This window comes from Sceloporus occidentalis, unplaced genomic scaffold, assembly GCF_023333645.1.
Source record: "Sceloporus occidentalis isolate IW3139 unplaced genomic scaffold, rSceOcc1.0.p SCAF_2, whole genome shotgun sequence".
Lineage (NCBI taxonomy): Eukaryota > Metazoa > Chordata > Lepidosauria > Squamata > Phrynosomatidae > Sceloporus > Sceloporus occidentalis.
The window spans coordinates 62,584,917-62,729,095 of NW_028316982.1; the positions used below are offsets into that span (position 1 = coordinate 62,584,917).

Below are 144,179 nucleotides of genomic sequence, written 5' to 3' on the forward strand. Positions count from 1 at the left end.
TTCTGGACCCCTCTGCGAAAGGGAAAAAGTACACATGCTCATGTCCCATTAAAAGTAATGGGGTGCAAGCCTGTGGTGTGGTGCATGCATCTTGTCCCCCCTCCATGCAGCTTCCATGTAGGCTGGAAGCCATGCATGGCATGCCTGTGTATGGTGCAGGTGTGCTATGCAAGGATTCACCTTAGACAATGAGAAAATTGGAATGGCCAAGGAGTTCCCTTACCTTGGTTCAAATGTTGGACCAAAACAGAGAACAGGACAAGATCATAAAGTGTCAAGATATAACACAAAACCTTAAAGGGAGGATAGTCCAAGCCATTGTATTCTCCATCGCTATCTATGGATTTGAGAGCTGGACAGTGAAGAAAGCCAACAGGAAGAAGACAAGCTCATCTGAGATGTGATGCTGGAGAAGAGTGCTGAGGGTACCATTTGTTGCTGTGAACTGCCATTGAGTCAGTCTCAACCCATGGCGACCTCCACTGCTCTGCTTAGTCCCTACAGACCCATACGATGGATGGCCAAGAAAGCAAGCAAATGGGTCCTTGATCAAGCCGGAACTCTCCCTAGAAGCCAAGAAGACTGAGGCTGTCATGAGAAAAACCGAACCGTTAGAGAAGGCAATGGTGCTGGGAAAGGTAGAAGGCAGCAGGAAGGAAGGAAGGAAGACCAGATGCCAGATGTTAGCTTTCATCAGGGAGGCCATGCCTCTGGGCCTGTGGGGCCTGAGCAGAGGGGCTGGGGACAGGGGCTCTTGGTGGCGCCTCCTCAGGGGGACCAGAGGCCCTCCTCAGCACCAAGGAGGGCAAGGCGCCTCAGACTCAGGACACTGAGGGAAATGGGGGGCATGAGCAGATAAAAGGACCCTCAGAGGAATGTCAATGCATGATGCCTTTAGCCATGGCAAAGTGGAGGAGGCTCAAGGGAAAGGAGAGCGAATAGCGCTCATGCAGAGAGGCTTCCATGCTCTGGGCCATGCTCCAAATCATGGAGGACAAAGTGGAATTCCTCTTGGAGGGAAAGGAGGGTCTTGATGTCTTCCTGGTGTTTATACCCTTCCCTTCCCTTCAGCGCTGAGGGCTATCAGGGCCGAGACCTGGCCCCTCTGGGCCCCACAAATGCTGGGCCTGGGAGCAGGGGCTTTGATTGCTGCCCCTCCTGCTGTGAGGAGTGTCTCGGGGGCCCTCCTTGGCCCAGGAGGGTTCCCAGGCGCCCTCCATTTTGAGCTTCCCTTTCCAGGGGGGGGGTGTGTGCTGTTTCCACAGCCCTGCCCTGGAAGGCGCGGCATCGTGGGCGCCGGTCCCGGGGGCCTTGCCCACTGGGGCTGAGGCGCCTCACAGGCAGAGAGCTCAGCAGAGCCCGGAGAAGGCAGGCCTAGGCCTCTATCGGGCCCACAGTCGCCATCGCCCCTTTAAGGGGCCCGGGGGCGGGGCGGGGCCTGGGTCACGTGGGCCGCGGGGGCGGAGTCAGCGCAGGGAAGCGGCGGCGGCGGCGGCGGAGGCAGCAGGGGCTCGTTCTGCCGGACGCGGCTGGCTGGGAGGGTGAGTGGCGGGGCCGGGGCCTAGGGGGCCGGGGCCTAGGTCCCACTCCCGATCCGACTCCGGATTGGGCTCCTGATCTGACTCCGGATGGGGTTCGGGATCTCACTTCGGATCTGAGTCACTCCGGATTAGGTTCAGGGTCTCAGTCCAGATCTGAGACTCCGAATCTCACTCCGGACCTGACTTAAGAACCGGGTTCAGGGTCTGACTCCGAATCAAGCCCCGGATCCGACTCCGGGACCTGCTCCGGGTGTCGCTCCGGACGGGGCTCCCTCCTTCCCTGGCGGCGAGTGTCTGGCTCCGCTGCCGCCTCCGCTCTCCGTGTTTTGCCAGCGCCTTCCGATCGATGGCGGGCGGTTAAAGGGGCGCTGGCGGCTGAGGGATGGAGCGGCCTCCGCGCCCTTCAGGCAGCCAAGGGAGGAGGCAGCCAGGCAGGCAGGGCGAGGCTGCTCCTGGCCCTTGGCCTCTGGGCCCCTTCCTTCCTTCCTCCTCCTCCTCTCGCCCTCGGGGGAGACAGCCTCCCTTCCCAGGATTGTGGGCTTCTCCTGCTTTGAGAGCCAGCCTTTTCTGGGGCTCCGAGGCTTGCTTTGCCTTCTCTAGGCCTCTCCGCGCCAGAGAAAGAAGGAAGGAAGGAAGGAAGGAAGGAAGGAGCCAGGGAGGGAGGGAGAGAGAGCTCTCCTTTCAACAGCCGCAGCCTCCCTGCCTCCCTCCCTCCCTCGGACTGGCGGCAGGGGAAGGAGGGAGATTGGGAAGCCAGACACAGGGGCTTTTAAGCACTTTTCTTTCCATTGGGGTTAGTAATAATAATAATAATAATAATAATAATAATGGATTCTTAAAGAAACCCCTTTGTCCCCATTTGCCTGCCTTTCAAAGAGTGCCCCACTGCAGAGAGAGACTGGGCAGGTGCCCCCCGCCTTTCCTTCACCCTTCCTTCCTTCTATCCTTCCTTCCTTCCTTCCCTCCTTCCTTCCTCCCTCCCTCCCTCTTGCTTCCCCTTCTCCCATCTTCCTGAGTGTCTTTCTTGCCGGGAACCCAGTGACCGAAGGGGCCTGAAGCGGGGCCCAGCCAGAGGCATTGCCTTAGCTCTTAAAAAAGAGACTTCCCTTAAAGACAAAAAGGGATGGAGAGGAAGAAGGCTTTTCCCAAGATGGCTGGACTGAGGAGCATTTGATTTTGTGTTTTGATCTGATGATAAAAGCTAAAAGGCATAGCGGCAGCTGCGGCTGTATGCACTCCATCTAGAGCCCTCCCTTTCTTTCTCCCTCTCAGGGAAAAGGAAGGCACTTTGAAGGGTGTTGCCATCCAGGATCCACCTTCCTCCTTTTTCCCCCTTTTATGTGTTAGAGCAAAATAAAAACCCACCCCCAGCCCTGCTCAAAATGGCTGAGGGCTGCCTGGGTCCTCTGGGAAGGGTGCATTTCAGCAGTCCCCTTTAAGCTGGTGCCTGTCTATCCTCCTCTCCTCCTTTTCCCCTCCCTCCCTCCTCCTCCTCCTCCTCCTCTTCTTTTCCTCCCCCTCTTTTTGCAGGCTGGTTCCAAAAGGAGAAATAGCTTTCATGTCAGAGAGAGAAAACAGAAGCAAAAGGGGCAAAGAAGAAGAAGAAGAGGAGGAGGAGGAGGCGGGGGCCAGGCTCTTCATTATTAGCAGCTGAGAAATTCCTTTCCAGTTTGATCAAGGCAGACTTGTTTCCCTTCCAGGAAGAGCAAAGCAAAACCCATCACTCTCCCAAAAGCCGCCTGGGGAATTTTTGGAGAGGGCTGTTTTGTTTTCCTCTCCTCTCTGATCAAGATAGGAGCAGAGACAGGATTTTGCAAGGACAAAAAGTCCCAGGGTGTATTGGGAGGCAGGCTGCTTCTCTTGGTTGGATGTGTCTCCAGTGGTTTCCACTCTGAGTCCTTACTATTGTTATTTCCCTCTTCTTCTTCTCATTCCTGTTTGTGCGAAAGGAGCAAAGGATGGGAAGGGTCCCTTTGGCCCAGGACTGGAATTTCATCTGAACGATCGACCGTCTTCCTACTGAGATTGCACTGTCCCAAAGCCAGCAAATTATTATCATTATTGCACCATTCTGCTGCATTAGAAGTTAACCGTTTTGTTTCTTTCTTAATTCTTCTTCAATTTGGATTTCATTTTCCGTTTTCCCCCCGTGGTTTAATGATAGACTTGAACTCTGAACTGTGTTAGGGGAGAAAAAGGAACTTGGAAAGGGCTTTTGTGCAGTTTCAGAATATCAAATGTTGGGCAGAAAGTCGTGATCCACTGGCAGCGTTTCAACTTAGAAGCTTCCTATGGCATTTGGACTCATTTCCTTTGGATTTTGTATGGATATTTTCCAGCGCTCGGTAAGTTTTGCTTTTTGGCATCAAAAGTCAAAACTCTATAAAAATTAAAATGGATGGGGTTTAAATATTAGTAACATTCTTGCTTTGACTCTTCAGTACTGATAATTAATTTCATTGCATCTGTTCTTTTGCTGTGCTGGGATTTCTGGAGGGGGAGGTGTTTTGGTTTGAGTTTTGGAGATTAGAGCTGCCTTTAATTTTTCAAAATTGTTTTATTTTTGTTTTGGTTTATTAGCAACTTAGTGGCCTTTCTGTTGCAAACGTGGAAACTCATCACTATCTGCACTGGGAGACCAAAAACTGACTTTTCCAAGAGAGTTTTTTAGACATAAATAAAAACAAAAAGTACGAACCCACATTGGAGTGAGACATGGCTGAAAACTGGAAGAACTGTTTCGAAGAAGAGCTTATATGTCCGATTTGCCTGCATGTCTTTGTGGAACCTGTCCAGCTTCCTTGTAAGCACAATTTCTGTCGGGGATGCATAGGGGAGGCTTGGGCCAAAGAGGCAGGGCTGGTGCGTTGCCCTGAATGCAACCAGGCCTACAACCAGAAACCCAACCTTGAGAAGAACTTAAAGCTGACCAACATTGTGGAGAAGTTCAACTCGCTCAACCTAGAAAAGACTCCCTCCATCTTACACTGTGTCTTCTGCCGCCGTGGGCCACCTTTGCCTGCCCAGAAGATTTGCCTGAGGTGTGAAGCTCCGTGTTGCCAGTCCCACGTTCAGACACACCTGCAGCAGCCCTCCACGGCCCGTGGGCACCTCCTGGTGGAGGCAGATGACATCCGGGCCTGGAGTTGCCCCCAGCACAATGCCTACCGACTGTACCACTGCGAGGCTGAGCAGGTTGCTGTCTGCCAGTTCTGCTGCTACTACAGCGGGGCCCACCAAGGACACTCCGTGTGTGATGTGGAGATCCGGCGCAATGAGATCAGGGTAAGTGGGTTTCGAGCATGGTCTCGGTTCCCTTCCAGGGGCTTTTTTGGCTTTGTGTCTGTAATGTACTGGCATCGTGTTTGGTGGTATATTATAAAAATAAACCAGATCGCTATGCCAGGGGGATCTCTGAAAATGGGGGGTGAAACCTCCATAAAATAAGACACGGCACATGAGTTCAGTGGCCAGATTGGTACAAAGTAAATAAGTGGTGGTGCGGGGAAAGATTTGTTTTCTTGATTGTACATCAAGTGGATTAATATTGGCCCAGCAGCTCTGTTTTAACCTTTAGTTAGTTCTGCCAAGGACAGTTTTATCCTTAAAAGAGAGAGTTTCTCCCTTTGGCACACGTGGAGCCTGTGGTACAACAACAACAAGATGAAGTGTTCCATCCAAAGGTGACCTTTCCTTTTAATTCTCTTTTATGCAAGGCCTACAGAATAGATCTCCCTATTGCTGCCAGTGAGATTTGCTGCGTGTGTGTACAGTGGCACTCCACCTAGGCCAGTGCTGTGCATAGCACATCTTAGGTGTGGTGAAAATGAGGAAGTAAACAAAAGCTGACATGGTTTTTTTTCCCCAGGCCTCATTAGAAATGCATCAGGGGAAATAGGCTCTCACTGAACAGGATGTGATGAGGGAAGGGAGAGGAAAAAGCAGCAGGGATAGATGTGGGGTGGGGGTGGGGTGGATTGTTCCCTTTGAACAGATGTGTGTGCAAAGCGGGGATGGGTTGCGTAGTGGTCTCTCGGAGATTGTTTTGTCCCCCTGTGAAAACAATGGTGTCCCTTCGGTCTTCTAACTCCTCTGCAAACAATTCAGAGAATAGGAGGAAATCGGCTAAAGCTGCAGATAATTTGTATATGGCATGGAGAGATAAGCACAGGCCTACCAGCAAGGAATAAAGTATATGGAGGGATTTTTAGTGGTTAGTTAGCAGTACCTACAATTCTTGTTGACTTCTTGTCCTTCAAGATTACTGATTTGGCTTCTCCTGTGAAGCCTTCCTAAAGGCCTGACCCCTGTGCTGCTTTCAGACAAGAGTGGAGCGGAGAGGAAGCCCAAAGGGCTGGGGGGGAGGTGTTGAGTGCGCTGAAATCTGGTTTCAGGCAGCTTGACTCCCAGGGGTTATGGGAGCAAGGCCTTGATTTGAATGCAACCCTCCTATTGTCAGGCTTGTCAATGTCAAGCCACCATCTTCCTCCCCCCACTCCTTTCCTGTCTCCTTTTCTAGCTAAGCTCCTAGGAAGTGGAAGGAACACACAACATGTCCCTTCTCTCCTTGGCTTCATACTTTGGAGGGAGGTGGGAGGCCATTTCTTCCCAGCTGCCCAGATGGAAAGGGTATTCCAGTGACAGGCTATTCTTTGGTGCTGGAGGAAAGGACTTTCCCTGAAGCAACCCCAACAGCTTGGGCAAACATTTGCCCTAACAATGGAACAGAGTTTGGGGGGGAAGTGCTAGAGAGACCTCTGCTTGCTGCTCGAAGCTATTCAAATGTCTTTGGCCTTTGGATATTAGATTGATATTTGAAATAATGGAAGAGGGGTTTTGGAGATGAGCTCGAGAAGGGAAAGTACTTGCGTGAATGGAAGAATGGGGTAGACAACCGTTGTAAGAATATGTGAAGACTGATTGGAAAGAGATTCTCAGAATCATTTAATGTGCTGTAAATGAGTTGCCCTTCTTCACAGCCCAATTATATTTTTTTAAAGGGAGACAAAAGGGTAGATCCCCTTCAGAAACGCTTCCCTTAAGACATATTTGGGGATGGAGCAAAGTTATAATCTGCACGGGTGATTGTGGAGTCAGGGAGTGGTATTTATTCTGGATTAATATGGAGTTCAAGGGTGTGATCTTGAGTACGTGGTATGACTCAAGCGGCATGAAGGTGTCATAAGGCAGCTGTTCTCCAGAGTCTGGAATTTAGGCCTTTCCCCTTATTTTATTTTAATGATTTTTTTTCCAGCTAGGCCCCTGCCTCCGCTTTCTGATCTGATCCAACTGCCGTGAAATCTGCAAGAAAGCTGCACAAACAGTCCCTCGGATTCCATTCGGGCAGCATTGTGTAGGATAAATATTTAACAACAAATGAACAGCGGTGCCTGTAAAATAGAGGCAACTTCCTGTGTATTCGAATGCTGCCAAAATGAGTCACCATTTAGCCATTAAAATGGGGAGGAGGTTGAGGAAGGGGGTGGAGAAGAGAGAGGAGTCATAAATAAAACTGCTATCTAATTATTTTCCAATTGGACAGCAAGGCCTTTGTGTGGATGGGGTGGGGGCGATCTGGGTAGAAAGAAGAGCTTGTGCGTTTGAACAGGAAGGCTATTTTTTCCTCTCCTGGGTTTTTGGGGGAAGCCAAAGACCTCAGTGGAGCTGCTGGCGGCTCCTCCACCACGCCCACACAGGAAGAAGGAAGATCCAGCTAGGCTATTGGGAACCGAAAAGGGCTGGCTTCTCCCTCCCCTCTTCCTTGCTTTCTATTAATAGGTACCCATAAGGGAAAAGAAGGAGGAATGCTGGGCCAAGCAGAAAAAGATGCCTCCCCCCCAGATTTGGGAGAGGCTTGTGGATGACGTGACTGGTGAACTGAGACTGGCAAATCCCATTGGCAATTCGTTTCAGAGTTCGCTTGGTTTTAATGAGTCAATTTTTAGGAATCTTTAGTTTTGTGTCCACACCCATCTTTTGCTAGAAGTTTACTCTGTATGTGGGAGAATTTTTGTTTTGCCGTAGGCCTCTAATGTGGAAATCTGCAGTCATCTTGACCCATTTTAGAATGCCTCTGCTGTTGGTAGTCAAGCCACATTCTGGGCGAGTTGCTTGAAAGGCCTTACAGTCTCTCCTGTGGGGATTTTCCTGAATAAGCAGCAATAGCCTCAAGCCACTAAAGCAGATGAACTCCATGTCCTTGAATTGGGGAGGGTGACTTTGGGTTGTATTCTTGGTACATTACAGGGTTTTCTCTGCGCTGCTTATTGTGCCGTGTGTGGCCAAGAACCTCTGTTTCTTTTTCCTCTATGAAACGGATCATCATTTAGGGAGCAGGCTGTTTTAACATTGTGGGAGAAGTTATTTTTGATTACAACTCCCAAAGTTCCTGTGCCATTGTGGCCACTGGTCACACTGGAGGAATGTTGAACATTTGTGGTATAACAAAGTAATATTTCCAAACACTGCTTAAAGGCTACAGTAGTTTTCCTCATGTAGGTTTATTTAATCTTAGCTGCCACCACTTACCCAGTGTGTTCCATTTTTCTTTAAGGATGATTTCTCTGCCATCCTTCAGGGATTCTGTAGTTACATCCTGTCCTGCAGAGCCTTGCACGAGTTGGGGTTGGACTAGATTATCATTATGACCTGTCCATCTACCTTGGTGTAGTGGTTTGAGCATTGGGCTATGACTCTTGAGAACAAGGTTCAAATCCCAGCTCAGCCATGGAAACCCACTGGATGACTTTGGGCAAATCACACACTCTCAGTCTCAGAGTAAGTCAAATATAAACATCCCTCGGAACAAATCATGCCAAGAAAACCTCATGATAGGTTTCTCCATAATTGGGAAAGGACTTGAAGGCCCACAACGATAACAGCAATGGCCCCTTTCAGCTTGTATAATTATGATCCTGTTAGCAGTACTCTGAAAGTTAACTTGGAGATGTGCTGGTCCCAATTTTTTTTCCACATCATATGTTCCACAATTAAGTTGAAGTACGGTACACGTAACTAGATTTGCTCATAGTCATTCATTTCCCCTACCCTCCGCTCCCCTCCTTTTGCTTTCCTTTACTGTTGAAATTTCAGCTGTAAGTAAAGTGGGACAGGGACTTGCCTTTTTGTGTATGTTATGTGTTAAGTGCTGCTGGTGATGTGTAAAACTGAATAATAAAACTTGGCTGTATCTGAGGCAGGCTGTGTCTCTTCCTGTTGCTGAGTAATGCTTCTTCACAGTTTTCTTTGGTTACAAGTTAGTACTTCATTAAAGAAGTCTCAGCTTTTCCACATTATCCCTCACAGTCACCTTGACTATATCCTGGAATATTCAGGCCATTGTTTTGAAAGAGCCTTCTCTCTCCCACCCTTCTTTTCAAAAACTCTGTCCACATGCACCTAAGCAGCAGTCTTTAAACCTGTTTCTCTGCAGGGCAGTAGGCAGCGCAGATATTTATTAAGCAGTTTACACCATGCTTTGAAAAGGAAAGGAAGGTTTCAGTCCTAGGAGAAGGAAGGATATGTGTGTGCAAAAATAATGACGTAGGGGTATAGGGATGTTATGAAGAAAAATGAGTGCAAATTTCCCCAGAGTAGTGAGACAAACTAGGGGAAGCTGCACAGAAAGCCTACTGCTTAGCTTTAAAATATGGATTTTTTTTCCTTGTCGGGTTTAGGGATGCAACTTTATTTCTAGCACTGGCATTCTTGCACCATTTTTGCTGGCTTTAGTCTTAATTTTGACAATGTGTGAAGATGTCAGCGGAAGAGGATAGTAAGCATGGCAGAAGATGCAAGACATTTAACTCGGGTGGGAATGCTAAATGTAAACACTAGGATAGTAAAGTGTTGTCAGGCATGCTGAAATGCATCATGGTATTCCTGGGCCTTTGAGTCAACTTTGGGGAGGTTTAAGGAAGCCACTGGTTTGATGAGCAGTGTCCTTGGGGGGAAAATGAGGAATGATCATACTGGTTTGTATGTGTACGAAGTAAGTTATACATTCCTTCAGAAACAACGAGTGGAGATAGGAAAGGACTTCCCTGCTTCAAGGCCAGGGAAATACAAGAGGGAAATTTCATTGGGGGGCTGCTTTACTCTTTATGCCAGGGGTAGGCAACCTGCGGCCCGCGGGCCGGATGCGGCCCGGCGAGGCCTTGGGACCGGCCCCAGCCCGGTCCTGCTGCCGATTGCCGCTGGGGCCTTTGGCGTCTCACGCAAGTGGCATGGTGGGGCAATTGTCTATAGAAGCCTCAGAAACATGCATTTATCTTAACATGTTTTTAAAAATCAGCAAATTTTTTTCGCGTGTCCTCCATTTTTTATTTAAAAAGTGCCCTCCATTTGAAAATTTTGTCCTACATTTGTCCCGGTTTATTTATTTATTTAATTTTTTAAAAATTATTTAATTATTTGTTTTTTTGGCTTCGGCCCCCCAGTTGTCTGAGGGACATCAACTCGGCCCCCGGCTCAAAAGGGTTGCCTACCCCTGCTTTATGCAGTGCTCCAGTCTGCTGCAGTGAGTACATAATACTGAAAAAGGTCTCAGATGCACAGCCTGAATCAGAGCTGATTTGTTTTTCCCATGCATGCTTCCAGAGAATTCCTTTCACACTTAGTAGCAAATAGTGCTATGGGTCTGGTGGAAACAAGATTGAAATATAAGGGCTATTAGTTCTGTAGAGTTATGTTTCAGGTATTGGTTGCTTGCAAATATTAAGAGGTGGTAGTAACAGAATAAAAAGAAGGGTAGAGGGAGAATGGTTAGTGAAAGAATAATGATAACACTACAGTAGGTTATCCTGTTAGTAGAGAGCAGATCTTGTACCTAAAGTCCAAGTTATGATTATTATGCTAAACGAGAAAAAATGTAAGGCTAAAGCCAAACCAAACCTCTTGCAGATAATCTAGTTTCAAGCAGAACTGCAGAGCTTTGATGGTTATGCAGATGTCATTTCAGTTAGTTAAGTTCTTGCCTGTGCTTTATGGGAAAGGTCCTAAGGGCCATCATGGAAACTGTTCAGTGAACCAAAGCTGGATTGTTTTGGTTGCGCAGTGATTTTGGTTATTTTTGTTAGGAGCATGCTGCATGTCATGGCCAACAGTAGCTGGGGTAATTTACACTTGTTTGTATACTTTATGCTAAGATTCCTTTTTAAGTTTACCTTCTCAGGATGTCAGAGACAATAAATTCGAATTCTGAGCATAGCTACTACACTCTGAAAAACAACTTGAATACCAGCTTCGTATTTAGGTCTGATAAGATAGTAAGGCCTGTTACAGACTGCCAAAATAAAGCTGCTTCGGGTCTCTTTGGAGGTATGCTGTTTAAATGATGCATGCACCCTAAGAATCCGGAAGCTGCACCAAAGCTGCACTCCAGTGCTTAGGAATGGAGTGTGGCTTTGGTGCAACCTCCGGACTCTTAGGACCCATGCATCATTTAAATAGCATACCTCCAAAGAGACCCGAAGCAGCTTTATTTTGGCAGTCTGTAACAGGCCTAAGTCTTCTGAACTCTATCAGGTAGCTGGTAGCTAAAGCCTCGTCTCACTGAGAGTAGAAAAAATTGCAAGATTTTTTTGTAATCTTTGAAAATTCAAGAGAATATTTGAATTCCATTGCTGACTTAAATATTCTTGCCACCCTTGACCCAGAAACTCATTTGGTTATCCATGCTAAAATTAAAACCAATATAATCTGCTCACTATGTTGCATATGTAGCTGTTCTTTAGTTTGCATCAGTATGATATTGATTTGTTTGTATTATTCTAAAAATAAGTCATACCAGCTCGTAAATTTTAATTTTTTTCTATTGAAGCTGCACAATTTATAAACAACTATACACTTTTCCTTGTAGTGGATGTGGAACATCTTTGGGCTGATACAATAGTCTACTTCCCTGTTTTTTTAAAAAAATATGGGCACGTACACTTACTCTTAACACGAATAAGGTTATAAGAAATGCTGGTGAAGGAGAAACTTGTTTTGTTTCTGAGTCATTTCTTGCTTGATGACATGCATTGGTATTATTATTGGCCTTAAATGTGTATCTTACTTAGTTTCCTGAGGGAATGGCACTGAGTTTTCCTTACCTTTACCTTAAAAGAAGATTCTAGAAAATGCCACAAATAATCTTCAGTGCTGAACTTTTATATTAATTTCAGCAATTTTGCAACCATTGGAATAAGTCCTCTTAAAAATAAAGAAAAAGATGGTGCCTGTTCTGTGTTCAGCTATACTTGCATAACAAATGCAGCAGAAGTAAACTTATTGTTTTAGTACTGTCAGCATTTAAAGTAATACTCTAGCAACATGTAGTTCTTTTAAAAACTTAATCCTTTAAAGGGAGGAAACCAACAGCTTTAAAACCATATTGTAAGATGGCTTTTAACAGTGATATATTATATGAACAATATTCTCTCCCTTTTTTTCAGCATTCTCTTCAGCAGTGTAAGCATTTTATACACCAGACCTTTTATGTAAAACTACAATATTCCTTGGTTTTCTTACAGGAAGAATGTTCTTTTGCTGCAACAATTCTGTTCTGGCTAAAGGGCAGGAAAGATTTTCTCACTCCAAAATCCCCTGTATTGCATTGGTAGATGTATCTGTTCAGCAGAGGACAAAGCCCATCCCATTATATCTATTGAAGGCGGAAAGGCTATTGTATGCCTTCATTTAAAATACAGAAAAAGGGCATATAGGTTGCCCAAAGCAAATGGATTTTTGCAAGGGAAGAGTGTGAAAGGAGTCACCTTTGGAAAGCAATCTAGGAGTGAATAGCACTGCATGGTAAACAAATGGTGAGGAGGATAAGATGGTAGTTAAAACATATTAAATATCATATATTTGAGAGCCAGTGCAGTGTAGTCATTTGAGCATTGAACCAGAAAGGGTTCAATTCCCTGCTCAGCTATGGAAATCCACTGAATGACATTTAGCAAGTCACATCCTCTCAACCCATGAAAATCCTGTTATATAACAACCATAAGATTGAAATGACTTAAAGGCACACAACAACCAATCATGTATTTAGGCACCACATGATGTTCCATACCCAGGAATATTTGAACAGGGCTGTATTCTCCAGTGAGGGGCTAAATGCTCTAAAGGCACCAGATCCCATCTGATCGTGAAAGCTAAGCAGAGTCAACCCTAGTTAGAACTTGGATGGGATACTGCCAGCGAATACCAGGTGCTGTAGTCCGTATTTCAGAAGAACTGACTGGTAAAACCTGTGTGGCATAGTGGATTGGTGAATTAGTTAATACATTGCTGCTGCTGGGCTCTGGAGACCAGGGTTCGATTCCCTGGTCAACCATGAAACCTACTAGGTGATTTGGGGCAAGTCACATGCTCTCAACCTTGTGCGAAGACAATGGCAAACCTCCTCTGAACAAATCTTGCCAAGAAAATCTCATGATAGGGTCGCCATAAGTCAGAAACAACTTGAAAGCAGACAACAGCAACAACAACTGGTAAAACCACATCTGAGTATTCCTTGCCTAAGAAAACTGTATGAAATTCATCAGCAGTTGACTTGAAGGTGCACACACGCACGCACTGCAGTTCATTGCTCTGGGGATGCTCTTATCTAATTATAATATTGTTGCTTATACTTTGTGTTTTCATTGTCCTGAATTTTTTAAAAATGCAAGATTTTTATTCTATGTTATGTAGTACTTTTATATCATTGTACTTTTATGTTGTATTGTTCATTTTGAATGTGAATGGCTTATGGTCTAAGCATTAATACATTGCTGTTGTTGCTACTACTACTGCTACCTCCCTCACACACATCATCCTCCCCCCATCTGTCTATCTTTGTCTTTCTTTTTGTGGGTGCATGTACCCACATTGTCATGATTATAATCTTGCACATGCAAATATTGTAGAAGTGCAGTTTTCCTTAGGCTGGCCTGTAAAACTGTGTTGCCTGTCTGCTTTCCTGGCCTCCCTCTGCTGCTATGCCTGTCGCTTTAAATGCTAAGCTGCAGGCTTTTTTCCCCACCAGAGCTATTCCAGTCCTGTGTCGCCTTTTCTCCCTTCCTGAAAGAGGGGCTGGAGCCTGCTGTTGGCCTCTGGTCCCTTGGCTTGCAGCTCCTTCGATCTTCCACTGCTCTAGTTGCCAAATGAGTACTGCTGTATACAGTGATTTTTCTCTTCATTGGGCATACTGCCCAAATGCTTTTTTAAAAAATATTTGGAATGACTTACTAGGCCTTGGGTGATCACAGCAAATCTGCCATCACCCACCCAGATTCCTTCCCTCTCTCCCCTCCTCCCTACTACCCCTTTCGCTGGACTCCCTTGACGGATTGGTCTGGACAGCTTCTAAATTCTTCTAAGCTGGGCTTTTGTTTTCATGGAAATTTAGGAGGCAGGAAATTAAATTTATGAGATCGCAGGAAGGACTGGTTCATAGGAATCTTGGAGATTAAGGTCTAGCCATCACAGATACCGATGACCTTCTGGGATATTAGACCAGGGTGGAGTCGACTGTAAGGATGTGATACCAGTATATCTTGGGAATTGTTATCTATAGTGAAAAAAATGGTTTTGCATTTCCTTATGGTTGCGCTATGTCCCCCCCCCCCCCTTCTGCTTTTCACAATTGGATAGCAAAAATTTATATATGGATTCATTTTAACTTGGCTAGCCTTCACAGCTCCATCCCTACATGCTTTAGACTGAGTCACCAAGGGAAAAAAATAAGCAGATGAGGTGCATACTAGGAAGGTGAAGTTTATAACTATAAATATATGGACTTGCATGAAAGAGAGAGATTGCACAGGACCAGGTGACTATGTTTTGTAGGAGTTGACAGAGGAGAAGGCTCTTGCATTGGAGACAAGCATATAATATAGTTGGCTTATCCCAGTAAGGCAGACCTGTGATTATTTTTAAACCTTGAAAGAAATATCATAATTTTGGGGACACAGTTTTGGTTCCCTATTTTTGGGGAGAAAATTGAATATATGAGAGTAAAAGCGAGCACCCTCAGTTGACCTTGTGGGTGAATTCATTTTAACTTGGCTAGCCCATTTGTGCCCATCCTCATCAAGCCATGCTTGAATGGAGAGCAAAACAGAGAGTGGTTGTCTGTTGCCATCACTTAACATTTACTTAGATATGCTTGGTGCTATTTGACAACGTGACAATTTGGCTTTCCCTTTGGAGTAACTTGGGTCCCACTTCGTTGTGAATATCTATGTGTGTTTTCTTAGAGGGGCATGAAAATACCTTTTTGGCAGTGATAAACTTTAGTGCTGTATCAGTCTGACCTTAGGTTGCATCTATACTATTCAATGCAACCGTTGGGAGAGCAAAGGGATGGTGAACCATTCTTTCGCCCTGTACGAATCCTATTGAAAAAGGCCAAAAGCACCTTAATTTAAAAGTCTAATTTCCTCCTCTAAACAGAGGCACTCCATGGCAAAGCTTGACATTCTCTCTGACCTCCCACTAATTAAAAGGGCAGAAGATGCTCCCTCCCCCAGCGGTTTTAACATTGTTCAGAAGGTTCATTCGGGTTTCTACTTTCTCTTTCTCATGGATTGTGCTTTGCTTACAGTCCCTTGTTGAAAAATAATTTCCTGATTTCTCTCTGGGATGTGTGTGTCTGTATGTCTCCCTCCTCACTGGAATTGCTCCTGGGCTGAACCACTTGCAAAGCCTAATTCTGTGCTTTTTGTGTGTGCATTGAAATGAGGCATAAGAGTTCAGGGGCTATCCTCTAGTAAGCACAATTGGGATTGGTTGTGAACAAGAATAAAAGGTGCTTGCTTTCTATGCGCTTTGCTGCTCCTTACTCCTTTATCTACCACCCCTTCAACGTAGCCTGATGACTAGCATAAGTAGGCATTTGGCTTGGATGTTGGAGTGGGAGGAGGGAGGGGTTTTCTCTTGTGAACTGTCTTGCTACTCACTGTCTGATCCTTTATTGTTTCCAGCATCCCTCAATGGTTCCTATACTGAGAGAAAGGCAAGCTATAAATTAAATAAAAAAATAGATTATTCGTAGGTTCAGATGTTATATTAGAAAAGCATGAGCGCTTTGAGCCAAATGAAAGGTATGCCATTTTGTCTTGCAGATGACAGATAATATTTTTGAAGGTTCCCCCACATAGTAAACTTTCATACCAATAAGGCAATTGTTCCAAACCTTTCCCTCTGTAGTAGTTTTCTACATAAGTGCTATCTCTCTCTCTCTCTCTCTCTCTCCTTCTCTCTGATTTACTAAACTTATATGGGAGTATTCAGATATATATATTCTCTTTCCAAAAATGGCAGTCTTATATGCTGTCATCCAGGGTTGGATGGTTTAAACCATGGTTTAAGCCAAATGAGGTTTTTTTTAATCCTGGGTTTTAAAATAATTTATTCATATATATTTTTAAAGACTGACTTTAATCATTTTCAAACCCTCTTGCTGATTGTTTGAATTTAAATATTTTAACTTTTAACTACTATCTACTGTCAGTTGCTTTTTAATCATTTAATTTTGTAGTGCAAGAAATGCCATTCAGAAACAAATCCTATTTAACATAAGCTCAACCAAAACAACTCTGAGAATACGTGTATGTTTTTTTTACCTATAGTCCACATATATTAAGATTTAAATAGGAATAATGAGCAGTAAAAATTGGTCTTTTATTGAAAGATATAAATCATCAAAGCCTAATGACGTTGGATTGTTAATATTAGAAATCATTGAAACATGGTTGATAAATACATAAAGTAATATTTCCTAGTATTAATATAATAAGCATGATTCAAATTATTTCATTAAAACTTCAGTGCAAAAAATGAACAACAACACCTGGTTTAAACAAAAAAAACTCCCAGTTTTTTTTTGGGGGGGGTGTTTTAAAAACTCCCCCCCCCCAAAAAAAACCCCAAAACCAAACCCACCTTGCTACCATCCAGAATTCTGTTCCTTCCTGGTCTAATTACTTTTGCCCCTATATAATGTGGAGTTCAGATTTAGAGTTATAAAGGTGATGAATTCAAACGAAATAAACCTTCACTTTAATTTAGTTAAAGACAGATTTCTAATCCTCATAGCTGCAGTTTCTCTTTTATGTTGCAGAACTTCTTATTTATTTTTAAACTGAAGGATGTCTTTGGATATTTTTTTAAAAAATGTGGAAATGATGGCAATTCAGTGTCTCTTCAGGACACAGTGGACAGAAATAAAAGAAGTAGAAATTATGGGTAAAAAAAAAGAGTGGAGTCAACAATGAAAGTCCTTTCCAAGAAAGGCACAGGGCAGAATTCTGTTCAGAAGTCAGCAGTTTCCCAGAAGGACTGCAGTTTTCTGAGCAGGAAGCCTGAAGAACAAAGGCTTTGGGCAGGCCCGCATAGACAGACACATGGTCCTGGAAGGCAATACACATTCTGTGTATTCTTTCCTAATACATTCAAGAATCTCCATCATCAAAGTGCTCATTCTGATGTAAGGGAGATTTTTCCTTCTGTTGGTCTCAAGAAGGTGAAACAGTTACCTTCTTTTTCAGAGATAAAACACTATCCACAGCTACATAGTAATTAGAACAAACCAGAATACCATCAAAGTGAGTAGCTATACATAATATTAGGTGATTTTTAAAAAGCAGGACATAAGAGAAGAAGCAGTAAAATTCAACGTTTAATCCAGATCTTTAGGCCATGAGAACTACAGTTAGACTCAGCTTGAAGATGGAGATCTCAGACTGAATGAATTGCCATTTGGGTGTTTAGTTATCAGATGACACCAAGCAATGGATCCTGTGACAAAGAATCAATGGCCAGTCTCCATTTCTGAACACACAAAGTCTGACTGCTTCCTACACAGAGATCTGTCTTTCGTTTGGCCAAAATACACAGGTTCCTGAGTTGGCACAAAGCAGAGGAACATAGAATCATGAATGCCTTTTATATAAGCAGTGTTAGAGACTTAGGCGGGTTACACACCGCCATGAAAGTACGCGCAGAGCGCGTACTAGGGTTAGGGAGGTGCGGTGCTTCCGCACCTCCCTAAACCTAATACACGCTCTGCGCGTAAAAAATGACGGGGCCGTTCCAGATGGCCGCCGCCATGAGGACGTCATGGCCGTGCCGCCTCTATACGGGGCGGCGCGGACATGACGTCCTCGCTCCGCGCCAGGGCGCCTAGTGCGCCCTTAGCGTGAACCAGGAAGGAGCTCCATTTAGGAGCTCCTTCCTAGTTTGTGGCGCCGCTTTGCGTCGCTGGGCGCAGCCTTCAGACGGCTGCGCCCAGCGAAGCAAGGGAGAAAGGGGCCAAGCGGCCCCTTTCTCCCCCTCCCTGCCGCTGCAGGGTGTCCTTGGGGCTTGAAGCCCCAAGGACACCACTTTTCAGGCTGCGGGGAAGCAGCGTTTTGCCGCTTCCCCGCAGCCTGAAAAGCGGCGGATCGGGGCCTCAGCGGCTGCCATTCTAGCCACTGAGGCCCCGATACACCGGGGAAAGGGGCGGGTACAGCCCGCCCCAGATAGGCAGTCTGTAACCCGCCTTAGTTTTTAGGTAAAATTATAAGGAGGGTCTTCATTAAATACTGCTCATTTTCATTTATAAGATTGGCTGAGAAAAATCTTGGGCTGAGTTCCGTGTGGTAGGAAAACTGTCCTTTTAAAAATTAATTTGGTTTCTTTTCATTGTGTGGATTCCAAAACGTTCAACTGCCTATAGCATCTGTAGCAGATGCTATATTAACTTGGAATATCCTTTCCATACCCTTCCTCCAAGAATGTTGTATTTTCTACCTTGGAAGGGATGGCCATCAATACTCTGGATCCCATAATGTATCTTAATAAATAATGTGTTTTCAGCTCCAATTCTGTACTGTTCTTACTGCTAATCTTTTTCAAAACTCTCATAGGTTTTAAATGATGGTCATTCATTGACCTGCAGAATTTTTTGCTATAGAATTTAGCCTTGCTGCTCTCGTCAACTGTCTTTCATCAGCCATTATTTCCCAAAATGGGCTTCTGTTTAAAAATAGCCTGCTACATTCTACAAAACTAAATTTTGTTTGTAACCTTTATGGTATGAAGGAAACTATTGAAACTATCATAATTTGCAAGATTTGGTAACACTAGAATTATGAAATGCCAGTGGCTAAAAATTGATATGTTTGTTACTCTTTAGGCCTCCCATGATGAGCAAAACTGGTGAAAAGGAGGCAGTGATCCTACTGTTTCTGAGGATTACTTCCAATTGACAGTACTTTGCTAATCTTGGGGAAATGTGTGTACCTTTGCTTCATAGTGTTACAGTGATAGCTAAGGAATGAACTCTGACCAAGAAGTACAGGGTTCAGATCTCAAACCATGATCTCAGTAGACAGAGTCATTCTCTTCCTCATTCTCTTGCCTTACGTGATATGGAGATGATTGTATTAATTGCCCTAACAGATTGGATGTGAAGTTTATTGAAATACAGCATAGAAAGCACTTAAAATGCTCTGGCATTCCAGCACAGCTATGGAAAGGCAGGCACAATAGTTTTGAACAAGATAAATTACCTTCAGATTTTTGCATGTATTTTTTCCATTGTAATCCTTTCCCTGTGTTTTGAATGACACATTTCAAACTACAGTCCCCATAAGACCCAACCAGCATGGCTTGTGATAGGTATCATGGGAGTTTTCATCCAAAACCTCTAGTGGACATCTCCAGATTTTATCCCCATGTTCTCTATATCACTCCATGCTGTTCTTCATTGTTGGCCTGTCACTTCATGGCTTAGGCCTGAGACAGATGGGTGAGAAGCAGCGTGCCTATGCTGATTCTAGGGTTCTGGAGCGTGCAGCAACTGCACGCTCCGGAACCCTAGAATGTGCTGCTGCTGCCATCATGCCGGGCTCCTGTCCATAGGGGGCATGCATGCATGATGCAAACGTGGCACAGCGTCCACACTTCCGGCTGCTACGCTTGCATCATGGATGCATCACAGTGTGCCAATGGCACACTGATGACATTGGCTGCACACACCAAGAAGAACTTGGTTTTTCCAGGTTCTTTTTGATCAGGAGGGACACCATGTGATTTGGCTGCTGTGGCGTCCCTCTGAAGAAAAACTGGGTGCCTCCAGCCCACCCCTTTCAGGTGGCCTGGAGAGCCCCTTAGTCTTCTGAGACAAGGTCTTAATAAGGTTATATTCTATTGCCACAGTGAGATATTGGTTGAATGGACACTATAGCACATCATGACCTAAATTGGCGTGGCTTGGGAAGAACTGCAGGTAGAACATTAAACCTATTGGGGTTGGGGTGGTCTGAGCTCCTAACTTGGAAGTTTGTATATACAGTTGTTTGCCTCAGTTTAAGTTTGATCCATCAACTTAGATTTTGTTGGTCTAAGTTTGCTTACAAGCAAGCAGGCATATGCTGGATAAATGAAAGGCTTTCATAAGTAGAATTCTAATGTTGAGAGGAGTGAACAGTTTAGAAATAGCCTTTTAAAAAGTGATTTATCCTCTGGAGTCTGTTTTGGGTGCTTCAAAATGGGTTATACAGGTGACCCCTCCATTTCCATGGATTCTACATCCACAGAAGCAACCATTCATGGCTTGATTTTTTTTTTAAATCCAAAAAGCAAATCTTGATATTGCCATTTTAAATAAGGGAAACCATTTTACTACACCACTGTATAAAACCGGACTTGGACGTCCCCAGTTTTGTTGGTATCCGCGGAGGGGAGTGTCTTGGAACCAAACCCCAGCATATACTAAGGGCTCACTGTATATTAAAGCCAGCAGTATACAGATTACATAACAAAAATTGATCAGAATCTGCCTTGAAGAACAATATACTTTCTGAAGCATCCCAGAATTTTTTTGCCTTCGAAGGATGAGGTGGCTGTATGTCCCCCCTCCAGCAGACTTTAAGGCCTAGCCCAATAGTAAAACAGAGATAACCTCAGGCACACACAGTGTGATTTCATTTACTTAAGCCATTTGTTATTTTCTTTGCCTTCAGATGCTGCTTCATGCTCTGACTATCATACTTCCTATCAATGTCCAGTGCAGCCTATAAAAGGGAGAATTCATAGGCCTAGTTCATAGTTAGTTCAGCAGAATAATTATAACTGTATTCGATGTCATATAAGACTTAAGAATAAAGGTTCGGTAAGAGATGCTTAATTCTACTACTGGATATACTAACACCCCCAAAAGAAATGGATCTCATTTGCCATCCCTCCACAGGACTCAGTAAAAATGTAATGGTCTTTCTTTAAAGACTGATGGGTGATAAGTCCCACTTTCAAGAGTTATGCGCAAAACTCTGGTGTGTAGAGTTCATAGGATTCCCTCCATTAAAACTCTGTAATGTTCACAAGGCAGAGCCTTGATATTAGGGACCATGACTTTTTGTCTACATCCAAAGACACATTACCACTAGATTTAAATGACAGGGAGGTTACTTCTATAGCTGGCATGTACTTTAAGAAGGATATACATGCCATCTTCATTCCATGCTGAAAATGCTGTGAGACATGAACCCTATTGCCGAAAGACCCCAATTCCCACAGTAGCCATGAGAGAATTGAGCAATTTGGTGGTATGACTAGATGCAAAGACTACTTACTTTCACATACCGGGTAATTATATTTGAGTTTTGTTTGGATTATTAATTTTAGAAGAATCCTCAATTTTACATACTGCTGGTAACCCTGATAGCTCTGCTTGATTGAGCTTGGGAACACGCATTTATCCATATCTTGATAACCTATTCCAGTGGTTCCCATCCTTTGGTTCTCCATTTGTTTTGGACTTCAGCTCCCAGAAGCCCCAGCCAACACTCAGAAATTATGGGAGTTGCAGTCCAAATCATCTGGAAGATCAAAGGTTGGGAACCACTGGCCTAGTCATTCAGGACTGAAGAGCCATCCAAAATCCGTCCCTAACTGTGACTCACTTGATGTCTGACTTTCCTGATCAGCTGAAGAAGAGTAATCTGAAATCAGTCCATTTCCTACAGCATCTTCTGGCAATACTGGATTTGTTGAGGCACATTACTTCTCTCTCTAGACAGTTTTGTTTCTAATCAAGTGCAAAAGAGGGTATTCCAGATAAAGATGCCTTCTGGGTCTCAAGGATCAGTGCTCTTGTACAAAAATCCACACCCAAATTTCCCCTCAAGCATTATTTTTCCACAACCAAATTTACTGGGGCAAGGAAATGTTGGTATTGTTAGATAATTAAAAGTTAGAAAACTTGCTGATCTGCTATAAACCACCCAGTAAGTCCTGTTCTCTCGTTTGTCCACCCCCAAGTATACTGTGACATTCCTAAAAGAACCATATCCAGTTAGTTTTTGTGTTAATCATTCTAGATGCAACCCAGAACCCGCTATTTCATTTCAAAGGCCCATGCACTTGTTAATTTCCAGGGAGAAGATATTAGATCCCTCCATTTGCCTCAAAATTACAAGTAAACTGACCTGTATATAACACAGTTAAATATTACAAAATCTTTCTGATTCCCTTTTCTGCACCACTCCACACCTAGCCAGGTCCCAGAAAGTGTTTGTTGTTTTAACTACATTAAGTGAGTGCAATACAGTCTCGATAATTTCCACTTTATATTCTGTGCCATTATTGTTTCCAACATGGAAGAATGGAATCCTGTATCCTTCTTACATTGTTATTTTGATTTGTAGAAACCTTTTTGGATGGAACACCAAATTAATTAGGATGGGAGGAAGATAGGAGCATGGAAGCTTAAGCTCAGGCATGTTACATCAAACCATCTCACTAGCTACATTTACAGTATTTAGATTATTGATTGTAATCTTCCTTGACCCAGGAACTGGCAAGTCATCAGATCCCAGGATTGAGGACATTTTACCCTCTACAGTATTTGTTATTTTGCAAATAGTTCTCAAATATATTGAGGAGGGCATAATATTACTGCAGAATAGACAACTATATGCAGGCCAGGGGCCAAGTCTATCCTTCCCAACACCACGCTGCATATTCAGATGCCTCCATTTTCATTTGCTGTCCTTCTCAAAATGGTGTTTGGGGGCTTTCTGCATGGTTTTGGCTTAAAAGGAGGTTACGTGTTTTTAAGGTGTAAACTTCAGGGGGCACAAAAGTGGGATATAGGAGCCATATTTTGCCTACCCCTGCTTTACAGATCGCTTGCTGAAACTGGAGTATAGGACAGTGAATGACACCCTTGAATATTTTATTTCATACTGATGACAAAAGTATCCATCAGTAGGATAGAACTTGACTAGCTGTGTTCAGTCAGTCAGGTAGATGCATGCACAAACATAATGGAGAAACATGGTACTCCTGTTGGAGCAAGCACCATTACATTTAATTATTTATCATTCCTGTAGTACTTTTTCTTTGTACAAATTCATAGCAAGACATAGAAGTCCCCCCTGCCCCCCCCCCCCCCCGGCGGCTTGGCTAGTTCTTTCTAAGTTGGCAAAGGAAAGCATCTATGGAATTTCTCCTAGCAAAGTGCTAAGGGGAAGATCAGGTAATTAAATGTAAGGTGCCTGCTCCAACAGGAGTACCATGGTGGCAGCTATTTGAAAAAGGTGGTCTCAAGAGGTCCCATCCAGCTCAGCATGAGTGGAAGGATGATCCAAAGGACCGTCAGTGGTGGCTTCTGTGTGCAAAGAGCCATAACAGGGTAGCAGCATTTGGCTCTGAACCCACAGAACCTCATAACATGTTATGGGTCTTTTCACACAGAAGCCACCATTGAAGGTCCTCTGGATCCCCCTGTCACTCCTTCTGAGCTGGATGGGACCTCTTGAAACCACCTTTTTCGAATAGCTGCCACCACCTGGTGAATTACCTGATCCTCCCTTTAGCAACACACCAGGACTTTGCTAGGAGAAATTCCACAGATGCTTTCCCTTGCAAACTTAGAAAGAACTAGCTGAGCCAAAGGCACATGAATAAGGAGTGTGAGAGAGATGGGGTACTTTAAAGAAAAGCTTTATTTTAACTAAGGAATTCTAGAGTAAAGGATAACATTACATGTAGGACCCCTTGTCCTACACACAGAGAGAATGTAAGTTACAGAATACAGTAATTTCAGCCAAGCCAGTAAAACAATCAAAGTCTTAATGCCATTAACTAGTACATGTTCCTAATCTTTCTTACAGTTCAGTTAGTCTCAAAGGTGCTACAAGATCTCTACATACTTACAACTCAGATGGGATTTGTAGTCCTTGATGTTTCTGGACAGCTAGGAGCCTGGACTCCATTGTCCAGCTCTATCATCTCTTTAAAGTCTGCCTTAGGGCAGACAGCCCCAAAAGGTAGACAAAGACAGACTCAAGTTATATTTGATTAAAATATGATCAGCATTCTTTGTTTTGGTTTAATTCTGTTGTTGGTGATGTCATACTAAAGGAAACAACCTATTCCATACCATGAATCCAGGAGGGCCTTAAAACCCTGTTGATAGTAGGGGATTGTATCATGGCCCCCTAGAAGTGTCTTCATGCTGTTGGAATGGTTAACTGCCATTCATAGTGCAGCAAAACTAAGTTGCAAGGACACTTACTGGAGAGGTTTTGTGCTAATTTGGCCCTGGCTTAGCATATTGACTAAGAACTGAAGGTTCTTACCTGTTAACTCCCTAGGGTCCTTGAGTCAGCCGTTGTTAACTTAGTTTCTCATCTGCAGTATGGACTAAATACTAAGCAACCTTGCAGGGTCACTGTTAGAGTTATTGCGGGAATGTTTGGAGAGTGCTTTGAACATGTGATATCTATGGCAATGAATGGTTGTTTGTTGAGACACTCGCTTGAAAAGTCGCCTCAGTTTGAATTTTGAGAAGTAGGCCACTAGAACAAAAGGAGACTGGAAATGTTAACTGCTTTGGCTATGATGAATGGTAACATGGTGCACCCTGCATAATGTCCCGACACCAAAAAGCTATTGGTTTACATAATTTCTTTCTGTATGTAAAATCTGCTGCCCAGCTTTATTTCTACCCCCACTCCCTTTCATACAAAGGGTACAAGATTGTGTGCATGAGTGTGTGTTTCAGTACCCTTAAACTGAGCAGAAAATTAATCAGCTCTAGATGGATCCAGATGAAAGAGCAGATAGGGAGTTTCTTGATGACTGGCTTCTCCCACTGTCTCTCTTCCTGAAATATGATTACATGTTGTAATGCTAACCTCTTTAGACAGTCTGCTGGTTTGGAGGATGCAATGGCTTTGTAATATTGTCCCCATCTGTAATAATGTAAATTTTTGGAAGCCCTCTATCTCACTGTATTTGTAGATGGTAGTGAAGTGAACCAGACGAGGAAATCCTGTGGTATAGTTTTGCTTATATTCAATATTATTCAGCTTCCATTTGTGAAAGAGACAGATCTTAAAATGAACTCAATCATTAGGTTAGAACGAATTAGCTCATTTTAAAATCTGCCTCTTTCACCGAATGCTTTACCCACTTGTCCTACTTATTTCACAATATGTGCTTCTCCCTCCCTCTTTCTAAATTCTTTTTTTGCTGACACTGCAAACAAGCAAGAGGTCAGATGCTCAACTGCATGCAAACTAGTATCAGTCACATTCTGTCTGAGAACTGCCTCTGTTAAAGGAAGGGGAAGGCAGAAGTGGTACTCAGAATGTTCCAGGGATTTGTAGTTGCGCCTTCAGAATGGATGGCCTTATCAGAATAAACTATATAACTCTGAGCTCACTGGAAGCCAGCAAGGATGGCCTTTCTCAGACAAAGGGACTCATATGTGTGTGTGTGCACGCGCGTGTACGCCTGCCTGTCCCTTTGTTCTCTCCTACCATACACTTGCATTGAAAGCTGCTTTCCTTTGGGCTTGGGGTAGGGGGAGGAGACAGCCAGGGTGGCTGAGTTGCAAAATAACATGAAAGCCATCAGATCTCTGGTTCCATTGTAAATCAGTGGTAGAAAAACCACAGGGGATATTTATACATCTCCACCTTCCCCCCTCTCATCAGCTTCTTAATGCCTTTTAGTTAAAAGAAACAATCTCTGTTGGGGGGACATGAAGTTAATTCAGAATGCTACAATGGAATAACTGTTTATCGTAGAATGGCAAGCTCCTATTGATGAGCAAACCCATGTTTAAAGGAAAGGTTTGGGATGTGGGTACCCACATCAACCTTGTTGTAGTATTGCATCAGTTGTACACAATCACTTTGATAATGGCTAGCTCCAGACATTTGGCTTCCTTTTTGCTTTTGCTTTTTTTTCTCCCTGGTTCAGCAAACTTACAGTCATGCTACCCATCCAGCTGACCTTGCTGCCAGAATGACCACTACCACATGGCTTTGTACCTTAATTAATTTTTATCAAGAAAACATTGATTCATAGAGCTTCTTCATCCTCCATTTGTTCTTATTTCTGCTTACTTTCAGACCCTCTAGACTTCTCATGCCTGGAGAGACATGAGTAGAAATTACTTTGAAGTTTCAGATTTCTTGTTGGATATTGATTCTATGTACAGTAAGCTTCCTGAGCTGTGAGACATCAAAGGAATATATGAACCTGGCGTATTACAAATAATATCATTCATCCATTTTAGCATGGTGTTGTCTTCACGGGCAGATAGTTGCTCACTAGGTTTTATGGCAGGGATCTTTCTCGTTCTTAGTCAAAGATACCAAGGGTGGAACGTGGGAGCTTCAGCAGGCAGAGCATGGGCTCTACCAGAGCTGCAGCCCTTTCCTGTAACATATAGTCTTGCTGTTTGACACTGTTCTTTGAGGTGTTAATTAAAGTCTATGGTGAGACTGTAAGATGTAAATTAAAAATTATTGTGTGTCTGGGATTAGACCTTGGTTCAACATCCAGAACCTACTTAATTTAGAACAGGGCTGTTACGTCTACATTCATTGTAACCATATTGAATGTGTGCAGAATTGTTCTGTGCTCTGAGTTGGCTGGCCTAAGGGTAGATGACCTGCTACTTTTTCATTGTTTTATATAATGCAAAACATTGAAACTTGTTTCTACTATACATCTGCAGTGATGTGGGATGGAAAAATTTTCCACTTTCAGAAGTGCATTGTTTCATAAAACTAAATAATAATAAACTTTTTTTTGCAGGTGACCATCTTTAGGAAACTTAAATAATAATTAATTACCTGCAGTGCTCAGCTTTTTGTGAATGCAAAATTAGGGTGTAACTGTATGCATGATACCTAGGAGTTAATCCCTCTAAACATTATGAGGTTTACTTCCAAGTCAATGTGCACAAGTGTTCTATACATATGTTAGTAGTTTTCTGTACCTTTTTTCCCTCTCAAAGTGTAAATAATATTTACAAGTATTCCAGTAAAAGCAGTTTCTAAGTAAAGCTTTGGTTTGAACATAATCATAGCATGTAGTGCACTTAATAAAAACTTGTTATCCTAATCAAATATTTTTAGTCTAGCTACTTTCAGTTCTTGGAAAATTCTTGGAGACACATTTAGACCAATACAAAATTTTACACTTCTAAAATTTTGATTTAATAAATACAAGTCAAATGGTAAACTAGATGAAACCACTGTAAGTCAGTCCCTGATTCAAAATGTTCAGGAAAATTGAGAGCACTGAACACCTATTAATACTTTCACTGTGCCATCATTGAATAAGCTGCAGAAATCAGAACTAATATATTTGTAGTAGATCTAAGGTCAACAGGTATATTACAAGAAAAAAGCAAATATATGGATGTTGTTCCTAAAATGTCTCCTACAATCTAGTACGCATATACCTTTTAAAATTCATTCTTACTATATTTGCTAGTATAATCATCTTCATTGTTTTTAACCATGTCGTCATACACTGTCCTATCAGTGGTAGAATTTAAAATGTCCACGCTTTCCTATTTTGATATTCAGCACATTTAGTTAAGTTCAGTACCATTTATCATCATTTTGCTCTGAAAATTGCTGTATGGGCTTTATCTAAAAGGCAGTATACAAACCTCTTAAACCTTGATTCCTGTGAAATGTCTAAAATCCCTTCCTGAATATCCCAGTTAAGTGATTATTAGGAAGATAATTCTTTAATGCAAGAGCTATCTACGAATTTGAACAATAACAGTTAAGTGGTAGAAAGTAGAATTGAAAGGAGGGGAACAGTATCCATGAATTTTATCAAACTAAGGTGTGTACATGAAAATGCATTGTGTATTATCAGTCAGACACTGAAGAGTACTAAACTCACCTGTTTTGGACTACAGCTCTTATAATTCCTTATCACTTGCCATACTGGATGGGGCTTTGGGTGGTTGAGTTCAAAACATGTAGAGGGCAAATGTTCCCCACCACTATACAATCAGTCCTTTTTATCCACGGATTCAAGCATCCACGGCTTGAAATATTTTCTAAAACTATAAATTCTAAGAAGCATATCTTGATTTTACCATTTTATATAAGGGACACCATTTTACTATGCCATTGTATTTAATGGGATTTGAGCATCCTGGATTTTGGGATACACAGGGTTCCTGGAACCAAACCCCAGCGGGATAGCAAGGGCTCACTCTACTAGGTAGGAGTACTATACTTTCATTGCATCCTGTACACTGATTGTCTTGTACAATAATAACAGATACAGGAGCATGTATTCATTTGCCACTGAAGGACTTGGTAGAACCTTTCGATGGTGCAATCTAGTTCCACTTATGGTTGTAAAATTAGTGGTGATCATCACATGATTTGGATAAGGTGATGGATGGAGGAGAGAATGCTACAGCAGAATAGATCTCAATCAATCAGTGAAACACCCAGCTTTATCCTTTGACTGCTTGACATAATTGGTGTGTGTGAGTTACATAGTTTTTAAATTTGAAGAGCTTTACAGCTCATTTGTGTGTGTGCTACTGCACAGAGGTTGGAAAACCTATGGGTTTTTTAAACAGATCTTTCAGAATCTTAACATTGTAAGCTGCTCTGAGTCCCAGCTTTGGGGAAAGAGTGAGATGAAGATGTTGGTGATTCCAAGCAGCCTAGCAAGTGCCCTGGAAGGAGTTGTCCCAAAAAGTAACTTTCCTAAGCTCTGGTGCTACAGTACAGCTAAAACTTTCTGTATTCTGTGTTTTTCATTATCACAGTTGCAACTCCTTCTCTCTGGTCTGTTTCCCTTCCTGATGTTATATTTTTGGAATTGTCCATCATATCTACTTCTCTTCCATCCTCACCCACTTCCAGTCCTCTGCCTTGCCTGTGACATGGAGCAGAACATACCAGATTCGCAGAAAATATTTCCAACATGGAAAGGATCCTGGGAGATGGAATTCACAAGCACATTCTTCGCAGTAGCTCTGGCTTGGAAAGCAACACATTCTTTGTCTGTTTACCAGGACCAGTATAAATAACTGGTCAGCAAAATAAAAATGAAAAATAGGAGAGAAGTCTTTCAGGGTGTCCTCTCTGTATAATTTCAGTTGTCCTGCTTTCTTGATATATAAGGATCTTGCCATTCCCAAAACTGGAAATATGTCCCCTCACGGATGCAGTTGTAAAGACTACTAGACTAGTCTTCAACCCTCCCCTCCCAATAACTGTGACAGTGCTGAGAAAAGCAGGAAAATGAAAAGGCCAAGAAACCAAAGGCATAGAAATAGCCCAGCATGGAACAACAGCAGATAGACTGACACTGGACCCTCTGGTATATAGAATGGGAAGAGTAGGTTAGACAGCAGAGAGGGGAATACAGATTCTTGGAGGCAAAACCATATTTACTGCTTTGAAAGCATTTTTGGAATAAAGCAAATCCAGAGGAAGTTTCCCTTGAATAAGTTTGCTATTGCAGAAGGAAAGAGGGTATGTATGAAGCTAGTGTGGTGTAGGGGTTTGAGTACTGGAGTAGGATTCTGGAGACCAGGCTTTGAATCCTTGCTCTAGTCATACCTGGGGGCAAGAGTTGCTTGCAAAAAGACAGGTCCCAGTGTGGGTAGTGGTTTGAGCATTGGACTATGACTTTGGAATCAGTGGTTCAATTCCTGCTTTGGCCATGAAACCCACTGGGTGACCTTGCGCGAGTCATATCCTCTCAACTTCAGAGAATGACAATGGCAAACCCCATCTGAACAACTCTTGCTAAGAAGACCCCATCATAGGGTTGCTTTAGGGTCGCCTTAGGTTGGAAACGACTTGAAGGCACCCAACAACAACATGTACAGCTAGCCATCTTCACACTGGATATCTTAGGAAGTAGGAAGATTTGTGACTTTGTGTGTGTTTTTGCGTGATGATCCTGCTTCAAACAGAAGAGGATAAATAATGCAGTCAGGCACTCCCAAATTGATTGCTGCGTCCAGCGCAGTTCCAATGTTGAACTGAGACTGTTCTGGACTTAATCAGTATCTGGATCTTAGGAAATCTGAGGACGCCACGTATGTCATTCAGAACTGTAGACAAGGCAGGATATGAATGTAATGAAACAAAAGGCAGAGGCAGGAAGTGACTCAGCTGACTAGGCCTCAAGAGTCTGACCCCAGCCTCCCAAAGCTAAAAACTGAAGGAAAGACAGTTGAGATGGGTTGTGTCAGTGAATGATAAAGCACAGAAGAATGGAAAAACCCAAGAGCAGCTGAAAATGCAATGTTAACAACGATCTCAGTATTTTGTATTATATCAATCAAGTAACCCATTCCATCAACACTGGACACTGTTTTGTTTTGCAAAAAATAATACACAATTCATGCAGGTTACTAGATAAATATGCTAGATAATTCTACAGGCAGCACATATTTCTAACTTGGCCTCTACTCTTGGCCACTTTGTTTTAACTGTTGCTTTGTTTCATATATTTTTAAAATAATTGTTTATATCTTCTGTGGTTTTAATCTGGAAGTGTTTTAAATTGTTTGCATTGTGTGCTGCCCTAAGATCCCACGATGAAGGAGAGGTTATAAATATTTTAAATGACTAAATAGAGAAATACTTAACGTGGGCACTCTTGTGCTACACAGCTGTGGCCATTTTATGAAAGGCAGTTGAAGTGTGCATTTTAGGAAGTTAAAATCCATACACAGCAATACCTTTGAGAGAGAGTGTCCATGTGTGCAAACAGTAAGGGGACTCTTCAATAAAGAGGAAACATACTGAGTGCCATTAGGACATAATTCAAACAGAACAAAATGCTGTATGTTCCTGTACTTGCTTATTCCAAAGTCAGTTTCACTGTGCTTTAAATTGTAAATGTGTTTAAGACGATAGCCAGTAGATGTTTAAACAAGAAGATGGATTTGCTGGTCCGTATATCTTTATTATTGTTACAGGAAAACCTGTTGTCTTCCATTTCTTTGGTGCACTAAAGTTTGAAGGTACTGTGATACAGGAGATAATTTGCTTGTTGGAAATGATTTCTGTGTAAGAGCAGTGCTTTTTAAGGCATCTGATGTCAGGTGTTCCCAACCCACACACACACTGTGCCAGGGACTGGTACTAAATTTGTACCATTGAATGTCACAGTTTCTTTCTTTTCTGGACACTTGCCATGGACCAGTGGCCAGTGGCTCACAGACCAGCATTGAGCTCTAGCAGTGCACATCAGCCCTCCCTAGCTGGTGTCCCGTTGTGCATTGATCCCATAGCGCATGGGCACTTCGCTGGCTCCTCTGTATAGTATCATCACAGCAGCCCCTTGCTGAATATGGATGCTGAGTTCTAATGTCAGTACACTTGTGAAGGAGTAAGTCTCTTACTGGATTCTGGCCATTGCTAATACCCACATTTTTATTTGTATTCCAATGAGATTTTAATGTTGCTGTTTTAATTAAGGGAGAATGTATGTATTTGATTTATATCCTGCCTTTCTCCCAAAACTGGGACTCTAAGGTATAAATAAAAACACAAAAATATAATGTTGAAACTTATAAGTTACAAATGTAACTGTGTGTGTGTGGGGGGGGGGAGGGTTCAAGTCACCAGTTGACATTACTATATGAAAAAAAATTATGTATTTTTATATTGCAAGCCATCTTGAGGTGTCTTATCTTCAAAAGGTATAGAATATACAGTATATTGAAATAAATAAATAAAATTATGTGGATGAATTTGCTGCTTCCTAAAAACAAAACAAGGACAGAAATTAGTTGTCTGGGGCAGGAAGAACCCAGCATAGATGAGAGCGGGTTTTCATAAACAAAAGGTATTTTGTCTCTTGTGCTTTTATCCTTGCCACATTGAGTGCTTTCGCCTAGAGGCATTTCACAAGCCATATTTTCCTGCTCCCATGAGTTGTGATAGTGAAAGCCACAGAATTCAAACAGGGAGGATTGATTTGATTTGAGTCATTCTATTCCTTAGGCCTATGGCAGCTGGGGCAGAAATTCATAGTTGGAACATTTTATTTGGTTGGTCTTGTCCCCTGTTTTCCACCCCAGAGGCAGTGGATAGCTTCATATTACTTGATTCAGATGAGGAGAAGAGGGGAGAGGAAACAAGATAAATGGCTCTAGCAAGATTTTTAGCATGCAAAAGGCACAGAAACAAAATAATTTCTCAGCAAACTGATATTCATTGAGATATGGCAGTAATTCGTCCTGCATTAAGAGATACATGCAGACATCTTGAGTTCAAGGTGCAGTACTCATTTGTTTGACAGTCCTGGGCCTTGAGTGTATACTAAATGCAGAATATATATATATATATATATATATATATATATATATATATATATATATTCTGTGTCCAGAAAGCAGCCTGTTTTTCCCTTGTATCTCACAACAAAGGCAAGGGGGTTTCTCCATTTTACGTGTCCCTTGTTACTGATGCAAGCCAATGTTAATGGGAGGTCCCAACACTGCCCCAGGCTTGACTAAGGAGTCCCCTTGTCTCCCCCTCTGCCATCATTGCAGCTCACCTGCAGTGCTTGTGGTAAGTAATTCTTTGCGACATCATAAGAGAATTCGGATTTGCTGATTGGTTTGTACACGTCCAGTCAGCAGGAGAAAGTGTCTCCTCTCAGTTAGAGCCCCAATAAATTTAGCAGCTCAGTAGGAAAGACATGCCAGATAATAGCTTCACTCTTGTATGTTCCAAAATAGTGTCATAGCAGCTCCTGAGCTCTGGTAAAGCATCCATTTTTCAGTTCATGGAGTGAGTTCTTCTAAGTTTGCTGGATTGGCTTCATTTGTGAGTAGTCCCGATGCCCAGAGATTAATGAGGATTGTTTTGTGTGTGTTTTCCTTCTATGCTAGGTTTTATATTTAAATTGGGCAGTATTCACTTTCACTTCCTTCATACTATAGCTTCAGTTTTATTACATGTTTTTAAAGATCCTTTAAAAACAAGCCATATTGATGAACTCAGTTTGAGGGCACTGTATGGTATTCACAATCCAACATAGTTTTGTTACCTACAGTAGGAATGGTTGTCCCAGATTAAGTATAAGAATGTTCCTAAGTATAAGAATGTTCCTTTCTAGGTCAGTGGGTGGTGAGGTCATTCCAGATTATGTACAAGGATATTTCACTAAGCCAATTGGAAAGGTTACCTAGAATTAGATCAACCGTGTACAAACTTTCTTAGTGTTAGATTCATCTAGGGATCAGTAAATTTTACTAGATCAATTTATTTGGACACCTAAGAGGCAGTGTTGTCCAGGGGACAAAAAGCTGGATGCATGGTTTCTATCTTTCAGCCGTATTCTCTCCTCATAAAACAGTAAATAATATCCCTTACAAGGTACCCTTGAGTAAATAGCAAAATATTGTGCAGAAATGCAGTATAAAAAGTTATGCTCCCCTGAGATTGGAAATAGGTTCAGGTTCTGTTTGCAGGTTTTTATTCTAGTGGGCCCAGTTAGATATTCTAGGTTTTGTCAAAACAACAGCAGCAACAAAAAGAAAATTAATAACTGGTGGCTTTATTCAGATCTTGCAAATTTTCTTTTTTGGATGCAAATGCAAATCCACCTCCCATGTTGGTTGAATGACTCTTGGAATTGTATTCAACCAAAAGTAGTTTTTCCAAGCTGTAGCCTAATGTTTGTAAGATTATTCTTTTTCCATTACTTAGTATCTGTCATTACCTAACAAAGATTCTAGATTGTCTACAGTGGCCTTTTCCAACTTGGCGCTTTCCAAATTTGTTCAATTACAGTCCCTATGATGAGGAAGTTTAGTCTTTTCCTTTGCCATTGAACTTGTTACATTTTCCTTTGGAATGACAATTTCATCTTCTTTTTCCCTCCTTATCTTTTGAGACGAAAGCAAGGCTTTTGTAGATAAAATAATTATGGAACCTGCAACAAGATTTTGTACAGGAGAAAAAAATTGATTCAGTCAACAGCTACAAAATGGATGTTTGGGCGCTAAGGTGGGTGGAGTGGTTAACTGAAGGCACAGGAGTCGCTCATAATCATAATCAGTTAATCCAAATAGAAATCCATACTTTCACCCATGTTGCATTTTGACTGATTAGAATGAAAGACAGATAATAAGAATGTAGGAAGAACCAGGCCAAAGGACTGTCTGAACCAGTAACGCCTTCCCATAGAGCCCAGCCAGTTGCTTATGGGCAGTCTGATGCTTGAACCTGACGCAACTACACTCTATTTTGTATTCCCCAGCATTGGATTCATCAGTACATAGGTGTTCCAACTAGTAGCGATTGATGCCTCTAACCTCCATGAATTTTCTAATGCCCTTTTAAAGCTCTTTAAATTGGTCACCATTATTGCATCTTGTGACTGTGAACTGCATTCTTTAACTATATGCTGTGTGAAGAAGTACTTATTTTAGTGCGTAATTTCCTGCACAGAGTTCTTATTTTAACTTAGAATTGCCTACTCTTTGGAAGTTATATCCCCCAAATTGCATTGCAATGTGGTGGGCTAGTTAGTCAAACTAGGCTAGCTGTAGCTCAGCTGCAAAGGTACTATCTCAGCTGAGATCCTTGGCTGCTTCCCCAAATAAACAGACAAGTAAGGCTCTTTCCAGATGGTAAATTCTTGCACTATAAAAGCTAGAGGCTCTGGGTGGTTTGGGAATCCAGCTGTCTTCTCTTGATGAAGCATTTCTGTTGCAAGAATACTGCATTTCCCCACAATTCAGGCAGCCATGTATTTGTGGATGGTAAGAGAGGGACATGAATTCCCTCCCTTGGGCTGATAGCATGTCCATTAACTACATTGGACCATATCTGCACAGATCTGGTGAATGCTTATTTGCCATTTTCCATGGCACTAGGGAAGGCTGAAGCATTTTTCCCCTAGCTAAAATTCCCAGGATTACCCACCAGCATGGCCAGACTGGTTAAGAGAGTCTGGGGGTTGTAATATATGTAAAAAAGAGACTTTCATGTGCTCTGTCAGTGATATTGTCAGATATTGCACAGCTTTTCCTCTTTGTATCTCTGTCTATGTAGAACTTTAAGCAAATATTTTTATAGTCTTTTATGGATGCTGTTCAGACATGGAAGTACTCATATTGTGATTTTTTAAAAGTGGCAAGTATGTGCAAGACTTTTAGTGGTCCAGTCCCTGTCCCACTTGGCACTCATTCGATTGATAGATCTCTTACTTTGAAACACATTTTACAGCTTATTTCTTGGATGCTGAGCACTATGCCTCTCTCACAACAGAGCGTGCCCCCAAATGTTGGTGCTTTTAAACAGGCATGGAGAGTCCTCCATTCCCACTGCATTTACCCCACCACTGACTTGCAGCATATAGAAAGAATATATGTTGGTTATGCTGGGTCAGAGATTGTATGACTATAGCACTAAACTGTGGCATGAAGATGAAACACTGGCAAGTTGTAAGGCACTTCAAAATAACTTAGTCTGGCATGCTTTCAGTTATGGGTGGGCATGTGTAAAACCTGCAGATGGAATTCCATTGTTGGTTCACTTTTCCCAGCCATGGATTTCCATCTGGCTCCTTGAATTTTGGCAGGCTATGCTGGTGTTGCCAATCCTTCAATATTGTTGGCTGCTTTCTTCAGTTAAGGCCACATGTGCTGGCGTATGTTTCTCTCCTGAGGTAGATATCAAAATGAATGAAGCTGTCACGTGAATGCAAATGGCCTGGCACAGAAAGGTTAAGACATTGCAAGGGCACAAAATTGGGCAACTGAGACATGAAATAATTCTGACAGTTCATTTTATTTTATGTTTGCACAGCTCATGCATGACTTGTGAGCATATATTTCACTAAATAATCCAATAGTAGCAGCTGATGTGAAAGGCCGCTCTGCCCGACAGCCTGGAAAGCAGTGGTCAATCAAAGTAGGCCAATCTTTCCTAACCTGGGGCCTTCCAGATGTGTTAGAATAACACCCTCCATCTCCAGCAAGCAGGATGTGAACTGTTGAAAAATCTCCAGTTAGGCAGGATGAACTGTAGAAAAACAACTAGTTGTGGGATTCTGGGAGCTGTAGTCCAAAAAGTAATTGTCCAGTATTCTCTTATAGGACGAAGAGTGGTTGGGGATTATGTGAGCAGGACAACAGATTGTGGAAAGCTGGTGTAGACAATACCAGGGTAATTAGACAAAACAGTGTGGCTTGATATAAGCTTGTTTTGTATGCATCTTTTATTACTAATGCTAACAAGCAAGTGTGGTATAGTGATGAGTATTTGACTTAGAGGCCAGTTCAGATTTCTCAAGTTCAAACTCAACCATAAAGCTTGTGGACATTATAGGCCATCTCTCAGCCTATACAAACTCACAGGGTAGTTTGCTTAGAAAAAAAGTAGAATAAACATGCAAAACAAATATGATAAATTTGAGAATGAACATCAGAAATTCTCAGAAAGATTTGGCAATTATGGGGCTACATCCTAAAGTTTCAGATCCAAAAATACATTTATGTTTTGAGGGGCTGTATGTTTGGTTGGTTGGGACATTTTGTAAGAATTTGTAATGATTCATGTTTCATGCCATTCCTAATTAGAACCACTTCTGGGCTTCTTTGCCCAAAGGTTTTAATAAGAAGATACTAACAGTCTTCCTGTGTCTGTGTGTGTATGCACATGCATCCCTTTAAGTTATATGGCAACTTATGGCAATTCCATGAATTTCATAAGGTTTTCATAGGCGAGGAATACTCAAGGTGGTTTGCCAGTTCCTTCTTCTGAAATACAGCCTAGAACATCTGGTATTTGTTGATGGTCTTCGATCCACATACTAACCAGGGCTGATCCTCCTTAACTTCCAATATCAGACAGGATCTGGTGCCTTTAGAACAGTGATTTCCAAACTCTAGCTTTTCAGGTATTTTGGACTGTCTCCAGAATCTCAGACCATTGGCTAAGATGGTTGAGGTTTTTGGGAGCTGCAGTCCAAAACACCTCAAGGACCAGAGTTTGGGAATCACTGCTTTAGAGTGTTTAGGCAGTCTTCCCATAGTATAGTCTGGATGAATATCATAATAGCAAAGGAAGAACTCTTCATGTAGTCAGGCATCCTGATTGCCATTGGGGCCATCCATGTACATCTGGGAAGCCCACAACTAGGATATAAAGGGAAGAGCCATTCATTTTGTTCTTCATATCCTTCACACCCTCTTAAGCAGTGAAAAGTAAAATTGGGCTCACAATCAGAGTTAATACAAATCCAAGGAACAACCAAGCAACAATCCCAGGAAAGAGAAAGTATGTTTATAAGGACAATGGAAAGAGTAGCACAGGGGCATTAATGGTTTGGATACAATCCCAAATCAAAGTATGCTCACATATTGGTGTATAAACCAGCTTCAAGACATGGTTTGGCAGCTTCTTGTAAAACATTGTGTTGGCTGGTCATCAGTCACAACCCAGTAAACTGTGGCTTGGCATTACATCTGAAGGACCCATAAGTGAGGAGGATCAGCAAACCAAAAAGGTACTGAGATAGTTAAAGTTAGTGCAGACAGATGTGTGTATATTGTACTTTCAGTTCAAGGAGTCCAGACCCATGTTTTGATGGAATCAGCTGGTTAGTACAAGTTCCTCGTCATTACATTTTCTGTAGAAATCCCCATTAACAAGCAGGCATTTCACAACTCTTTATAGAAACATGCCGAATCCAAAGTCTGGGCAGATGGAGGAGAAAACAAGCAGTTCTGAGGTAGTGTCATGGGAGTCCTGTTCTAGGCTGGACTGCCTGTTTTCTTTTCCATCTGCCCAGACTTCAGCCTTTTCTATTAAAGCTAGAATGTACATTGAATATGTGCATATCAAGGAGGTGTCTACATAGCAAATACCAAGATGGCTCAAGCTTGCCAAGCCATATAAAATAATATAGCCCTGCCCCAGCTCACTTGTGGGTCATTAGCCTGGAAGGGGGGGGGGAGGTTGTCAATCTCTACACAAAATTTGCCTGTCAGACCTGAGCAAGCAGTGTTTTATGGATTCCCAACATTTATTTACTTGCCTCTTTAAATTAGCAAAACTAAATTTCATCTATTTGAAACAGGTTTCTTTAAAACAACATTTTAAGCCTGCTGATTCTAGTCAAGCCAGTTTGCTCCACACAGAGGCCGCATGAAAAAAGAGTGTTGGCCTGTGCTGTTTTCTTTTTTCCTGGCTTGTATGGACAGGCTTTAAAAAAGGAGTATCCCACTGCAGTGAGAAACTTGGTTCTCTCTTTTTGCCCTTAGGAAAAGGGCTCAGAGAGTTATGAAAACAAGGGGTGCTCCTTTTCAAGATTGTCTCCACCTCTGCCAGTTCCAATGTGGATGAGAAGCAGCCTTCACAGCTTCAGTCAGCATCGTGAAACCTAGCTGTGTGCTTGTTTAAAAATACAGATCTGTATCATTTCGTTTCTTAAAATTAACAACAACGAAAAAACCCCATGCTACAAGCTGCAACCAGCTGCTGGTTGGCAGCTTTGCTTGAACATCTGGTGTTCCTGGGCTGTTCTAACGATAGGATTCATAAAAGATTATAATTCAGGCCTTTAGAATTCTGAACAACCACCCCCTCAAAAAAGTAAAATCCAAGCTGATTTTTTATTGCATTTTTTAAAAAAGGAGACAGCTGGAGGGTGTGTTAGCAAAATAGTCAGGATGCTTCAGCAACTTTGTAATTAGAACTGCTACATAGAGGTTGAATGGAAAATCTGTCCTGATGTTGAAATCTCCTTTCTAAAATTTGCTGTGTGCCATGGTGGCTGCAGCAGAGGTCCTCTGGCAGTGAACATGATAGCTAGGGGAATCCAAGGGCTGTTGTCCCAAACCTCATTTTTCCAAACACTGGAAACAAGCAGTTTCTTTCTGATTTACAGAGTGAAACAAGCATATCCTTCAGCATAAGAAGGTAAAGATTAAGGGTTACCAGACTACTTCTTGGACGAGGCCAGCAAAATTATATAGCAGAGGCCCCTATTATTGGGAGTAGGGCATACACTCATCCCCCTCCCTCACCCATGCAGTAGTTTCTGAATCATGTGTACTTGTTCTTTCCTTGGTTGTCTGTGTGTGGCTAAGAATTAGCAGAAGCATAGAATGAAAAATCCTGATGTCTCCTTTGCTTGACCACTAATCAACCCAAGGACTCGGAAGATAAACCCAGTTACTGGGATTTGGCTGAGCACAGAGCCCTGGCGCACCAATAAATTTTATAAATGAATAAAATGTGGGGTTGAAAGAGAATGAGTCAGTATGCTGATGTTAACAGCTGCAAGATCAGGGTGCAAAGAGTGCAAACATTACATTTGCAGGTAGATCCCTATCTCTCTCTTTTAATGTAAAAAAAATACACCTACAAACTAAATAGACAAATCTTCCCCTCACCCCACAAAGCAGCACAAATGGAATCTCATTTTGGTACAGATAGGATTACATGTTTGGGGGTTGACGTACTGAGGTTCACAGCTGCAAACCCATCTTGCAGTTCTTTCTGCGTCTGTTGCTTCCAACTGTTTTTAAATGCAGAGCCTGATAAATGGTGTGGAGACATTTCATGCTGCAGCATGGTTGAAGAGAGATAAGGAAGTATGAACTTGATTAGTCCCCTAGATGGAACACTGCTAAGATACCTATATATGATGAGATATGTGTATTGAAAACTTGTCAGTAAGACACTTGAGATCTAATTCTAAAACGCTTCCTGGGTTTCAAAGTTTTATATGAACTGCTGCAGTTTACTGTAGCCTAATCGAGTAGCATGACCATATGCTTATTGAGAAACCCTTTTAGTTTTTGCTTGGCAAGAGGCAGCTTTATAAAATAAAAATAAATAAAATATAAATAAAACTTTTATTTATATCCCACTTTGTGTTAAAACAATCAAAGTGGCATACAACATTAAAATGATACAGCAATAGATTTAAAAGATTTCCTGAATCTGTGTGTAAGAGTATGATTCCATCTGGAGACAAAAGGCTGCTCATTCCAAGCCTAGGAACTGTAGCTATTGCTTTTGCCATTACCTTGCCCTCCATATACATCTCTGATCAACTAACTGGTCAGATGTATTTCTGTGCCAGTTTGTGAAGAACTAACAAGTCTCCATTTGGCAATATGATGGATTAAAATATAGATAGATCAAAGCTATCCACACTATGCAATTATACCAGTTTGATATCATTTCAGTTGCTGTGGCAATGTTATGTGGAATCCTGGGATTTGTAGTTTGGGGTGATGCTTCCAATTCTCTAGTTTCCTTTCCTAAACTACAGCACTAGACCTGGCAAAGAATTCTAAGTACCCCACCAAAACTACACATCCCATTTGAATGGAACCCTGGCAATTAGAGGTATCATAGTGCTATAGTTGTAGAGTGTGGATACAGCCTGGTAATGAGATCTGAATCATGGTCACCTGTTCAATCCCACTAATTTACTTGCAAGCATGTATAGGACTGGAGAATTGGAGATCAACATTATAAATAATCTGAAAGCAAATAGTATGAGTCTGAGGAGATCTAAAATAAATTGTTCTGTAGTGATTAGATTTGCTGTTGAGGAAAGGACACAGCAGAAATTAGAAATTGTGCCCCTTCAGTCAACAGATGCAGGATGTCTGATAGAGGAACTAGCTTATGCTAGGCTGCATCTGCACTGTAGAAATAATTCAGTTTGATACCACTTTAACTGCCATGCTCAGTGCTGTGGAATTCTGGGGATGGTAGTTTTGTGAGACATTTAGCCTTCACTTGACAGAGAGCTCTGCTGCCACAATAAACTGTAATTCTCAGAATTCCATAGCATTGAGCCTTGGCAGTTAAAGTGGTGTCAAACTGGATTATTTCTGCAGTGTGGGTGCAGTGTTAGAAGCAAGGTGGCACCCACCTGTAGTTTCCCTGACTCTGAGAGATGCCAGAAGAGAATTTGGGGGACAAAAACATGAAGAGACAAGGAACCAGAATCTGCCCAGAGCTTGACAGTTCTGCTCATGCAGTGTCCAGCTGAGTCTTGCACAGTATATTGAATACTTAAAATATTTATTTTCACATATTTTTGTTTAAGAAATGTCTCTTGCACAGTGTAGTTGGATTACATTACTTTTAGCAAAGAAATCAGGTTCTTGCAGCACAATGATAAATGTGTTCTGTCTTCTTGCAGCATTAATGTCCATAGGCAAGAAGACGAAGCCTGGATGCTGATAATCACTCTCTTCAAGCAGCCAATTTTCTATATGCAGAGAGGGTTGTGGTTTTTTGTCCATAGCTGACATGCATATTCCAGCTTTCTTTTGGAGTCATGTAATCAAATTTCCCAAGGTGTCAGCTTGTTACATGTGTTGCAACAAAAACAGCAAATAGTATTTGGCACCTTAAAGGGTAACAAATTATGGCTCAAACGTCTGTGGACAACTTCTGATGTTGTCTGATGAAGTGGACTGCACTCCAAGAAAGTTTATACCACAGTGCATTTGTTAGTCTTTAAAGTGCTGTAAGATTATTTATTTTTGGTATAATCCAGGGACATCATGACCTCTTGGTTGTGAAGATTATATATACACCTCAATTTCTAAGAAATTATATGACATGCAACTTTTTCGTTATTACAAGTTTGGGTTAAGGGTTTCTTGAAATTGCTAGTTTCCATAACAATGAGTTTAGCTTCTGTGCCAAGACCAAACAAGTTTCTCTTTTGTAGAGAAAAGCATATAAACATATCAACACAGTGATCCAAATGGCTCAGACACAAGACTATCACAAGAAATCCCTTGACATGGCTTCACTTCGATATGGTAGTAAATGTCAGCGATACAGGAGGCTAGAATCTTGTCAACATAGGGTTCTCTGTGCATTTATACAGTTCCAAGAGATCAAGAATGTACAGTTGGCACTCCATATCCATGGATTCAAGCATCCATGGCTTGAAAATATTTTAAAAAATAAATTCCCAAAAGCAAACCTTGATTTTGCTATTTTATAAAAGTGACATTATTTTACTATCCATTGTATTTAATGGGAGTTGAACATTAACAGATTTCCATATCCATGAGGGATTCTAAAACCAAACACCAGTGGATACCAAGGGCTCACAGTATAGCATTTTTAGCTGTTAGTGGGTCATTTTGTCAAGATTATGAAGATGCTGTCACATTTCTGTGATATCTTGGCAATATCTTTGAGATATATAAATTACTGTAATCCTGTCAGTCTATCAGCAGGCTGCACTGACTTATAGGCACAACATTAGATCAACTTTAGATGGAACAGTTCAGGTACATGAAAAAGCACTGTAGGACATAAAAGAGCAGGCAGTCTTTGTAGATTGTCACAAAAATATTCTTGTTATTACTATCGGTTTTGTATTTTGTGGTCACTTTAATTGAGATACTGTGCAGCTTTTACAAACAAAGCCTTAAATTCCTTGGAGTTAGTTATGCAGGTACTTCTACCCATATGTTTCAAATAGCAGACTGTTTGTTTTGATGTACACAGTCTTGGAAGGCCAAGAACAAAAATCTGAAAAGTCCAGGTTAAAATAAAAAGGCTTAACTAATGGGAATAACGTACCCAGTACAGAAACAAGAAAGTATTTGTAACCCTTAACAGTGGCTACTAGATTTGTCAGAGTTAACTGCAGTAAACTTTAAAGGAAAACCCAGTAATTTGTCTTCCATTCAGAGGAGGTGGGCATTATACATCCTTTTCTTCCCCATTTCTTCTGAGTTAGCCTTATATCCAAGTCACTAACTTCTCCTTTGGCATTTTGGAGTTGTGAATTCAAGTGAAATCTTTTTTTTTAACTTTGATATGTTTGCACCCTAGTACAGTAGGTCCTTTGTAGCCGCTGGGGTTTCGTTCCTGGACCCTTCATCGATAGCAATTCCCAGTATATACAATGGCATAGTGAAATGGTATTCTGTATATAAAATGGACAAATCAAGGTTTGCTTTTTGGAATTTCTATATTTTTACAAATATTTTCAAGCTGTGGATGCTTGAATCCATGGATGAGGAGGGCTGACTGCATGCACATTATGGACATTTATTCTGAAATGAGTCCCATTGGTTTTAATGGTGTTTTCTACACCGTTAAATGTTAGCCTGATTGTAGACATATTCAATTGGTGTTCACTGGTGCATACTCCCAGGTGTGTGGTGTGTGTGTAGGCTTGCTGCTTAAGTACACTTCCCTTTCTGCTTCTCCATATTTGGTCCCCTATGGCTTTTCTTCATGTACCTCCTTGATGAGCCAACCTGCTTGTTTTTGCTTTTCTCTCTTTGTCCTTCACTCTCTATCTCTCTTCCCCTCCAACCTCCCTTGGCAGTGGAGCAAGTGGGAAAACACTTAGGGGAGCAAGTGTGGGAAGATACTTATTTTCCTCATCCCAAAGTCAGAGGGAGTGGTTAGATATGCCATTTGGGAAATATGGATGGGATCTTCCCCTGTAACCTCTTTGTGATCCAGCAAGTGGGTGAGGAGTGACCGGTTGATCTCTTGTTGTTATTCCCATTTGATCTCTCCCTCTCTCTCTCCTTCTGAGCTGCTTTTCAGCAGAGCAGATTCTGTTCCTGACTTAGCAGAGGGCAATGTCTGCTCTTTTAGCCACTTATCTGCTCACTTGGCCACCCGCCTAATGTTACTGTGATTGACGAAGCCATCCTGTTGACCTCATTCTCCTCCCTCCCCCCAAACAGACCCGAGACACATGATGGCGCCCCCTGTTGCCATGGTGACTGGGCAAGAGCTGGTCCTATTCCCACATTGCCTTAGGATGGATGGATGGATGGATGGATGGATGGATGGATGGATGGATTGCTGCTTGATGCAGGCCTTTGCATTAAGGGGTTTACTGCTGGCAATATTCCACTCTTTTGACTCATAAGAGAATGTAATCTCATTAGGATCTGAGATACAAGGTCCTCAGTGGTCAGCATCCTTTTCTTCCTCAGCCACCCTCTCTTTTGACTGGGGAGGAAGGAATAGGCATTGTGCAGAACTGCCTTTAGAAATCTCTTCTGTGGACAGGAAGTGCAATGAGCAAGAAAATGCATGTTCAAAGATACGGCACGTCTATTCCAGGGGCGTCTGTTTTTCCTGTTCTCATCCACATTCTCTGCTAAAGTTGCTGTGTTTGGCATTGTGCTCTTTGTGTAACAGCTGGCCTGCAAAATCATGAGATGAGGTTGGAATATGCATGCATATTCAAGTATTATAGAATATCCAAGTATTATAATTACTGGTTTTAACTATGCTGTTATGTTTTAATGTTGGTACTATTTAATTATTATTTTTTAACTTTTGTCATCAGTGTTTTAATTTTGTCTTTTTAAATTATTGTAACCTGCCTTGAATCCCATTGTGGGAGAAAGGCTGGATATAAATCCTTGAAATAAATAAATAATATCCAATTATTGTGGAATATGTGTGCATATCCAAGTATATTCAGTGTGCAGGTTTGAGGTTTGCATTTTTAAATGCTTTCCCATTAAAAGTGGAGGAGGAAGACAATGATGACACCAACAAGCCACTCTCTCTTTCTTATACATTCATATTCTATGTTCAGGGCTGGCTGTTATGTGTGGTGAAGCATTCAGAATATAACCCCCCTCCCCACTTGCAATCTAAAGTAGTATAGTGTTCCACATTATTTTGCTTTAGATGTAGACTGCATATAGATTCAGGATGTGTGTGTTACAAGTTCTGGATTAGCACAACAGAAGTTGGAATTTCATCACATGAATTGTGGCATGTTGGTTTACTGTACAGACTTGGAATGATAGGAATCCAGGAATTTATTCACAGATGATTCTGGGACAAGAAGCTGGACAATGCATTCTTGGGGGTGTTAACTAGCAGATCCTGTGTCCACGCTATTCCCATAACACATTTGTATGGGAACCCTGCATCTCACCGCTTTCCCCTCCTATCTCAACCCCACCCTTGCAATCCTGTGTAATCTGGGCCACATCACATCACAGGCAGAAAGCAAGTGTCGGCAGACCAAACAGCTCCACACAAGTCAAGCAAATGAGATAAGTCATAGCAGATTATTTACTCTGTGTGACTAATAAATGTGATGTGGGGACCAATGGTACAGGCTGGCATATTAGTTATTCAGGCCTAACAAATGGGATTAAAAGCCTTCACCAACCTTGGTCCACTTTACTTTGCCATGTTCCAAAGCAGGGGTAGGCAACTTATGGCCCTTGTTAGTTTCCAAATCCCATTGGGTCCCAGTTAGCATTCCAGTAACCAGGGATGCTGGGAGTTGCAGTAATATCTCAAGAGCTGTTGCTTCACCCCTTCAAAAGAAAGTGAGGAAATAAACAAGAATGGGGGTATAGTGGTGGAACTCCTCTTCTCCCCCACAGTCTTTTTGTTCTTTTTGGCAATGGCATAGCCTTCCGTCAGTCTAGAAGTTAGATGTGTTGGGACATAGTTCCCGTCAGTTCTGCCAGCATAGCCATTAGGGGGCACTAGGCTCGAAGGAACTTGCATTAAATATTGGCCTGCCCTATCTGGATCTTTTATTTGCATCTTTGGGAGCTTAACACTTGCTGCAGCACTCACTATTAGTATTCAAGGTGTTACTTTTTAAATAATCCTACTCACGCCAAAAAAAAAAAAAAGTGTCAATTACAAATAGAAAAATCAACCTGCTGGAAAAGAAATGTAGATCTCCTCCATGGCAACGTACAAAAATATCAAATCTTCTAAGGTCTCAGTGGGTTGATAACCACCTTCCTCTGCATTATTTCAAACTGAGATAAGACGGTAATTGGGCTGCAGCAACTGCAGATACACTAATTCTTTTCATATGTCCTTGAGAAAGGATCTGAATGAGGTCACTTAAGAAGTCGGTAGGAGAGGTTGGATGGCACATAGGTATTGAAAGTCACTATACTAGCTCCGGATACCCACACTGTTTTTTCCCCTGTCCTCTGCTGTCCTGCTGTTAATAGATTATCCAGCCTAGTAGAATCACATCTGCAGTGCTGCAGTCTAATGGGAACAATTGTACAATTTATATTGAGCATTCAGTTTGTGAAGCACTCTGAGAATCTGTGCTGGACCACATAGTTGATTGGATGATCAGAGGTAGATCATTGTTTACCAAATGTGGAATTCTATTCCTTTTAGAGGAATGTACAGCTACCATCATATGTTTAAAAATAAATACATTAATATATTTGCTTAGAGATAATGTGAGAGAAACCTTGGCTAGACGATACTGTTCTTGGTCCTGTACTGATGAACATCTTGCAGAAAGCTGCAATGCAGTAGGACACAACTGTCAAATGAACACAGAGACACCCAATTCCCAGAAGTCTTTGGAATAAATGGGGCCTCCTAACACATGCTCCATAATGACATTCTGATTGCTAATAATAATAGTTGGTTGAGTTATAATCTTTGCCAAGGAAAAGAAAAAGGGATTCATTATGTCAGGCCTGTCTCTCTCTCAGAATTATGGATTAGATTTCCATCAGGGTTGTGACTGGACGTACCTAGGGGAGGTTTGATTCTCTCAGAAAATCCACTGGGAGTTCTGAATATCATGCTATTTTTCTATCAAATATTTCTTTCCTTTCCCAATCATTGTGCACTGTGTAAAAGTAAAAAATAGATGGGAACCCAGGCTGCAAGCTTCATTAATACATTTACATTTATTTACATTTGTCAGTAAATATACTCTTTCTCCTCCCTCCCATTTTCTTTTTTGGCCAAAACAGTACTTTGAACAAAGTATTGTCAGTAAAGCAAAGTGGGGAATTAGGGGAGAAAATGGGACTACAGCTACAGGATTGGATCGGAGTGACAGGAGAGCTTCTATGGGAGCATGGCCATATCTAATGGTGTGAATGATTCATGTGCATTCTGGCTGAATGCCAGCTCTCAGGGAGTTACACCAGAGGCTGTCTTTCACTTAGTGTTTGGAAAAATAGGATGGGAACATAAACTACTTTTACACAATAGCTATTAAAATTTCTTGTGTGACGGTAGTCATAGCAGCTTCTACTTTAGGTTGATCTGAGATTTCCTCCATAGGAATCCATTCTGTCCAAATTATGATTGTGGAGTTTTCCTCCAAGATTGGCTGGTCAGAAATTTTGAGGAGGGATCTACCGTTGACTGGGTGGCACAGTGTACAGTGCAAAGATCTGGGAATGCTTTCCTGACTTTGGATTTTTGAAGCATGAAATTTAATTATCCTGATCTTACCATGCATGACTTGAAAGTTACAGTCCATAAAATTATCTAGCCAGCACACTTGACTCTGTTACTTCTCAGTGGTGTTGTCTCTTTTAGGTTGGCTTTGTGCCACAAGACTAGAAAAAGGAAATTACCTGGTTTGTCCTAGTGATGACCAACTCTTGCTATTTGGCCAAAATTTTGTTTAGGAGCTTGCCAGTGTTTCATGAGCTCTTCAGCAGAGAAGGCCTTGGTGAAGCTCCTACAGATATGAATAACCTGCAGTTCAGTGTAGGAGTGAACTTCTCTTTGACGCTCTGGATTCTACCCATAGTATATAAATTACAGTAAGATACAAACAGTTCTTGCATAGTTTGCATGTCATATTCATGAGCATAGGCGGCGTGAAACTATAATACCCCATTGTGTTCCTGGGCAGAAGTTAGTACATTCAAATCTGGAGATTATGGAATTGTTCTTTAAAATATATTTTGCTATGAACACTTGGATGTCCTAGAAGCATAAAAAAATACAAACTTTGGACTTTTAAATTTGTTCTCAGATTAGTTACACTTTTGAATCCCATCTCTGTAATTAAAAAGACAGAAAAAAGAGCCAAAGTTTAGTGGTTACAATGTTGGACTGGGAGGCCCAGTTTCAAATGTAGCCATAGCTTGGCCATAAAATTCACTGCAGGGGGGGGGGGGGTTCTTGGGGTCTGGACCCCCCCCCCTTTCCTAAAATCCTAGCTACGTCCCTGTTCACTGGGTAACCTTGGGCCAGTCACCGCTACATCTCAGCCTAAACCACATCACAGAGATCTTGTTGGATAGAATGGAATGGGGTGAAGTCTTTTGTGCCTAAGAGGAAGGGTGGGATAAAAATGTAACAGACTGAATTTTTAAGAGAAGGAAGGGACTGAATTTCTAGCTCACCAAATCCATTTTTACCACACTGCTTATTTATGCCAGCAAGTGTTTCTTTGTGGAACATAGTTTGGCTATCTTTTCAGTAAATGTTCTTGCAACTTTGTGCCCGGGAAGATTGTCCCTAACACTGCTCTTTAATGTGTGAGTGCATTTGTTAGCCTTGGCAACCTCAGCAACACAGAATGTTGTTCCTTTTTGCCAAACAGGTCAGATGGTAAACTTTGTTTAGAGGAGTTGTAGTCTTGCTTCTGTTACTGGATTGCATGCTAGCTTTCCATGTGGAAAGTAGGTGGGACCCTCACTAGTTGTTGTAATGGGAACAAGACAGTTGGTTTATACTGCTGGTGAACATTTCAGAAAAAGAGGCAACATAACGTAGTGGTTTGAGTGTTGGACAATGACTCTGGGGACCAGGTTTCGATTCCCAGCTTGGCCATGAAACCCACTGGGTGGCCATGGGCAGGTCACATAAAGAAATCTTGCCAAGAAAAGTCATAATATGATAAACTCTAAGTTGGAAATGACTTGCAGGCACAGGACACACACAGACACACTCCAAACCAAATCTGTGGATGAAAGCAAACCTTTAAAACTAGTAACCTATACTGCAAAATAACCATGAGAACACTACAATAGAGGTGATTCTTTCAAAAAGAAAAGTAGATACAGGTTTCTATTGACTTTCATTTGATAATACAGTGGTCTTTATACATTCACTGGGATTAGGGGTGAAGGACCCATATGAATGCTGAAAAACCGCAAATAAATAAACACTATTCTTTTTACCTGAGAGAACACCTTTCTAGGATTCTCTAGGTCCTCCACTGCAATTCTGTGTTTAGCATCTGCCAGAAGTTGATCATAGAATCATGCTGGAGGACCTACAGATGCCTAGAGAAGTGTTTTCTCTAGGAACATCTCGGTTCTCCCAGCAGAACTCTGTGGCCAACTTCCAGCAGAGTTGCGCTGGAGGACCTAGAGATTCCTAGAGAAAACACATTAATCAAAACCACAAATAACCAAATCTTCAAAAGTCAAAACTGCAAATGTGGAGGGTCAGTTGTAATAAGAAAACATTATTAACATTTTTTGAAACTGCAGGTTATTCATATCACCAGGGAGCCCTGGTGGCACAGTGGTTAAATGCCTGTACTGCAGCCACAAGATTGTGAGTTCGATCCCAGGCAGGGCTCTGTGGACGTGGTCCACTCAGCCTTTCCTAGGTTACTAAAATGAGTACCCAGTTTGTTGGGGGCAATTTGGTTACATATTGTAAACTGCTTAGGGAGTGTTTAAGTGGACTGATAAGCAGTAAAGAAATGTACTTGCTATTGCTATTAATATTTTTTTCCTAAGATGAAAACTGTGTATCAAATTCTCGGCTCTGAAAGAATTCTTTATTAATTATTTATTGTGTGTATGGATATGTGTGTGTGTGTGTGTGTGGTTGGAATCAAATTTCATGGCGGATAATGCAGTCATGTTGTATGCTGTAGAATGTATTTCTCTAAATCACTATTGTCCCTCAAGTCCATGTCAGTTTTTAGATCTCCAATTGCTCAAGCTGCTCTGAGGAAGTAGAATGCTACTTCCCTTCATTCAGAGGGCTATTGTGTTCAGACACTGGAATTGCGTCTGTGTTCATCCTGTTCACTATTGTATCACCGGTTGCTAGGGGAACCAGCTATGGTAACTTAAGAAGAGAGATTTCACTCAGTGCAGCAAAGGGACTGATGCTGAAGGGCGCATAATGTCATCCTTCTGTTGCATTTAGCATACTTCTCTTGTGTAGAGCCTGGAGGTACAACACACACTATGTACTCTGTATGAGGCCCCCAGAATCCTTTTGTACCAGCGCAACCCAGAGGGCTCTTGTTACTATGACTAGAATCCCAGCTTTGTTTGTTTTGTCTCTCAACAAAGTTCCTAGTTCTCAGTTTGGAGAGATAAATTTTGTTGCCGATGACTAAAGGTGACCTTACATTGTCTTAAGAGTATGAGATAGAAGGCTGTGGCTGAAGTCTTAGGTTTAGCCTTGGGCCAGCTGCTATTTCTTAACTGAAACACTTACTGTTTATGTTGGTCCTTTTCCCTGAATCTTCCCAGTTGGCATAGCAAATAGTAGACAAATAAAAAGAGACTTCCATTCTCATTATTTCAAATGGCTCACATTTGGGAGTTTAATAATTCAAAATTTAGGCTAGCAGAGTATATGGGTAACATGTCCACCAGCCATGGCTTGCCATATACTCCATTAACTAGAATGATGTGTAAATTAAGTTACATTTGGCAATAAGCAAATTATTCAAGACACCACTGGCTAATTTTTTTCAGTGGGTTTTTCAGTGCTCTATCACTTGGCTGCCATAACAGAACATGGAAAATTACTACACTTCAGTGGTGTGTTGTTGTTCTTGTTGTCATCGACTGTGTGACTGTGTAAATTTAGCCCTCAGTATCCACTGGGGTTTGGTTCCAGGATTCCCTGTGGATACCAAAATCCGTGGATGCTCAGTTCCTGTTATATACAGTGGTGTAATAAAATGGTGTCCTTTATATAAAATGGCAAAACAAGGTTTGCTCAAGCCATGGATGGTTGAATATGTGGATATAGAATCCATGGTATTAAGAATCTCTTGCTTTGATTTATTTTTTTAATGTTTGTAAGAGCAAGGGGTTCAAAGGGTAGGAATGCAGATTACATTGGTTAAACATTCATATATGAAAGGGCATTGTACATGCTCAGGAGGGTACTATCATGTAGGCTGTAGCATGTGAGGGCAGCCATAGAGAATTGATTTTCAATGTTGTCTTTGACTTGCTTGCCTGGACACATTGGCTTTCCTTTTTAGCTTTTAAGAGGCTACTGTTTCCATGTTGCAATGAATCATAGTTGATTAAAAATACAAAATTTCTGTATTAAAACGAAAAAAGTCCATCATCCCCCCCCCCCCCCACCCGGATGTATATACCTCTCAGGTTGGTTGGTTGTTTTTTAAAAACAGCTTCCACAGTGGGAGATAAATGACCTAAATGTGTGTGGAGATTAAAAGCTGAACAGGTTTTGTTATGTTTCTTCTAAAGCCTAGTCACGATCTCTGAAGAGAAGACTTTATTGAGGGTGTTCTCAGTATCCAAAATTCAAGATTCTGAGATTACAAACAGAAGATTAACTATCTCCTTTTGTGCTTAGTTGACTCTGCAAGACATTTAAATATTCTCTGCAAATTTTGGAAAAGATGAGCTATTGCAGAATAGGTTTCAGTGAACAATTTGGCCTTTTTCTTAGGAAACTCCAGAAGTTCCTTTCTTAATTATCCAGTTCACAGAGTATTGACAGAATGAACTAGATAAATAGCCGTGGAGCATTTGATGCTAGAATATCATCATATAAATACCAAAATTTCATACCCATATACATACCAGACAACAATGGTCAGATCTGTATTGTTGCCCTGGGCCCTGGAATTACCCTCCTTATGCAGTTCAGAGTTGCTTTTCTCACATTCTTTTCCAGAAAGGTTGTAACATGTGTTATCATGACATAATGTGGTGAGTGTGTGAGTGAATGATCCCCCCCCTGAAGCCATGGTTTAATATGGCATGCGAAATATACATTCAGAGCAATTGTAAACTAGTCAAACAGAAGACGTGTTCTTGGAGTCTCGCTGCAAAATAAATGTACATTAATTGACATGTCCCCCCGAATGCTGTGCTTCAGTTGCAGCAAGACTGTATTTTCCCAGGTGGTCAAAACACAGTATTTTGAACCTGGTGTGATTCTTTCCCCTCTCCCTAAATAGCACATCCATTGTCATTGTTGCTATGCTTGCCGTGCGCAAAAATCATTGCTACCTATTAAATATTCCCAATGACATTATTATTAATCCTCAGCACAAATTCTCACTTTTCCTCTTCCTGCTCTACCCTTTTCTGTGAGCTTCTCTTTTTTATATTTTTTTTTAACTTTGAAACAAAAATAAATATAGAAGACTGTGTGCTTCCAGGCTGCGTTAAAAAGTCTGCTCTAAAATACTCTTCCAAGAATGCTTATTAAAATAGAAAGAGTAACAAGGCTATGCACTCCCCTCCTATTCTATATTGGTGAGGTTTTAGGGGGGAAATGAAAACACTGACTTTTTGCACATTTGTTGTGTAAGGGAGGGGACCGCTTCTGTCATCTCCCCACCATTTTGCAAAATACCATGTTTTAATCTACACCATTCTGAAGGTGTTCCCAACTCCGTAGGAACAGATTTTCAGGTGCTCAAGGGGGGGGAGGGCGCTACGGAGAGAAAGGAGAGATAGAAACTATTCTTTTATTCCTGGATGGAAAATTAAGGTCCATTTCATTTCCCAAAGGCTATAGAAGGGAGTGGGTGAATAGCTACACAACATTTGTTTTAGAGCAAAGTTTACTCCTCCATCACACATAGACGAAATGTCATCATCCAAACTGTAGGAGTCCTTTTGTTCCCTGGAAAACAAAGCGCCTTCGTTTGATCAGTGGCAATTGTACTCAGTCTGATGCCCTTCACTGGTATCAGGCTATGATTGTGCTCATCTTCATTGAGGATTACGCTGGCTGGGGATGATGGGTGTAGTAATTCAGTAAAGTTGGTGAGCATCCAGTTAGGGAAGGCTGTATTATGACTCCAGTGTTAAAGGAGGAAATAGCTGAACAGTAATGGTTGGTATCTTGCCTGGAATAGACTCCCAAATGCTGCCCGTTGGTCCCTCCCACATTTGCCTTTCTATTTTAAAGCTTCTCTGGTTTTCTATTTTAAAGCTCTTCTCCCGAAATGCCACTATTTCTTCTCCAGCACATCTGTCTCTCAGAACCGGGAGAGAACGGTTTGCCAAACGCGGGATGCCCCTCGTAATGAGGAACAGTTGAAGGGGTGAGATGAAAGTCTCGCCTCTTGATCTGTGTTGACAGGAAAGCGAATAAAGCTAGCTCAGGGGTTTTGAGCATTTGTGTTTTATTCAGCTTGCATTTCCAAATGGATGCAGAAAGTAAAAGGTATGAGGCTCTTGGGCCTTTCCACTCTCTGTGCCCCAACCCAGCTGTTTGGGCATACTAGTTTTCACTGATTCCTAGTTCAGCTTTTGCAGAGCTTATCTTAAATTAACAAGCATAGTAGCTGAGCTCTTGGAATCAGTTTGCAGTTGCACTGAGCAACTTTGCTCAGGCGGCATGCATCTCCTGTTTCTAAATTGGCAATAATATTGTCCCAGGAATCCCTAAGTGAAGAAATAGCAGCAGTACTTCAGCTAAAAATCATTTGAGGTAGGTGAGGGAGGGGAGGAGCAAACAAACTAAAAAGCATTGAAGGACACAGATGTAGACCTCTCTCATCTTTCAAGAGGCCCAACCTGCAAAGGTGGTGATCTTTTTTTAAGATGCCAGAAGCGGTGTTGCCAATTTCTGGGGAATTCCCTGGAATCCGGGGAATTTAATTAATTTCTTTCCAGGGATTTTGACTGAATAATAATAATAAATATTGGAGAATTCCAGGGTTTTGGATTTTGGTAAAACATTGAGGCTTGCTGGCAACGCTGGCCAGAAGCCACCTAACTTTCTGTATCGCTTACTTTAGCCTTCCAGCCATTTCCTTTTCTGGACTTGGGCAGGTGTTAATGTGTTAATGACGCTGCAAGGTGCTTGAGACCTCGAAGAAAAACAATGAAAGCAAGGGGGTAGCTCAACATTATTTCTTTTTGGTTATAGGGAAGGTGGGGCTCTTTTTCTGCTGGGCTACTAATCCCTTTTTCTCCCTCTACTTAGATCTAGAAATTACAGTACTTGATTATGAACCTCAAGTAGGATTTTCTAATAGTAATAATCCCTTCAGAATTGGTCTTTGGTGCCATTTCTTTTCTGCTCACCATCAATTCTCCTGCCTTTTCTAACTGGTTGGCATTCAGTCCTTTCCCCCTCCTTTAATTCAAGTCCTGAAACTAGCCATTCCCACCCCCTTAAGATAAAATGTGTGTGGAGTGTGTATATGTTTCTGTTTGCTATGAGCAGTTTGCCCTCAACATAGTAACTAGAGGTATCGAACACTGATTCTATACCAACAGCCCTTGGCAAGGCATCTCCTTCTCAAGACTTCTTCTTCTTCTTCTTCTTCTTCTTATTATTATTATTATTATTATTATCCTTTATTTATAAAGCGCTGTAAATTTACATAGCAGTGTACATACAATCAATTAAAATAGATAAAATTAACCTGCTTATGGCATACATTCTACAAAAATAATTAAACATATTGTTTAATTATCATGTATTGTTGATGAGATGAACCAATCTAAGTTAACACATTGCAGTTGGTTAAGATAAGGTGATTTAAGATGGTTTCATCTCTCAATTTTTACAGGAATTTAGGATTGCACAGAATATAGTGTTCTCATTTGATGGCAGTGGGGCTGCAGAGTGCAACTTAGCTTCTACAGAGAGAGGAAATGGGAATAATTGGGTTGACTTAAAATGCTTCCTCCCACCCCACCCTTTATTGCCATGTCTATGTTTGCTCAGAGAGAGGACAGTATGCCTTAATATTGTTTTTAATCCAAAAATTTAATTAAAAAATATAGTGTTGTTCTTAACCAAAGTAGCTTGGATATATAGCATCGTTATTTCTTGTCTTTCTTGAGAAAATTTTGGCTGTCCAGATGTTCTTGGAAAACAGTTCAGTTTTAAGAATGACTCATTAATTTAAAGGCAAGTAGTTACAACAAGTGTCCCATGTTTCCCCAAAGCTGTAGCAGATTATTATTCCCATCATCCCCAACCAGTAGGCATGCTGATTAGGAATGATAAGAGTAGTGAACAGAGTATTTGTGACATGCCATGATAGTTGGAGAAGATGGGAATTGTAATCTTGCATAGTTTATCCTGAAAAGTACCTGGGTGTAAAAGTAACTCACAAGAATTGTTCATGATGGCCGAAGTGGTGGTCCCCTCCACTTTCCAATAACAATGTTCCTTCTAGGATTGTGCTTATGGTAACATATATATGTATACGCTAGAAATCAGGAAATTATATTGTTTCTTTAGAAAGATCACTGGTTTCACTTACATGCAATTTGTGTAGGTTTAATTAATTAAAACTCATATGAATAATTGGCTAAGACTTTTTTAATGGGGTGACAGCCCTAATTAAGAAAATAAAAGCTCAAATCCTGAGGCCTGAATAAATTAAGCAAATTTCAGCACCACCATCATATTTTATTTATCAAGTTCTTAAAACTACTAGGTGCTGTGCAATAAATTTTTTAAAAGACTATTCCTACCCTGTGGGCTTGTAGTTTCAAATTGACCAGTGCAATATGATAGATGAAAAGAGTAGATGGATATGGGTAGGGATATAGGACAAAAGAAACTGGAATTGGTAGATGTTGCTTGCTTGTTTTGTGCATTGATTTTTGGTAAGTAGTTTGAAGGTACTTGTGCATTTCTGTCAGTTTAGCTAATTTAGCTCTGCCTGGATGGGGCATCTCTCAGGAACTATTACATAAGCTGCTTCTTTGGAAGTAGAGTACGCTGTAAGTTTTATAGATAGATTGTTCTTTTCACTGCTTTGTGGAGGACACAAAGCTTGGAAAGTTACTTTTTACAATTAATCAGTTAGAGTTCAGAGCCCCAAAAGTAATTAGTTACCACTGTAATTGCATTTTCTGTAAAATTAAAATGCTTCCCCCCTTTTCTCAGCAGCAACCATAGAGTCAGCGTTCCCTCCTCAAGCTTCTTCCCATCCTGGTTGACTTCAGAGGTGGCAGCCGGGCTGGGAGGACACAAGAAGAACGAGCAGGACATCATTTATATCCCTGGTTACATGCCCTTCACTTTTACCCTCGACTTATCCAAAGATCATATTAAAATCCAGATTTTTGGCCCAAAAACCTACCTTCGACTTATACATGAGGTTTACCTATACAAGTATATATGTTAGTTGTCATTAGCGGCTAAGAGGCATGAGAATCATAAGATGTCAGCTCCTAAGAGAGCCAGTATGGCAGAGTGGATAAATCACCAAGCCTCTTCATGCTGTCCTGCTTTATTTTCATCTTTGAAATCAGTTCTTCCTATGACTGGTGTTGGTTTGTGTAGAATGGCTTGCTTGTTTGAGCCATGCCTAGGAAAGCAATGTGTGCTACAAACCTTTTATTTTATGTTGTTTTATTTCACCTTGATCCTTCTTGCTGGGTGTTGGAGATACTCAGTAAATTGGCAAGTGAGTGCAATAGGAGTTTGAGTCTGCAAGCAAAAGACAATGGATGGAGCATTAAGGTCATCCTGGAGAGGCTTGGATCTAGATCCCTGTTCTCAGAAGAATCACCCTGGGTGGCATGGATTTGTCAGTCTCTTTTAGATAAACCAATTCTATAGGGTGATTGCAAGGATAAATGCCCTGAGGTCTTTGAAAGGAGGGCAGGTCCAAACATAACGAAACTAGTGCTACAATTCCCTATGTGATAGTTGGTCAGCTACAGCTATTTTACATATGAATCAAGGATTGAGTTCAAGCATCTGTAAAAATGTGCATATCTGTGGCATCGTGTGAAAAATGTCCCTATATCTGGGCAGTTTTATCTGAAATATAAACATGCATTTTATGGTTAAGGTTATTAAAAAACAAAACAACCCCCTCCCCCCCCCCCACACACACACACCTGTTGATGCAAAAGGCAAAGATTCTGCAGGACTGGTTTATCTGGATTGTTTTTTAATCACAAAAGTTCATGTGCCTGAAAAGAAAGCAACTTTCCCTCTTATATCAAGTCAGTGAGGAAGCTTTCCTGTTCTCTTCTGAAAACCTATTTACTTAAAATACGTTGACGCCAGCTTCTTCCAAACTGGTGAGGATTCTTTACAAATGTCCTTTCTTCCCTCCCCGCAGGAAACTGCTGGAGGAACATTTGGAATAGACATTGCATTATTTGGGTTCTCTTTTATCTGTGAATTTGTTGTGAAAATGTCCAAATGCCTCTATCTTAAGATCATTTTTCCACGGGCAAGACTGATAGGGAAACTAGTGATGGCAAGGAACAGCTAAAAACCAGGCAAACTATGGAAATTGATGCTTCACATTGATGCTACACTCAAATAGGTTTTCACAGCTTGTGAGTTTGCCATCTATGAATGATGACAACTGTGGCTACAAAAATAAAAGGTAAAGGTGGTAGATCACATACGTAGCTTGTGGGCTACATTCAGCTTGAAGAAGTATAAGTTGCACAGCCTTACACCAGGATCACAGTAACATCACCACTTTTGTTTTCCACAGGAATGTTTTTACAAAGAGCAAAGAAGGAGGGAGAAAAGTGTAATAATGCTCACTGAGAGTTGCAGCAGGTTCAGAGAAGGGCAACAAGTGTGGACCTGCCAAATTCTGAATGGGTCAAAGGCACCAGAGAAGTGTTCCTCTGGTCAGCCCAGTTTTACACACCTAAGCCCAATGTTTCTGTTTTCCCAAGCCTTCAAACATGTATATATATTTTGAGCTTACCTGCTGTAGTGAAAATCTGTTATTTTAATATGTTTCACTAGTATTTTGAAATGTTTTTCATTGGTTGTTTTGATTAGTTTTAATACTAGTGTAGGGTGCCCTGGCAGCAGTAACATTGAAGGTGCGGTCTAAAGTACTAAATGAAAGATAAAATATAGTGCAGTTGTATGTGTGGTCTACTTGTTAGTCCAACTGAATTCCGTAAGGTTTTTTATCCTAGCTATATTGTAGCTTTGGTTCCCCAGTTTATTTTTCATGATCCTCTGGAAGCTGCTTAGAGACACTTTTTAAAAGGATGTTATTTAATATATAGTTGTTAATCTGCAGTTTTGTACACACACTGGGGTTTGTTTTTGCCTTTTAAAAATGATTTTGACTTTTGTTGTTGTTTTATCTTGTAGTGCTGTTTCAGTGGTTTGATTTTTTAATAAGGTTTGCTTTCAGAGGAAATAATATTTTCAATTGTTAAAGTTACCTTTTTTGCTGTTAGCTGCTTTGCACCCCAGGAAGAAATGGCTTTACATTTAAAAGTTTTTAAATAAATATATTATAAAAATAACAATTTCTAGTAGAAATGGGGGGGAAACGTGTACAAGAGCATAACCAGATTGGCATAGCAAAATTATCCTCATTTAATAAAACCTGAGTCCTCTGTATGGAGACATTGGAAGACATTAATTTAGGAGGAGCTACAGTATTTAGGGAAATCTGTGAATCATAGTGCAAAACTGACAAGTCAAGCTTTGTGTGTACTGGCCTCCTTTTTAAAATAGTATCAACATGTGAGGTGATGGGATTTTGTACTCTCCTGGTGATTTCTTACTCATAAGAAAATACATTGCTGATAGGAGTGAGGAAAGAGATACCTATTCAGGAGATCAAGAAAAGAAGTAGAGCAATTCTGAGAGCCATTCCTGACACTGTATCTCTATATTTAGATTTTTAAAACTCAGAGGGAAATAACCGGAAAATATGGTTCCATATTTATAATACAGCATGGTAAAATATGAATGTCAACAAGGCAACCTGTGTTATTAGGTATAGTGAGCCTGTGCCATACGCAGGCTGCTTATAGGCGGCTTCCAGCTTACACGGAAGCTGCCAGGAGAACAGGTGAATGGTGCATGCACCTGCAGCATACACACACGACTGCACAACATGCATGAACCCCATTATATCTAATGGGGCTCGAGCATACATGCTTTTTGCCTTAAGCGATGGAGTCCAGAACGGAGCCCTGGGTAAAGCAAGGGCAGCCTGTATAAGCATGGGAGAAAAACACGGGATTTGTTTTCTGTTCTTATACTAAAGTCAAAATGTTTGAGGCCCAGAGTCTCTCTTTTTGCAAGTGGCATAAGCCTTGCACCCAAAGCTTGCAAACTGTCCTTTTTGGATAAAAGCTCCCACAATCCCTCAACCACTGTAACTACTTTTGCAAATTCTGATTGTAACAGCAGTGTGGTGAGATTAGAGGGAAACAAGTTTCTTTTAAATTTACTGTGCTCTTAGGTAATTTATGAACCAGTTCTGGATTTGAACACTTCAAGAGTTTTTGTTTGTTTGTTTGTTTGGGTTTTTTGCCTGACCAACTGAAAAACTGCAGAGATAAGTTTGCAAAGGCAGCTTTTTTCCCCCTGGCAATTTCCCTCCGAAATCATAGATGTCCGCACAGTTGTGTTCTGGACACTTGTCACTGTTAATACCTGTGCTGTTGTTGTCTATTAAAATAACCTTAACAGCCTTTTCTCCTTTCTATTGCAGAAGATGCTGGTGAAGCAGCAAGACCGCTTGGAAGAACGTGAACAAGACATTGAGGAGCAGCTGTACAAGTTGGAATCTGATAAGCGCCTGGTTGAAGTAACTTTGATTCTATACCTTGGTCTTCAGGCTGCATTTACACACTGAGTTTGCATACCGTGAAATGGCTGCCTTGATATAATAACTTGCAGAGGAAAGGGTTTCAGCCTTTGTAGTAATAATCTTGACTCCTCATAGTGGACCTACAGAAGTTTGACAAAAACAGAGTGATAAGGTTCCTGTTTACTATGGCAGGAATGTGAAATGTATAGGCCCTCCAATGTTATTAGACCTCTAATCCTATCTCCCTGACCCACATAACCAGTGGTGAAGACTGTTGGAAGTTGCAGTCTAGAAAATCACATATTCAACATTCACACATTACAATTCCTAAATCCCATTGATTCAGTGGCTCTACTTAAGTTGGGACTACCAATAACATTGATGTCAGGGACGTCTCTGAGCTGCACGTACTGATCCCAGAAGAATTGGTCCCAGTATCCTGTGACCTGGTGTCTTTTATTCCATGAACTTGAACAAAACCAAGCTCATAGCTCTCTGCCTCCTCTAAGTAATTATACCCTGTTCTGGGTTTATTTCTGGATGTTCAGTCTGATTTAGTGATTTCCATCAAACTGAATTAGGATATTGATTCTTCACCTATGGTTCTAAGTTCTGAACACTTTGTTGTACTAATTTCTTGAACAATTTCTGGAACTTCCCAATAGTCTGTCAACACTAAGCAAGTAAAAAGTACAAGAGTGCAGAGAATCAAAAGTGTGTAGGAGCAGCCATTTTAGTCTCTCAAGAGTATTATATAGGTTTGTAGGCTGACTGTAGGTATTTTTCCTCTCTCTTTCATTCCACTAGGAGAAGGTGAACCAGCTAAAAGATGAGGTGCGTCTACAGTATGAGAAAATGCACCAGATCCTTGATGAGGACCTGCGCAAGACTATGGAGATCCTAGACAAGGCCCAAGCAAAGTTCTGCAATGAGAATGCTGCCCAGGTGCTCCACCTCAGTGAGCGTATGCAAGAAGCCAAGAAACTTCTCAGCTCTGTTCAGGTCATGTATGACAAGACTGAGGACATCAACTTCATGAAGGTGATGTGGGGGTTAGTTGGGGGAAGGGGAGGGTCCAGTGGAGTGCTTCACTTGGCCATGGGATGAGGAAGGATCTTATGGATCCTTTGGCTCTTATGATGACAACCTCAGTGCAATAATGGTTGTATTCTCTCTTTACAAGCTTTGCATAGCTATTATATGCTATCCCTTCAAAGGTACCAAGTTACCGTGTGGCATTTTCATCTGTGTTTATTAGACAGAACTCATGTTGCTCTCTTTAAAATACTTTGGCCTTACCTGCTATAGTTGTCATATCGTATCTGTTACTCTTTTGGTTCTGGCTTCTTTCCTTCAGCCATTTTGAAACCTTTCTAGCAACAAAAAATATTGTCACAGAGAGAGGAGACCTGTATGTACACATGGGCACCGCCGTTGTTACACAAGTGCTGCGCAGCATCCGTACGGCGCTTGTGTAACAAGTGCGCCAATGGCGCACTGTGGCACACTTGTTACTCCATAGGGAAGCCACGTGGTTTTGCGGCTTCCCTGCGGAGGAAAAACTGGCACTGGCAGGCTGCCTTTTTTGGGCGGCATGTACTGCATCTAAATCTCCCAACATGTGAGACTTAAGAACAGGCTGAATTACATAATAATAATATAATTCATTTATATTCCACCTTTTCCCAGGGGAATCAATGTTCATGGTGACATACAATAATATGTCATACAATAATATGAATGTAGTGAACAATGAGCTGAGAAAATAATACAATGTTACAGTTGATACTGATTTAAATTGCAGACTCATGAGCAAACATGACTGTATTAATATCCTATATTGTAGATGTGTACTTACTATCTCTAAATGAAGTTCCAACAATTCATGTGAACCCAAGGTTTACTGGAAAATACTTTCTATTGTCAGAATGCCTCACTTTATGCAAGCTGGCTTTGTGGAAATTCTCAATTAAAGGGACCACACTAAATAGATAACAAAATAAATAAAAGAATTTAAAAAAACAAAAATATATCAGTGTCCCATATAATGAATATATGTTTACAACATTAAAAAAAAAACAGATAAGTCCAAACGTTAATTTAAACCCAAGGGTTTGCTGGAAATTAATTTGTATATCCAAAATGCCTCTCATGTAAAAGTTTACTTTGTGCTGATCCTCTATGAAAGGGACCATAATTAACTGACTCAATAGCAAAAAAAAATTAAGGAATCCGGAGAATGACCCAATTATGAAAAATGTTCTACTAGTGGGGTATCCAGACTTCCATTTCTGGTTTTACTTTTATGTTCCCTCATTCTAATCCTCAAATTTCTTGTGGTTTGTCCTACGTAAATCTTAGGGCAAGGGCATAAAATAACATAAACAACATACAATTGGTGAACAATCTTAACTCATGTTGATCCTGTAATGTGGGATGTATAAAATGTTTTGATAGTCAGTGATTGTCTAGAACATGAACAGTGTCCACTCTGTCTTTGAGTTCAGGAAGATGGAATTCTTAACTGACAGGCTGCTTTTGATAGCTTACCTTGGTGTGGGATTCCCCTCACAGCCGGTGGTATATAACCAGCACTCAAACAGGTTTCCTCTTCTGGTTTCCTAGACTGAATAGTCTCTTGTTGTACAGCAGACTAATGAATAAAAGGGTCATCTCAGACCTTGTACTCAGAGTAAGGTTTTGCTCACCAGCCCCTTTGGTGGCTAATCTTCCTTGTAACATAGACCAGATGGTCCACTCCTCATTTTTGAAAGACAAGATACCCTTGACCTCTAGAACAGTATTGCCTGTCAAAAAGAGGCTTTCCAGTAAATCTTGGCAGCTGATTGACAGGGTATTTACACTCTGCTAGAGTGTATTCCCTTTGTGGGGGTTGATCCACTGTTGGCATCATTGTAGTTCAACAAGTATCCCAGGCAGGCTACTAGAGGAATGATAGAGCCCAGTTGGAACGGAAATCTTTCTGGAGCTAGGGTACAAGATAGCAGTCTAGAATTATTTGGTGGTCTCATAAGTGCAGGGGCAGGCATGATAGTCAACTAAGGAGACCCAGAGATCTGAGAATAATCCATTGAAACATGTGCTTCAGAGTTCCTAGGCGGTGTGTTGTGGACTATAGCTGATGTGGCAGGTTGAAGTCTGGAATCACTATGATGCAACATATAAACTGTTGTTAGGCTGAGGCCTGGGATAAAATTCCCATCAGTATAAAGATTTGCTAAATTGTTTCTCCTTGGCATGCTGGATTCCTTCAGAAAAGACCTAAAGAATACCAGTAAGATGGATTAAGTACTCTGCACCTCCTGAGTCTACCTTTATGAGCTAGGGGGCCTGGGAAAAAATGAGAAATTGGTAAAGCAGCAACATTCCTTTTGCACTTTGCTAAGAAGTTGTATGCTGCTGAGGATTAAGTTCGACCACTCCAATCCAACAAAGATGGAAGAGTCAGTAGAGCCATAAAGTAATAGGCCCTGTGCATTATAAAAACAGCAGCTTAGCACTTACATAGTACTTCTTAAAACTGCTTTTCATGCATTTTTATTAATTATGACAATGACTCTGTCAAGCAGTTCAGTACTGTCTTCCTAATTCACTATATGGAGTTGCCTTGTAACAGGTAGAGTTGTAACACTGACTGGTTCTATTCCTTGGGTCTTGAACAGAAGTTCTTAATTTTGTAACCTGCTTGGAAATGCAAATATCTTTTACATGTAATACATGTGCCCTATTTTGAGCTTTGGCCCCTTACAACAGAGTTGCTGTATCTGTGCAGTATTCTGTGTGGTTGTGTTGAGGATGGGTGGGAGAAGCTTATTCTGTGGAACCAGTGGGAACAACTGGGAAGTCTTATGAAACTGTGACTAGAAGCTGCTGTGATGCAGGATCTGCATGACTGACAGTTCTTTATTCCATTTTTTTGTTTTCCTTCCTAGAATACCAAGTCAGTGAAAATCTTGATGGATAGGTAAGAAATCATTTTCCTGGCCATTTGGATTTGAGTGAAAGAGGCTGCATCTGATGCAACAGTTATAGATGGTCTTCTGGGCATGGACCTAGAGTTATCAAGGGATGTTTTTATTTTGTAGATTTCCCAATTATTATTATTATTATTATTATTATTATTATTATTTGTATCCCATCCCAACAGCTAATCAAATACAATTCAAAACCAGTAACAAAAACATTCCCTTATTCCTCCATCCCCCATACCCTAAATTATTGTTCTACCTATGGCTTAATTTATTGCATTGTAATGATACGTGATATTGAGCAGCAGTGACTACAAAAGATACAGAGTGCCAAAACATACAGACAGGGATGGCGGAGGAATGATTTTGCTACCATTAAATTCTGATAGCTTTATTTAAAGAAAATATTTTAAAAACTGGCCTCTTTTCAGCATGTAACACGAATGAGCTAAACATGAGGGAAATAATGGGGGGGAAATTCTGGCTTGCAGTGAAAGTGGTAAGATGTGCAGCCTACTTAGCTTTCCAGAAGGAGGTTTGATAACAAATTGAATTATAATATGTGGAACAGAGGGAAATACTAGGGATTCTCATGAATCATAGGGAGTTCAGGTGAGAACTGATGGTGGGAGGATAAGTCTGCAAAAGCTGGTTAAAAGTCAGCACAATATCTTAATGGGCAATGGTAACCCATAGTACAGGAACAGAATCAGGCAAAGACTGGGGAACCTTTCAGTAAAGATTTATTGACCAAATTCCAGCTCTTAAGATTTTCTCTGCTTTAACACCAGTGGACTCTCTGTTTTGATATGTTGCTTGTCTCTAGTCAAGTGTGGGAAAGCAAAGAATTAGTGTTGCACATTGGATTGTCTTGGGCTCTGCCCCTAGATCTCCACCCAAAGCTGAGTAAACCTATATGGCTAAACTGAATCCTGGCTTAGTGTTAGTGATAGTGAACAATTCTGAGGCTGGTTACTGACAAGTAATTGTAAGGAAAGGTGATAGTGATGAATGAAATCAAACCTGAAAACATTTTTTTTAATTAGCATTAGAGAAACAAAATCATAAGACCCTTTATTTGCAGAATTGCCTCCTCACAAGGCTAGGGAAGGAAAACGAATTTTCTTACAGATGTGGAAAACAAATTGAGCTGATCCCTTTCTGGAAGAAACCTTGTGGTACTTGGGCCCATCCCATTCAATAACACATTGTAATATTCCTTTTTTAAGGACCCAGAACTGCACAGGAGGCAGTTTGCCACCTCCCAAGATTGGCCACCTCAATTCCAAGCTCTTCCTGAATGAAATTGCCAAGAAGGAGAAACAGTTGCGAAAACTTCTAGAAGGTGAGTGAAGCCTCTGTCTAAAAACTCGTAAATCACATTTGTGTAAACTGCAGCTTAAGCAGAAGGATTCTCATCTATCTCTATGTTATTTCTCCCTAAGTAGCCTTGTTGTAGTTGGTCAGCATATTGCTTTCAGGCCGAGATCTAGGTATAACTGAAAGGGTGAGGGGAGCAGTTGCAGGAAAAGGGATATGTTCTACAGAAATAGCTTCTCCAGAGCCAGGTTATTTTTGCTCTATGCTAAGGGGTGAGAATCATGCAGATTTCTAGATGTAGGGCTGCAGCTTTCAACATGCCTCATCATTGGCTATACAGCTAAGGCTAGGAGTTGCTGTCCAACAACATCTGGAGGCTGGATGTTTTGCCCCCCTGATGCTATCTATATTTCTGGGATCGATCCTGAAACTTCAGCAGTCCCTGGCCACTACCAGTTTCATTGAAATAATGGTGAATCTTGAAATATCAGGGGTTTGTGCAAGGCCTGACGAATCTGCCCTCTTGCCCATTTCCTGCCTTAGTATTGTAGAGCAGGGGTGGGGAAGTTACAGCCCTCTAGATGTTATTGGACTCTCATCTCCTCAAGCCACCATGTTGGCTGTAAACTGAAAAACTGGAATTCAGCAACATCTGAAGTGCAATAGGCCTGCTCCCCCCCTCCATTTAACTAGAAGCCTAGCTTTAAATCAGGAGAGAGCCCTCCCCAAAAGGTGCAGGCATTTTTTAAACAGAGGCTCTTCCCAATCACTGCAATGCAGATGTTATCCTGTGGTAATTTAAAGTCTCTGAATAGAAGGAAAAGGTTTTTTTTCCAGTTCTTCCTGTCTTCAAGAGTTGGAACCAGGTGGAATTAAGGCTTGAGACTTACAGGGTGGTTCCCGTCTCCCAAGACTTGGAGAAGTTCATGAACGGCAAGATTTACCAACCTTTAGTATGAAATTTCAAGCAGTTGATTCTCTCTATTATCTGTAGCCACAGTATCCGCTAATTTCTCTCTTCCCCACATAGCCTAATCCTCCATCCTGATACTATATAATTCTCAGCATATCTTTGGTAGGGACTTGCTTTCAAATCTCTCTGCTTATAAACTACTCCAGAGTTGTGAAGTACGTACTAAGTTTTCATGAATTGGCTGATGCTGGAATCTCAGCCTTACTTCTGCTTTATATTTCTGGATCTGAAACACCTCTGCTGCTTATTTTTCCCTTTTTGTCCCCATAGAATCCTTGCTTCTTTTGAGAAAATTCCCTGACAGTTTAAAAACTGTTAGATATGCATAACATTTCCAGAGTGAACACAATTCAGGGCTTCCTGCCACCAAAATGCCATTTCTCTTTAGGACTGTAGTAACCAAAGCAGAATAGCAACACACTAGAGGCAAAAGCACTGCTCTGCAAGACAGGTGTAGTTTGTCTTTAGCAGGCATATTTAGATCCATTTTCAAAGGGTTCTGAAAGGATGATAATTGGTTAAAACACGTGACATACAAATGAAACTTGGGTTTGGCACAAAAAAGACTTGAGATTTCAGATACCTAAATTAATGGTTCATGTAAAGTGGCAGATGATTTCCTCTTTGGAGTGATCGTCAGATCTAGGGGGAAAGCAATGGGTTCAAATTGCATTCTTGCAAATATAGGTTGAATACAGAACGTGGGAAAGGTAACATTTTGGACTGCATCTCTCAGAAACCATCAGCCAGCACAGTTGCAAGCTATGTTGGCTAGGGAATTCTAGGAGATGCAATCCAAAAAGGTATTCTCCCCCTAACCTCTGATTGAGTATCGTAGAAAGAAATCTAATTAAGTGTACATCCTGCTTGGCATTAAAACAGATTGACTGATCCAGTGGCAGGCCCTCCTTCCCTGGGGATTTTGAAGAGGAAGTTGGATGTCAAGGATGATTTGGGTCTAGGTATTGAAGGGAATTGGAAGGGGGAATCAAGGTTCTTCCTTCTTAACTCCCTAATTCAATGACTGACTTAATACATTCTGATTACAGAATGAGGATTTCCCAGCTGCAAAGCATAAAATAGACTGGCTAAGCCAGGATTTTTGAAAGCATGTACTTTTAAATATTTTTTAAAGAAGCAATGACTTGGGCATATAGTGGCAGTTCCTAAAACATTTTCTGCAGTTGATATTTATAGAGAGCTTCAGTCTACTGTTAGATCCACTCCAGTTTTGAAATAAAATGCGTTCTAGGTTTTTACTTATAAATGAACATGTTCTAGAGTGAGAGAACATTTCCCTGTGATGGCTAAGATCCCAATAAAGTTAGATGAGAAACTTTAAACTGAACATACATAGACTAAACCAATCCTCTCTCGAGGGAAACCCCTTCCCCCAAAGTCTATGCATGTAGACACACTGTAATATACACTTCCTGTAATGCTTCTTTAAGTAAATGTACATAAATTGCATATATATATATATATATATATATATATGCAAGTATCTCACTAGAAAATGTTGAACAGTGAAAGATACTGGCCTACTAGCAAAGTCTTACATTCTCAGTGTCTTGTGACTGAAGAATAGGGCCAGACTCAAGAGCACTCCTCTGAGGTTTGAATATATGGTTTGTGGTGCACAGCCCCAGTTCCTTATCAATTTATGCCAACTTTGGCTTTTATGAGTCTACATGCTTGACATAGCCAAGTGTCCAAATGCATTGTCTCAAATACAGTGGTATACCAGAACTATAAGATGAACCAGAATTTATTGCAGGCTACATATCGCAAATGTATCTGGTAGTACAGTATAGGGAAGTATTACTGGTGCTGCACCAGCTGTTATTCCACATCCCAACTGGGATAGATAGAAGGTAGTGACCACTTTTCCTGTGATCTGGCTGTATGATTTGACATGGTCCAAAGCTTAGTTTTGTTTGCAGACCCTTATTTATGCCAGGCATGGACAAAGTGTAGCCCTCTAGAAATTGTTGGTCTGCTGCTCCCAGCATTCCTCACTATTGTCTATACTGGTTAGAGCTGATAGAAGTTGTAGTCCAGCAATATCTGGAGAAATACACTTTTATCAACCCTTGATTTACATATACTTAGAGTTTTACTGATAGTGGTGGCAGTATGCTTGACAATATCTGGCTAACAAAACTTTGGGCCAGAAGCAGAGATCTGAATACTGTATTGGAGGCATGGATGATGACTCACAAAGTTCTCTGGGTCTTTTATCCCCTCTACCTTAAGTCATTGCTTCACCTTCTTGCAAGGCAAGAGATATATGAATTCTGATTATGACTAAAGCTACTGGTATGCCTCAGTAGCAGAAAATTTGGTATCAGAGGCAGAAATAACATGGAAAGAATAGGAATTGGTTCCTATATCACAAAAAAACAAGAGCACTTCAACATGTTTCAGCAGATATTTTACCCAAATGAACAGCATGTATATGTCAAATGAAAAAACAAACAAAAAACAAGTCAGGGAAGTCTTGCACGAGGAAACAAATAACATGTAGAATTTTTGGGGGACCATTTGGACTACTTCTAAAATTTACCCAGAGATTATCCCCCTCCCCCCTTCATCACCTTCCACTTTTCTGTTTTGCTGTTGAGTCTGTGCAGTAAGGGATTCTAGAGGCAGTTGCTGTTTACCTTGCCTGTTGTAAGCAGGTCACACAACTACTATAGCATTGGCTAGAGCAGAATACCATACACCCCAAGCTCAAGCTTTTTGAATTGAATATTGCAGCCATGCTGTGGCCACCTGACACGAAAAGTTTTTATTTCTCCAGCCCTCCTTCACCATCTTACCACTTAGAGTGCTAAAAATTTTCCAGCTAAATAAAGGCCAAGGAAGACCGGCTGGACAGGAGTAAAAGGGAGCTTCTTTGTCAAAGGCTTTTGTAAAGTGAGGTATGGCTCTAAGTAACTGCTACAAATCTGCCATCCATTTTCCATCTCATGGACTGGAGACCTTGCTAAAGAGTGTATTTAGCGCTCAGTATGTTAAACTTATACACTAAAATACCCATTTCTTGCTTTTTTTGAGATGGTTGATGGGCAGCATTGCTTGCTATGTTCCATGTCTTCTTTTTTAAAAAAAACTGTGGGTCAGTGTGTAAATGTGCCAAGTTCCATACTCTCAACTAAAAGTGTATGAGTTAACCGGTCAGCAATAGGGACTGTTTTATTCACTTCCTACAAATGAAATAGGCTATGTTGAAAATGATCTGACATTTTCCAACTGATTTTCAAGAAATCTAAGAGAGGCAGTCACATAAGAGTATTGGTTCTCCTCATGCCATAGAATTTATTTGCCAAGAAGCATCTTTGAGAGGAAGATGCAGAAGAAGCAAAAAGTGGGGAGGGTAGAGCTTGATAATATGAGCACCAGACAGTGAGTGAAAGGAGTGTTTTCTGCTTTTTTATATGCTTTGGAATCAAAGTTATTGTAGAACAGATATTCACAGTGTTTTGCCCTCTGGGTGTTTTGGCCTACAGATTGAACACTAGTATCAGATTGTGCAAGTTGCAGCTCAAACTTTTGCTGGGTAAAACATTTTCCACTTGCCATAGGTAAGTTAGATTTTTTTAAGGCACAGGAAAGAGCATATCAGAAGGAACAAGGGCAAGACTGGGAAATTATGACAAGGAATGGCAGATCTTGGCTTTACCTGTTGGGGAAATGGCAGTGAGAATGCAGTTCTCCACACTGAATCTCTGCTCCCTATGGCTCCTCTCCTCTTGTGAGTCTCACTTCACCTTCTTTGCCTTAGATTTCTCTGGCCATGCTTACTGGAGAAATCAGGTGGTTGTACTCCCAGAAAATAAATTTTCCAAGCTGTGCCTGTAGTAATACAGGAGCAACCATATTGCTCTCCAGATGTTTTGGACATTAGCTCCCATTGGTCCCAGCCAGGTCAGGTCACAAATCCTGGGATTCTTGCCCCCCCCCCCCAAAAAAAAAATCTAGAAGATAGCATATTTGGGGAAAGAGTTGCAGAGCAACAGGGTTTGCCTGGCTTGGCTAGTGCAAGTAAATTAGTGTATCTAAAGAAGAGTAGCAGCCTGATGCTCTCCAGATTTGGATTGCAAGTCCCATAATTCCTGACAATTGAAAGTTTGAGTGGTAATTGATGATATTCATGGTTCAAAATACCTTGTGGATAGCAGATGATGATTTGTATCCCACTCTTTTCCCAGAACTGGGACTCAGAGCAGATTGTATGCCCCTTGTTCAATTATGTTTGTAATTGTATTTCTATAACCACGCCATAACACAAATCCTGGGTAGCTCACCAAAAAAATAATTTAAAAAGATTACAAATGTCCTTATATCTGTTAAACTCAAACATCAGTTAGCACACACATTTAAAACACTTTGTACCGGGCATCACTGTGACTGAAATGCTAGGAACAAGATATGGGAGCTACCTGTAAGGTGTTCAGCCTACAACCTCAGTTTTTGAGCCCCTCATCTGGGCCTCAGAAATCCAAGTAATACAGCAAAAATACCTTTTGTCTCAGTTATGTACAATGGAGAAACTCTGGACATTAGCACCATGTTCAGAGTGTAGATAATACCATTTTGTGAAACTTGGGCTTTCTGTTCATTTGTTTATTGTAAGAACTGGGAGCAGCCAGGCAACTCTGCAGAGCTGAAACAGGAAGGATCTAGAGCATGGCTTTTGTTTTGTATACAGTGCTTCCCATGTGTTTGGCCTGCTGCAGGTATTCTGTGCCAAATTCTGGAAAAAATATCTGTGGTCACACATCTACAGGTTCTACAGCCTTTTCATTGGGTTTTCTTGGCAGATTTCTTCAGAGGGGGTTTGCCATGCTATCTTCTGAGGCTGAGAGTTTGTTCACCCAGTGGATTTCCATGGCTCAGTTCGGATTCAAACCCTGTTCTCCAGAACCATAGTCCAATGCTCAAACCACTACACCAGGCTGGCTTTTCCTGTTAAAAGTTAGCTACTTCTGATTTAGAACATGGAGGAGAGCTAGAATGGAGCTTGGTCAGCCTCCTTCAACCTAGTACCTCCCCCAGATGTGATAGACTTCAACATCTACCATCCCCAGTGGCTGTACTTTCTGGCATGATGGGAGTTGTGATGCAACAGAGCTGGAAGGTGTTGAGTTGGGGAGTACTGGGTAAACTAATCAGGTGTTATTTTCCCAATTTCTGTTTTGAACCCCACCCCCCCCCCACCCCCAATACACACACACAATCACTGGTTTTGAAGCTGCTCATCTCTTTCCATTCCTTCTCAGAGTATGCTTTGCTTGCTCTCTGGAGAGGATCTCAGTTGCACACTAAATCAAAAAGGCAGGCCTAACATTGATGAAGGTGACAGCACCTGTCTTCTCTCTTTCCCTCCAGGTCCTTTCAGCACCCCGGTGCCATTCCTGCAGAGCATCCCAATGTACCCTTGCAGCGTCAGTAACTCAGGTGCCGAGAAACGCAAGCACTCCACAGCTTTTCCAGAAGCCAGCTTTTTGGAGCCATCCTCGGGACCCGTTGCCAGCCAATACGTGAGCCAGGGGGCTTCTGCTGGCGAAGGCCAGTCTGCACAACCCATGGTGCCTTGTAGCTCCACGCAGCACATAGTAGGACTCCCCAGTGGCCCCCAACCAGTTCACTCTGGCTCGATGTTCAATCCTTCCCACTATCCCAACAGCACATCATCTCAGCAATCTGTGCTGTCCCAGTATGGTGGGCGCAAAATTCTTGTCTGCTCAGTGGACAACTGTTACTGTTCTTCAGTATCCAATCACAACGCGCATCAACCATACCCACGGTCAGGCCACTTTCCGTGGACAGTGTCGTCGCAGGAATATTCTCACCCCCTCCCTCCTGCTCCATCTGTACCTCAGTCGCTCCCGGGCTTGGCAGTGAGAGAATGGATTGATGCATCTCAGCAACATGGACGCCAGGATTTCTATAGAGTTTATGGTCAGCCTTCCACCAAACACTATGTCACCAGTTAACTGTCTTGTTTGGATAGCATCCTGCTGATTTTTGAAGATTTTTCTTTTTTAAAAATCTAGTTTCTGTTGTTTTAAATCAAATCCATTTCCATTTATTCCCTACCACAGAGTCTCAGAGGGGCATTGCTGTCATCTCTATTTTTAATTTAATTTTTTAAAAAAATAATCCTCCCCTTGTATCAGGTTTGGGGGAGGGCTGTGGAAGACATTAACAAGGATTTCAATCAAGCATCTACTTCTGGATCATGTGACAGTGATACTTTCCAGCTTGGAAAACTTTTAAAGGGACAAATGATCCTTTTCTACTTCAGTTTCTGGGCTCTTTGGTTTTGCTTTTAAAATTTCTTTTTCCTTACCATTTTTAAGAGGAGAACATTTCTATCATTGATTCATTCAGAAATGACACTCGTAGGTTTTTTTTTTTAAGGCTGACTTTTTTTGTGTGTTAAAAGGCCACGTATTGTGCATATTGGCATTCTTTTTCTTCTTCTTTCAGAGATTTGTAAATACACAATGGCAGGAAATGAAATGCACAAAAAAAGGGAAAAGAAACTGAAAAAAAGAAATTAAAAAAAAATCTGTTTTAGTTTCCAGGAGGGAAGTGTGTGTCAAGTTGCACACATTCCTTCCTGTGTTTCGTTGATGCAACTTCCTCTAACAAGCACTTTGTATTAAAAAAAAAAGTGGACTTCCTGTTATAAGGCGCAGGTATTTATTCTGTAACCAATTTTAGAACACACACAAAAATATTCAAATAAATGTGATCACTTAGTGCAAACACCTTGTTCTGCTTTGCCTCCATAGGCACTGCTTTGGCCACCTTCTTTGGGAGTGTGGAAGTCTTATTCAAACAGAAGTCCAACATCGTTTAAAACTGGATGGCACTTTGAATTACCTTTGGAATAATCTAATTAGAAATGCAAGAACTGGGTAAAGAATGAGGAGGGTTGGTCAGTAATGTTAGGCCATAACCTGAACTTTCTGGAATACATCAAGAATGTAGTTTATGTTTAGATATATTGGAAGATTGGATCAAACAATCAGTGCACTGAGCTCAGGAATGCAGGGTAAAAGGTTTGTATAATTTATGAGTGCTGTATTTAAAAATAAGATGCACCGTGTGTGATAGTTGGATCTTATTTCTTACCTGCTAGTCTTGATTAAAATTGTGAGACTCGCAAATTAAAATTGCAGCCCTCCTTACATGTTCTGATAGGCAGTGCAGTATAAAATATGTCACAGGATTTGGCTTCCTGAAGATTTCTGTTTACATTTAAAACAAAAACCGTTTTCATTGTAAACATTATTTGTGAGACTAAATGGTTGTGCTAGAGATACCTTTTGCAAATCATTTATGATTTTCTTGTACCTCATCTAGGCTGCAATCCTCTGAAAACTTACATGACAGTACATGTCATAGAACTCAATGGAATTTATTTCTATGCAAGGCTGCATAAGAGGACAGTGTGTGTGTGTGTGTGTGTGTGTGTGTGTGTGTGTGAGAGAGAGAGAGAGAGAGAGAGAAAGCTGTCCCAGACCACGAAACCTACAAAGCAGATATCTACACTCAGTTCTAAATATCAAACCGAGTAATTTATTCTCCACTTCTTCCCCAAATGAATCCTCCTTCCAAAACTACATCCTTATATATTCTTCCCCAACATATTTATTCCTCCCTTTCCTTCCTCTCCTCAGAAGCAATTAAAATCCAATTTTTCCTCACTCATCATCCAGGCCTCTCTTTCTCTTCAGTCATAACCCATCACTAACAGAATCCTATGCATGGACACCTCAATTTCTTGCTTCCAGTTCTCCCACATAAAAAAGAAAGAAGAGAACAAAGGCCTAGACATTTTTTTAAAAAAATGTGTGACTAATAAATCGACCTAGTAGTGCCAGTGTCTTCCAGCTAGTCTCCACCATTTACCACTCCACAATCTAAGCAGGGTAAGGAACCTGTGGCCCTCCAGATGTTATCAGCAGTTCCCATCCTCCTTCACCACCAGCTTTGCTGTTCAGTAACCACACATTCTTCACCTCTGGACTACGCTGAATGACAGCCACCCATCTATAGGAAAAGACAGAGACTAATCCTTTTAATCCACAGAGCCTTTAAGTAGTGAGATTTTATATAGTTCTTATGCCTATCCATTGGTCTTCCATTGTTATTTCCCCTGAAGATAGTAGCTGAATTATGGGTTAATTTGGCTTATGTATTTTCCCTAAATATGACAGTAGATATCCTGTGTACACTTGGGAGCAAGCTGCAAGTAGGGCTGGGTCTCAAGGCTGTGGTAGTATCACTGATTTACAAGTGTATTTATATTGTTATCCAACTGATCCGTTTGAAGTATTTGGAGGAGGCAGTGAGTGCAGGAAACTGATCAACCATTCTGTACTTTATCTTTCTTTGGTCACGAGGCCTAATCCACTTACATTCCTTCAGTTAGTATTTTCCCTGCTTAATAGGCTTGTGGATAATAAGATAATTTTCTCTCACAGTATTTTTTACTGTTATTTATGAATATACAAACTTATTCTAATTAAATGGCATCTTTAATACTTTTAAAAATGAAAATCAGTTATTAAAAGACTTTTAATATAAATCAGCCACATCTGTTCTAGGATGCTGGTTTTTATTTGTGTTTAAAATGCTTTTTCTTCCCAGTTTTTTCCTTATTTGTTTTTCTTTTTGGTTTGGTTTGGTTAAATGCAGTTGCTTCTTGTAACAGATGAACAAGTGAAAAAGCTGACAAGGCAAGGGAGTGTCCTGGTGGCAAGAGCCAGAGTTACTTTTCTCTTGGTCCATGGGAGATGTAAAAGTACATAGTGGAGATGGAATCCTAGGAGCCAAACTATTTGTGTTAGCAAACTTGTCTGTTTAAATCAAGGGTGGGCAACCACAAGGACTGGAAGATTACATGTTTTTTAATGGAAAAAAAAATTTTGTTAAGGAGTTAAAACAAGATGCTGATAGAGTGTTTTAGAAGAGAATTACACATTCTGAAAGTGTATCTCTTTTTTAAAAAATTAAATGTTTTTAGGGCTTTAAGAGGGCTCCAGGGCCTAAAAATGTAAGCATTACAAAGAATCCCCCACTCCCCAAAGCGTCTTCTAATAACACCTTCATCTCAGCTTGCCTCATAATGACTGATAGGCACGAGCTGCAAGCAAAGGAAGTGGGCGAGTACTCAAACTACTCATCCACACAGCCTTCTTACTCTTAAATCAATCCCTGGACCCCATTTTATGTGACTGGAGGAGGTCTACATCAGATCTAGGCTTGACATAGGTTGTAGGGGCTACATGAGGCCCCTGTAATTGCTGCTGTATTGGAATGAAATAGACTGAAGTATTTTTCTTTTCTTAAGTGATCCCCCGCCCCCCAGAACAGATTGAAACAAAACTTCATGTTGGCCATGCTAATTAAAGGATTCTAGGAGTTACGATGCTTAAAAACAAATGGTCCAAGCTCTGTTTTGGGCCAATACATTGGCACCAGATAAGTCCCAAAGCACCACAAGTTACTTTTTTGTTACTTTAACATGTATATTTTGTTTGTTTATTTCTAGTATTTATACCAAACCCTTTAGCTAAAAAGTTTCCCAGAATGGCTCATCAATCACTAATGTAATGCTTCCCAATCCTGTTTTCTCATCTAAATATACAGTACACAAGAAATGCAGTAGGGGAAGGGATTAAGCCCAGCGAATCTTGGCTGCTCTTCTCTCCCTTAGAGGCCAAGGCAATGGTATTTGGAATGTGGAGAACGGGGTTCTCAACAGTCATTGAGGCTAAGGCACAATGGAGGGTTGTTTTTTTTTTTTTGGGGGGGGGGGGGTTCACCAGTAGAAAAATAACAAGTTCCTTTCAGCATAGGAAGAAAATCAGAAGGTGACATGTTAGGTAAGGATTTTCTCTCACTGCTGCTGTTTCATAGGGAAATGGTAAAACCTATGCAACACCCTACCAACTCATGTCTGTCCTTAACTTCAGACTGGTTTGAATCTGACTCAAAACAATAGATGTCTTCCGGATTACATGGTTTAATACACCCTTTGCTTTCTGATGTGGTAGAGGGAGTGGGTAATCAGAAGCACTAAATCTTCTGAGCTGTTCCTCTTGATGGGGAAGGAAATATTGGGTCTCTAAACAGTTCCTACATGGTTGTTCTAGCAAGTCCATAACTGAGAAATTCCAGAACTGCTGTTTTATTGTTTTCCATCAATCCTATTCCATGTTGAACAAATCACTTTGTTACAAGCATTCATCCATCAAAGGTCCATGGGTTTTGACATACCTCTATATGTTGGCCATATGTTGGCTGCATTCAGCCATGGAGGTTCCCTCTATACTAGTCAGGTTGCCACTAAGAGGCTTCCTGCACCTATAGGAATAATATAGAAGGCAGAATTTAACCAAGGGCTCTCTCACACTATATAGTTGTTGCGCTATGATTCTACTTTAACCTCAGTGGCTTATATCCTGTGGTCTGTAGTTTAATGAACTAGAGCATTCTAAATACCTCTCCCTAAACAGTTCCCAGGATTTCTTTAGACGGAACCAGCCTTAAAGGTATAGGAAGTCTGTCAGGGTCTGGATCTGTGAACCCTGCACAACTGGAAATGCCAGAGTAGAGGTTTGGATGCCTTGCTCTACAAAAGCATTACTGGAATGAAATCCCGCCCCCCACCCCCCAAAAAAAGACTGAGCCTAAGAGGAATCGACCTTGGGTAAAATAAGCAAAATTTGGAAATGTTACTTACAGAATCCATAGCAATGCTGTTTGGGGGATTATGGGGGTTGTTTTCCAAATGCATCTCTTAGGAGCTCTGAAAATCAAGATCTATAGAGAGAGGAGTCAAAATCAAAATATTTGAAGGTTCATTTTAAGTTTTTTCTCCAAGTAAGAACTGATTATCTTCCTAGACTAAGGTTATTTTCCACTTGTTTATTGTGTGAGTTATCTAGTTTTATTTATTATTTTTAAAATAGATTAATTAGTAAGCAGTAGAGACTATGGGAACATAGTTGTGAGCTTTTTGTGGGTTTTTCGGGCTATGTGGCCATGTTCTAGAATCAGACGTCAGCCACAGATGCTGGCAAAACATCAGGAAGAAACTCTTCGAGAACATGGCCACATAGCCCAAAAAAACCACAAAAAATTTTGGATGCCGGACAGGAAATCCTTCGACTTCATACAGTTGTGAGCATTTTGCTTACATGCCTATTCCATTTTACTTTCAGAAGCCAGGAGATAGCTTTCCTTAGAGGCAGTGCAGTGCCCACACACCTGGGCCAGAGTATAAATTGCCCAAATGGCTTTGATTTAATTGTTTTACAACCCATGCAACGGGCAAAAATGGGACCAATAATCTGCCACAAAAAGCACTGCTGTCCAACTCTAACAGTCAGCCAAAGTAGAGGTGTTGGGCAAGCATGACCAAAATGCTAATAATTATTTTTATTGTTGCTTTTTAATATATTTATATCCTGCTCTTTGACTTGTGGCAGCATACAAGAATAAAATGCCATATAATAATTACAAAAATGCATTAAAAACAATACAGTGTAACACAGCAATCAATATAAAAGCCATTTGAAGGGAGCAGCACAGTTGCACATTAAAAGCCTTTTGAAATAAAACAGCTTTCTTATATTCACAGTAGGGGAGATCTCAGTTCAACTATACTACCAATTGTGCCCTCACCCTAGGATTTGGGGTTCTACGTCCAAATCGCCTAAACATCTGAAGTAATGCATTTCAACAGATTGGAGAAAGCAGTACAAGATTTTTTTAAAAAAATAATAATTAAAAGCCAGGGTAGCTGTTGGAAGGCAAGCAACAAGCTTTGCCACAATATGAAGCATAGTGCTTCCTGCTGCTGTTTTTATTTTTAAATATGCATTTTAAGACTTGTATCCTACAATGAGTACAGATACCAAAGGTGGTGATTTTGAGTGTCCATCATTTCAATAAACCAGCCATGAATACATACATACATATTCCTCTGTAATTTTTTTGTAAGTGACAAGGAATTTAATATGCACACTAGCATACATTAGTAGCAGCCAACACCTTTATTTCTACTGAAAGAAATATGCCACACACAGCTAGTCTCTGCTCCCACTGAAATGGGAAGTAGTACCATTTACTGGACACACTATTGCCCTTTCTGGCCAAATGTATAAGAACTGTAGGCCAACACATCTGAATGGTGCCAGGTTGGGGAAGGCTAGACTAGAGTACTGATGGTGTCTGCAACTGACAGAAGCTTTTCTCATTCAGCCTGAATAATTTTGCTTAACATGAAGTCCAAGCAGCTGAAATGGGTTCAAGACTGGCAATCTACATCAAAAAATTCAACACCAATTCTTTGCTCTCAGCAGACTGGTTTATTATGACAAACTGATTAAGTTGTTATGTGCCTTCAAGTTGTTTCCAACTTATGGTGACCCTAAGGCAAACTTGTCATGGAGCTTTCTTGGCAAGATTTGTTCTGAGGAAGTTTGCCATTGCCTTCCCGTGAAGCTGAGAGTATGTGACTTGCCCAAGGTCACCCAGTGGGTTTTATGGCCAAGCAGGGAATCAAACCCTGGTCTCCAGAGTTATAGTCCAACACTCAAACTACTACACCACTCTGCCTCTCAGCTGATGAAGTAATAATTATAAATTGCATTTCTTAGAATCAAGGTGTATGGAGAAGTAAGTAAGATGTAACTTGTTTCTTGCACTACATTTTACGAGAACATCATTTTCTCCACCATCTCAGGAACATACATCTTGCCATTTTAAAACTGTTCTAAATTTGTGTGTGTGTGTGTGGGGGGGGGGGGGGGTTAGAAAGTGCTGGAGGAACAGGTCCACCATGAGAATGCTACTCATGATGATCCTTTAATGCTACTGAATCTGGCAAGGTAACTGTAGTGACTTGTTTGGCTAGAGAGATTCAAATAGTAAACTGCTCTCTTGCTGCCATTCTGAACATAAGTGCTTTCCAAAATGAAGAAGCATTCTGGTGATATGCTTGTGAGGGATTTATTGAGGTGAAGGAATTTAGGGTGCTGCTTCTGTGATGGCCATTTTTCTACCACCACTTTATGTTAGAACAGTATTTTCAGGCTGTGAGAGGACTATGTCCAACTGGTAGTGATAACAGGGACCTAAGTCTTAGCCTTATCTAGACCGGCAGCTCTTCTATTATAAACCAGCCTATTGTCAAAACATGGGCTTAAATACAATCCTTAGTTTCCTCTACTTAGCCAGTAATAGGAAGAGATAGTCCACTCCACCTATTCTGGAATGTATCTACCCTGTACAATTAGAATGGTTTGATACAACTTTAGTCTAAGGTCAGATTAAAAGAGTGGGGAAATGAGCACTTAGATCAACATTAATGTATAAATTTGACCTATGTGAAGACGAGGTCATGGTAGAAGTAGTATTCAAAAGTCCCTACTAATCCTTCATTCACAGGCTCTTCTCTGGAATCCCAGCAATCCTTCCACTTTGCAAGAGCCCTGCTACTATCAATGTCACCTTTCATTGCTGGCTTCTTTACAGTAGTATGAACAAGGAATACATGTCCCAGGAGTAAAACGGTTAGTGTTTGACAACCTGCATGGCAGTGTTAGGGATTGGGATAGTATCTAAATCAAGGTAGGAGGGTCAAACACTGGGAAGAGGCAATAGAAGGCCTGTCTTCTGAATCAGCTTCATGAATGCAGTTGCAGGAGTGGAATCTGCATTATTTAGCCCCATATGACTCTTGCATAAAGCGATGTGTGCAGCTCTAATGTACATCTGATGGGAAGAAAAGCAGAGTCTTCAAAAAGGGAAGGAAATCTTTGCCGATCATTCTACCCTATTATTAATCATTTAAGAGACCATCCATAAAGTATGTCAAAATCAATGTGGGGGAGAGGAGGCAATAGATACCCTGCGACAAAGGAGTTATTTCTGAAGCCTGTGCTGAATGTTGGCAAACATGCTTGGCATAAGAATGAGAAGGGTTTCTTTTTAAGGAGGCTCTCCGCTTTTTTTAAAAAAAACCTATCCCTCTACCTTTTACTTACCATGTTATTGTCTCTTCACAACCTGATGGCAGCCCTGACAGACAGCTGCCTTGAGACCATGTGATATAATCACTTGGTGCCACTAGAAGAGCAACCCAAGCTTATTCCCAAGGAGATCCATGAAATGATCAAAGCATTCCAGCTTAGCCCTATTTACTCTTGACTAAAATGAGGGAGGAGGAGGTGATTGGACAGACGAGGACTCAAAAGGGTGGCATAATTTGTGGACATTTCTTCCTACAGCCACAATTTAATTGCAACATAATTTGCAGTTTTTACCTTGGGTAGGGAATCTGTAGTATTCCAGATGCAATCAAAACTGCAGCTCCCATCAGTCCTCTCCAGCATAGCCCAGGGAAAGAGATGGTAAAAGCTGAAGTTTTCAAATCCCTGGAAAGCTACACATTGACCATCCCTGGTTTTGTATTTCACAGACAAAATCAGAAATTGAGTACTATTTGTAAAAGGTCCACTTTTCATGCAAATTTAGCTGAGGGCTAGTCTCCAAAAAGCTCAAACCAGGTTCTAATAATTAAGGTACTGTGTGTAAGCCTGCTATGGACAGAAAATAAACATAATGTCTTTTTTAAAAAAAATCATGTGGGCTTCTCGACAATCCCTTGTGATAATATCAGTGAGTCTTTCAGGCACCTCAGGGCCTATTATCTTCTTTTCTAGAAAATGCTGGTATTCTTTTACAAAGATTATACCTTATAAGCAATATTTTTCCATGTGTGTGTCCCTTTTCTGGCAACACCTCAAGACTTTTCAACTGTATTAAATGCCCAGGCTTTAAATCAGGAGGTTATGGCACAAAATTAGCAATCAGTGGCTTAATTTTATATGACATTATGGTCCTATTAACTTCAGAATTCATACTTGAACTCTTAAACTGATAGCCTTCTGCAGAAGTTGCAGTGCACATTTGTGTTTGTTGTCTGTATCTATATGTGTCATCAGCATGTGCTTGTGCCTAAGTTATGCACACATGGGACACATGAGACTAATTAAATATATCTGTGGTCATGACTGCACTATAACTATCTTTCCATGCATTGCACTTTCATTGTACACATTATGAGAACTGTTAAAGACAGAACAACTACATATAAATATATGAAATTATCTTCCAAACCATTCACTGTGGATCTGCTACAATTCCTAGTATTCTTCCTAATTGGCTATTCTGTCCAGGGCTTCTGGGAGTTGCAGTCCAACATCATTCTCTAGAGCAGTGGTCCCCAAACTGTGCCCTTTAAGAGATTTTGGACTTCATCTCCCAGAAGCCTCAGCCATGTTGGCCAATATTCTGGGATTCTGGGAGCTGAAGTCCAAAATCCCTTAAAGAGCACAGTTTGGGGACCACTGCTCTAGAAGGTGACACCTTGCTTACCTTTCATAAGGGAATGTATGCCTGAGAGGTTGCACCATTAAATACAATAGGATACTTCCAAGTGATACTATAGTTGAGCATTTGCTCTCCATCATTCATGAAATTTAATTAACATGCAGATGATATCACCTTCTTTGTAACTCTCCCATATTTTAACTCCTCCTCTTCCATCTTTTTCTGTCTGACACACACATATACAAAGAGAAATCCATTAAGGGGAACAAGAATTGTAAACTGCAGAATATGTTGGATTGTTTGAATATCACTGAATATTAAAGTTAGGATTGTCCATGGCATTGTTTTTCCCAGTCTATGTATAGTTGTGAAAGCTGATAGGAAGAAAACCAACTCATCTGAGATGCGATGCTGGGGAAGGGTTCTGTAGATAGCATGGACTGTTAAAAAGACAAATAAATGAGTCCTACAGCAAATCCAGCCCAATTCTTCCTAGAAGCCAAGATGACTATATTGAGGTTGTACTTTGGATATATCATGAGAGGACAACTCATGCTTGAAGACAATAAAGCTTGGTAAGGTAGAAGGCAGTAGGAAAAGAGGAAGACCCCATTACAGATGGATAGACTCAAGGAAGTCATGGCCTTGAGTCTGCAAGTTTTGAGCAGGGCTATTGATGAAAGGGTGATTTGGTGGTCTCTCATTCAAAGGCTTCCCATAGGTTGAAGACAGAAGCTGTTAAGAACAAAGCTGCAAGTACCTTAAAAACTCACAGGACACTATTTTAAGTCATTACTAAAACTAGATCCCCTAGGCAAATGGTGGGAAATCTTTAGCTCTCCAGACATTTGGGACTACAACTCCCTCAACCCCTTACCATTGGCCATGCTATCTGTAGCCATGGAAGTTGTCAGCCAAAACATCTAGAAAGACGCATGTTGTCCAGCCCTGTTCTACTCTAGGGATGACTAAAGTGCACCTCTCCAGATGTTGTTCAACTGCAACTTTAAACTGCCCTAGCCAGCTTAGCCAATGGTAAGGAATGCTAGAATTGTGGTCCAGCAACTTCTGGAATGCTACACTTGTGTCAACTTGTACTCTAAACCAGTTGCATCAAAGGACCTGGAGCAAGCACTGTTAATTGTTCTACAGCTGGCTGGATAACTTGGGGTTTCCCCCCTCCAAAACAGAGTACATATCCATTTTCCTTGAGTGAGGAACTGGGCATACCCACACCCACATACAGGAAACAAGCTGAGATTATTCCTCTGAAATATAGCCTACAGCACCTTGCTATTTGTTGGGCAGTCTCCCTGCCAATATGCCCTAAAGGCACCAAATCCTGTCTGATCTAAACCAAGTAGGGTGAGCCCTGCTTAGTATTTGTGTGGGGGACTACCAATGAATACGAGGTGCTGTAGGCTATATTTCAGAGGGGGGAACTGGAAAACCACCTCTGAATATTCTTTGCCTAAGAAAACTGTATGAAATTCATGGGGTCACTATAAGTTGACAGTCAACTTGAAGACACACACACATATAGAACCCAGACACTGAGAGGCCCAGTGAATGTAGTGCCCTGGAATGACTCCATGCAAGAAACAGTTAACCTCTGGAGTATCTAGAAGAACACTGCTCCTCCTCCATAGAGAAGGGTGTGGGAGATGCTGCTTGTTTTTCTCAGGAGGTACAGATGTGCCAAAACATACAGCTGTGCACACTGAGGATTCAGAGCTGAGAATGAAAAGCTTTGTATTTCGCCTGTTATTTTCTTGTTCTTTTTGTGATGCAGCAAGCTTCCAACTTCTTCCCTCTCCTCCCCTCAGGAGGAGTCACAGCCAAAATCACACACTATCAGTGGCCAAGGAATCTCTGCAGCACACAGTCTTTCCTGCTGGTTTAGAAATGGAGGCCACTAAGGGGCAAAACCAAACCGATTTGTTGTCCCCCGTGCTCCAGAGAAATTAAGCATGCACACACGGAGTTAATGAAATGGGATCAAACCCAGGAATGCTAAAATGTTGGATTTTATTTCTGAATTTGCACTTCAGAACCTTTAGTGAGCAACTTATTTTTCCACATTCAGAAATGTTCACTTTATTGTTACTGAGAAATTAGCACCTAAAAAGCAAACTGTTTTATCCTACCCTGAGTTTTCTGGTGCAGTAAACATGCTAACAGATGTGACCCACAAAAGGGTGAGGCACAGTTAACACTATACTTTTAAATGAATTTGAAAGTGACTTAGTTTGCCTGCATTAGAGAAAGCACCATAGAAACAGAACTATGAGGCGTGCCATGAGAATTTTGTGTTCGAAACCCCGTTTTGTTATAGAAGTGCAATCCCCAAAGTATCTTGGGTGGAAACCATGAGTATTATAAACAGATTCCAAACTTGTTTATATTGTGCTGACAAGTGCCAAATCTAATTTTTGATCCCAGACAAAGTGGACACTTTAATCAGTTGAACTTAACTAAATGCAGACTCACCAAGTTCCCTTTGATTCAATGGGTCTCCTCTAGCAGGGCTTAACAGTTGGATTTAGGCCACTGAGGGTCTGTGTTCATGCTGCTCCTGACTGACCTTGCTCTTCTGGAATTTGCCTTAAATTTTATTGTAAACACATCACAGTGAGCTGTACTCTCTGAGCAAGTGAAATCATTTAAAGACAAAATGGCAAGGGAAGGCCAAAATGGAAACTATTGGATTCTGTGTTCACTGAGACAGAGGCATTCCCCTCATTTAAGCCACTAGTGCTGAACAAATTGTACTAACACAAACCAAAAGGCAACCTTTATCTGCCAGAAGGAGCTTAACTCAATAAAAATAGCTACTCAAAACAGCTGGAACTCACTAGCCTGTTGAAAATAGCCACCAAATTCTTTTGATTAAAAAAAATATATTATCATTATTAAAGTGTTTGAACAAGGGGTATAGCAAAATGAGGATATTGCCCCCACAATAAGCATTCTACCCAGCAATGAAATTTGCCTTTAGTCCCCATATTTCTAGCACTGAAGTAATTTAACATAGAGCCAGCATGGTATAGTGGTTTGAGTGTTGGAGATTAGGGTTCAAATCCCTGCTCAGCCACAGAGATCCACTGGATATTCTTAAGTGAGTCACACTCTCTCAGCCTCAGAGGAAGGCAAAGGCAAACCTCCTCTGAACAAATCTTACCAAGAAAGCCCCATGATAGGGTTGCCATGAGCCAGAAATGACTTGAAGACAAACACACACACACACACACACAAATAAAGCAGCAAAGCAATGTAACACTATTTAATATTTAGACATACAGTCTAGACACCCAAAGGATATCAAGGGAATATGAACACAGCAAATATAAGTCCTAGAAGTGGACGATTTCCAATGTCTCACTCTCTGCAATGCAAGAAATTGAAGGTGAAGGAAAAATTCATTTTAGGAAGCAGAGTTTATATTGGAGGGGGGTGTCCTTATTTTGCCCCTTCACCTACACTCCTGTTTGAACCTATGTTTTCAAGCAGCAGTGATGTTACTCTGCATTAACTCTACCGGTGAAATATAAATTACCATTTTCTGCACCACCTCAGTGGGTACTGAATGACTGTTGCCCCTTGGCTTGAGAAGAAACATTTTCTGTCACCTGTGCATATCTGGCTGATAACCCGTTCATCTCTGCTATAGCCTCTCATGACCAAGCATATGTTTGAGTGTGCATGTGCAGATTATATATTTCTTCCTAGTAATGCAGTAGGGAGCTGGAGTCTGTGGACAGAGGAACTGGTTTTGATTTCTCTCCATAACTGCCTGACACCTAGACATTAAGCATCATCCCACTAACAGCTGCTGAACATCTGCATGGCTCATAACAGCCCCATAAAATGTGACTATAAAACACCTCCCAACATGTCTGATTCCAGCTCAGATATACACAAGAGCTTACAACAGGAGCTTTTAGTTCCTCAGGGGACAATATATGTGTCCTACTTGACTGCAGCTGTATTACTGCCACCCAGGAAACTGCTCCAAAGGAAAGGAACCCAAATTGCCTTAGCATTTCTGATGAGAGAGGAATACGTCTGACATGGGAAACACCCAAGAAATAGGATGCTTACATAGAAACTGGGAAGTAGTGTGAAGGAAAGGACTATCAACATATACAGGCCTACTTAGGGAAGCTGAAATGAGAAACTGATTAAAGAGCTGCCAGTTCAGATTTCACTAGTGATGTGTATGACATCCAGCAAACATCTATACCAAGAGTGGGTAATCTGTGGCCTTCCAAATATTGCTGGACTGGAATAATCAATAATAATAGCCCTGCAACATCTGAGAGCCAGAATATGCCCACTTGAAGGTAAGTTTGTTTATTGCCTTGAATGCTAATAGTCACTTACTGTTTAGAACCAAATTACCTATTCCATGAACCACAATAGCATTGGCAAAATTGCCCTCCTTCCTGCTGTACATGCCACCATTGCTAGAGGAGAAAACACTGAAGAACAAAAGAGCAAGTTTTCTTCAAAAGAGAGCAGCTGTAGGGAGAAGACACTAGTTATCTGATCCTTCACAGTGTGGTAAAGATTTGTGAAGGGTCAGAAGAACATAAGGCAACAACAGCTACAAGACAAGTATCTAGGCTGGTGGCAGCATAACATAAGGAGGAAGGCGAGAAAGTGTTTTTTCAGAGAGGGCAGAGGAAAGCTCAAAGAAACCTTATCATTTCAGGGCACCATTTTGGAGAGAGCAGTCATGCCTGCATACACAACTTCAGACCTGGTATGTCCTCTCTGGAATCCAGTGCTGGTTCAAAACATGATGCTGCATTTGAATAAGATGACCCTCCTCAACAAACTCCAGCTGGATTAGCAAGTCAAGTCTTTCCTCAGAGATGGTGGTGGGGGCTGCATCCTCACCCAAATCTAAAGGCAACAAGCTACTGTAGCTTTGCAAAAGCCACCTAGTACTCAGCTGTCTTCTTCAGAACTTCTGCTCTGATGCTGTCTCTCAGCATCTGCTGCCTAAAATGACTGCTTCTCTCTCCTTAATGGCAGGGCCAGCCCCATCAGATATTACTATATTTATGACTGTTCTGTGGGATATGATATGTACTGTAAAATGTTGTTGTTGTTGTTGTTGTTGTTGTTGTTGTTATTGTTGTTGTTGTTTGGCAAATGAAGTCCAAATATATTAAACTTTCCACAGCTGACATCAAGAATGGTAACCCAGGTTCTGTCCCTTTCCAAACAAAACTGCAAAATACTATGTTCTAGCATTTTGTAAGTAAGATGTATGCTGAGACATAAACCTAACCAAGAGAGAATGGTTAATTGAATCTTGTTTATCTCCTGTCATTCTCTTCCCAACCCATCCCCTCTCCTGTCATCACTTCACTGGCCTTCTCCCCTCTGCTCCCATCCCCCTTGCCCACCTTTTGAAATCCCAGGTGAAAAGTATGTGAATTAGATCATTTCTGCAACTTGCCTATACACACATCTGTTCATGGGAGTATGGAGATTCTCTGTCAGCTTTCCACTCTTCTTATTACTAAAGGAAGAAGAAGGGAGGCATAGTGTATTTCAAAGGTGTGTGTGGGGGGGTGAGTGCTGTTCTGGCCAAGGCTCTCCCCTTGAGAATGTATTTGTGGGGGAAAGTGGAAATTTTGTGTCTTCTCTATTAAATTACAGCATTTTTACTGCCAGGAACGGAGGGCTACAGTGACTGACATACTGTGGTGGGATGAGGGAAGAAAAACACCAGTTAGGATTTCTATGTGTAAGAAATAAGACATCTATGCATGTTTAGAAAGGTATTATGACAGTGTAGCAACTGTGGGCCAGAGCTTTTTTCAGCAAGGTTGGGTTGAACTCATCATTAACTGGACTCTTCTGGTCCAGTACAGATGGGCAGGAAGGGAAGACAACACACTGTACTCCTTTCTGCCCCAGATCGTTGCTGTGGCAACCACATGGCTGTCGCAATGATACACCCCAAAAAGGAGCTGTGAAATGCAGCTCCTTTCGGTGATGCTGCCAAAGAGCGCCCTGGCACGCATCAATGATGCAAGCGTGGCCCTGTGACTTGCAGACACTGCATCACATTTGCGTCATCATGGCGGCTCCCATGTGGATGGGAAGGCACCATGATGGCGGCATCCGTACGGACTAGGGTTTGGGAGCATGCGGTTGCTGCACGCTCCCAAACCCTAGAATCGGCACCAGGATGCCGCTTCCTGCCTGTATATACTGGACCTTCAGATAACTTCGTTCGGTGAATGGCTTTTTCTTTAAATTTCTGATACTATCCCAGGAGTCAAAACATAGTATGTAGGAACAGTGTGATAGGTAAAGGTAAAGGTTTTCCCTTGATATGAATGTCTAGTCATAACCAACTGTAGGGAGCGGAGCTCATCTCCGTTTCTAAGCCAAAAAGCCAGCATTGTCCAAAGACTACTCTGGAGGTCATGTGTCCAGCATGACTTCACCAAACGCTGTTTCCCCTCCCACTGAAATGGTACCTATTTATCTACTTGCATTTGCATGATTTCAAACAGTTTGCAAAAGATGTTCCTAGTGATGAGAGCTCACCCATCATGCAGCATTCAGGCCTTGAACTGCCAACCTTCCGACCTTATAATCATCAGAATTGGCGTCTTAACCACTAAGCCACCGCATCCCACCTAACAATGTGATAGGATCTTCATTTTATTCAATCTCTCTCTTGCTCTCTCTTTTATACAGGTCCAAAGAGCCATATCTAGAGATGTCCACCTGAGGTAGTTATTTTTTGGTGTTATGAAAGGGCAGCATACAAATTATTATTTATCTTATTTAATCTTTTCACATGATTACTGCTAGTGAGGGTGGGAGACGCTTTGACATTCACAAAACCCAGGGATTATAGAACCCTGTACTGCTATTTTGTGGCTGGTCCTGCCCCTATTCCCCATATGTTACCATGCTGTGATGAATGAGTCTCAGTAATTTCCAGCTTTCTCAGTGTAGAAAGCCTTAGAACCCCTGTCTTACATGAAAGTAGAAAGAGAAACAGTTCTCTTTGTTCTCTTTGACAAGGTGATTATGTTTATTTCATGTAGAAATGCATCATAGCCATAGCTCTAAACATATGCTAATGAAAAGAAGGATCATGCATATTGAGCAGCTTTATGTAGTGATTATTTAAAGGCCCTTTCACACTACACAGTCAGACCAGTATGATTCCATTTGAACTGTCATGGCTTTTTTGAGTCTGGGGTTTCTAGTTTGGTGAGGCCATAGAACTCGCTGGCTGAGAATGCTAAATAATGCTCCCTAAACTACAAATCCCATAATTCCATCAGCTGTGGCCATTGCGGTTGAAGTAGAACCATATATTTTTGCTACAATTTTGTAATATGGAAGGGTGCCAAGTATATTCTTAGATAAGTGTGTTTATTATCAGCAGGTGAAGAAGGGATCAAGCTTTGTCCCTAATTCCATCAGTTTCATGACATGGAGCATGCCAAGAGAGCTTTCACTTCATATGGACACGCTCCACTTGATAGGGGACCCCAAATATGTGTTGGGGTGTGTGTTCAGTATCACAATGGCTTGCAACATTTAAAGAAGCTGTAACTATAATAGTAACAGTGTGGATACACATACATGGAATTATAACAGTAACTAATAATTTTACAAGCTCCAGTCTTTGTTTAATCCCTTGTCCAGCCAGATAGTTAGGGTTTTCTTAGATTAGACTTGGTTCTATTTGGATCCCATTCAGAATATACACACAGAAGCAGCAACATTTAACACAACTGCTGCTGAGAAGAAAATAACTTCTTTCTGACCCATGGGAAGTATATAATTTATTATTTTGTTTATATTTTAGTAATTATAAACTGTAACATATGAGTGTGAGTAATTTCAAAGAAGTGTACGACAGTCATAAAAAAATAACAGAAAACAATACATAAAATCCACATCCATAACCTATAATGATAGGTTAAACCATACCAAGAAGGCTTGACAAAGTAAGTATATCCTTATCATGTGCTTAAAATATGCATTGCTGGATCTTGTCTAATGTCAAGTGGGGACAGCGTCTTATATAATGGATGTCACCAATGAAACCCTGTGGGTAGCTGTAAAATAATTTGGATTACTCTATGTGCAGAGGGACAGAAACCTGTGAGTCTGTTGACATTGGCTGTACTTTGATATTTCACTGACTTCCCTGAACAGTACTATTCAACAGATTGATTATACAGGAGCTTCAAGCAAGCATACAATAAAGCTGCCATAAACCTCTGTGTGGATACTATACTGACATCTGCATGGGATCTGGAATGGCATAATAGCTAGACAAGTAGTGTCATGCTTTTCTACTTCTAGGGGCAAGCATACCTGAATCTCTCTTGTGATACCATTGCCAATTGAAGGTTCATACATGGCCTAAGTCAGAACACTTCTATTTTTGATGCCCTGCCCGATAAATCTCAAGGAGTGCAATCCTTCCAATGTGATGTAGCGAGTCTCACTTTTCCTTCCTTACATGTTTCCAAAAGAGGTTCTCAACATGACCTACCCAGAAGGCGCCTTAGAGCAAAGGACACTAAGATTATAGCTACAATGACTGGAACAGTTCCTGGTCAGTGCAGCTGTCACTGGTAGTTACGACAGGAGCACTGTCAGATAAATATATTGTCACAACAATTTTTCTAGTAGTTACTTTAGATAGTAATCCCAAAGCAAGGCACAATGTAGGGCAGCTTTGTAAATCTGAGCGTTATGTGACCTCTCATAAATGGGTTCATATAGTTTACATTTCCCACAAATTAATGCTATATATGGGGAAACACACACACACACACACACCACCTGTAATATCAGGAAAATACACTAAGAAAATACACAATACCATGGTTGGGGGAATATTTTAACCTTCTAGACATTTTGGACCATAGCTCCCATAGCCATGCTAACTAAGGCTTCTGGGAATTAAAGTCCACAACATCCGGTAAGCAAAAGGTTCCTCACTCCTGCCCAATATAACCTTGAGGCTGTTTCCTCTTCTATGGGCTGGATGAAATTAAAGTTTCAACTTTGTTGCTTCACTAGTGTACTGTAGGCAAGTGCTGAATACAAAATGTTACATATATGTAACAGGCTTTTTAAAAGAGGTGAAACATTTTTGTTTCACCATTTCAAGGAGTTGAAAGTGCTAAAGGTTATCATAGTAAGCTTTATATTGAGGTATGACTGTCATTGCTTTGGAACATAAGTGTGGTGCTGGTTGGAACAGAACAAGTTGGTATATTGGGACTGTACAAATTTCATATTCTGAATATTGTTATTATTGTTAAGTCACATATGACTTATGGCAACCCTAAGGCAAATCTACCATGGTGTTTTCTGAGGCTGAGAGTGTATGAGTCACCCTAGGTCACCGAGTGGATTTTCATGGCCAAGTAGGGAACTGAAACCTGATCAACAGAGTCCAAAGCTCAAACCTTACACCATGGTGGCTCTTTATTCTGACTACACACTAAAGCAAATCAATGCTAAACAGCCCAGTTATTGGAGAAGAAAGCCTTTGCTCCTTGTTACTCCTGTGCTGTTTTATAGGAGCTAGAACAAAGGTCCAACTGGAATTTACTGCAGTGAATTTGGTTCAATGGGGATATTGTTTACTTGTGTGCTGTGCTGTTTATTCCTAGTTTTAGAAGAAAGGGGGACCTGGAGTGGCTAATGGGCATTTCAGGTAGTGAGAAAGTGACAAGAGTGTAATTAGTTCATTTGGCCCTTCGCAAAGCAGTGCTTAGAAAAGTTACTGTTTGCACCACAACCTCCACAATCCCCTACCCAGCATGGCCAGTGGTTATACTGCCCGAGGGATTCTGTGAACTGTAGTTTCCAAAGACAGCTTTCCCAAGCTCTCACAAAATAAGCATGATAACCATCACCACCATATTTGGACAGTACTTAAATGTTCCAGGTGTCCCATGAAGTTTATCTCAGTAACCTTTACAACAGGCCTGTAAGGTAGCTCAGTTGCATTATCCCCGTATTGGTGCTCATAATTTGCCTAAAGCCACCTACTTAATTCAAGAAATGAAGTATGACTTGAACCAACAATGCAAAAACTCTAACAGCACACTCTTAAGTCACTGCAGTACAATGTTTCTGTTAACAGGTCCTTTCTTCCCCATCCTGTCTCAAACATGTTGAATTGTATAACACCTGAATTGCATTTGTGCTATGCTTTAAAACGCAAAGCTCAACACTGAGCTGCAATCACAAGGCTTAAAAATAATATACTTATACTTACAACTTTTAGTTTGCCTCCTGGTTTGTTGCAAGCTAGTAGAACAGTACAGTTCAGAACATCACATGAACAGATGTGACACTTTCCCCTGGGAACAGAATTGACTTTCCAGCAAGGAAAGGCAGCTGTCCTCTGGCTGCCCTGTAGGCAGTCACCCATCAGCCTTCCCTGGGACTGGAGACTGGCTTAGTCAAGCCAACACATTTCTTGCACTCAGGCCCAGTCCTGGGGTGACACTTCAAGTCATGGACAGAGGAGTAAGCTCTCCAGGGTTTATGACCCAGAAAAGTAAACTTTTGAGTTTTTCAGCCACCACTAAATTTACTTCCCCCCCCCCCCCCCCCAGAAACCAGGCAAGTTACTGAATCTGCCAGTTAGCATGACCATGTCAGCTGGGGATTTGTGGCTATTGTTGTCCCAGTAAGTTCCAAGCTCTGCTGCTTAAAAACAAAAACCAGTAAGAAAGGATTTCTGAAATAAAATAAGAAGTACTTAGAATTTGTGTACAGTTCGTGTATTTTTTGGGGTGGGGGTGGGGGTGGCAAATGGCAAGGCTTCCCAAATTCATCCACCAGCTTTCTTTCAATTACTATCTAGAATTACAAACTCATTATAAGGCAGAGGTTCTGAATCTCCATGGCAAATGTCAAGAATGTCTTACAGGAATGCTTACAGGATTTCTGTAAATCAAATAAGTTCTGGATCTGCCACGCAAGAAAATGCAGAATTGGTGCTTGCTAACTTTCCACCCACTCCAGATGTGACAAGATACAGAACAGGGTACAAGCCATGTAGTCAGACTGCATATTTAATCCTTTCAAGCGATTCATAAGTTCTCAGTTATTGAGAGAATGAGAGCAAAAATTTTCTTAACTGGACAATTGGATTGCTAAAACAGGCATACAAAATGGAGAGAAGAACAAAAGCAAACTAAGACACAGCCCATTGTTGTTGTTTGTTGTTGTAGGCCTTGCAGGCAGTGCCCTAAAATGACATCACAAGCCTAGATGATTCAGAACACACTGCCAGCCTTTGTATCTGTGACATGTCACATTGGTCATAAACTTAATTTAGCTTTTAGTCTCAGCTGGAGGGGACAGAAGAAACAAGGTAAGTACCAATTGATACATAATTGTCACACAAGGCTCTGTCTTCTAGGATGCACAGAATTAAACAGGGTTCAAACAACAGAATTGTGTGGCACCTTAAGAGCTAACAAACACATCTATAACTCATTTCATCAGATATCAAAAGTGTTATAATGATCAAAGGACAAGAGGTTAATTCCAGAGCAACAACTAAATGTGGAGCCTTTAGTTTTAGCAAGCCACATGGAGCTAGTCAGATGTGGAATGTGAACTCAGCTTCTTACTAGAACTACATTACTTCAGAAGCTGAAACAGTTACTTTGAGGGATTGCAACTCTATAAACCCTCAAGCAGCATGGATAGTGAGCGATTATGGGAGTTGTATTCCCCTAAATTAACTTTTCCAAATTTCTTTATCTTATGGAATAGTGGCCCTGTTAGGTTGTATGGACCATAGATAACTAGGTTTGACTTGGGTCTTCCCTGGGTCACACACAGGAAAGTCATTTCATGCCAGAATAGTGGTGCTCTGCACACATTTGAAAGATTGCCCCAACGTCTCTTTCTCAGAAAGTGAATGCTGCTTTGACACATGGTGCTGAAACAGGGTGAAGGCCTGGAGCATAACCAGATGGAAGACTGGCTAAATATAAAGCTGGGCTGTTTTGAATACAAGAGAAAAAAGAAATCATGGACTCTATGAAAAAAAAGTGAGCAACAGATTAACTGGTAGAAAAGAACCTTTATCCTATTGTTTGCTTTACATTCTGCAGAAAGCATGTTGCTTTGAAAAAATATTCCTGTGGCACAACAGTGAACCATTGTTGTTGAAACATTTTCTCGTAATAAGTTAATTTTCCCTACAAGCCCAGCCTTGCCTTATCCTGGACTTTGGTCGTGTACATATATTAATGGTTGATAGATCTTGTTTTTGGCATTTCATGGCATATGGACATGTGGGGTGTTTATGTGCAGTAATTCATTATGCTTGAACAAAGCTTTAGTCTTTGTGTGATGTACTTGCATGCCTCCCTTCAATGTCAACATTCAGCCCACATGTAATAAAGGGAATGTTGATCTTTTTCTGGTTAAGGTCTCTGTGCTGGCCTTTAGCATAAAACAAAAATAATCATCAGCCCCTGTGCATTTTTGCAATGCTTGCAGTCCTCAGTGTCCTCCAATCTCAGAAAAAAAATCACAGGAACAAAGGAGAATCATACTCCTTTATATTTCCAAGAAGCCCAATTAATCTTCCAATGACCCCACTGCACCTTTAAAAAGTGAATTGAGAGGGTGTTGAACCTATAGGTGGGCTTCTGGTTAGTTCTGGTTTCGAGGGAGAGGTACAACTTCTGGTAGGTCAGGAAGGTGGTGTAAAATTGGCCTCCAGACTCTAAACTCGCCCTCTCTTGTTTTAACCAGTTAAGAAGGGATGTTAAAGATTCAAAGAAGAAAGGGGCACTGCTGTTGACAAGGAAAGACAACACCATCAATATTTGCCACTTTTTAAAAAGGAAGAGGCAATAAGAAAGCTCCAGTGTGATGATTAGAAGAAGAGACCTTATTGATGGCTGAGAAGGGTTTTCTTAGTGACCTTCCTCAATTCTAGAACTCTCTGCCTGAGAAGGCTAGGCTCAGTGCTCAGCTTGGAATGGCACTTTGCAAAAGTAATGAGATGCACCCAGAACTTAGTTAATTAAAGTCCACAAAGGCTCTTGCCAATGTAGGTCTCTGCTGTGAGGCTATGACAGTACTTTTTTGTGGGTTTTCTGGGCTATGTGGCCATGTTCTAGAAGAGTTTCTTCCTGATGTTTCACCAGCATCTGTGGCTCACATCTTCAGAGAAACATCAGGAAGAAACTCTCCTAGAACATGGCCACATAGCCTGAAAAACCCACAAAAAACTATGGATGCCGGCCATGAAAGCCTTCGACTTCACATATGACAGTACCTTTTAAAACAAAGGCACCCACTGCAAATCTCCATGGCTATGCTGTCCAAAGGCAAGTCCACAGGTGCAAGAGGTGGTATTGATCCATTTTTTAAAAAAAGGTTCTACAGGAGCAAGACTTGTAAAGTTAAGGAGTCTTAACTCCCCAATGAAGATTGAGATACCCAAAATATTATCATTCAGAGGAATGTTGATGAAGTGGAAGAAGACTGTCGCCATTAAACAAAAGTCCTGGTATAGCGCTTGCCTCCAGCCCCAAAAACAAATCCTCTATAACTCTACTTTAGCCCAGGCATTGCCCCATATTGCCCTCTTTTAGCACCCATCCTTAAAGTCTCCCTCTACATTTGACTCCCTCTGAGGTAGACTGGCAATTTCCCCCCATTAAACAGATAAATTCCTTGATAGCATGATTGCCCCGGGTTCCGCCGGGATATGGCATCCCTAGTCAAAGGAAACTACCAGATACTGTTTGGGTTCTTTTTAAATACAGGTTGAGTATCCTTTCTCTGGGACCAGAAGTGTTCCATTTTTCAGATTTGTTTTATTTGGGGGAACGGGAGGTGTTGGAATACCTGTATTTGCATATAAATACATAATGAAATATCTTGGAGGTGGGACCCAAGTCATTTATGTTTCATATATACCTTCTACACATAGCCTGGAGGTAATTTTATACAATATTTTAAATAATTTTGTGCATGGAACAAAGTTTGTGTACACTGAAACAGCAGGAAACAATGGTGTCACTATCTTAGCCATCCGTGAAAAAAGTTTGTATTTTTGGAGTATTTCCAATTTTGGAATTCCAGATAAGAGAAATTCAACTTGTTTTACCATTTGGAAAACCCACAAAAAGAATATCTTTTAATAACGTTGGTTTACATGCCATAGTGGTTTGAGTGTTGGACTATCACTCTGGAGATCAGGGTTTGATTCCCAGCTCAGCCATGTAAATCACTTGGACAAGTCACATGCTCTCAGCCTCAGGGGAAGGCAATGGTAAACCTCCTCTGAACAAATCTTGCCAAGAAAATCCCATGCTGTGATACGGGCTATGGGTCGCCATAAGCCGGAAATGACTTGAACGCAAACAACAACAACATAATGCCCCTTTTATCAGACGTATATAATAATAAAAAAATGATAAAACACAACACTATAAAGGGCTAATACTAAAATACGCTAATAATATATAATATACTCAAAACAAAATCCTCAGCAGTCATCTTCTTTTCTGCATCACATATAATAAAAGCAGGTCAATCAGAGACATGCCCCTCCTGTCTGTCTCTCACAGCCTTTCCTGCCCAGGGTGGGCTTGCCTGGGGGCTACTCTGCCAGTCAGACACATTGAACAAGGTACTTTACATTCTCCCAAAGCATCTGGCCTAGACCACCACTAGAGACAGGATACTAGCATGATTTGGCTATTCCTATCTGCTAAAACAGAGCTGGAATGTATACTTATCTAAACGAAGACATGTTTTAGTACTCACTGGAGTGAATTAAAGGATTTTGACCCTTTGGCAGTTTCTGATCTGTTATGCCTCTTTAAGTTTGGTTAACTATTTATAGAGCAAAACAGTGGCTCTAACTCATAAACAGCCATTCCCATAACTACTACTTCCCACCTCCCGCATAAGCCACAGAACAGAGATGCAAACACCCTGCTGGAGCTGGATTTGAAGGTGGTGGAGGTCATGGCGGGTTGTTTGCATTTCAGTTTTAACAATCAGCAGTTTCAGTAAGGGTGATAAAATTCAGCTGGAAGTTTAACATGAGAATGCTGACAGAGTTGATGTGAAGGAATGATGTGTGTATGAATGTGTGAGAGAAGGACATTCACACACCATAAAGGAGAGAATAGTAAATAAACTAGAGTAACCAAACCAAACATGTCATCACCATATCAAGACTATAAGGGAAACTAAAGGGTGGCCTGCACCTGCCCCTTTCCCCGATGGATCGGGGCCACAGCAGCCACAGCTTTCCTGCAGCCTGGAAAGGGGTGTCCTTGGGGCTTCATGCCCCAAGGACACCCAGACAGCGGCGGGGAGAGAGAGAAAGGGACCGCTAGAACCCATTTTCTTCTGTATTGCTGGCGCAGCCGTGTAAGGGCCGCGCCAACGATATGTGCGTCAAAAGAAGCTCTGTTTCGGAGCTCCTTTCGGCGCCGCTGAAAGGGCGCCATAAGTGTCCTGTAGAGGCGCCAGCACGTAACAGCTGCGCCACACAGAGCAGCCATCACGTTAAAATGGTGGCACCCATCTGTACAGGGCACCACCATTTTGCCAGTACGTGCTAGGGTTAGGGAGCATCTGTAAAGGACACTCCGAGGCCACCCTATGCTAAAAGGCCCATCTAGACAGGGCCTTAGGGCCTGAACAGACAAGCCAAAATAAAGCTGCTTCAGGTCACTTTGGAGGTGTGCTGTTTAAATGACACATGCATCTTAAGAGGCCAGAAGCTGAGCCAAAGCTGCACTCTAGTCCTTAGGCCTGGAGCATGGCTTTGGCATGGCTTCCGGTCTGTTAGCACACATGCATCATTTAAACGGCACATCTCCAAAGTGACCCAAAGTACCTTTATTTTGGCCTGTCTGTTTGGGCCCTATTAAAGCTTTTAATTCAAGAAACATATCCAGAGGTAACCATGTTGGCCATGTAGCATAGTACAATAACATCCCAAATCCACAAAATAGATACTTTTCATGGCCAACCAAAATGCACAAAATACATGTTGCAAGCTTTCGAAGCACCACAGGCTTCTTCATCAGGCAAAGATGTTAACAATCATACAGGAGGGAAAAAATTAGGATGGTATTAGCCACAAGCCTGCACTTTGGACTTTGAAAATCTCCCTATTTCTGCATGGCCAGAAGGAGGAGGAGTCTGCCTGCAAAAGATACCAGCATACCATCTTTACTGAGGACTGCAACAACATGCAGGCATAATAATAATAATTAATAATAATAATTTGTTTTATTTATATACCGCTATTCCAAAGATCATAGCGGTGAACAGCAAGTAAGCTAATTAGCAAGTAAGCTAATTTGCCCCCAACAGTCTGGGTACTCATTTTAGCGACCTCGGAAGGATGCAAGCCTGAGTCGAGCTTCGGCCCTTTCGCTGGGTCTTGAACTCGCAACCTTGTGGTTTCGAGTCAATGGCTGCAGTACAGGCATTTAACCACTGCGCTACCAGGCACCAGGGCATCTGACTAATATTTCCAGTGGTTTTTTTCTCCTGTTTGGTTTATAACATCTTGTCTGCTGTAGAAGCCCATGGAGCTTTGAAAGCTTGTGACAAGTATATTGTGCATTTCAGTTGGCCAATATAGGGATCACTGATAGATTTTTGTCATTGGAAGAACATTCATGCAGGCCAGCCCCTTGGCCATGTGTAGGGATGCCATATCCCGGGGGCCCCTGGGACAATTCCAATTTTGGGGGGCCCCTCCCGGTCCCGGTCCGGTTTGGCCCCCACCCATGCCTTGTTCCCGGTTCGGGGCCCGCTCCTGCAGCCATTGCCGCTGCTGCTAATGCGGCTGGCTGCGGCGCCAACCCGCCTCCTCCTCCTCTTCGTGGTGGGCAGCACCAACCCACCTCCTCCTCCGGCTCCGCCTTCCTCCTCCTCCTCGGCAGCAGAAGCGCCGCCACCACCGCGCCTCCAGCGTCAGGGCTTCCCCACCCGCACGCGGGGCTCAAAAACAGGAGCTCCTCCCTTGCTTTGGCCAGCCAGCCATTGGCCAGCTGGCCAAAGAGGACGGGCTCCTCGGCGCGCGCCGCCCGGGCCTCAGCAGGGGCCAGCGGCAATACGTGCGCCTGCCCCACTTCCCTCCACACGCGCAGGCCAGCCTGAAGAAGAGGAGGGGGGAGGAGGAGGAGGAGGAAGGAGCCGGAGGAAGGGTGCCTTGAAGGGCAGAATTGGGGCAGAGGAGGAGGAGGAGGAGGAAAGCTGAGTCAGTGGCCATTAGGTCTGCTTTGGTTTTTTGGGGTTTTAAAATTATTTTTAAAAATATAAAATACTTATTTTATTTTATTTTATTAATTTTTATTATTTCTTGTTTTTTATTTTATTAATTTTTATTATTGCTTTTTATTTATTTTTTCATGATTTTTACACCCCATCTTGATTTTTTATTTTTTATTTTTGTCTAGAAATAATGCCAAAATGTCCTCCGTTTTGATCATGCCTTAGAAACAGGCATTTAGATTAACATATTTTAAAAATCATCAATTTTTTCGCATGTCCTCCATTTTAATAAAACGTGTCCTACATTTGAAAATGTTGTCTTACATTTGTCCTACATTTGTCCTGGTTTGGAGCTCCTGGCTTATGGCAACCCTAGCCATGTGGGTACTTCAGGAAAAAAACCTCTTAAGTTCCATTAGCAAAACAAAAAGAGTTGATTCTCTTGAGATACACTTTGCCTCAGTCCTTTGTGAAGCCATAAGTGCCTTTATGAGGTAGAGAGCACAGATTTAATTTTTTATTTTTTATTGTGTGTGTGTGTGTGTGTGTGTGTGTGTGGCAGATCCTGAGCAGATAATTTACTGATAACGCTCCCTCTCTCTCAAAACACACACACACACACAATTTGCATTAGGAAGGAATCCCAGTGAAAACAGCTTTCATGCCAATGGAAAGAGCAACTTGGAATCCCAATACCTTCACTGGGAGTGCATCCACACTAGATAATTACAGTGCTTTGATACCACTTTTGCTGTTATGCTTCCATCTTATGGAATTCTAGGTGAGGTATTTAGAATTCTGTGCCATAGAGTTCTAGTGCTGTAGTAGAAAGGAGTGCACTAGAGATTACAAACTACAAATCCCACTATTCCATAGGGTGGGACTATGGCATTTTTTTTTCCATTTCCATTTCCATTTTTTATTTTTATTTTTATATGACACAATTACAAACAACAACCATACCAATAACGATAACAAACACAAGCCAGATACCCCCCTCCCCTCCCTCCCAACCCCAAAATACTACCAAGTAACATAAAAACCTTATTTCTACTCTTTTATCTTCAATCTTCTCATTCATTCTTCTATCTTACATACTGACAAACAAAAACATGACTTCCTTGGTTCAAACCCTAGCCGTTTCATTCTCGTTATCTTTAACTGCTTATCTTTTAACAAGAAAATTCTTTTAACAAGAAAATTCTTAATATACGAATCTGTACAAATATTAAATTTTACGATGCCTATCTGATTTCTCCTCTTTCTCCACTGATATTTCTTTTTGCAATTATACCAAGATAATATTCCTTTATTGTAAGTGTCTCTGAAATTAGAAATGTCTCAATTCTTGCCATTCTTTATAACCTTACAGTCTGTAAGTGCCTGTTTAAATTTTGTCTTTAATATTAGGCCATTTTTCCCTTAAATATTTGTAAATTTTTTCCCAGTTTTCTTTATTTCATTTCCTTATTTCCTCTTTTTCTGGGCCCATTTTTATGTTTTCTCTTAGTCTTTCTGAGATTATATCTGATTCCATTAGCTCTAGCACTTTGTTTATCCATTCTTCCACTTGAAATTCTCTCTTTATTTTCCAGTACTTAGCATAAACTAACTATGGCATTTTAAACTATGGAAGTTTAAACTTCCTTGCCCCTCTAGCCAGGACCCAGGATGCATTCATACTATATGATTACAGTGCCATTATGCAACTTTAGTTATGCAGAATTGGTGCACCCTGGTTCCTGGCTAGAGGGGCAAGGAAGTTTAAACTCTTTCTGCCTCATTCCGTGCAGTTTCAGTGTTGCTTGGTCTCTGCTGCGGCTTCTATGTCTTGTCATATAAACCAGAGTTTGAGAAAACTACAACTCTCACAACTCTCACAGTGAACAAGAATATATATATTATATTCATTGCAGAGTTATGTCATAAGAGATGAGAAGAGCTAAATGTCAACAAACCAGGAAATTAATAATAGAAAAATCCCCCCTCTAAATAATCAGGAGTCATCCCACTAGTACTGCAAAGTGTGTAGAGCGATTCCCATAAACCTTTCATTGGGGCCATTTATGGATCACAAATGCAGTTTTCATTTTCCTGTTAAAATTGAAAATTCATTTTCCTGTTACAAATTGCATCTTCTGTAATTTGAAAATGTAGTCCAATACCTTAACCAGATTTTCTTCGGTTCTCACTGTTTCAGAAGTCTCAAACATTTCTTCACCTGGTATCTGTCCAGTCTTAAGGCTGCCTTATTTCAACACCTGTTCAACATCCTTTTGCTGGTCTCAGGCAGTTACTCTCACTGATCCTCCTACTCTTCCCACTAATGCTCTGTTCAGTTTAAATTGTACACCTGTGGTGAAGATTTGTGTTGCTTTTATTTTTATGTAGTCTTACAATTTTAGGTGCCTTCTGGAGGTGGGGGGAACCCCAAACACTATGATTTAAAACTCTGTTTTTCCCCATCCTTTCAAAAATGATGTGTATAGATTAACAAAATTAATTATATATACACTGTTTCCACATTTCCATTTTTATTATGGCTTTTAGGCAGCTGTCTGGTGTTAATTTTCTAGAAGTCTCTGTTTCTTTTACTAGCTCATGCACTTAATGCAATTTTTAAACCACTGACTATCCCTAGATAGCATGTGTACAGTACAATAAGAAGGAGAGGAATGTACCAAGCCTGCTGCAGCTGAATCTAGCCCAACTACTGGCTTGTTTTCTCATGCAACTAGGTTGGAATGCCCCTGATTGCTTCTAGGTTGTAGCAGTATGGTGTAGTGAATAGTGTATGACAGTAATTATGGGAAGATGTGGGTTCTAATCTGGGGTGGTTGGGTGGGAAATCTGCTTTCCAGATCTGAATGAGTTACAATTCCCATCATGCTTCAATATTGGCCAGTTTAGCTAGTGCTGATGGAACTGGTGCTAAACAACATCTGGAGGGCCAAAGGTTTCCCAAGCATGTTCTAATCCCTTCGCACCCAGGAAACTCACTGGGTGATTTTGGTCCAGTTACTATCTCTTAATCTTTTCCATGAGCTCACAGGATCGTTGTGAGGATGAGAACTACGCATGAGCAATTGGGAGGAAGGGCAGAGTCAAAAATATTATAAATGCATGCACATAGATTCCCCTGTCATCAAACTGATCAAGGCTGCCTCTTTCCCTAGCTTAGCATCTTCTTGCCTTCCACTTTCCACATTCCTTGGCGTCCCTATTAGGCTCCAATCACTCTGTACTATCGTCTTGACAGCTATACCCCTTGTCTAAGATTTCCACCCCCATCCCTAACCTTTGTGCAGACGCCTCCACGGAAACTGGAAGCATCTGACCTTGGTTTGAGAACATCTGGAGGCATGTGACCTTTCTGCTCCAGAGCAGGAATTGTCTCTTTCCCCTGTTTTCTTTGCCTGCCCCACTTGTACACTTCCTGTGTTGCTATGGCTCGGATTGTCTGCCTTCTTAAGCTGCAGCCTTGCAGCTGGGCGGGGAGCTGGCATTTGCTTCTGCACTGGCTGTACGTGGATGGCCTGGGCCTGCCAAGAATGTACTTGGTTCCAAACACAGGAGGACCAGAGAGCAGAGTGTGCCCTGGCATTGGGAGCATGCCTTGGGCTGGTGGGGATTTTGTGAGATTCCACCTCTCCTGTCAGTATTCCTGCTGATAGGAAAAGGGCAGGACATTGCTTAGAAAACAGAGAGGGGAGGCAGAAGTGCAGAGACAGAGCTGCCCTCTGAAAATGGATTTATGCAGAGAAAGGAAGAAAGGAGGTCTCCAGAGAGGGGAACCATCAGCCCCACCACAGAGAGGGAGCAGAAATTCAACATCACAATGATAAGAACCTTTGAGCAGAAACACATCTCAGTGTGTCAGCCATCCTTTTAAACCAGGTCTGGCAGCTAAGGGTCACCGTTTCCTGCAAAGAACAAAGGCCGAGCTAGCAAGCTGGACTGCTTTAACTATATAGCTCTCGAATGGTCTTCAGAGAAGGGGGAGAGGGTGGGCTGTATAGCCTCATAGAAATAAACAAAGAAGACAAGCATGAAGCCAGCAGGCCTGGCAGTGCCAGCCCAAGATAGCTAGGCATTCCTGCAAACTATTCCCTGTGGAATGCTGCTTCTTCTCAGCTTTGTGTTACCTTCACCACCTTTCTTCTTCCTCCTCCTGGCCTCCAGTCAGCTTAGTGCCAAAAGAGGTAACATAAACACAAGACAGCTGCTATAGTTCCCCACCCCCACTGGCAACATTAGCATCTCATCAATGTACATGGAAAGAAAGAGGGGGGACCTTTTCCCATAAGAGAGATCAAAACATGCTTTCCTTTCCACAGTGTTTAAATGCAGCAGGTTGAATCAGAGAATTTTTCACAGATTTCACAGGTGCTAGCCCCGCAGGCCACAATGCAGTCATTCTGATAAGCTTTCTCATCCTAGTTGCTATCATGCAAATGTCAAAAGGGATGCCATGACCAGGGGCTGCAGTGGAGACTCAGGTGTGAAAGGAGAGATCACAGAAGCAGGTAAGAAATGTGATTGCATAAGCCTGAAAACAATGTCATAATCTAGTGAGAAAATTAAATGTCACAACTGATCCAGAGGACAAAAGGGCACAAAGCAGTATCTTCATTTATTCCCTAGGATTTGGAGGTACATAACAGAAAATGAATATGCAGATAGCCCATGGTGACAGGGGCTGGGACAGTTACCCAATCGGGCACAGTCTGCAAGGTTTTGTTGTTGAGTGCCTCCAAATCATCCCTAGGGCAAACCTATTCTAGAGCTTTCTTGGCAAGTTTCTTCAGAGAGGGTTTGCTATTGCTATCCTCTGAGTCTGATGACTCAATTGGGAATCCAGTCTTGATCTCCAGAATTGTAGTCCAGCACTCAAACCACTAAATCATGCTGGCTCTCTGCAAGATTACCAGACTACTTTATTTGTTCCAGTAATAGTAATAGAAACAGAAATGTATCCAGTGAAGCAGCCTTCCTCTCCCTTTTGCTGATGTTGACCATCTTGCCCACCTTCATTCCAGAGAAGGCACCTTCTGAACTCTTCTTCCCCTCCTGCACCTGCCAGAGAGACAAATCAGGGTGCTTGTGGAGTCATAGGCTGAGCTAACTCACTTATTCATGCTCAAAGACAATGACAATGCAGCTGCAGTGGCAATTGGCAGTAACATAAAATGCAGACCTCGCACTTATTTTGTCTCTTTGCAGTAAGCATTACATTAGTTCAGATGTAATGTTTTAAAACTTCCAAACCATGGGTTGTAAGACTGGAAATGAACCCTGGGCTTCTCCTTTTCTACTTAGCTTACTGAATAACATCCTGGATTTGGGCAAAAACAGTAGTTTGCCATTGCATCTTGAAATTCACCAAACCTCGCCTGCATATGCACAGGGCTCATTTCCAATCCTATGAAGCATAGTTTGGAGGATATGAAGTAGTATGCCTTAAATCATGCCAGAATCTTTCAGTAAGAAGGCTCAGGACTGAATAGTAGAAATATGGCAAGCCTAGACTTTCAAGCTTTCATGATCAACAGAGCTACACTTCTTTTATCTACTGTATTTCAGATTCTCAGCAACTGACTTTATAAGTCTGAAATGGAGTACATTTACTCAGTATTTGAATTTGGATATTGTCACATTTTGAATATGGCAAACAGCACTACGCATACTCAAGCTTTCTTCAGTTGTTGCAAACTTAGCTTAAAGTGGAAAAGTAGGCTGTGCTCAGTTAACACAGCAGAAAGAGGAAGATCGGAGGAGATGGAATCTTGCTCTGTAGGCTCAGGCAAAAGCAAACAGCTGCATGCTCTCCTAGCTTACATCTTCTTCCTCATTAATTACTTTTATCATTTTGACCACACTCTGATATTACTTGGTCACAGTAATTTGTGAAATCTGGAAGGAGAGGGTATGTTACACCAGTGTAATGTAATGGTTTGAACATTGGACTATGACTCTGGGGACAAGGGTTTGAATTCTCACTAGGCCTTGTAAACCTCATTGGCTGACCTTAAGCAATAGCAGGTACAGTACATTTCTATTCCACTTATCAGCACTCCCTAAGCGGTTTACAATGTGTAAGCCACTTGCCCCCAACAAACTGGGTACTCATTTTACTGACCTATGAAAGGTTGGAAAGCTGAGTGGACCTTGGAGCCCTACTCTAGGATTAAATTTACAACATTGTGGCTGCAGTATCAGCATTTAACTACTGTGCCACTGGGGCTCCCATCTGCAAGCCACACTCTTCTCAACCTCAGAGAAAGGCAAACCTTTCTTCTGACCAAATCTTGCAAAGAAACCTTCACGTTAGGGTCACCTTAGAGTAAGTCAGAAACCACTTAAAGGTACACAACAACAACAAACAGTGCTATGCTTGGGACAGATGGTGTATCATTCACCTAAACTCTAGCATTCCCCCCAAACACCGTGAGGAGAGTACAAAGTGTACTTAGATATTGCAAGGGAAGGCCCTGGATAGGAAACTGGAAATACATGAGTCATGACTCTACCTCTGGGTTTGTCTCTGAGGAGCACTTCTTCTCCCACTGTAGCCTCAGTGAACATCACCTGCCACTGTATATCTCCCAAAGAGTGCTAGTACTTTGACCCTCTGGGTTTCCCTCTTAAAGAAACAGAATACAACTTGGCCTGGCCAGGGTAGCTGAAAGAAACAAATAAATAATAATAAATAAAACTGTTATTTTTATACCGCTTTTCCTACAGATGAAAGCAGTTCACAGTCATTAATACTCTATGACCCATGTCATAGTACAATATATCATATAAATCCAAAAATACAAAAGTTTAAAAACATATATAACAGCAATCGGGCATCAGATAACAAGTTATTCCAGTAGGGACTAATTTCTCTACAGCGAGTCGGGAGGGTATGCTACCCGGAAGAGATAAGTTTTCAATGCCTTCTTAAAGGCTTCTAATATTGAACTGAGTCATAGAATCATAGAATCATAGAATTGGAAGAGACCACAAGGGCCATCCAGTCCAACCCCCTGCCATGCAGGAAATCCAAATCAAAGCATCCCCGACAGATGGCCATCCAGCCTCCGTTTGAAGACCTCTAAGGAAGGAGACTCCACTACACTCCGAGGAAGTGTGTTCCACTGTCGAACAGCCCTTACTGTCAGGAAGTTCCTCCTAATGTTCAGGTGGAATCTCTTTTCCTGTAGCTTGCATCCATTGCTCCAGGTCCTAGTCTCTGGAGCAGCAGAAAACAAGCTTGCTCCCTCCTCAATATGACATCCCTTCAAATATTTAAACAGAGCTATCATATCACCTCTTAACCTTCTTTTCTCCAGGCTAAACATCCCCAGCTCCCTAAGGCGTTCCTCATAGGGCATGGTTTCCAGACCCTTCACCATTTTAGTCGCCCTCCTTTGGACACGCTCCAGTTTCTCAATGTCCTTTTTGAATTGTGGCGCCCAGAACTGGACACAATATTCCAGGTGGGGCCTGACCAGAGCAGAATATAGTGGCACTATTACTTCCCTTGATCTAGACACTATACTTCTATTGATGCAGCCTAAAACCGCATTGGCCTTGTTAGCTGCCGCATCGCACTGTTGACTCATGTTCAACTTGTGGTCTACTTGGACTCCTAGATCCCTTTCACATGTTGTCTCCTTAAACCAGGTGTCCCCCATCCTATATCTGTGCATTTCATTTTTTCGCCCTAAGTGCAGTACCTTACATTTCTCCCTGTTGAAGTTCATTTTGTTAGCTGTGGCCCAGCTTTCTAGTCTATTCAGGTCATTTTGAATTTTGATCCTGTCCTCTGGAGTATTAGCTATTCCTCCTAATTTGGTGTCATCTGCAAATTTGATAAGTATTCCCCCAATTTTTTCCTCCAAGTCATTGATAAAGATGTTGAACAGTACTGGGCCCAGGACAGACCCCTGTGAGACCCCACTGGTCACTTGCCTCCAGGATGAAAAGGAGCCATTGTTGAGCACCCTTTAGCAACAGCTCAGGTTCAGCGCAGCAGCAGCAGCAAGTATAACCAGGAGCTGAAAATCAGGAATAGCTGAAGCAAAAAGCAAGCAGGAAGCAAGCAAGAAGCATTTTAGAGGACATAACTGAATGATTAAACTGACTGTATTTGAGTACAGTATCCAAGACAGAAAAATATCTTTTGCATTTTAACCGAAACCTGTTGAGGCAACAATAGATCAGATGTCCCAGTACCTCCTATATTCTGAAAAGAACATTATAATGAGCAAATACAAAAAAAAATACAAAAGAAAGAACAAAAAAAGTGAAAATTCTGTATATGCATCTTTAAAACCGAATATGGAGCCTCTGCTCCCTTGTCTTGAACTTTATCCCAAACAGGAAATTTTATTTATGTGTACCTTTAAATTATACCATCCATATAAATACTTTACAATTTCAAATCCTTTTTTAAGCCATCTCTTTCTCTCTTTTTCATAGTTGCTATTACTATATATGGAGGGGTATCACATCTTTACCCTCCCCCTCTTCTTTTGACATTAACATCAAAAGGACATTTAACATCAAAAGAACATCTATAACTGTCTATATTTTAACATCTTATGCCCTCGTATCATTATCAATATTTCCCTTTTTCCTCCCTCTTGTTTCTGATGTGATTGTCTTATCTTCATATCCTGAACTGAGCAGCAATTTAAAATAGGATTTGTCCTACTCACAACATATATCAAAGGAAAGGGGAACACACACAAACCCATAAACTCACACACTCACACACTGTAGCCGGCTAACTTCACACACTCACACACACAGCCACACTGTCATTTTCTCAAGGTAAAACATAATACTCTAGAGTCAATTTTTAAACCAAGCCCATGCTTTTTCATATATCAACCAAAAAAAAAAAAAATCCCAATAAATAACATAAAACACACACATGTCCATTTTTAAATTCTCTACCACAAACCCACATTTATGACACAATTTGTTAGAAACACACACAGAGACAAAAACCAACAACAGCCTTTTATTCATTATATAAAAACACTTATTAGCTTATACTAAAGACAAAGACAAACAAAGTTCAAATGAGGATTCTGTTTTTATTTTATTCTTCTAACCACCATATTAAAAAAAACTTTATATATTAGCACCTTCTTTTCCACATGGAGGACTTATCCTTTATACTTTTATCAAAAGTCCATCTATGAGGCTAAAATGTTCTCTGCTGATCTGTTAACTTATCAGCAGGGTTGTATAGCGTTCTTAAGTTTCTCACTGTCCAGAAGGAAAGCTGGCTGGGAGGAAAGAGTTAATTCTTTTAAAACAAAGGCAATTTCCAATAATATTGTTTGCAGGGATTTACTCCCTGGTAACCAAGTTCTAACATTGGCTCCTGAGTCCATTAAAGTAACATATTCTTTTCATTTTTGATCAGTGGCTGTGGCAAATTTTCTGTGAGAAGCATAGAATCATAACTTTCCTGTTCGTGATGCCCATTTGTCAGGGGTGGCAAGAGGTGTTTTGTCACTGCCAGCAAAACAGGTTCTTTTTGTCTTTACCAGTCCCTCGACAAGCTACACATTTAGTTTTCTTCAATGGGATTTTACTATCTACCAAAACTTCTTTCAACACATCCACTCTTTGCTTCTGTATTTTACATTCCTGTCCTTTTTCCTCCAAAGCATCCAGACTGGCCTGCAACAACTTTGTTTCCCTTTTCAACTTGTTATTCTCATCTTCCAATTTAATATTCTCCTGCATTCTAGAAATGTTCTGCAAGGTGAGCGAGGAGTTTTTAAATTCCTCTTCCCGCACTTTCTCTGCAGACTGCCTCACTAGCAGCTTCAAATGATTGAGACCAACCTGTGCTAACACCAATCCAAACCTCATTTGTTCTGTCATGTCAGTAGAAGCCGTATAAAAGGAAAACATCCCAACTCCCTTATATAAAGCTTCCCAGGGATCATGTTTTTCCAATGCCTGTTGAAACCATTCTGAAACCTTATTCAAAGCTATTTCGTACTTATTTCCCTTCAAAAGGGGCCTCTTTAAAAACGAACCCCAATCTTTACTCTCTTTAGTAAGATCATCGGCAGCAGAAACCTTCCTGATCTCTCCATCCACAGTACAAAAAAGGTTATCCGAGACGGAGTTCCTGCCTTCCCCCGTCCCCCTTCTGTTTTTCTTTCCAAACATTATGTCAACTGTGGGAGAAAGCACGCCGACTCTCTCCCTCAAAGAACAGAGAAGTTGTGTAAACAGGCTTCCAAACCTCCACCTGTTCCCCCTCTGCTCTTGTTATACCTGCAGGAGAAAGCACGCCGACTCTCTCCCTCAAAGAACAAAGAAGTTGTGTGAACAGGCTTCCAAACCTCCACCTGTTCCCCCTTTGCCCTTGGCTCCAAACTTTTTGTTACAACTGCGGGAAGAAGCACGCCGACTTCCTCCCTCAAAGAACAAAGAAGTTGTGTAAACAGGCTTCCAAACCTCCACCTGTTCCCTCTTTGCCCCTTGTTCCCAGCAAGGGCGTCCCCTTGCACCAAGTCTCAAGATCTGTCCCCCCAGCTATGAGAGTCCCCAGAAAGAAAGAGTCTCACCACGCTCTAGGATCCCACTTCTGACACCAAATATGTTATGCCCAAGATTGTAAGGGCAACCTGTTTATCCTGAGAGCGTGTAATGAAAACCTCTCCCTCTGTGGACCTATTCACAGCAAGGCTGAGAAAGACATTGAGACACCAAATTTGGTTTTAAACACCATGCATGTAACATTTATTGAATCACACAAGTTATCAAGAGCTCTTTCACTCACACATTCATACAATACTCACACACACTTTCCTTCCGCCGAACATTGATCAGTTGTTCTCGAAGGCTGGGGATGACACCGTTGCCGCGGTAGATGCCAACAAAATGGAGATGAAAGTCCAGGGTCTTTATACTTCTTCTTCTCTCTGGCTCTTGGCTGCTGAAGTCTTGCAATATTGCAGCCCATTACTCAACTTCCTCTTTTGGGAGGACAGACAGGTTGTTCAGATCAGTCCATGTTCAAAGCAACTCGTTCTGTGCAAAGTTCTCCATTGTCCTGTCAGTTCCTCATCATGGTGACTCAGGAGGTAAGGTTCTTCCCGGTCATGGTTCATCACACCTGGACGGCACCCCGCTTCAGCTTCCAAGTTTTCAGACTTTCCTCGCCTCGGTTGCCAAATACCTTCGTCACATCAATGCTCTGCATGGAACCATCTTGTTTGGTCCTTTAGCTATGTTTAAAGCACAATTCCTTGGTTCTTCGGTTCTTCAGCTCTGGGTTTAAGTCAGAACTCACTCATTCGTCTTACAGGTCAACCAATTACAAATCCACGTAACAGTTGCCTTGTCTAGCCCACATTTTACAAGCTTGTTTGCAAGAATGTCATGGGGAACCCTGTCAAAAGCCTTACTGAAATCAAGATATACTATATCCACAGCATTCCCTTCATCTACCAAGCTAGTAATTTTATCAAAGAAAGAGATTAGATTTGTCTGGCATGACTTGTTTCTCTGAAACCCATGTTGACTTTTTGTGATTATGGCATTGCCTTCTAGATGTTCACAGACTCTCTGTTTAATGATCTGCTCTAGAATCTTTCCTGGTATTGATGTCAGACTAACTGGACGATAATTGTTGGGATCCTCTTTTTTCCCCTTTTTGAAGATGGGGACAACGTTTGCCCTTCTCCAGTCTGCTGGGACTTCTCCTGTTCTCCAGGGGTTTTCAAAGATTATTGCCAATGGCTCCGATATTACATTTGCCAGTTCTTTTAATACCCTTGGATGTAGTTCATCTGGTCCTGGCGACTTACATTCATTTAGATTAACAAGGAATTCCTGTACTATCTCTTTACTTATTTTGTGCTGAAATTCCCCTATTCTGTCCTCTGCTCCATTTTTCTCAGGTTGAGCACCCTTTGCCTTTTCTGAGAAGACTGAGGCAAAGAAAGTGTTGAGTAATTCTGCCTTTTCTGTCTTCTGTTAGCATTTTGCCATCTTCTCCACGCAGTGGCCCTACCGTTTCCTTCTTCTTCCTTTTGCTGCGGACATATCCATAAAAGCCCTTTTTGTTGTTCTTAACCTCTCTAGCAAGCTTGAGTTCATTCTGTGCTTTAGCTTTTCTGACCTTATCTCTACACTTGCTAGCTATTTGTTTGAATTCCTCTTTGGTGATTTCCCCATTTTTCCATTTCTTATACATGTTCTGTTTAAAATTTAGCTGAGCTGAAAGTTCCTTGGTCATCCATCCTGGGTTCTTGTGACACCTCCCATTTTTCTTTCTCACTGGAACTGTTTTAATTTGTGCCTTCAGTATCTCCCTTTTGAGAAACTCCCATCCATCTTGAACTCCCTTCTCTTTTAGTACTCCTGACCATGGGATCACCCCCAGTATTTCTCTAAGTTTACCGAAATCCACTCTCCTAAAGTCTACGATGCGTGTCTGACTATGCCTGGCTTCTCCTTTCCACTGTATAACAAACTCCAGGAGAACATGGTCACTTCCACCTAAGGATCCCACCACTTGTACCCCATTAACCAAGTCATCCTTGTTGGTTAGGATCAGATCTAAAATAGCTGACCCCCTTGTTGCCTCTTCCACCTTTTGGACAATGAAATTGTCTTCGAGGCAAGTGAGGAATTTACTAGACCTTGAGGATTTGGCTGAGTTTGACTTCCAACAAATATCAGGGTAGTTGAAGAACTACCCTGATCTAATTCATCTAATCCAGATGAATAAAAGAGAGTCGAATCTCTTCCGGGAGCGCGTTCCAATGGGTTGAAGCTATTGCTGAATAAGCTCTTTGATATGTTGCTGCCAATCTTACCTTTGGTAAGGGCCCATGCATTAAGAATGTATTAAGTCACTCTGATGATATTCCCCCAATCCCCTCTGATGATGTTCACCACCCTTCTTATTAAAAATAAACAAACTTGCAAACCTATTTACGCCAGTTATTCACCATTCCTCCTTGGCCATATGTTCCTCAGCTATAATGATTTCTCAACATCCTGGCAGAGGGGGAAGGAGAAATCGGAGGGTATGATGGAAGGTTGACATTTCATGTTTTATTGATGGAGTCCTTTTTCCCCCTGAAGGGTGAGGGCTTGTGAGCTGGGGGAGGGGAGGAGAAGGCTTGAAATAAAGCATTAATATACAGTTCAAGTTGTAAATGGCAAAAGATGGATTAGGAGCTGGCTGAAAATGTGTCAGAATGCAGGAAGAAAAATGAACCACTGCCTAAAGAAAAGTGGGCATCTGATGAAGGACATAAGGCCTGGTGGAAGCAGGATACTCAAAGCTGGTGACATTTCAGGGAAGTCTGATGAGAAACAGCTGGTCTAGGCTGGGAAAAGCAAGACTGTACCAGTAGAATTTGTTTCCAAGTCCCCTCTAACTTAAAAGAGCACAGTTAACTCCAGATTGTTTCTGTGCCCTTCCTCTTAGCTCTGAACAGGTGTGTCATCATCCCAAAGTCATATAGGTAGTTCATTCTGAGGGCAGGAGTGAGATTCCCAGCAGGAAAGCATCCTTGTCTCCATCATCGAGAAAAGTTTCTTAAACCTCCTGGCTTCATATCTTCTAATCCAGATGAATAAAAATGTTGCCACCCTAGTAGCTATTGTGAATATCTCTCTGAAAGATATAATTTGCTATTTATATTAGTTAGGCAGGTCTTTGCAGAAGGTGAATACTGAACTGCTCATATAAAGCCTTTAAAAAATAATCAAGCCATTATCCCATTCCTTGAGCCTGCCTTTTTCTGTAAATCCAACAATATCCTCTTTGCTTTCTCTAGAGACACCTTATGTTGTTCTATTATGTACACATGCTTCACTGCAGAGCACTGCAGACCAATTCCCTAGGTCACTATTCAGCCATACGCACATGCAGCAGTGGGCTACCTGAATGCACAATCTTTGTCTGAAGAGTTTGCTGTGTGATAGAACCAATTGCCTATCCAAAAGAGAAAGAAGCATGAGGAGGAGGGAAAGAATGCATCCCAGGTTTAAGCTGCAATGCTGTATATCATCGACTATGCATAAATTGCACTGGACTCAGTGGAGCTTGCTTGTAAATAGGCATGCACATGAAAACTGCACTATTAGTTTTCCCCTCCCCAGACAAGATGGAATCAAAATGGACACACAGGGCGCATTTGCAGCTATATGGATGGAGCCCAGTCTACTGTCATGCTGAGATCCAGGGTTAGAAATTGCTTCTCGTTAAAGCTACTAGCTATCTCAGAGCATTTCTGCTTCTTTCTGTTCATTCTAAGCACATCTTATGCTTCCACAGCTGCAGCCCGGACAATGTACATCCTTATAAAATGCAGAAGGGCTTTGAGTTGAGTAAAATTCCTAGATTCCCAGCAGGTTATATTGGCTCATCTCTTATTAAAGCTCTCAAGATACATTACAAGGAAATGCTCATTGTTTATTAGAAAATTAAGCACAGAGCTTTAATTACCACAAGAGGTATATTTAGATGTCATTAGCTTACATGCATGCAAGCTTATAAATATGGAACACTGTTTCAGGGAATTTTTCAAGATACCTCATCAGCTCTCAGCAAAATATGCAGAAATATTAATTAGCACCTATCTGCCTTCTGGTAACGAACATTCTTTACCTAGAGTTTGTTTGCTTTTTTTAGAACACAGATTAGGATGGTATTTTCCTACTATAAGCTATACTGAATCATTCATTGGAGGGATTTCATGCCTGTATGGACTGTGGAAAGGCAGAGTAAAGCCTATGGACCTTTCTAGACTGTGTTAATGGCATAGACATGGGTCACTCACAGTCATTGATAGCAGGATAACAACTGGGATAAGTCATTGACTTCAACTTATTTATATTAAGTTTGCAGCTTTGCAACACAAACCTGGGCATGTTTGTTCAGATGCAACCCCTACTGTGTTTGACTGAGTTTTCCCTAGAAAATAGAATAATAGAATCATACTGTTGGAAGAAACCACAAGGGTCATCCAGTCCAACCCCCTGACATGCAGGAATACACGATCAAAGCAAATAAAATATACGTAGAACTTCAGGGGCAAATGAGATGTAGCATTACTTGTTTGAACACAATTAATTTACCTTTTTTCTCATTAGTGCCAATGGAAGATTCCACTGAAATAATGGAATAGCTCTATAGACTTTTGTAGGGATTGTGGCAGGGAGAAAAAGTGCTACTTTTTACAGTCTACTTCTGAACCTCTGTTGCCTCAAGGGTGTCTGAAGTTGCTTTTTATATATATAACATGTTAATTGCATTCAGATAAATAATTTCACTTTTGGTTTGGCACTTACTGTACAGCAGGAATGGGAATCATGCAGCCCTCTAGATATCACCATGAAGATCCAGCATAGTTCAGCTGTCCAATGAATTTCACAGATAATACCTCAGTGTTATTATGTACTTCAGCCTTATATGATTGAGGTTGTTGCTGGGTTCCTCAAATTGTTTCTGACTTAATGGCAGCCCAAAGGTAAACTTATCATGGGGTTTACTTGGCAAGATTTGTTCAGAGTGCATTTGCCTTTGCCTTCCTCTGAGGCTGAGAGAGTGCAATTTGCCCAAGGTTGCCAAATAAGCTTTCATGGCTGAGCAGGGATTCAAACCCTGGTCTCCAGAGTCATTGTTCAATGCTCAAACCAGTATTAAACCACTAACGTTATTCTCATCCCCACTATATAAAATATATAATATACCGCACATGATAAACCAATATCTGTACATGTTGTGGGAAAGAAGACTGAGTGCCTAGAGGCTTCCTTCAGGCTGTAGTATTTTTCCCATGCTGTGTGTGCAACACAACTATGCTAAAGCAAAACCCAAGAAACAAGTTGGAATCCTATGCTCTCCCACCAACAAAGTCAAAAGCACAGTAATAGCAGGAGAAAAGGAGAGGCAATGTAGCCTTTTATTAACTGTGTTCATTCACACAAAAGCCTGGGCAACTCTATCACCATCCAGTCTCTCAAGGACAACCCTGCATAGAAGAGACCAGTACGCATGCTAGAACAGTAATAACACCATGATGATTTTGCTTAACTCACTCCATAGTCTCTTCTCCACACATATACAGTCATCCCTCCATATTTGCAGCTTTGATATTTGCGGATTTGATTATTCACGGATTTCATTAATATGTTCTCTCTAGGACTGTCTAGGTCCTCCAATGCAACTCTGTGGTCAACTTTAACTAAAAGTTGCACTGAAAGACCATTTGTAGCTACTCTAGTGCCATTCTATGGTCAGTGTATGTTGGACATTGACCACAGAGTTGCACTGGAGGACCTAGAGATTCCCAGAGAGGTGTCCTCTCAGGTAAAAACAGTATTTTTATTATTTGCGTTTTTTCCATATTCACAAGGGGCTTGTTCCCCTAACCCTAGCGAATATGGAGGAACAACTGTATTTCTATTAATACTGTCATAATGCCACATTGCTAATGCTGTGACAATGTTTGGAAACCACTGACACTCCATTTTGGGCAGCAAAACATTTGAGACCAGCATTGGGGAGTGGGCAGGAGGCAGGGTTGCCAGACTGAAAGGGCGCATGTATGTTTGATGGTGGTGTAGAAGAGGGAGTTTCAGCAGGTGCCACAGTACAGCTGGGAACTCAGTTGTATGATAAGCAACATCTGCTGAAATTCCCTCTTCTACACAGCCATTAAAAGCAGAGGCGCTCTCTCCAGTTTTCACACTGGCAACTCTAGCAGGAGGGAATGATCTTTGGAACAGAACTGAAAATACAATGCTTTTATTGAACGGCATCAGTGACAAAATGAATTTTGAAAACAACCTTTCATGCTGGGGAAGCATACCATTTTGTATCTCCAGGGCCTCTGTGCCTGAGAAAAGATAGAGGAGAAGCACATGCCACTTCCCCATCACTACACGGGTACCGCTGAGTTGATTAAATGAGTACAGTGTGCCTGCGTTATATGCGGACTTGAGCATACGTGCTTAAGCTGCGGGGAGCACGCAGGGCACAAGGGGGCTCTGGAGATACAAATGAATGGGGCTCAAGCATACGCGGAATTAGCCTTACGCGGGGGGGGGGTCTGGAAAGGATCCCCTGCATAAGGCAAGGGTCCACTGTATCTGTCATGCACTATGGAGCGGCCAAAGATCATGGAGAAAACTAGAATCGTACAATCATAGAGTTGGAAGAGACCACAAGAGCCATCTAGTCTAACCCCCCTGCCATGCAGGAACTCACAATCAAAATACCCTGACAAATGGCCATCCAGCCTCTGTTTAAAAACCTTCAAAGAAAGAGACTCCATCATACTCTGAGGCCACATGGTCCACTGTCAAACATCTCTTACTGTCAGGAAGCTCTTCCTAATGTTTAGGTGGAAACTCTTTACTTGTAGCTTGAATCCATTGCTCCATGTCCTAGGTCCAAAACACACTGAGAAATAATCAATCTTGAAACCTCTTTAACTGCCCAGACTCAGTGCTAGGGAATTTTCAGAACTGTAGTTCAATGAGATATTGAGCCTTCTCTGTCAGAGAGCTCTAGTGCCACAATAAATTACAATTCCTAGGATTCCCTAGCACTGAGCCAGGGCAGTTAAGGCGGTCTCAAACCAGATTATTTCTACAGTGTGTTTTGGGCCCCAGTCTCTGGAGCAGCAGAAAACAACTAATAGGAGGCAACCCAATATAATAAGAATTTCTCTTCCACTGTTCACTGTAGATGGCTTTTATGGCACTGTGGGTGGGGGACCATCCCATCTTTGCACATCTTGACTGTGGGAAAACATGAGAATCATGGTGTGCTAATGACTCATAGGTAGCAGCTGCAACAGGTGGCTTTGGTGACAGGATGCTCCTTACAAGGTGGAGAATGTGTACTCGAGAGGATGCTGCTACCTAGATATTCTTAAAATCTCCATAACTCAGCCTAGTTTTCTACTCCTTGACTGGGCAATCTGGTGATGGCTTGCAATGTGTACATTCATGGAATTGTAATTTGAAGGAGATAGTCATTCCAACAATACTCAGTCTATGGAGGAAACTGTACTGGAAATTTGTTTTTCTTGCAGTTTACTCCCGCCCCCCTCTTCCGCCCTGACTCTTATTCTACAAGAAAAATGCATCAGGAATACTTGACCTGCAGTGGCAGCAGACAGAATGGAATATTTGGGCTCCACATCCCAAGATGGCTATACATGCCATTGCATGGCATGGATTGCCTGTCTGAGGCCATTTACAGGCTAGCCAGGGTACCACAATTGCATATTTTAGTCTGACTCCTCTGCATGGGGACACTGCTTCCTGTTAAATTAGTAAGTTAAATTAAAAGAGACTGTTAAATTAGTACTGTTTCCTTTAACTGAAGGAAAGAGAAGGGTGTGTTTTCATGTGTACTGCACACTGTGGTGTGTTTGTGAGGCCAGATATTGAGGAATCTTATGATGGACTTTATCACACTGGGGAAATCAGGGAAAAGCAGGGGTTTAAACTGTCATTATTCTGTGAAAACCGTATGATCGCAGGAAAATTTTTCACATGAGGTCACAATTAAAGAAGACTTATCTCAGCAATAACCAACTAACAACCAGCAACAAATCATTCACAGGGAAATCCTGTGAATGATTTGTTGCTGGTTATTACCTGGTTATTGTCAGAATAAGTCCTCTTTAATTGTAATGTGTGTGATAATCTTCACTGCGATCGCACAGTTTTCATGGGATAATGACAGTTTAACCCCCCGATTTTCCCTGTGTGATAAAGTCCGATGAAACTGTCCTCTTCATTCATTTACCCTTTTAAGGATATCTTGACATCCATTCCTACTTGATGTAGGTTGGGTGTTTGTAACTGGACTCCTGCAGCAAAAATATTTGTTGGAGTCTGAAAGAAATGCAAATGTTATTCATTTGCTCTTCCTACCCACTGTTAGTCGCATAAGTATCCTAAAGACCCATCTGATCTTGGAGGCTAAGCAGGGTCAAACCTGTTTACAATTTGGATGGGACACTGCCAAAAATACCAGGTGCTGTAGGCTATATTCAGAGGAAGGACTGGCAAAACCACCTCTGAGTATTTCTTGCCTAAGAAAACCCTATGAAATACAGGGGGTTGCCATATGTCAACAGGCAGCTTGAAGGCACATACACATGTTTGCTGTTACTTTGATTGATTGTTGTAGAGGCTGCATCCACACTGCAGAAATAATCCAGGTTGACACCACTTTAACTGACATGGCTCAATGCTATGGAATTCTGGGAATTGTAGTTTTCTAAGACATTTAGCCCTGTCTATCAGAGAGCTCTGCTGCCACAACAAACTATAAAATCCAGAATTCAGTAGCACTGAGTTACACAAAGTGCTCTCTTCTACCAAAATTTAGAGCCCTATTTGTGTGGCCATCCTATTGTAGACATGTGGAAAGAAAAAATTTACTCCCTGCTACAGATTTTGATATATGAGATCTCTTATTTTGTTTTTTGTCTTTTGTCTTTGCTGGAGTTTATATATCTCTGATGGTATATCATGACTGGCTGCTGAGGTTCATAGTATCCTATCCTTTGTTGTAGCTGTGTGAATATTTTAGAGGATCTTCATTTATTCCAATAGTTACACTGCTACTTATGTCAGCATAAAACTATGCCATCATTAGGACTGACTTCCACCTGAGCATGGGATCCCATTGAACTCACATTCTTTTCTGCCATTCCCTTACACTGGCAGTGTTAACACCAGCACTATAATCACATTATATCACCATAATATTTACTCTGCCAGCGCAGTGGTATGCAGTTGCAATCATATTCATATGTGACAGGTGTAAGTCAGACTCAGAATTGCCGTGCAAGTGAATTTATGGTGGCAAGATGTAAAGCAGGGACTTCATGGCTCCAGTATGTTACACTAGCTCTCAAAATGAGAGAGTGTCTTCAGAGATTATCTAAGTGTTGATGTAGCTGCCTCTGGGGCAAGCCAGAGCAGTTTTTACAAGTGCTGCATACTCCATAACAATGCTATCTAACATCTGTAGAACACATGTAAGATCATGACTTAACTGGGTTTGTCAAGGCCCAGGGACGCCAATATTTGGCTGTAACCTACTGTTAAATACTGCATGCAGAGGACTGTACACTCCAGTATGCACTGGAGAGGCTCCAAAAAGGGTGAACTGCATGGTAGTTTCGGATCTCTTTCAGGATGGTTTCATTAGCACAGAAATGGATAATCCTATAGACATGTGTGCGCCCCCCCCCCCACCTGATTTCAAAGGCTCTGTGGATGTCATCAATTCCCACTTCGAGAAAAAGTGATCTGCCATTTACCTAGAAGCCTGTTGGATCGAAAGGAAGAAGGATCAAGAGAAAAGGGGGGTGTAAGAAAGAGAAAGGAGCTACCCAAACACTTTTGGCTTAATGCCCTTTCTTAGCTTCACACTTGCATACTGCCAACATACAGAAGGGATAGAAATGTGACCTGCAGCAGAAAAAGCCTTACCACTACCAACAACATTGACTTTATTTAAAGCAGACATACTAACCATGACCTGCATCCAATTGCTGCAACCATTTCCCCTAGATCTATTAAATCAGCGAAATTTGTTAAGTGTTCACTTACCAAATTTCCACTGATCATATAGGTCTAGTCTAGTTTAGACTAACAATTGGGAGTTAGGCCCATGTTTCTAACACAACTGAATTAAGAATTTTGTAAGTGTTTGGTCCTTGTTGGCTAGCCAATTCGGAGAACAGTACACCCAAAAAAGCAACTTTTCCCAGTCTCTGTTTTAGATAATATTAACTGAAGCTAGATACCAAAAAGAGCATTGTCTTTACGTTATGAAGTCAGCATTTTTATATCTGTAAAATAAGACCCCCATCTATATGTTTTCTGCCTTTGTCCTCTACTCATACTCTCTGAACACAGGCCTCTCTCATTCCTTGCTTTTGTTGATCTCTTGTCATCCTGACTGTTTTTAGAATATTTATTCAGAATTTAGTGTGTGTGTGTGTGTGTGTGTGTGTGTGTATAACAGCATGATTAGTCCTGAACTTCATTATAACTGTGCCCTGCATTACCATTCTGCCTGTAAGCTGACTTTCACGTGGCATCCTGTTCTCCTTCCCCTTAATACAGTACTGTTGTTTATGTGGCTCTGGTTTGGCAAAGGGATGCCTGGCTCTCTGTACTGAGGAACATGTGGGAAACTTCCTCCCAAAGTCTGGGCAAAGATGCTTATTAATGGGACAGCTTTGCCTTTTGAGAAGAACTGACAAAGCCAGTGGATCTCTGTTGAACAAAAGCCCATTTGTTTCATGTTACAACAAACACATACAAGTTCGGCTAGGTCCACTTTGGGGTGAAAAATGTGAAGTCAAAGGAAAGCTGGAGGCAGTTGGGGTGCAGTTCTTCAAAGAGGTGAAGAAGGTGTGGGGAGTTTGGGTGTGGGGAGAGCTTTTTCTAAAAACCCAGCCAAGTCCTCCTCTTTGGAGGCTTAGCCTCCAGGATGAAACCTTCAGCTGCAGGCTGAGCAGTTGCGCTCTCTGCCATTTCCCCTCCCCGGCTGCATCCTTTGCTACATCCGGGCCAGGAGGTGAACTTCCTGGTTGCCTTAGAAACAGAGATGAAGGCCAGATTCAAACAAAGCCATCCAAAAAGTGGCTCTTTGTCTCTTGGTGGCTGTGCAAGCTCCAGGATCCAAGCAATCCCCCCTCCCCCACTTTTGGCCTGACCTCTGTGTGTGTATGTGCACGTGTATGTTGTGCGCATGCGTGCCCACAGTGTATGCGCTCACTGAGAGTCAGATGAAATCTTCACACAAGGGGCTGACAGTTGCAAGTGGATGCCTAAGGCAAATATCATCATGCCAGCAGCTGTATATTATGAAGCAATAATAAATGCATTGAAAATTGTGTGCTTATAAAAAAAATAATTAATTAAAAATTGTGTACAATCTCCTTGCTCCAACCTTTTCTTCTTCTTATAGAAGAAGTCTCAATAGGAAGGATTTGGGATTTTTCATTCTAGGATGAAGGGGAATGAGTTAAAGGTTTTTTTTGTTAAAGTATGTATTTTGCTGGAAGAAGCCTGCTAATGTACATGCTGTAGGCACACGGCTGCAATAATATTTTTCAGTGGCATCGTATAGGCTCCTAATAATATATTTTATTTACACCCACAAATATAACATGTCTGTTAAGCTGCCATTGGAAAGGCGTTCAGGGCTCAGGGCTCTCTTTCCCATCCCTTTGCACAGGCATCCATGCCCAGGGATTGTACTGCTTACTGGCTGAGCTTGGTCTGTTGCACTGAGCTGCAGCTCCATATATAATGCTGGTGGTATACTATGATTAGCTGCAGGCTTAGGAGGAATCTGATCCTGACCTTAAAACCGGCTGTACTTGAACAACAACGAAACAAAAAATTAAAAGAGAGATTGCAAGCATGAAGCCACTAAATCACAATATATCAAAATGTTCATTGCTATCCCCTGTGGGGGAAAAATCAAGCTTAATGACAGGCATGCATCAGCTTACCAATGCCAGAATGTTTGTGTTCTCACCAGCATTTTGTTTTGGTGGATAGTCACTCTAATTAAGTTACATACATTATTTAAGCACCATTGTCACAGTCTGTAGACTGTGTACTTCTTGGTGTCCATTTCTGTCTGACCTCACTGCTAAAGCTTTTCTCTCTCTTCACCCATGTATAATATATGTACCTACAAACTTCAGATATAATTCCATGCATCTAATGACATGAATGCTAGTCCATGAAAGCCTTTGCCAATATAAATTTGTTTGCCTTATGTGCTGTTTTTGTTGCAGTAGATCAGTGCCACTGTTACAAAGGCAGCAATCCTATTAGTGGCAGCTGGTAATAAATCCAGTCTGGATTCTAGTATGAACTTTAAAGGGCTTATCCCTTTAAAGGTGTGATGTTCAGCACTTCGGACAGTTCCTTTAAAGTTCAGCACATTCTTCATCCTACTGACATGAGAGCCATCAGCCACCACATAATCCTGGATTCACCCAGATTTGAGAATAGGATTGCATTACTAATCGATTTCAACTCTAGCCTCTTCCTACTCCTCCTATGTTTATATAGCAACATGGCAGCCTGTGTTTGGAGGAGTAGCATTACTCAGTTCACCATCAACATGACAATGTAGTCTCTGTGCTCCTCCCTTAAGCATATCAGATTCTATTCTTAATTGCCCAGTCCTTTTAGACCCTAGGAAATCAGGAGGGGTAAATTCTTGCATTTTCAAGGGGTTGTTCATGCTTTCCTTTTTAGGATGCACACAATGCACACATTATTCTGATCAACTCAGACTACACTTGTGACATCAGCAGGTTTATTTTCTTTCCACATTAAAGTCCAAAAATTAAAATTAAGAATGGTTGGCTCTATTTCTTTGTGTCTGTGCAGTTCTCCAGTGGGTGTGTTTTTTCTGGTGTCATGACAATGATGACGCCAATGTGGGTGTCTCCTCCTTCTCTGACCTCTTCTTCCTTCCCCCCTCCCACTGTCCTGCCAGTCATCTGACAGCAAGCATCATGTCCAGCTGAATGGTGGGATGGATCAGATTGTTATCAATCTGTGGCCAAGATCCTACATGTATGTGTATCTCTGCACACACAGTTCCCTGTACTTTTATTGCCTAGCAGCTGTTAAGCTCTCAGGAGGGGCCCCTGTTCTGTCACTTACTAGGAGGAAAGGAGAGGCAAATGGAGAAGCAGCTGGCCTCAGCTTGGTTGGGGAGGAAGAAATGAGTGTGCTCTTCAGTGGAGTCCACCTTCTCTCAGAAGCCCAGAGTAGCTGGGTACCCATGGTTTGAATTGCCTCCCTACTCTATCTCTTCCAGTAAGAAACAGTAGCAGAGTGCCATCGGGAGCCTGATATTTTGGGGTGGTGAAAAGTTTTTGGTCAGAGCAAAAGGACAAGAGATGGGGCAGAAGCACACACAAGTTCCACTTATGCATGCATAAACCACTTACAAGATGCTGGCTCATGATAGATTTCTACATACTCATGCATACAACTACTCTCTCCCTCTATCTCCTGTATGTCTGTGATATAGAGACAGTATGGAAGACCGAGAGAATATTGCTTTCAAATTGCAGTTCTAAGCCCCCTAAGAGCACTGTCGACATAATCATAATCATACCTTCTGAAAATACATGTCTACACTATTAATTTGCACAAAGTATGAGGCTGGTGTTTGAAGACAGGGCACAGAACTCTTCTTGCACTCATTCTTACATGATGCCATGGAGCCATACATTTTTCATATGTATACTCATAAGCATGTAACAATGCATACTGATTTATTCATTTTTTGCCTGAGAGAGGCCTCATTTTCCATCTTTGTATTGTATTAGTGTCCTTTTAATACAGAGACTCACAATATCTTCTGTAGAGTGATAAAATTTCCCTTCAAAGCAGCTTTGCCAATATTGATCTTTTCCATACACTCAAACATTTCACAGATGAAAACTGGGATATGTGTGGCCAAGCAACATCAGAATGGGTGAAGATGGCAGAAGTTATTAATGATAAAATAAGCTAGAAGACATTGCAGCAGTTTGTTTTGGCCTGAGCCTACTGGGTCCTCTCCTCCCCCAATTAACTGAGTGCAAACTACTTTTACAGTTTGAACTCAGTTGCAGAAATTGAAGTAATCTGAGGACAAAGGGGGAAAGTGGAAGGTGGAGATAAAAAGTGGGGCATTTTAAAAGCAGCTGAAATGTGGGACAAAAGAGGATTATTAAAGACAGTCCCTCCCAGATCAGGAGGTTGGAAAGTATGTTATTTCAAATGGATTACACTCACACACCCTGCTCCATGAATGCTAAGTTTGTGTTGCTTGGCAATTGGGGGCAGAAGAATGTTGAAAAGCCATGGTTTAAGGATAGTTATTCCAGGGACAAGGAGATTTTGGTGCAGTAAGGTAAATCAGGTTTAATCTACTGTCACATTAAAAAAAACAAGCAAACTGAAAAGTAACCAATGGTGTCATTGACAGTGATACATCATGAGGAAAAGGTGAATGTCCTGAGAAGATGGCCTCACAATAGTCTGGCAAACAAGTGTTGAACAAAACAGTATGAAGCTGTACAAGGAGCAAATATATATCAGAATTATGCAGAAAGCAATACTTAAACCACATTAATCTGAATTTCCAATTTGAGTATATTACATTTTGAATGTGGGCCATGTTTCTGCCCCCACAGTTAGTAATATGAAAGGCACCCACACCCCAATTCTAGTTGCAGGGGAAGAGAGCCCACCTGGAATATTGTGTCCAGTTCTGGGCACTACAATTTAAAAAGGATGTTGAAAAACTGGAGCATGTCCAAAAGAGGGTGACTAAAATGGTGAAGGATCTGGAAACCATGCCCTATGAGGAATGTTTTAGGGAGCTGGGGATGTTTAGCCTGGAGAAGAGAAGGTTAAGAGGTGATATGATAGCCCTGTTTAAAAACTTGAAGGGATGTCATATTGAGGAGGGAGCAAGCTTGTTTTCTGCTGCTCCAGAGACTAGGACCCGGAGCAATGGATGCAAGCTCCAGGAAAAGAGATTCCACCTCAACATTAGGATTCACTTCCTGACAGTAAGGGCTGTTTGACAGTGGAACAAACTCCCTCAGAGTGTAGTGGAGTCTCCTTCCTTAGAGGTCTTTAAACAGAGGCTGGATGGACATCTGTCGGGGATGCTTTGATTGAGATTTCCTGCATGGCAGGGGGTTGAACTGGATGGCCCTTGTGGTCTCTTCCAACTCTACGATTCTATGAATGTTTGTGGGAGAGTAATACTATTTGGAAGAATAATGCCATGTTATTTTGATTGGTAGAGTAACACTGTTTGGTAATCCTTATGCACCAAAGGCAATTGCTTTGGGTTATGATACCCAAATGTGTTACCTCTAAGCCCTGATGACAGGACATCTAACATTGCAAAATTTCTTTGGGAAGAGCATTTTGTTGTACGGCTACTGCCTATTTCACATCTGAAGGTGGAGGAAGTTGGGGAAGGGCTTAGAGGAGAATTAACTCAGAGGTAAAATATTGTCAAATGTATAGAAAATCCATTATTATGTTGTTAAAATAAGAATTAAAATATGTTTTGAAAGATAAAATTTGTAAACATCAATGAGAGGTGAAAAGATCAGTTCTGTTTAGAGCCCTGCTGCTGTTTTCTTTTACTGTGAACAGAGCACTCTGTATCAGTTGTTGCTTCAAACAACCTGTTATGACTATAGTAGTTCACATTTCAACTTATCGGTTTATATATTACCTAGGAAGAGTTAAAAAATCAAATTTGGGTAGACCCTTTTTAAACATTCTAGTGGCTCCCAGTGGCTCAAAGTTGAAGGCCAGTTAGCTGGCAGATATTGAGGTGCCTATGAGCTGTTATTTAGAGGATCTTAACTGAATAGAAATGCAGACACAGCATTGTGCAGGGGTGGCATTATCTGGTGGGAAGTAGAAAGAACAGCTAAAGACAAATCTGGGGGAAGCGGACAACAAGCTGAGATCACTGAGGGCAGAAGCTATAAGAGCTAGCAAGGAGAAGATGACTCTGGAGGCAGTTCTGCAGGGTAGCTTCTGGTCAGAATGACAGCAGAAAGCAGTTGGCCTCAGGAAGCAGGAAGATTTGAGAGGAGGCAACTGTGACATCTTCTTGACTGTGTCCTAGTCCCCCCAGTTCCTGACCAGAAGGAGGACCTCAGGGGAAGATAAAGTAAGCCTTTATAAAGAGAAAGAGCATTAGACTCAAGTTGAGGTTCCATCATGAGTGACAGCTGACTTCTTCCACTGAGCCCCTGACCAGAGGGAGAACTTCCAAGTTTTATCCTCTGTATCATTCTAGGAAAGCTAACTGAGGTGGTTGAAGGAAGTTTACTTAGTACATGAGTTTTAATAAGAAATGTACATGATAAATTATTAAGGTTTTAATAGCTTATTAAATACCTGGGGACTGCTGTCTTAATTCTACCTGTAGACTCATTCAAGGGTAATCAAGGAGGTTTTCATATTGACTTTGTCAGTCTTTTTCATAGAGTCAGGGAAATGTTTTTACTTTTTTCCAGTATATTTGAGTATAATACATATTTACAGACAGGAATGGCAGACAGAATATATTTGGGGGGGGGGGGAGGCTCATCTCATAGTGGGGGAAAGAAGGCAGAATTGGAGATCTGAACAGCACTAGTATTGTGATACAGACTTCCCTTTGAGTCTTTTTTACAATATCAATATGGATGACTAATAGGTTTCTTCTCTATCAAATGTCAAAATTGCAACATGCCGAATCCATCAATTAAATTTAAAAACAAATTAATACTAATAAAATGCCCCACAGTAAACTGGCTATTGTTTTTGAATCCCATCTGTATAGAAAAAAGCCCTTAAGTATGTATTAACTATTTTAATTACAATTAAATCTATATTCCCTGGGAACATTTGGCACCCAGGACCAAAGCTCTTTGGTAAATCCATGCCTAATGTATGTCAGAAGATCAGAGCTGGGTTTTCTGCAGTAAAATGAGTTATGGCAACTGACAGCCCTTAAGCATAATGGGAATCAAGGGTTTAGGGGACGCTCCCCTCCCTCCAGGCCCAAGATGTAGGGCATCTGCTGTATATCCTGGAAGATAGGGATCTATGGATGAATGCATGCACACACAGCATTTCAAAATCAAGTTCTTCCCACCTTATTTCTGCACTGAGGGTGTTCCCCAAGCAAGATCAGGCAAGGGTTTGCCCTAAAAATATGACTTGTTGATTCTTTGCCCTCAAAGAAGCAATCCTGATAGGTCCCTAGTATGTGAGAGCCAACATAGTGTAGTGTTTTGATCACTGGGGTACATGTGCATCTACACTGTAGAAATAATGCAGTTTGACACCACTTTAAGTGCTGTAACTCCATCCCATGGAATCCTGGGATTTGTAGCTTTACAAGGTTTTCAGCCTTCCTTGTCAAAGAGTGTTGGTGCCTCACAAAATGACAAATCCCAGGATTCTGTAGGCTGGAGCCATGGCAGTTAAAGCAATGTCAAACTGCATTATTTCTACAGTATAGATGCAGACTAGGACTCTGGAGATCAGGGTTCGATTCCCCTTCTTGGCCATGGAAACCTGCTGGTTGACCTTGGGCAAGTCACACACAGAAAACCCCATGACAGGTCCCCCATAAGTCGAAAACAACTTGAAGGCACACAACAACAAACCCTGGTATGAAACTGTAGCTACTGAGCAAGTAAGCAGAATTCCTCCCATTCCAACAACTTACACGTGCAAGGATGATTTTGGCCTGCCCTTTTGAATCAGGTAATTTGCAACACAAAATACACAGTCACAGTCACACACACACATATACAGAGAGAGAGAGAGTGCTGCCATTTTCTGACTGATATGCTCTTTGCTATCACAGCTCTGAATTTTACCCAACTTCCATTCTGTCCACAAGTGTTTTTCTAACTTGACTGACAGTCCCTCTTTTCAGTCAGACTTGGGGTCCTTTCATATCATGCAATCATAGTACTATGATCTCACTTTAACTGCCATGGCAACATCCTATTGAATCCTGAGATTTACAGAACAGGGAGAGATATTTAGACATCTCTGCCAGTAATCTATAGTGACTCACCAAACTACAAACCCCAGGATTCCACAGGATGTTTCCTTGGCAGTTAAAGCTGAATCGTAGTGTGGTACCACTCAGCAGCGTGAAAGAGCCCCTGGTAACCTGGTTTCAAACCCCACTTTGAGCTTTGCTTAAAAATCTCCCCTAAAACCAAACCAGTAGGTCCCAGACTTTTAAAAAATGAATTTTAATTTTGATTCGATAACATCACTCCTCAATCTTTCCTAATCCACTCATATGCTTCCTCCTTCCCTCTGTCTCTCTGCATGTGTATGTATAAAGTGCCATGTATGAATCAGCCCTCTCAGCTATATAATAAAATATGCACCACCAGCCCATAGATATCTATGCAGTCCAAGGATGGCAGTGGCTTGCCTTGCAGCCTTATGCACTATGGACACGCAAAGGCTGGGTTGAGCGTTCCCAGATGCCTTTTCACTCAGGAATGTAGCCCCTGAAAATGACAGGAGGGGCCCATTTTGGCTCCCCAAGGGAATGGGGAGGGGACTTGTTACACAGATACTAAGGATGCAGCGTGACTTGTTCAGCAGATACTGACGATGTGGCAATATTGGAGCCATTCTGTCCAGAAGAGATAAAAGACCAGAGTTTTGTCTGATGAGACACCAGCCAGCACATGATTTCCCCCTTGATCTGGGCTTGTTAAAAGGGTAATGTTCTGCTGACAGCTTGAAACTGCCTTGGGCCTTTGAATCTTTCCCTCCTATTTGCCCCCACAGGGTAAATGCTTTTGTTTGACAGCTGGGGAAATTGTTTACCTCCATTTTAAAAAAAGGAAAGAAAGAAAGAAAGAAAGAAAGAAAGAAAGAAAGAAAAGCTAAAATTCCATGGCCTTGCGGAAAGGGAGAGGCCACCCCCAACCCCCAGAATGTGGATAATCGTCTACCCACCCACCCCTTATGCACTCAGACGGTGTGAGTTCAACCTTAAAAGTTAATGTGCCATTTTTTAAAAAGCCCCCACAAAGAGGGGGAGAAATTGCATGTCTGTGCTATTCTGGGGAAATCTAGGAAAGCTCAGAATATGTGTTGCTTTGTTGCTTCTGCTCTTGAGTTCCTGTGTCGCAGCTGTAAACCCTGCTGGATGTTTGTTCCCAGTAGCATCCTGTGGTAATGGGTTCCATCACTGCAAGGGCAGACACTTGTCTGCTGGAGCAAACATTTCCTCCGTTGCAGTTTCTGAGCAGGCAGATGGGGACCCCTTCTTTTCAGGACAGAAGGGCAGCATAAGACAGAAACTGCAAACAGCCTGCAAATTTTATATTTTAATTCATTTTTATTACAAACAAGCAACACAACAACAAACACAAATACGATTTGACTATGGCCTGTTACAGACTGCCAAAATAAAGCTGCTTCGGGTCTCTTTGGAGGTATGCTGTTTAAATGATGCATGCATCCTAAGAATCTGGAAGCTGCACCAAAAGCTGCACTCCGGTGCTTAGGAATGGAGTGTGGCTTTGGTCTGACCTCCAGACTCTTAGGACCCATGCATCATTTAAATAGCATACCTCCAAAGAGACCCAAAGCAGCTTTATTTTGGCAGTCTGTAACAGGCCCATGTGACTAAAAGCTACCATACAGAAACTACAAAAAACTAAAACACACAACAACCATCCCAACATAACACAAAAAAACTAACAAAAGTGAACAGTCTTATTCCCCCCACAAACCGATGGTTATAACCCCCTATCACTATTGTTATGGTTGAGGTGTTGGTGTTGCTGTGTCTTCAAGTCATTTCTGACTTATGGCAAACCTATCATGGGGTTTTCTTGACAAGATTTGTTCAGAGGAGGTTTGCCTTTGCCTTTTCTTGAGGCTGAGAGAGTGTGACTTGCCCAAGATCACCCAGTGGGTTTCATAGCTAAGTGGGAAACTGAACCTCCAGAGTTGTAGTCCAACACTAAAACTAGATTTCCTTTAATTTATAATATACAAGACTTCCACGATGTAAGCAAACTCAGTTTGTTTTTAAAAACCTAAAATCCATAACTGACCCCCAACAAGAATGTATGTAAGAAATGAGCTTTTCCCAGTCTTTTAACAATTTTGTCAAGGATTTCTCTTTTATCAGAATTGTCAGTTTGTCCATTTCAGCAAATTCAACTATACAACCTGCAGATTTTGCTCTGGATGTTTTAGCATTAAACTCACCGTGGCATAATTGTACTCTGTTCCCTTAAAAAAAATATTACAGGTATATCTCAGGTAGGAGCCAGCATGTGTAGTGGTTTGAGTGTTAAGACTACAGCTTTGGAGACCAGGGTTCGATTGCCCACTTGGCCATGAAAATCTGTTAGGAAGGATCAAATTAGCTCAAATACGAGAGGAGTGTCCTAACAACGCACGCCGCAGGATCGTGTCCCTATGTGTATACCAGAGGTCGCCTAGTCCACCCCCAAGAGAAAGAGACTAGAATGCCAATGAGGTGCAATTAAAATATGAACATTTATTAAAGCCACACAACAAAAGTAGGCTTGCCATATCCCGCCTGTGGGCAGGACTTTCCCGGTTTTGGGCGGGTCCGCACAGTCCCACCCCAGGTTGGCCCCACCCCTGGGATTTCCCCTGCCCCCGGGCTTTGTTGCAAAGTGTGCAACAGCGGTGGCGGGGGAAAGAGAGAGATGCCTCTGTAGGCCTCTCTTCTTTGGCGTGGGGGCTTCCCTCCCCTCTTTGGCTCCGCTGGTAGGACCCCCCAAAAAAGGTCCCACATTTGAAAATTTTGTCCTACATTTGTCTCGGTTTGGAGGTCCGGACTAATGGCAACCCTAAACAAAAGGGATCACACACGCACACACACATTCACTGCTATAGCGGGAGGGGTAAGTTCGGGAAGTAAAGGAAGGAAGAGAGAGAGGCACCGTTGGGAATATTTACCGTAGACGTCTTCTCCAAGGAACCGGATGAGGTGTAAGATGGATGGTGAGACACGGCCGTGGGAACGGAACAGGAAAGAGCGGTTGCGGTGGCTTTGGAGCTGAGTTCCGGCGGGCAAAGCTATCAAGAGGCCCGGTGACAGTGAGCTTGGCTTCGCTCAAGTGATTTCAGCAGAGCAAGATGCTCTAGGAACTCAGGAACTTACTGCTCAAGCCCACTGAAGGGCGAAAAGTGGGGTCCTCATATACTGCTAAACGTATCCTCAGGCAATGGCAGCCTGATTGCTTATCTTTGTCTAAGCTGAAATCTTTGTCTAAGCTGAAATCTACACAATGGTTGTACAATGCAAGAGGTCTGACACCTTTCAGGAGAGCAGATACCTTGATGGTTGAGCCATTAAGTTAATCACTGGCTCATTAAGGAGGGAGCCATAGCTATTGTCCTCCGTGAATGGGTCTCTGCAAATCTGGTCTAGCAACTCCCAAAACTTCCTCTGGAAAATTTCAAATCTTGAGACCATGCCTTTGCAAGGCTGCTGTCTACGTGGTCTGCTCACCTTTAGGTTAATGGTGGCTTGCTGTGGGGTCAGTCAGGGGTCATGGTTTCAGATCCCATGGCACCGAAAATTTAATATAAATCCATACTCGGTAACAAATCTACTGGGTGAATTTGGGAAAGTCACACTCTCTCAGCCCCAGAGGAAAGCAAAGACAAAACCTTCTGAACAAATGTTGCCAAGAAAACCCCATGATATGTTTACCTTCGGGTCGCCATAAGTCAGAAACGACTTGAAGGCATACAACAACAGTACCTCAGATAATGAAGCAGATGTGTTCCTGAACATTACTTCTTTAACAGACAATTTGGAGCCAGAAGTAGAAATAAGATGGAAAGAACCACCAGAAAAGAAGAGCAGTTCAATGTGTTTCTGCAAATGTTTTTCAAAACTAACAATATGCACATAGGAAATGAAACATCCAAATCAAGTAAGCTTTGCATAAGTAATCAAAAGCTTTTTGAATCTTCTAGAGACCACCAGAAAGCTTCTCCCCAAATGCATCAAAGTTTGATATGTTTGTTTTTCTTTAACTAGCCCCCACTTTTATTTTTATTTTCAGTTTCATCTATGGATCTGTCTCTTTTTAACATAATGGGGATAGATTATGTGACAGGCTAATCTTTTCTCTTTTCTCACTGTTTTGCTGTTCCTGCATGCTCAATAAGGAATTCTGGAGACAGCAGCTGTTTACCTTGCCTGTAAACATACAGCTACAGTAGTACAGTCAAGGGCAGAATCCCATTCTTTTCCAGATTAGGCTTTGTTGCATTGTTTCCTGCAGATACACTGCAGTAACCGAACACCAGCTTTGTGTTTCACCAGCCTTCTTCACCATCCTCCAAATGCCAATGCTGATTTTAAAAAAATTCTACATGGTCAAAGGACAAGGAGGAAAAGGGAGGCTGGGCAGAAGTGAAAAGACCTCGTCAGAGCCTTAGTTAACTGAGGTATGCCTGCATTTTGCATTTATGGAACATGTGAGCTCCCTAAGAACTTAAGTACAAGCATGGCCTACCCCAAAATTCCTGGCAACTAGACTCCCTGCAGAAATTATTCAAGACTGTTGCTCTCAACTGCAGATTATGGTAACGAAGTTGAAGGAAGTTCTTGTCCCTTCTCACGCAGTGTTTCCTGCTCCTTTGTCTCTTTGCTTTCTTTGCTTGTGGTAGATGTGTACTGCATGCATACAGGAGCAGATGAGATGGAAATGCTGAGCTTGTTTGTACATTACTGAAGGTGTGTGTGGGAACTTCCTTCATGGCTCAACCCAAGGTTCTTCTGCCAAAATTTGAAGCAGAGGAATAATGTGGGTGGTAGGTCATATAATCAAGCTGCTTCTACCCCTTACTTCCCCACATCTGTCTGCTATCTGCTTGGCCTCTTCCCTCGACACATAGGACAGGGAGGTCTGAAGGAGGGCTCTACTTTCTTTCACTTGAACACGAGTAGGATGATCCACCTGGTCATGGAATCTTGTAAAACAAGGTCCCCAATTACACTGAGTATTCTGCTTGCATTCAACTGAATGCGACTAGTCTGCCCCTTCAGACCTCTCTGCTCAATGTGGGATGGTCAAGAAAGTAGGGACAGAAATAAAGGTAAAGGTTTTCCCTTGACAAGATTGTCTAGTTGTGTCCGACTGTAGAGTGGTGCTCATCTCCGTTACTAAGCTGAAGAGACAACATTGTCAAAGATGACACTGTGATCATGTGGCCAGCACGACTGCACAGAACACTGTTACCTTCCCACCAAAATGATTCCTATTTATCTATTTGCACTTTTGCATGCTTTTGAACTACTAGGGAGGCCACAATGAGTTACCACAGTAGGTGACACCAACCCTAGTGACTCCATTAAATGGAGGACAGGAGATCTTGGAAAGGTCTAATCCACAGGGTCACCATGAGTTGGGGATGACTCGAGGGCAGTGTATTTCTTTTTCTTTTTACATGTTTTTACTCACTTCTAGCCTTCACATATTCAGGCAAATTCCTAAGCAGGGCTAGAGCTTCTAGAGATTTTGGCAATATTCTAATCCATCTCTCTACTCTATGACCGAATGACATTGCAGGATGTAACTATAGCATCCCTGAGAGAGTGTCATCCATATGAGCCTTACTTAACATGCCTCCAGAAGAGGAGAATTGAAGGTAGCCAGTTCCACTGGCAGACAGCTTGTATCACAAGGAAGTTTCTCCTAAAGACTGTCCAAAATTTGCTGCCCTGCAATTTCCACCCATGAAGACATTGAAATAGATCAAGATTTTTCCCCATCTCGACTCAGTTATTAATCAGAATGGAGAGTGCAGTCAAGAAATCAGAAGACTAGGGAAATTACTAGATATAGCTTTTAAACTGCAATTTCCATGGCTGGGAGGGAAGCGGCTTTGGAGATGCTGATCACATGATGCTGCCTCCCACTTGTAGCTGTCCTGCCCCCTACCTGTTCCTTTTCATTCATGGGAAAAGCTTGTGAATGACCTGGCAATGTGCAGTACCCAAGGTGCAAAAAATCATTCCAGAGCAATTGCACAATTGCCAGTCATGTGGTGTCAGTGTCTTCATCTCCACCTTCTTTCTGCCCCTTGCTAGTCTTTTTATTTTATTTTTTCTAGTTTTTTGTGCAGTTTCAGAGCTCTGTAGCTCTACAGCCTCAATTTAAGTTTAAAACCTTTTGAAACTTAAATCTGCAGAGTTGCACAAAAAAGTTTGGGAATTATAATAATAATTTTTAAAAACCTAAAGGCATTCTGGGTAGAGCAAGAGAGAGGGAGGTGGGGTTAAGGAAGAGGGCAGAAAGCCCCAGTCACGCAAATAAAAGAGGTGCGGTGGTGGCCTCTCTAAAAGCAGTATGTTACCATTTTAATTTACTTCTATGACTGCGATGAGAAAAGGAATGGTGTGATAATCTCCTAGGACTTGGAAGGGTAGCTATGAAGAACTAGACATGATTTTGACATGTAACGATATATAACTGAAGTTAGGATTGTCCATGTCATTGTATTTCTAATTTCTGTGTATGGCTGTGAAAGCTGGGGAGTGAAGACACTTGACAGGAAGAAAACCAACTCGTTTGAAATGTGGTGCTGAAGAGTTCTGCCGATATTGTGGACTGCTAAAAGGACAAAACAAATAGGTCCTAGAGCAAATCAAGCTCGAACTCTCCCTTGAAGCCAAGATGACTAAACTGAGACTGTTGTACTACAGCCATATCATGAGAAAACATGACTCACTGGAAAAGACAACAATGCTTGGTAAGGGAGAAGGCAGTAAGAAAAGAGGAAAACTACAACCCAGATGGACGGAACCAATCAAGGCATCTCTGAGTCTGCAAGACCTAGCAGGGTTGTTGAAGATAGGGTGACTTGAACGTCTTTCATTCATAGAGTCACAATAAGTTGAAGTTGAATTGACAGCAGTTAACAACAACAACAGCAAACTTCTATTTCTGGAATAACAAAGGACAAAATTGGTTTATTTTCTGTGTGACTTTGGATATTTCAAAATGGCTATCTTCTGGCAGCCTTCAAAAAGTTATGTGTGATCTGGGAAAAGCAAGATGATATTTCCAGCCCTTCCCGCCAGTGATCTGCAATGTGAGGAACAGAAGCAGAGTCCTTTTCACAACTCCTCCTTACACAGCAAATTGCAGGTTGGAAGAGGGCTGGAAATGTCATCCTTATGTGGCCCAATCACCATCAAAACATGCCTCTGTCACTCAGTGTAGCTGCTGACTGTTAAAGTAGATTTGGGGGATTGGGTCAGGTGCCAGTACCAAGTTATGCATTCATAACTAAGTAGGCAATATAGTCTTTCCACACTAGTTCTGGGGGAGGCACTCTGCATACACTGAAGGTACCTTTTTCAATACTTAACATTTCTCAAGAGGCAAATCCTTGAAACTAGAAACTATATCTGGCTCAGTCAGATTAACTCCTAGAAATAATAGCGGATAATTTATAGGAAGGGGAGACAGTGAGTCATGCAGGTAGCTACCTAACTCACAATGGTGTATTCTGAACATTACGATATCTTGCAGCTGCCCAATAAATAATCCTTCTTCCTTCTCACAATTTATTTGCACGCTGCAGTTTATTGGTTGGACTGTTTGCTGGAGCTCCATTTTAAAATGAATGCAATCTTTCTTCAATTCCCACTTCCTTCTCAAATTAATGGTATCAGTTTGAGGCCCTCTGGTGGTAGCTCTGGAACTTGCAAACTCCTTTGCCTGAGAACAAGCAGATTTCATTCTTGTTTTGCTCTGCCGATATGAACGTTGCATATTATCCAACTGTACTAGCTGAAATGGTCATAATAGTATGGTGTAGAGCTCTGTAGATGATTTCAGATTCTGCTTGATCTTTGAATGCTTCTGATCTGTGCTTAATTTTCCACACTGTTTGCACACTGCAATAATATAATGGGGAAGTGACAAAAAAGAAAAGAAAAATGCACTTCTCCTATTGGATTCGGCATGTGGGAGGAGATTCCTTCAAATGGAGCATCTCTCTCTTTTTCTTTACCTATTTATCAGCACATATAATGTTCTAATTTAGCTACAAGTTAGGTTTAAACTTGGCCCAGGTTTAGCCTTTTCATGGCTTACTTCCTGGAATCCTGAGAACTGCATTTTTATCAGGTATTGAAAATGCCATCTAAAGGGTCACTTGCAAGCTACATTTCCTATGACTCAATGGGATGTGACGGTAGGAGCAGCCTATACCATTTAATGGAGGTATGCAAAATATGCACAAACAGATATGTGGAGAAGTGACTATGGAGATTATCACATGGGGATGGGATAAGGATGAGATCGCTCCCCCATCCTTATCCTGTCTTTTACTGCGATCCCACAAAAAGCTTTCAGATTGCAGCGTTATTGTCCCATCACTGAAGAAGCATTGCATTAATGTGAACTCCCATTAATGCAAAATGCTGGGCAATGCTGTTTCAATGACAGGAATACGACAGGATCTGTGCAATGTCGTTTGAAAGTCTTCCACATGATCATGGTCATTCATGCTTTCTGGATGGGATAATGTCCTGATACGCACGACGTTGTATGAAAATCTTCTTGTGATTGCACTATATGAACAGGAAAAGGATGGGACAAGGACATTTCATCCCCTGTCTGATAATCTCCTTAGTTAGTGGCATTCAGACATTTTACCCTTGCTCCCCCCTTTGCATCTACATGCAGACATAAAAAAAAAAAACCCACTCAACGTAGCATATGAACAAAAATATTTTGTTTATTTAGTGTGTGTATTTTGATTTGCACATTCATGTATATAAACAATTTAACACTTGATAAAACAATAATGCTAGGAAAGGTGGAGGGATGTAGAAAGAGAGGAAGACTCCATGCTAGATGGATGGACTCTTAGTAAGGCAGTCATGGGTATGCATTTGCGAGATCTAATCAGAGAAATGGAGGATGAGGAGTCTTGGGGGCAAAACAAACTGCCCTGAAACAGCGGGCTGGAAGCACCAGTTTTAACTCTGGAGGGACGTCACAGCAGCCAAACCACGCGGCAGGTTCTTTTTACTCTGGAGTAAAAAGAACCTGCAAAAAGGAGGTTCTTTTTATGGCTCCTGGCTGACATCACAAGTGCGCCATTGCATCATCATGGTGATGCCTGTGTGGACGTCATCATGGTGGCACCCTGTGTGGACAGGATGCCACCATGATGGCGCCACCTGTACGGACTAGTGTTCTGGAGTGTGGCGTTGCTGTGCGCTCTGGAACTTTAGTATTGGCGGCGGCCCGCCACTTCGGGCCCATCTGTCCCGGGCCTTGGAGACGTTCTTCCACAGGGTTGCCATGAGTCGGAATGGATTTGAAGGCAGTTAACAACATCAATAGCAACAAGGAAATAACATCATTGAAATTAGAACAATTTTATTTAAGTAAATTCAATGCTTAACTCGTGTGTAAATTTTACACATTATAAAGTTTGGGAAGAGGAGGACAAGGACAAGGAATCAGGCCCTCCAAGTCTTGTGCCTCCTTTGAGCAACTCTTGTATCGCACCCTGGGATCCCGCCCCTCTGTTTAAGAACTACTGGACTATGTGTATTTTATAGTTTAAAAAACTGCAGGATGTTATCTCAGATTTGCATGAATAAAAACTGAATTCGCTCAAACTATACAGAAAGTGAAAAAGAAGTTACAGTTGGCCCTGCATATCCACAGATTCTTTATCCACTGATTCAAGCATCCACAGATTGAAAATATTACACACACACAAAACACACACCTTGATTTTGCCATCTTATATAAGGGACACCATTTTACTATCCATTGTATTTAATAGGACTTAAGCATCCATGGATTTTGGTACCCACGGGAGGTCATGGAGCCAAATGCCAGTGGATTCCAAGGGCCCACTGTAATTCATTTCAATTTGGTCTGCATCCCACCACCCCTGTCTTTTGAATGGAGAGAAGAGCAAGAAACAACTGCCACTTAAGTTCCTTCCTAGCATGCCCAGGGGCCATATTTAGTCATCTCTCTGGCTTCTGAGATTATACCAGGGATTGCCCATACACTTCCAAATGTATTCTCGCAGCCATAAAGTCTTACAAATTAATATGCAGAGTATTCATGGTGCTGAATGATGGATCCATGTTTAATTGCTCTTATATTAAATGAACTGTTATTTTATAGTCAAGAATGTTTCATAGAAGGGAGCTGATGGATAAGGAGTCAGTCTTTACAGATGAGAATCTGATTTCTGAATTAGAAATCCCTCAGGACTTTGGGAACATGGCACTGCTCCAGTTGAGGGGAGAGAGGTGAAGTATGTGCGAGAGAATAAAGCACTTGGTAGGACTCATTTTTTTTACTTTTAGGACTACAACTCCCTGAATCTGTCCACCAGTACGGCCACTGGCCGTGCTAATTTGAAGAATCTGCGGGAAGTCATAAAAACAACAACCATGTTTCTATGCTCTGCCAGTTTAGAAGAGACAAGAGTTACTTGGCCTGTTGATTCATTGGGAATCCTTTTCCGAATTTGTGTGGAACCTCAAGATACAATTGCACAATTTGAAGTGTTAGGAACACATTTCTGTATGTGAGAATCTGTGAGATTGTTTGGAATCAGGGCTTAATTTCTAGAAAATAGATGCCCAAGGTTTTCTGATTATCTTCTGATCTGAAATTTCCCCATCTGCACCATGATGTTTGGAGATTTTGTTGTTGTTACTCAGCGGTAAGAGAAATACTGTCTTCATCTGCTTGGGCTCCCTTTCATCTGTTTTTTTCTAAATATACTCTGGTACTGCACTCTGAGATTGAAAATGGTTGCTAAAACTGAGCCTAAGCAAGACTTAGCTTACATTCAGTTTTTTTCTTATACCACTTTGGCTGCAGTCCTGTACCTAGTGACCAGCGTAATAGAATGAACCCCATTGACCTTCCGTGATACTTACTTTGAAATAGTCACCTATAAGATTACACTGTCAGACCTGAATTCTGATCCTCCCTAGGGAAGATCTATTTTAATCAATAGTTGATATGTAGGTAAATCCCATTGATTCAGTGACTCCACTCTAGCTGGAACTAACAATAGCGTTCAGAACTTAGTCTTCTTAATAATTGTGGATTAATGTGGTAATGCAGATAGGGAATCAGATCAATTTTAAAAAGACAGGGTTGCTTCACATTGTGGCAGTGATTTGACTTCAGATAAGCTATGTTGCATCGAGTTGTGATATTATGTAATAGTCTAGAAGGTGTAAGTGATGTAAAAAATAATCTTTGCAAAGCAAGAGAATGTCTTAATTTGCACCAGGGCTCAAGAACATGTGATGCTAACATTAGCATTCAACTTTTTTCTTAGCTATATCTTACCTCGCAGTTCTTCACTGAAATACAGAAGGGCTTCAGAGTGTAACTAACTTCTGTCTGTTTCCAAGAGGGGTACTGCCATTTGGAGAGGCTGACTATGCTCTTCATAGATCCCAATCAAAGTCTTTTAAAATCCTAACATTGAAGGCCCAGATTTGGAATATGTAGCATATGAACACTTTTTAGAGAATGGACAAAATGTCTTTCTAGAAATTGTATGCGGCCAAAGCTCAGTGGCAGAGCACATACTTTGCATGCTCAAGGTCCCAGTTTCATCTTTAGGAAGAGCTGGGAAAATCCCTATCAGAAACCCTAGAGAGCTGCTACTGTCAGTGTAGACAATATTTAGCTAGATGGGCCAGCAGTCTGACAGCATAAAACAGCGAAGGTTTATATGAGCCAATGAGCAGCCATAGCCAGACCACACATATCTAAAATTGTCCAAGTTCCGTGTTCACTTTGGTCAAAGAGCCAGAAACTCTCCCCTGTTTTAGAGCAATTAAGGAGTGATGGTGCATTTCTTTATAACATTTCCCACCTACCTTTCATTTTCACCTCCACCCATGCACATTCCAGCATCTCTCAGCCGTTTTCTGCAATGTCAGCAAAGCCATGGGGCTCAAGGAGCTGCCATTGTTCAATCAAGATGATTCAGCCCAAATCAAAGGCACCAACTGAGTAAACTCATTATTGCACAAACAACTGTGCCTCCAAAGTAGGTCAAGTAACCCTCCAAAGAGAGAGGGGAGCACACGCCTGAGCCATGCTGGCGGCAGAAGAATTGCAGCAGCTGCGTTCTCCATTTATATATGGTTGGGGGTATAATATAGATCTCCATGCATATGTATAGCTGTTTACAGCTGTCAGGCCTTCTGCTCATTAGGGGCAACTGTTTGGGAGCCAGAGGGAATGGTATAGATGAACATAGGATACTCAGAGACAAAAGTACTGCCAACAACTGCAGACCCCTCTCCCCTCCTTCCACCTGCAGCAGCTGTGGGACTGTTGATTCCTCTTGATTCAGCAACTTTTGCAAGCCTCCAAATCATGCCATCCAATGACCTCACTATTGTCATTTTCCTCAAACTGCCACACCTACACACACGCCAATGGCCTTTCTTTTAAGTTCTGACTCTCCCTATTCTGCTCTCTCTAATGAAATACTGTCATAGCTGTATTCACAAAACCCTGCAGAAGACACCCACTAGTATTGCTTGAGGGTTGTTTAAATGAGGGTGCATCTATACTATAGCAATAATGCAGTCTGACACCACTTTAAGTTCTGTATCCTGTGGAATCCTGGGATTTTTAGTCTTACTGAATCTTTAGCCTTCTCTATCAGAGTGCTGGTGTCTCACAAAACTGCAAAGGATTCTGCAGGATGGAACCATGGCTGTTAAAGTAGTGTCAAATTGCATTATTTCTGTAGTGTAAATGTATCCGATGATGATGATGATGATGATGATGATGATTTTATTTTCTTATATACCGCCTTTCTCCCAACATAGGGACCCAAGTAATGCCTTACTTTTACATTGTTTGAAGCTTTTGAGGACACAGATTCCTAATTCTGTGTTTCTGTTACCAAAGATCATGGTCAATGAGAGCACTGGGACTACTCAGACATCTAGGTTCTGATTCTGGCAGTGCAAGCAGAGGAAACTTTGTGCTTCCATTCTTTTATCAGGAGCCTAACGGACAGATTAACAATCAAAACCAGTTGTCCTGGGGTAAAATTTTACTTGCTTATCCTGAGAGATGTACTTTTTGGGGTCTTGTTTTGGTTCTGAAGTGTTATTGTAACTATATAAAAAAAAAGACAAATGGTGGTTTGAGGTTCTTACATAGCAAGTCATCTCCCACTTTCTTTATGCAAAGGGATCTTGCAGCACCTTGAGACTAACCGAAAGGCAGAAGTTGGTAGCATGAGCTTTCAAAGCATGAATTATGGCTCAAGTCTACAAAAACTCATGCTACCAACGTCTGTCTTTCAGTTAGTCTCAAAAGTGCTACACAATCCTTTTGCACACTGATTTTCCAGACTAACATGGTTATGTCTTTGAATCCCACTTTCTTTGATGCTACAAATGCAATTGCATTAAAGTGTTAGTATTATGCAACAGAATTACATTTCCATTCACTTGTTACAAAGTAACAAATAATTTCTTCATTTGAAGAAGGATATGCCTCCCCGTGAACCATCAATCTACAAATTGGCCCTTGCAGTCTCTTCCAACTCTATGATTCTATGATTGTATGAAATATTTCAGGGTGGTCTGATTGTGTTCTTGCTTGTTCCCTTCTATAGTAACTTTGGACTTAGCCTATCTGGCTTGAAGAATAGATCTAGAATTGGCTGCTTCTGCTTAGGATGGTGTAAACTTTGAGTATGGCCTAATGAGAATCACATTCTGGCCATGTCTAGAGAAAATACTTTGAAGAACACCTGGGCCTTTGACCTTCACTATGTGCCTGTTTCTAGCACCCAGCATGGTTGATTTGTAACAGGGAGATCTGAACATCTTGCCAGACTTTGACCAGCAAATGAAATTGCAAGTTGGAACGGACACCAATAAAATGGATGATAAAAAACATTAGCCCCCACCATTCCCCTTCATATAGGCATCAAGGACAATTAGCATCACAAATGAGCCACTTGGCTGTGCCAAATAAGTTGTGTTGTTTGTGTTATGGAGACAAGAGGCTCTTGGACATACCCTTGGAAATGGCCTGATGCCACTGTGGTGTCCTTCACAGTCGTCACTGGCTTGTGCAGCTTATGATTCAAAACTTGGAAACAGTGACCTTGAACATACCTGGATTGCCAGTGTTTTCTCTGATGTGATGTGAAGAATGAAAAGAGATAGATGTAAACAAGGGCATGTCCTCTTCCTTGGGATATAGCAGAAATAAACACTGATATCCTAATTCAATCTTTCCACCATGCTCCTGATGCAGGACTGATCCTAGGAGGATTACTGTTTTTCTGCTGTAAGGTATCTAACTGGTGTGTGTGTGTGTGTGTGTGTGTGTGTGTGTGTGTGTGTGTGTGTTAATTTTATCTACCATTTCACCCCATTTGATGTCCTGTAATCTCCTGCTATTCTCTGGGCATTTTAATATTTTCTGAACATGACCTATCTACATTTGAAACCCCATCCCACTTCATATGTTTCATGTCTGACTATTTATATTTTGCAGTTTTAATGGCTGATATACAATGACATTGAACTATAAATATCTATCTCTGAATATTCTGATGAAGTAAACCTGATCTATGAAAGGTTATGCTACCAACTTCTTTCTTTCAGTTAGCCTTAAAGGTGCTACAAGGTCCCTTTGCATAGCTGTATATATTAGTAAATTATTAAGTGCATAACCCATGACCTTCAACAGAAAAACTCTCAGAGTAGCTAACAACGAGATGTATAGAGTAACACTAATCTCTAAAATCAATAAGTTTACTCTCCCAGAGTAGGCCATATATACATGACCAGCTAATTAAGATTTTTGCTGTTTAAAAATGGCCTCACAATGTTTTTTATATAGCATTCAAAGTCACTTCTTCACAAAAGAGATGCTTGTTATTCCTGGTCAGTCTCTTTATCACTGCCAATCCATTTCCTTCTCTTGGAAGCCAAAAAGGCAAGGACAAGTTGATTTGTAGTAGGCCAGATGCTCTAAGCACAAGAACTGAAAGTGGTACTGCTTTGGACATCTCTTTCTGTAGTACAGCATTCTTTCTGGGATCTAATAGTTTAGGCCAGAGCTGAACCATTTTATTCTTGAAGCACTTGACAAATATTGTCTATGGTTTCCTTTGCTTCAGTATAGGGGCTGTGTTTTAACAAGTCTAAAAACATAGGCCTGTTAGAGACTGCCAAAATAAAACTGCTTCGGGTCTCTTTGGAGGTATGCTATTTAAATGAAGCATGGGTCCCAAGAGTCCGGAGGTCGCGCCAAAGCCACACTCCATTCCTAAGCACTGGGGTGCAGCTTTGGTGCAGCTTCCGGATCTTAGGATGCATGCATCATTTAAACAGCATACCTCCAAAGAGACCCGAAGCAGCTTTATTTTGGCAGTCTGTAACAGGCCATAGAGATCTATTGTATATTATTGCTGTTGTTGTGTGCTTTCAAGTAATTTCCAACTTATGGCAACCCTAAGACAATGGAGCTTTCTTGGCAAGATTTGTTCAGATGAGGTTGCCATAGCTTTCCCCTGAAGCTGAGAGCATATGACTTGCCCAGTGGGTTTTATGGCTGAGCGGGGGATCAAATCCTTATCTCCAGAGCCACTACACACACACTGGCTCTCATCTGAAAACACACACACACACACACTAAAAATAACACCATTCAAGACCAGGAAGAAACAAAAAGACACTGGATGCACTACACAGAAGAGTGCATAACCCATGACCTTCTATAGAAAAACTCTCAGAGTTTTTTAAACAAAAGAGATGAAAAAATGAAATACACGTGAAACAAAGAGCCATATGAAGATGAACCCCAAATTCTAAAAAGCAAGGTGGAACTGCAATAAGACAAACTGGAAAAAAATAAATAATCAGGAACAGATGATATTCCAATCGAACTGCTGCAATCCACAATGACAGAATGAACCTACTGCTAACCAACATATATTAACAAAATTGGAAAACAAAATGGCTGCCAACAGATTGAAAATGATCAATATAATTCCCATCTATAAAAAAAGGAGGCACAAAGGATTGAAGCACCTCTTTGATGATATCATTAATCTCCCATGCAAGCAAAATCATGCTCAAAATTCTACAACATGGGCTCCAACCATATATGGAAAGAGGAATCCCAGAGGTGCAAGCAGGGTTCAGGAAAGGAAGAGATACTGGGGGCCACATTGCAAACATACAATGGCTGATGGAGGGCACCAGGGAATTCCAAAAGAAAATCAGCATGTGCTTTATAGACTTAGCAAACCCTTCGACTGCATATATCATGAAAGACTATGGAATGCCCTTAAAGACATCGGAGTGCCAACACATCTGATAGTCCTGATGAAGAATCTGTACTGACGACAAGAGGCTACTGTCAGAACAGAACACAGAGAAACAGAATGGTTCCCAGTTGACAAAGGATCAGACAAGGCTGTATCTTTTCACCTTATCTGTTCAATTTATATGCAGAACATATTACACAAAGAACAGGCTTAGACACAGAAGAAGGAGGAATGAAAATAGGAGGAAGAAATATCAGCAATCTAAGATATGCAGATGACACCATACTACTAGCAGAAAACATCACAGACCTAGAACAACTACTAAGGAAGATCAAGGAAGAAAGTGCAAAGGAAGGCTTACTGCTGAACATAAGGAAAACAAAAGTAGTGACCACAGAGGATCTAAACAAATTCAACCTAGACAATGAGGTAATAGAAATAGTAAGAGTTCCCATACTTTGGATCAAACATTGACCAGAATGGGACTGTAGTCAGGTACTCGGAAGAAGACTAGGAATGGGGGAGGCAACTATGAAAAAACTAGAAAAGATCCTAAAGAGTAAAAATATACAACTGAGTAAAAAAGTTAGAATTGTACAAGCTATTGTATTCCCTATTACGATGTATGGATGCGAGATTTGGACAGTGAAGAAAATGGATAGGATGAAAATTAATTCATTTGAGATGTGGTGCTGGAGAAGTGCTAAGGATTTGGAAAACCAAAAAGAAAAACAAATGGGTCATAAAACACATCAACCCTGAAATCTACCTTGAAGACAAGATGACTAAACTGAGGTTGTCATACTTTGTCCACATCAAGAGAAGGCACTACTCACTGGAAAAGACAATAATGCTAGGGAAGGTAGATGGGTG

General features: G+C 41.5%; 1 protein-coding gene across 3 annotated transcripts; it reads left to right on the forward strand.

Annotated features, from left to right (window-relative positions):
- The first annotated feature begins 1,493 nt into the window (after nt 1–1,493).
- On the forward strand, nt 1,494–74,181 carry TRIM8 (tripartite motif containing 8). Of its 3 annotated transcripts, none has more exons than XM_089509761.1 (8): nt 1,494–1,541; nt 3,491–3,886; nt 4,122–4,826; nt 59,232–59,327; nt 60,138–60,371; nt 63,284–63,315; nt 64,549–64,664; nt 71,007–74,181. In XM_089509761.1, exons 3-8 carry the CDS (start codon nt 4,257–4,259, stop codon nt 71,612–71,614), a joined length of 1,656 nt encoding a protein of 551 aa, XP_089365887.1. In that variant the 5' UTR covers nt 1,494–1,541; nt 3,491–3,886; nt 4,122–4,256; the 3' UTR covers nt 71,615–74,181. The 3 variants fall into 3 exon arrangements, with proteins under 3 accessions (XP_089365887.1, XP_089365888.1, XP_089365886.1); XM_089509762.1 differs by lacking the exon at nt 1,494–1,541 and adding an exon at nt 2,317–2,334; XM_089509760.1 differs by lacking the exon at nt 1,494–1,541 and having other exon boundaries at nt 2,359–3,886.
- Nucleotides 74,182–144,179: the final 69,998 nt, after the last annotated feature.

Coding starts and splice junctions, on each gene's coding strand:
- TRIM8 (XM_089509761.1), top strand. CDS start 4,257: ATGGCTGAAAACTGGAAGAACTGTTTCGAAGAAGAGCTTATATGTCCG. Junction 60,372..63,283: donor AGGACATCAACTTCATGAAG/GTGATGTGGGGG, acceptor TTTCCTTCCTAG/AATACCAAGTCAGTGAAAAT. Junction 64,665..71,006: donor GTTGCGAAAACTTCTAGAAG/GTGAGTGAAGCC, acceptor CTTTCCCTCCAG/GTCCTTTCAGCACCCCGGTG.